Source organism: Nothoprocta perdicaria, unplaced genomic scaffold, assembly GCF_003342845.1.
Source record: "Nothoprocta perdicaria isolate Ctin4 unplaced genomic scaffold, notPer1 scaffold_195, whole genome shotgun sequence".
NCBI classification, from domain to species: Eukaryota; Metazoa; Chordata; class Aves; order Tinamiformes; family Tinamidae; genus Nothoprocta; species Nothoprocta perdicaria.
In genome coordinates this window covers 1,262,068-1,392,751 of record NW_020455149.1, presented here as the reverse complement: position 1 = coordinate 1,392,751, position 130,684 = coordinate 1,262,068, and the positions used below count along the sequence as shown (strand labels likewise).

At 39.0% G+C, this 130,684-nt stretch overlaps 1 protein-coding gene across 3 annotated transcripts; it reads left to right on the top strand.

Moving 5' to 3' along the window:
* Positions 1 to 12,367: 12,367 nt before the first annotated feature.
* Positions 12,368 to 105,476, top strand: CHRM2 (cholinergic receptor muscarinic 2). Of its 3 annotated transcripts, none has more exons than XM_026037272.1 (2): positions 12,368 to 12,508; positions 103,805 to 105,476. In XM_026037272.1, exon 2 carries the CDS (start codon positions 103,845 to 103,847, stop codon positions 105,240 to 105,242), a length of 1,398 nt encoding a protein of 465 aa, XP_025893057.1. In that variant the 5' UTR covers positions 12,368 to 12,508; positions 103,805 to 103,844; the 3' UTR covers positions 105,243 to 105,476. The 3 variants fall into 3 exon arrangements, 2 of the variants coding, with proteins under 2 accessions (XP_025893057.1, XP_025893058.1); XR_003249063.1 differs by having other exon boundaries at positions 12,476 to 12,508; positions 103,778 to 103,819; XM_026037273.1 differs by lacking the exon at positions 12,368 to 12,508 and adding an exon at positions 92,479 to 92,523.
* Positions 105,477 to 130,684: the final 25,208 nt, after the last annotated feature.

Genomic DNA, 130,684 nt, shown 5'->3' with positions numbered 1-130,684 from the left:
CCCAGGGAGGTTGTGGAGTCTCCTTCTCTGGAGGTCTTCAAAACCCGCCTGGATGCCACCCTGTGCCACGTGCTCTAGGTGTGCCTGCTTGAGCAGGAAGGTTGGACTAGATGATCTGTAGAGGTCCCTTCCAACCTTAAATATTCTGAAATATTCTGAAATATTCTGAAATATTTCAGATAACATCTGAATGTTATCTGAATAACCAGGATTTTATAAAACCAGGATTTTATGAAACCAGCATACTAACCAGGAATTTATAAAAACCTTTATATTAATAAGGACATTGTCAGCCTATTTTCATAAAATCCTCTTCAGTGCAACCAGAAGTTAAAATGTCTGTCACCAAGGACAGTGTGAACATAACATGAAGCCTGTAAATGGTGTTGATGTACACCACTACAGGTGCACACCAATACAGTAAATTTAAGGCAATGTCTAGGAAAAGAAAAAAAAAAAGAAAAAACAGCCACACAACACAGCTCACGGAGGAAAAATATATACAGAAAATTCCTCACGCTTATTTCTTTATTTTATAACAAAAATGACAACTTCATTGTCCGTTTCCAGTTATTGTTACAATACAGTGCCATGACAGAAGCCCAGATTCAATAAAATATCTGTACAGAGGTGTAATATGTGCTTGAATCTAAATCTATTCATGAGTACTTAAGCATGTAAAATTTAACTTTGTTGAAGTGGAGATATGAGTAAGGGAAATGAGTAACATTTCCACCAGATGAAATAGATAGGTGCTTAGTTGGTGTTTTCTTAATACTTTGTGCTATAGCAACTTTCACACATGCATCTTCAACTACTTAAAAGACTTTATATAGTAATGTCTTGTAATACACCTTTAAGGGAAATAAGCGCTATAGTGATTTTGCAGATTAGAAAACCAAGCTAAGAGCAGTTGTAGCCTTTATTTTCATAAGTGCTTTTGACTTGAAATACCAAAGCCCTGTTTTCCAGTGATAACTGCTCTATACATCAAGTGCAGAAAATCCCATCAGATACCTCACACTCAGCAGCTCAGCTGAAGTGGCCACATGTTTAGAGTACAAATACTCCTACAACTGAAGACAGTCCTTTGAAAATTGGAGCTGAAGCTAAATGATTCATTAAAGCAATAATCCTGACTCCCATACTTCTTCTTTAATCTTTAACATTCCCTAGGTGGGAAAAAAACTGAGGATCTGTTAACTCTTAGATATATTTGTGCTGTATATTGAGCAGTCGAGTAGGTGCTTTCTTCAACTAATACTCTTGACACCAATGGAAATGCTCTTGTAATATTCCAAGGTGTCAAAAAATATCATCAATATACACAGACCTTAGGTTTGTCTTCATATGGAAGTAAGTATGAAAAAAAATCCCCCTCATGGCTTAACAAAAGTAGCCTTTTTCCTTGGGCCAGTTGCTGTGCTCTCATTCAGCTTTAATGCTAGCTATAACGATCATGAAAAATTAAGTAGACATAATCACTTGGAATAACTTACTGAGTTAGGCAGATCAGGGGGCTAGGTTTGGTTGTTCCCTGAAGATGCAAATCAAGAGCAGAATATTAGCAGACATTAACATATTGAGTTTGCATGACAATGACTTTTTCTAAAGGTGCTGAAAATCATTGACTTAGGAATATTCCTCGTGGATCATAATTAAATAATACTGAATTTACTTAAACATATGTTCGTCTTAGTGTCACAAGGGTCTGTGTAGCAACTCAGGAGGAAAAAAAATCATGCTTTCATGATGGATTTATCTAATGGATTTATACTAAATTCCAGTTGGCCCTACCGGAAGAAGGAAATGCTCTTGGCAGAGGTTACTAGATTGTCTGAAAAAATGCATGGTAAAGCTAAGAAAAGTACAAAATACGGTAATTTGATACTGTTGATAGAAATGAAGGTTGGATAAAATACACTGTCTTGACCTAGCAGAAACTAACACTGGTTCCCATGTACAATGAAAGGTCATACAAAAAGAAATATGCTGTAGTTATTCCTCATCCTAAAGATTCTTCCAGGAATCAGATGCTATATAATAATGCTACACAATGATTCTGTGTAGCATTATTACATGTTGTGATCTCTAGTCTTGCTGGTTCACCAAAGTCCCATAGGTGCACCTGCATGAGACATTTCTAGAGTTCTCCAGAACAGATTTGGTTTGCTGACTAACCTGGGCCACACAAGTTTCATTATTCTTAATAATCACTGCAACAATGCAGAACTTCATTTGAGATCTTTCCTCCTCTAATTTGAAATGTATATTAGAAAGTCTTCTTATCCTTGATTTAACGCTACGCTAAGCTACAAAGCTATTGTCACATCTCCTCAAGGGACACCTTCCTCTCCATGCAAAGTGATTCAGCAAATGGGTTACTGCATAGAAATGTGCAAACAGGTAACTCTAAGAAGAAGTATGTGTAAAAACTAGTAGAGAATCCAGAGATCCTATGTCAGATAGATCAAACTGCAAGAGGAATTGTCATTTTTGTTGTTGTTTTAATATTATTGTTTCAAAGCTTAAAATATTGACAGAGAATAATCTAAAACAAAAGAAGGAAGAAAGAATGGCTTCTTATATTCATGCTTCATAGATATATTTCACCCTTGCTACATGGAAACAATTATCAGTTTTCAACGAAGGACATGAGGCATTCTCCAGGATGATTAGAAAAATACTTAAGTTCTTTCTGTGATGGTAATGAAGATGAAGGAAGAAAAAAAAAAGTGGGGAGGTTTCCTGTGGAAAGATAATATTGTCTGTCAAGTTAAAAACTGCACAAGGGAAGGATGGAGGAAGAATATTTGGGAGTAAGGAAGTTGTGGAACATGTGACAATAACTGCTACTAATTTTATCTTGATTCTCAAACTGGTGGAAAAGCTGTAGATATACAGCTGGTACATGTCAGTACAACTTCATTGCAGGCACCAGAAATAGGAAAGAGGGGAAGTCTGAGCAACTACATTTAATGTTTTTCTTTTTTAAAGTGCAAGCAGATAAGAGATCAGTGAAATACCAGAGTAAAGGAAATGAGAGTTAGAATTTAGCATTCAGTGGTTAGAAATATAAGTGTTTATGAATTAGTTCTGATGAAGAGGATCTAGCAGTAGTTTAAAATACTGAAATGCATTGGGAAGGTTTTTGCGGCTGGACTGTAAGCAATAGAAAAAAATGTAGGAAGGTGGGTACATTCAACAAGGCTGGTGGCAAAGTAAATTGTTTGGTGTGCTGATAAAAACAAAGCAGTCTATGTTGGAGAATGGGAAAAAAAAAGGCTGATGCAATTTTTTGAGGCATTCCAGTTAAAGATACCAGTGATAAAGGATATAATTTCAGACAGATTAGCTAAGATGTGCTCAGTATGCAGTTAATCAAATAACATGTAAGAATATTAAGCAATGAGTTTTACACTGATTTATGAAATTCTACCAGACAATCATATGGGCCCATTATACAGGCTACCTATGTAATTGGCATGGCTCCATCTTGAATACCGCATACCATAAAATAGCCTTTTCTCAAGAAAGGTGGTGAGGAATTATAGAGGGATTGGAGAGGAAATAAAAATTGTCATGACATATGGACTAAAATAAAATAAAATAAAATAGACACTTTCAGCAAGCAGAGAGATTAAAAAAAAAAAAAAGAATTCCTACCTTTAGAATGTAGAGGCATAAGAGATAGGAATGTAAAGTAAAAGGTCTGATGAGTAATCCCAATACATAGATGGGGAATTGTTCTTTCTGTTTCAGACAAAAAAGCATGTGGAGGTAATCATTCGAAGTAAAAGGTATCAACTTCAAAACTGATAAAAGAAAACACATTTTTCACAAAATTAATTGAACTGTAGAACACATAATTACATTGTAGTTCTCAAAGTCAAGGATGACCTTGAAACTGAAAAACCTTTTTAGGTATAAAGAAATGGCTACTTAAAGATATACTAGGAATTCCCTAAGTAGCTACACTAGCTAATGCTAAAATAAATAGTGGAAGAGACATCAAAAATTATGCAGCAAAATTTACGTAGCTGAAATTCTCTGTAATTAGAAGGGAACATCTTGGAGAAGGCGGGTTACCTCTTGACTACTGTTTTGCTCTTTATTAAAAAAAAAAAAAAAAATGATTCTGGCCACTGCTGGAGCCAAGTTCCTAAAATTGGCGGTCTACATACTGGGAATTCTTTAGTTTCTTAGTGTAATGAGTCTAAAACACACTAAAAGCTTCATAAGAAATTCCCCATGTGAAGGAAAAGAAGTGAGAATCAGATCCACAGTTGAGGAACTGGTTTCATAGAACAAGGGAAACAAATGAAACGTGCTTCTAACGTAACGTTTTCTAAGGCCATATCTACAACATACAGTTGAGAGTGATGTAGAAATTGCCAAGCTGACCCTCAGAGAGCTGATCATGCAATGCACTGCAATGGCTCTAGAAACACCAGTTCAGATACTGAAAGCAGACCATTCACGACATGGAGGCTCATCAGATGCAATAAGCCTTTCTCCATAGAAGAGCTCATTACCTAATATTGATCCTAATTACAGAAGCACCTTTATCTCTGGTAGCTCAAGACACTTGGCAGAGACTCTGTGAGTGTGTCACCTCTGTCACTTACTTTTGACAAAAGGAAAAGAGTTAGACAATGTGCTGTTATACCTGGCCATCTTAAGTGATGCTTGCTTTAGCACATATTTCAAATGGGATTACTTTCACTGTAAATCAAATCAATAGCTACTTGGACAATAAATTGTTCCCTTTTTTAAGGAAGGTGCTACCCAGCACCCTTAAAGGAAGGTTTATTATTATCTGTTCTTGCTTTTTTATTTCCTGATTTTTAGTGAAGTTTAATTTTTCATAGTCTGATTTCTTATCCCAGATGCATGTGTGTGTCACTAGCATGAAATTAGGCTTTTGAACAGGAGATGGAGTTTCAGCTTCTTCTCTATGTGATATTGTTTTTATAACTGACAGTAGATACAAATGAAACAGTCTCAAGAAGATAAGCCAAAAGAAAACCAGTATCATACAGACAGATACTGGGAATCTAAGAGGTATGGGTTCAAACCCACACAGCCTCAAAGAAAATGCACTCATTTTCCTATTTGTATTTTATATTCGGATGAATCTGAGCTGCCTACAGAAGTAACATGCTAAAAAAAGGTAGTTTTTGAACTGCTATTTTAACAGTTCTGTTTGGGGATTTCTAGAATTGGGTGGCTTTGGCTGTATGTACTTAGGCCAGTGCTATCAGTACCTGAGAGACTTTGAACAAGCCTTGTGGTAGATCCATAACTACAAAGAGAAACTGCCTAGAGGGTTAGTGTCCAGGAGAGCTTTTTTTCCTGGGCCTGAAATGCTTAAAGAGCAGGCAGAGTCTTTGATGCCTGGTGGAGATCTATTCTTGAACCACTTCATAGAGAAACTCCGGGGCTTACTTCATAGTTATATATATTTATACCCACACACATATATCTAAGCATATATTTATGAAGAAGCCCAAATTTCCCACAAAATAATAAACCCCCATGTAACACCCCATGAAACCAAACTCAGGATTTGCACAGAAAGTTACCAAGGGACTAGCTACTCTGCAGACAGCTTGAGTCTGAAACACTCTATGGTCTTTCCCCAACTAATGAAAATAAAAGCACATGTGCTGTCAGATGCCTGTCTTCCTATGACCAGAGAATACATAAGAAGTGTCTATGTAATGCATAGTATGTATGTGTGTAATGCAAGTGCCCAAAACTGGGCAGGTTTCTAGTGACTGAAATGCTTTTGCACGGAAGTTTCACTGACATCTTTGCAATAGTACAAGTGAAAACTGCCCAGAGCCCAGACTGAGTGGCACTATTCATAGTCTTCAGCTTCAGGTTATTGTGTTCTTCAGCGCATGTTAGAACCTCCCTGACACTTGCAAATGACATGATGAAATCTTCCTCAATCCTAGCCATGGACTTCAGCTAATGAGTACATTCGATGCACAGAGGCAGCCCTCTCCAGCTGGCTGCAGGCAGTCATCTTCCAAGGGAAGCAGCGTTCAAAATAACAGCTGTGACACCAAAAAGCATTGCACCAGATGCACAGCTGAATATTGGCTTGCATTTACCTAAACAGCTGCAGGGCACACGCCAGGAACAGGTGTATGTGCATACATGCTGTGCAGATGTGTGCAAACAGTGGCAGGACCGGCCCCTCTCCAGGGTGCTGCAGGCTGGCAGCTCTTCCAGTGGCCCTGCCTGTTGCAAAAATTCCCATTTAAAGCTTTCCCTGACCAACTGCAAAACAAAACAAAACAAAAAAAAAAAAAAGAGAGAGAGAAGAGAGAGAGAAGAAAACAAACAAAAAAAAAAGATAGAAAGAGATAAGAAAAAAAAGGAAGAGAGAAAAGAGAAGAGAGGAGGGAGGAGAAAGGAAGAAAAAAAAAAAAAGAAAAAAAAAGGATTAAAGGATTAAAGCCTTGTTATAACCACAGTTGCATGGCTGCTTGTGTGTTAGTGTTTTGTATCTCCCTTATCATATAAAATGAGACCATATATTTCTTGTCTTTCCTTCCTGTTTGCTTTCTCCTGAAAGTCACACTTCTATACTAAGAAGTATTTCTGAGCAGGATGAACACGTGCTAGACTGGAGCCCACCTGTTCCAGCAGTTGTCATTCAAGACCGGGCAAAAGGTGAAACTGCTGTTCAGCAAATATATGTTTTGCAGATTGTTCTGAAATAGTCTTCAGATCTGTCCACCTAAATACCTACGCACCTGGGACCCTGCAGTATTTGCAAATACTAATTATTCCTATGCACCAAAGGACAGATTTGCAATTTCTAGGGCTTTGTCAACAGACAAACCACTTGCTTGTTCATGATGCCCTGTCAGTTTTACTGGATCTAGCAGGATATTCTTCTAGATACTGTGTTTATCCTTAATAAAACAGTAGATTTGATTTTCCAGTTCTCCACCTACCTGCTCCACATGAAACAGGATCAGTTTGGCTTTGAAAATTAGTCTCTGACCCTCATGACAGCCTGCTGGGAATTTCAATTTCTTCAGTGCTGTCTGTTTTGAATAATTCCCAGTAACTCAGACTTTGAGACTTAAAGGGGCTTGGAAAACATTATTGCATGCAGGGGAGGCAGTGAAAGGAAAAGGTTTTTTTTTTTTTTTTTTTTTGGTAGTAATGCAGTTCTTAATGCTGCTGGTGAAAAGCATGGGAGGTGAAAAGCATGCACCATCTTGCTGGCAGTGTTGGAGGACTCAGAGATTTCACCTGAGGAGGAGAAACCCAAGATACTTCCTATTCCCTGACACTAGCATGCTCCTAGGCTGCAATATATCAATGTTTCACGGCCTTCTTCTGGCAGATATAATTGTACTTTATAATATTCCTGTGGACATACTGCTCTGGACACAGTTAAGTGAATAGATGCCATTTTCTGTTAAAGGTTTGACCATCAGATCACTAAACTCTTTTAATTTCCATTGGTAAGTACCTACGAGTGATTTGTTTGCATGGAGTCTGGCTTGCTGTTGCTTTGGTCTTGCTCTGTCCCTTCCCCTTGTGTTACGCACCTTTGGGATCACTCGTTGTGCCTTAACCCCATTCTCAAAGGGTGCTATCCCTTCAGCTGACCCCTCACCTTGCCTAAAAATACCAAGAACAGCTCTCCTGCCCAACACTGGTGTTGCAGGGGAGGCTGCAGAGCAGCAGAGGAGTGTGCAGGGGCTGTCTGCCTCCCTTGCTTTTGCACATTGATTAGCGAGCACCTGTGCTACTGAGCTCAAGTCCACTTTTTTTCCAACTGTGCTTTCCTCCATGGAGACATTAGCATCTCTTCCCTGCTGCCCTCTTAGTCTGAAACAGATATGTCCACCACCCTGTCAAGGAAACAGGTTCCCTGCACAAACATTTCGGTTTGCAGTGCTCAGTCTCCCATCTGGGCTTGCTCCCCATCCCCTACATCTGGATTCCCAGGATCCCAGCTACTGCTGTGGCATTCTGGCTGGCGACACTCCCTGAGAAACTCTCAGTTTTGGGAAAACAATGACTAACTGAGACACTGGGCACCCAGGCACCTTGCATCCACATGCTTGAGGCTGTCAACATCCTCCTTTCCTCCTCCTGGGAAACTTGGGCAAGTCAGGGCTGCTGTGCGGAAGGAGTGTTGGAAAAAGGACCAACAGCAGGAGGTTTGCACTTCACTCAACTTCATTAGGAAAAGTCAAGCTCTGCCACAGGCAGGCATTAGCCTCTCTGCCAGTGAGAAGGAAAGACAAATTCCACCTCCAATCTGCCTTTCTCCCACAGCTCCTCAAGCCTGGTACAAGGAATCAAGTAGACATGAGGGAGACATGAGACAGGAGGAGACTGGGCACCAGAGGAGCATGGGGAGGACCTGTCCTGCAGCCTCAGAGAACCTGAGAGCCTTCCTCATCCTTGAGGAGACCTCCAGGCCTTGGGGACCTCTCTGTCAGTGTTGGGAGGATTGGGGCTGAAGTGGGGTGTCACTGCAGTGCCCCTCAGGGCAGTTATGAGGCAGGCTGCTCCTTTGGAGAGGGGACAGCCAGGTTCCTGGAGAGACAAAGAAAGGATCCCCTTGGAAGTGGCCCCTAGGGATATCCCTCCTCACCTCTGCGCCCCTAGCCCACCCGTGGTAGCAGTGAGCTTGTCCCCATGGAACTCAAGCGCAGCTAGGTGGGGGAGGCCGCCCAACTGCAGGAAGGGAGCTTCAGGAGATGAACTCTCTCTAGAGATTCCTTGGATGGATGCAGAGGTGATTTCTTTTGGAAATAACCCCACTGGAAGTTGCTAACTTTGCTTCCCTTCACCAGGAGTGTCTCTCATCATTAGCAAATACCCGTTTCCTGAAGCGTTTTTCTTTTTTTTTTTTTCCTTCAAGCTAAGGGGTTTTAGTGCTTTGTTCTGCGGTTTTAGGGTGGATTTATCTCTACAGCTGTTTAGCACCCTGTAAATGAGTCAGCTCCACCATCCCCTCTCCTCCTACACAAGCAAGAGAGCGGGTGTTGGGGGGAATGCATTTTAAATATTTTAAGCTTAGGAGCAGCATTTCTTTTCCCCTTAGGAGGTGTGTCGAACACACGTAGCGCTGTGAAGAGAGGCGCCGCTAATAGATGCTCTGTCAAACTTAAAAGGCACTGCTTACCACCAAGTTGCCGGGTGCCATCAAGATGTATTTGCACAGATTGATTAGGAGCCGAGCTCCGAGGGCGCAGCAAGGCAGGCTGCCCACGGGAGAGGGGCACTGCAGTTCTCCACAAGGAGCTTTTATTTTTATTTACCTGGGAAGGTGAGGCGCTGCTGGGAGGGAAGGAGAAGAGAAGGCAAGGAGAAGGGAGGAACTTCCCCGAACTGAACCTTGCAGGGAAGCGCTGCCTGCGCTGCAGAGAGCCGCTCTCCGGCTGGCTCCGCGCTGCGGACCGGAGGCAGCGAGCCTCATCAGTATGGCATTGGGGGGCCCCCTGCAGCTGGTTAGAGCCACTCCAAGCAGACAGCCTCAGCCTGAACACCACCTACGGCCTTCATGCTGCCTGCCTCGGGCAGCAGCGTGCCGCGGAAAGCGGCTCCTCGCCATGCATCCCTGCCTTGAAGACCTCTATCCTCCTCCTGCAAAGAAGGGGGAATCAGCCTCAAAGAACACAAGGTCCTTCCAGGATCGCCCAGGGTCAGGGCCAGCACGTTCCTCCCTTCTCCGTGCTTTGGGAAAGGTGGATTTGTGCATACGGTTATTGAACTGTAATTAAATCTCCGGGAATCAGCATGCACAATCAAACACTTGCAAAGTCACTGAGAGGGAAAAACAATAACAGTAAGGGAAGAGGAGGCGTGCTTTGTCCCTTCTCAAGCTGATGATGATCTTGATTAATGAATGTTAAATACTTTAAGCGCCAAGCTCTCACAGCCTGTGGGAAGTGCAGGGGGAGGCCTGCTCAGCCTCTAGGGCTCTGTCTCACAAAGGATGGGGAGTCCGAGAGCACGCCTGGAGGTCCCCTTGCCCTTTCATTGGGTGAAAAGTAGTTCTGCAGGTACACAGTTGGTTCATGGCTTGTTTCAAAGCCTCCTGGCATCAAACTAGACTTGAGGTTTGAAATCTGACCTGAGGAAGCCAAAGATCTGCCTCTCAGGTCTCCTGTGAAGCCCAGGTGTAAACCTCCAAGAAGGCTAAGAAATCAAGAGGCAGGAGTAACCCCCCAGCTGTCCTGATGTTCCTCAAGTGATCTGATGCGTAAAGCCCAATTAAAATTGCTTTCACAAAGAGAATCACAGACTTGTGTTATGCTGAAGCATGAGTACTTCCAAAAACTCACAACTCTCCACCCCAAAAGTGAGTTCTGATACCCTGGGCAGAAGAAATAGCCAGGGCCAAGCAGAATGTTTTCTGAAGTCACATTGCCTTCCTTGGGGGTAAACATCTCCCTCAGACACTTCAATGTAACAGCTAAATTTATGTGGGCAGAACAAACAAGCTGTTCTGCCTGGGATGAGCCCAGGTCAAGAAGTATCTACAGGAAAGTTAAAGGCTTTTTTTTGGTTTCTGGAGAGGAGTTCCCAGCTTCACCTGGCTGAGGCCTCCTTTGGGGGTTAGTTAGTGGGAATAGACCCCACTGGGTGGCCCCTTCAGGGGGAGATGGGACAAGATCAGACAAGTGGTACCCAGCCTCTTCTCTGCATTGCTCTCCAGTTCCCTCCTCTTGCTCTTGGCACAATAGATCAGATCATCTTGCCTCTCCTGCTCCCTGCGCGAGCAGTCCCAGCAGTCCCAGCAGTCCCAGCAGTCCCAGCAGTCCCAGCAGTCCCAGCAGTCCCAGCCCCAAGCATCACCCTTAGACCACAAATCAATTCCAGCCCAGGAGAGATGCAGACAAACACAAAGCAAACCCAAGGATGTTTGTGTCTGGATTATTTCCATGCAACTGGCAAGTTCTCTAAAGCAAAGTAAATACTTCTTAGACTAATGACTATTAATTAAAGGGGATGTTTTACACCCAAGGAGAATTAACTGTTGTCCGCAACATGTATCGCCTTCCCTTAATTTGTTTGCTGTTTTGCCGAGAAATCTACATGCTATGAATATTTCAGCAAAATAATCTGTTTAAAAACTAAACTGGATTTAATATAATACTTTCCTTCCTTCCTTCCTTCCTTCCTTCCTTCCTTCCTTCCTTCCTTCCTTCCTTCCTTCCTTCCTTCCTTCCTTCCTTCCTCTCTCTCTCTCTCTCTCTCTCTCTCTCTCTCTTTCTCTCTTTCTCTCTTTGTTCCTTCAGTGCACAAAGACTCAGATCACTGTGATAATCTGAAAGCATTTCTCTCTCTGTTTCTTTCTTTCTCCTCCTGTATGTTGCTTGAACTTACAGCTATCATGGAATCGCGAATAGTACCTAGAAATATAGAAATAAGGAAAAAAGCACTGTGTGGGAAAGATGTAGAGAGGTAATTGGAAAAAAAAAAAAAAAAAAAGAAAGAAAGAAAAAAAAGAAAGGAAAGGGGAAAAAATCAGTTCTGATGTGCAAATTGTAGATAAAGACTTCTGATGAGGAAGTAGGGAGCATCTGATGAGGCAGAGGGGAGAGTGTGTTGAGAGATAACAAGAACCAGTAATTTCTATTCAGCAAAGCCACCAAATCAGAGAGCAGTGCTGATCTTATTGGAGGAGAGCCTTCAACAGCAACTAATCCTGGTATATTGAAAGAAAATTGTAAATGTTCGCTGCAGAAATTGCCTGCCTTGCAGCTAATCGAAGCCACTTTGCGCTCTCGCTCTCTCTCACACACATACACAGAGGCTGGCAGCAAGGGGACCCACAGCCGCAGCTCCCAGCAAGGACACTTAAGATGCTCACCTAGGTGTCCTGCCTTCCCACCCTCGCCACGATCGCCGCGGAGGTGGCAACTTGTCCTCATTTCCTTGGGAGCGCTGGGGGAAGTATGAATTATTACCGGCTTCTTTGTGAGTGCCAGCTCCAGCTATTTTTAATTCCCTGAGTCGTGTCTAAACCGTTAAGCAAGGTTTGATAGCACTGTTGCTCTACAGTGATTTTTTTTTTGTTTGTTTGCTTTTTGGAAAAGGTCAGTGTGGCAGAGCTGGGGGACTCCCTAGGGCCAGAGGCACAGAGGGTGTGCATGTATATGCATGTGCGTGGGAGAGAGAGAGAGAAAGAAAACGGAGAGGGCGAGACAAAAACTCGACCAGCCGGACAATGCCGCCTCTTGCTTAAAGCTCTCAAACTGCTATTCTTTCCACTCCGCGCACACGCACACACACCGATATCACAGTACCAAGAAATCCGTCTTCACCCCCCAGCCCGGGCCCCCTCCCTCCCCACGGAAGATATGGGAGTGAAAGATAAAGAGGCTGCGGGCAGGCACTGAGTGCATGCAGCCTGCATGCCGCGGCTGCCAGAGCAGGCTGTGCTCCGCGGCCGCCCTCCACAACGAATCGCTTGCAGCGGGATGGGATGCAACTTCTTGTAATTGGATCACAGGTAGGAAAGATTTGCTTTTTACTGACATTTTTCCTCTCTCTCTCTCTCTCTCTCTCTCTTTTTTTCCTTCTGACATTTCCTCTCTTGCTTTTTCTTCTTTTTCCTTTTTTTTTTTCTCCCTATTTCCCCCCTACCCCTCTTCTCTCTCTGCCTCCCCTTGCCTTCTTCCCCATACCTCAGATTTCATCTGCCTCTGTCACAGTAAAGCTCCTTCAAATAAAATAATTTCCAAGAAATGAGCTTTCATTTTGCTTACTGGTAGAAGGAGGAAAGCAAAACAGTGGGGGGGAAACTTTTACTAAAAGGGTCCATCGTGGTGCAGGTCACCGGAGGATGGCAGCGAGAGAAAGAAAGAAAAGTGATTGCCCTCAGCAGAGTGTCTACCTCTGTTGAATTACAGTTGTGGTATTAAACCTAGAATCTAGGCTAGCACGGTAGAGCAGTAAAAAGGAGACGCAGTAACCTGATTTAGAGAATCCCTCGCCTTTTCTAAGTGTTATCCATGGGCGTTTTAATATATATATGTGTGTATATGTATATATATGTCATTGCTGCATTCCTGGACCACCCTTTTTTAAAGCCCAGCATGACATGTTTGTTGACGATTCCTGCAAAATGTCACCTGGAACCGGGAATGGAGGTGTTCTGGGGATGCGGAGCTTGCCCTCGGAGCGTGCTGGCTGCTGGGCCAGAGGGCAGGGCTGGGTGGGCAGGAGGCAGGAGAGCGGGATTCAGTGCCTTCAGGGGCACTGAAGGGCTGAGGGGTACGGGGAGAGTCTGCCACTGTGTAAGAGCATCTCCGCCCAGCATCCCTCCTCGGGGCGGTGCATCTAGCTTGGGACAGTGCCAATCTCCACGGCCTTAGGTCTCAGGTCCTACCTGGGGAAAAGGCGAGCAAGGGTTCACACCCCACCCCGCAGCCTCAACGCTGTCCAACTGCCGTCACGCTGCATTCCGAGGGCCAAGGAGGCAGCCCCAGAGTCACTGCCGCGAGGACCAGCTGTGACCCACCTCCCCCTGCCACTTTGGGGCCGGTGCCCGGCATGAGCAGGGCGGACAGGTGAGGAGAGCCGGGTCGTGCTGCCGGGCCCGGGCCGAGCTCCGCTGGGCCCCGGCAGGGACAGGAGCTCCAGCTCCGCCTCTGTCCCCAGGCCGGCTGCGCTGCGAGTCCTTCCTGGCAGAGCCTCTGGGTTGTTTTTCCTTCCAGCCATGCGATCCTCACAGGGTGTTTTGTGAGCAGCAGGAGCGAGCTGATGAGGCTGGTCATGCTGGGGGCTGTGGGGGTAAAAATGCCCTTATTAAATTGCAGCTTGAGGCACCCAGCTGCCCTCCAGCCCAGTGCCCGGTCGACTTGGAGGCTCTGGTGGTCCCTTTCCAGGCTGCTTCTCCTCACACAAAACTAGTATTCTGTCTAGTTTGCCTTCCAGCAAACTGCCTCCCTCCCAGTTTGCTCCTCTGCCTCTCCCCACTTCCCATCAGCTTCTTAGTGCCAGCTCTGGGCAGGCTGGCCCAGCCCCATGCAGCCCCATGGCCCCCATGGGAATCACCGGTTGTGCATTTCCTTCCCAGAGCCTTTGGGCGAGTCCTCCACTCAGCTCCTGGGGAAAAGACTGGGCGAGTCCTCCACTCAGCTCCTGGGGAAAAGACGAGGGATTTCCCTTCAACACCCATCAGATTTTTTTTCCTCCCCTTCTACCCTTTTCATGTGCTAAAGTTTCTTTAGGGAAGGTGAGATCTCTGTTCTGTTGTTGTTTTTGTTCATCTAGAAAGGGAATTTCAGCAGAAAAGTAAGTGTAATCGCAAATCTAGACAGAATACCATTTCTCTACTTACATGTCAGGCATGGTATTTGCGTGGTGAGTAGTCCCCTTTTTCACCTTCCCTAGAGGAAGATCTTCCCAGTGGAGAGGGGGAAAAATTGAAAGAGAAAACAGAGTAATGGACAATTGCTGCTTGACAGTCCGCTCTTGCAGGTATTTTTTGGGGGAAAAAAAAAAAAAAGACCGGGAATGAGGTGAATGAGGAAGGTTATTACAGGAGATCAAAAGTAAGCACGTTGTCTACTTTTATGGTATTGTGTCGCTTGTAGTTGCATACCCTGCCTAAATATATGCCAGCCTCAACTGTATAGTTTATGACATCAACCTCTTTCAATGACTTGCGTATAAATTACATTATGCTGCCCAGAGTATGCTTGCTCCCCTCTCCTCCTGTCTTTCCTTTGGCATCTTTTTGGTTTTAACCTTGGTTGAGTGTTCCCTTTGCAAGACCTCTGGACTGCACTCTATGGTTTCATGTCCCTGTTTGTTTCTCTGTCGGTGGCATGAAGTGGGCTTCCCTACTTGACAAGCTTCTGTCCAGCTGGATTGTCCCTCTCTGCTCTTGCCTGCAAGTGACCCATGACTTCTGCATGCAGTCTGTCCAAGAAAGGGGCTCAGTATTTGTAGGGGGAGGAAGCTTGGTATTGTCCAATTTCAGTTGTTTTAGAGGGAGTGAAGAGCAGTAAAAAAAAGAGAGATGTCTCTCTCTCTCCTCCTGTCCAAAAATAAGAACTTAAGTAATACCCTGTACTCAAGCAGTTGCAAGTCTGTAGTTAGGCACAGGCAGAGGAAAATCTGGGGCATGTGTGGACAGGAGTGTCCCACGGGGGTGGAAGGAGTGACAACAATGACAGGCCATGCTGTGCTGTCCTTTGAGAGGAAGACCAGGAAAAAAGAAGGAGTTTCTACTTCTGGAAAAAAAATATTTATGAACTGAAAATCCTGTTTTTTTTTTTGTTTGTTTGTTTGTTTTTGTTTTCCTGAATATTCAGTCCCATTCACCACTGGCATTTCAGTTTTCATCTCTCATTTGAGCCTCTGTGCATGTTTTGTGTCTCAGTTGCTCCATATGCTTGGATCTTTTAGCCCATTAGGTGTCTAATTCAATAGTCTTTTGAGGAGATCTGTGGTGAAAACTTCCACTATTTTTGACACAGGCTCAGGCAATTACTTTGCTCCTCTCCTGTAACTCAGTCACCCGTTCACCCAGACTTCCTCTTCTCCACTAATATCATGACCTACATGCAAAAGACTTATTTTCTGGTCCCGTTTCCATAGTAATGCAGCATGGGAAATGCAGACAAACCAGTAATAATGAAACAGATTCCCCTTCTGTGAAATCAAGACTTTTTTGAAAGTTGAGTTCAATTTAAGGGAAAGTAGGACTTTAAAAAGAGTCAGATTTCTAGCCCAAATTTTCACACTTTCTAGTGTCAGAGACAGGCAAAAGAGATCATCACTAGATGCAGGAAATGAGAGACTTCATAAGAAATTACAGGGTAGGGTTGAGGGGCATGAGAGAGGTTCATTTCATGCAGTGTCTTCTTCCTGCCATCTCTTCCCTCTTTTAAATCCCAGGACAGGTGGGATTCAGTTGATTCTGGTTCCATCACCCAGATACTAAAGCCACGGCTCTTTCAGGGCAGAAGAGAAGGCGGGCATAAACTGGTGATGGGTATTCTAGGCTGTATCTAGACATTTATTCACAAATCCTGGATGCCTCTGACTTCGCAGTTTGCAACAACTTGCAGCTAATTCTTAGAGATTTGGAGGAAGAGAAGAGGATTATTCACTTGTGAAAATGTTGCCCTAACCTTTTATAGGCTTCTTGGGTGAGTGGATGGGTATATAATAGTAATCAGGCTAAGGAAGGTTGAAGGGACTTAGATTCATGTTCATGTGAATGACAGGGATATCTTTTTCACAAAGGCTTGTAGCCTTAAAAGCTTAAAACGGACGGTAGCATTTCCTCTTAAATCCTAGCCTGGATTCCCGACTCTGAACCACACTGCACTGAGGATCAGGCACTGAGGGCTGCAAAATAAAGCCGTAACTGAGGCAATTAGCTCCCTCCTCTTCCCCAACACACGCACACACATGTACCCATCCTTTCCACCATCTATCTTTATTTTGACAAAGGCAAAGGCAACTTTCAACTTTGACTGGATCTCCACATCATTTCTTGAAGTGGAGCTGCCCCGAAAAATGCATAATATCATATATCTGCTTGTCGTCATCTCATTGTCTAAACACCAACTGCATATGCCTTGAGATTGCATTCTTTGACATTCCATACAAAGCAGAATTCTTTCTTTGTAAATGTACACAGAACTGGTCGTCATTTTGGAAGGGCTGTCCAACCTTTACATCTGTACTCCTGCTAATATTTAACACAGCCTAGACCCTTGTAGAGAGAGTTATATATCAGCAGCGGTTTCAAAGAGACATCTCTCATATATTATGATTTTAAGTCTCAAGAAAATGGGATGGAGTCAACTGAGTTTATTCTTATTTCCATCAAGTGCATTCTAGAGAATGCTTTTCAATTAAACTTAGATACACAGTAGTCCATGTGCTTCTTGTGTTCACTTTTTATAATATGATAAGGATAAAAAAAAACTGACCATCATTTACAACCAGCTGCTTTGCTGAGAGCCTTTCCTCTGTTTTTCTTATGACAAGATGTTCTTCTGATTCTTGACAATCCAGCATCTCTCTTGACTCTATGGGCTAGATTCTCATATTAATTACATTCTTGCAAATCAGGAGTGACTTCACTGACTTTAATCACTTCTGATTTATGCTAGTGCAATTTAGCCCAGAATTTGACTTTCGTGGTAAGAAAGAGTCTTAATTGGAATATTCTAATGTTTTGACAACTGTTTATTGAACAGTTCTGAGTAGTCAGTCTCTGCCGAAAGGGAAATGCAAGGTGATAATGAGCACTGTGAATAGTGTGGGGGACCTCTGAAAATGATGGCAATAATTATTTTTAAGAGGGGCCACAATGCTAAAAATTAAGTCCTATAAAACAGCATCTCTTAGAGCATGAAAGGCCTCAATCTCTGAGAAGAGCATGGAGTGAACTGTGAGCAGGTATGTCCTTTTATATTTTTGTTTGTCTTGTTTTTTAGAGAAAGATGGATCTAAACAAAAATGTTTTCATCAATATTTCTACTGAATTATTGTGAAAATTAGTGTTGGAATTAAACGTAAGATGAACATAGTAATTTAAAATTAGTTCTCTAGTTTAGTAATTTCTCTGGTCAAGATATTTGGATGATCTGAATATGTAAAGCTGTCTTGATTAAAGTGGAGACAGAATGATCAACAATCTTTGAGGATCAGGGCATTTATTTTTAGAATCCATTCCATCATATGAGAAGTTAAAATCAACAAAAATTTTCGATGTAGACAACAAGTTCTTAAGTCCAACCAGTATTTGTATTTTCATAGATTCCTGAGAAATTTTCTTTCAGCACTTAAAGAGATTTTTTCCTGTCTCCTTTTAAACTAATCAGTCATACTTAGTCAATTAGAAAGAAGAGGGGTCATGTATTGAAAATGATTCACAATTTTGCTTATGAATAATGACATTAAGCTCATTCCACTATAATTTTGTTTTTTTTCCAAGTGGGTGACCAATGATTTATTCATGAAAATATTCATACATCTCAAAAGTTTCATGAATGTTAGCATTAACTGGAATTGTGTTATTTGTTATCATTACTCATTATTTTCCTATTCAAAAATGCATCAGTCATCCACTTAGAGAACATTAGAATATAACAACTGCAACATCGGATCAGGCAGGTGTTTCATCTTGTCCAATATTGTGTCTTTATTAGTTCCCTTGCCAGAGACCTTAGAAGAAGGTGCAGGGAAAGCCACAGTGGATAAAAATACTGCTCATGAAGAGTAAGACTTCCTAATGCTCACCAGCTTGTGCCCTGCAACCATTTTTTAAATGAAAATAAGCACCCACCTTCTTCAGCTAAATGGAATTCTAGACAATCCTCTACCAATTCTAGACAAACTGCAGATATTCTTGCTAGACAAATAAGAGTTTAATCCAGTTCTGCTTCCTACCAAAATCTCTAATTTAGTGATAGCATGTAGCAGTGAGTTCATCAGGTCAGTTAAGTATTTTAGTGCTCCAAACAACCTTCGATATGTATCGAAGTTGTCTTTCAGTGTTATTGAGTGTTGCCTCACTTGATACAGATAGGGCAACCAGTTTTTCTTATATTTGCATTAATTTATTCAGTCTTCTCTTCTTCTACTCCTCTCTCAGTTAGATAGTTGCAGTACCCAGTCTTTTTCTGCACCTTAAAATACTACTAATTCTTCTTTTCTGTTTGCTTTTGCTTTTTTAACTGTTCATAGTAAATGAGCAGAGCTTGTGAACTGGGTTGTGCACAGTGACATCAAGGTCTTTCTTGAGGGATCTCTTGAGGGAGAAGCCAAGAAGGCTTCTAAATATTTCTCTCCATCTGCATTTCTTGTTCATCAATCAACACTGCTTGTCATTTGCTATCAGAATATTCAGTTCGCCCTGCTTAAAAACTGTATTGTGAAGTGCTTCAACTTTCAGTTTCTATTTTTTTCCCTAACATTAGTACTTTCAGCAAATAGATTATAACTGGTATTAATGTTGGACAACTCAACTGTTTATCTTTTACAATGAAAAAATGAACATTTGAATGTAGCCATTGTGACCTTGAGAGGTAGCCCTCATCTCTCTCTAACAGTTTCCAACTTTTAATAATTTCCTCATTCGACAATAATTTAGTTTCTTGAAAGAAAAATTTTCAGAGTCTTGTATGTATATATGCTTATAATATATTTATGCATATATGTATTAGGTGATTCTACTAGTTTGATGCTTCAAGATAAATATAGAGAGTATATTTTCTTTGAAAGAATAAAGTGGTTTTTTTTCCCTCTCACACGATATTCCTCCACATAATTGTAGTTTTGATTTTTTTGAATCCATTTGTCTGGAAACAAACTAAGTCTCACCAATATGTAATCCATAAAATACTCCAGTGCATCTCTTAAAGATAGGGATGTATGTGCCACATCCTCTTATTTAATTTATCAGTTTGTTTTGGTATTTCTCCATTCAACATTTCTCATTCTTCAGGCTTATGACCTTTCTTGACTTGAAAAAAGTGTTAACATAGGCACATGGGGAATATTTATGCAAATGAATCATTTAGAATCTCTTTTGTTCCTTAATTTTTTGGATTACTGCTCAGAAGTCCCTGTGTAAACTTTGTGAATTTAAGACTCATCAGAAATGTCCTTAAATTTTGATTTATTTATTTGTTTTTCTCACTTCAGCCCTTGTCACATCACATCCTTGGCCTTCTTCATTTACAGCTGACATTTTGTTTGTGTTTTATTGTAATTTCTCTCCCTTAGTCAGGGGCTTTGCTAGAGCTGAATTGTCTTTTCCTGAAAGCTGGCTGTTTAGATCAAGTAACCTTTTGGACCTTAACATTTCAAATACCAGTGTTTTTTCCTCTCTTGCCTTTCAGTTTGTTTTCTGCATGACTTCCCTGACTCAGAAACTGTCTGTTAATGTATCCGCTATTCTGTATTTACGGATTTTACTTTATTCCTCCACTCCCTGCTGCCTCTATTTCTCTCTTCTTCATTTTTTCCCCTCTTTCCTCCTTCTTTTGCTTTTATTCTTTCTTCTCTTTCCCTTTCTCTTTGATTCCTCTTCTTTTCTCCTTTCCTTCCTTTCTTTTCCTTTCTTCCTTTCTTTCATTCTTCCTTTTTTCCTTTCTTCTTAAGCTCAGCACTTTTTAAAGTGGTTTTGCTGAATATCATAATTTCTTACCTCCACTTTTAGTGTTTTTTATTGTTCAATGACTTGTCTGTATCATTTCTTCAGCTCCTTAAGACCAAGTCAAGAACACATATTCCTGCATACTCTAAGACCAGCAGTTGTAGAAATCACCTAGAAATTGTTTTTCTAATCTGTTTGTGATAGATGAACTGCCAATGTACAGATGGGTGAAGTCATCCATAATTACCATTTTATTAAACTTGGTTGCCTCTTTGGTCTCTCACAATACAAACCATTGAATATCCAAGATAATTCCTGGACAGTATACTAATAGTTTGTGCAAGCGCCAGGGTTTCGTTAAAGTAGGATATTTATATTAAATACAATAGGATAAAATACATACTTATATATGCTATACCTAGTACACTAAGTATACTACACAATGCTAAGTATACATAATGTGCTATATTAAATATGTTATCCTTAAAATGCTAGACAAGGACTAAGGAGGTCACAGATAAGCTCCTGACCAAGCCACAAGCTTTCTGCATGACCTTTGACAAGTTCTTGTGACTTGACACAAAGCCCACCAAGGTCAGTGGCAAATATTTGTTAACTTTGGGTAGCCTTTATGTAGACTTTCTAAAGAGAGTAGTTCATTCCTCCTTTTCTCACAACAATGTGGCATAGATTCACTTGCTACCATTTGCCAAGCATTGAGGTTCAGCTGTGAATCTGCCACACGAATACCAGAGCAGATATATTTCAACCACAAGATCTTTCGTTCCACCAGATTTTTGAAAACTGAGCCTCTGGCACCAATTATCAAAAAAGTTTTGTTTCAGAAGACAGGATAAACTAAATGTTAAAAATTCTTCCAATAAAGAGGTACTGAAGCCCCCAGCTGCCCCAGATTATGGCCAAGAATAAAATGACTAACAGAATAAAAGAATAAAATGACTAGCAAGAATGTTTTTACATGGAAGAAAGTAAATATCATATTCTCTGCTTGTTTGAAAAAAAATTAAAATAATGCTACATGGCTGGGAATGTCTCTGGGGCTCTGTTCAGTTTTGTGCATTTTCAGGTTAGTCAGTGTCAAGCAGGAGGAGCAAAATTCCCAAAGCAAGGTTAGTGAGGCCACGACCTCACTCAGATCATTTGCTACATCAGTGTTATTCAAAAAATATGATCTTATTAGTAGCGCTTCTGTTTAACATTCATTTTTTGATGTAAAACAAAGATAGTCCATTAAGAAAGCAGAGAATATGGACCAGGCAGCATTCACATGTGGACAGAGAGTGTATGCTTTTTTCGTCCACCACAGAGGGTTGCTTGAGGATTTCCATCGTTATTGCTGTGGCAGAATGAGAGTAGAGCTTCACACTTCATACCAATGCTAAATGGTGTTTTTATAAATGACCACTTTAGAATCCCGTTTTCCAATGTGTCTATCAGTATTCATCCACGATGGGAAAATTCAGTTCACTGTTTTATACATAATAGTGCGTGGCTGTAAACTGTATGGTGGAAAACGAAGGCAGATCAGGATTGGTGTTGGGAACCTCATAAAGGGGCTTTATATCGAATAAACATGAACAATTTGTTCCACATTGAACAGTAAGGGAAATAATAGTTTTTCAAGGAAGGAAAGCTTTTCAAGGAACTCCATGAGATATTTTTCCTGCTATTTGTTATTTCATGATGAGGTTCAGCTGAAGACTTTCATCTCCCAGTCTGTTACTGGTATTTTTCACCCTCACCAGTTTCACTTTTCTAGCAGTGAATTCTCAGCTGATGAAAGCTGTGAGAACATTAATGACAGGACAGGATAGGCCATCACCAAGCAACATGCTATATTTAACCTGACAATGTCATGTCTTCTCAGGAATGACCTTGAGCCCTAGCAGTAGATATATATATGGGGCATTTACTTGTAAGGTTTTTGCCTTTGACCAAACACAGAAGGTTCTTAAATACAAGGAAAAGCAGGGAAGGAGGAAGGTAACACAAGCTACCATTTTAATTTTGACATTTTGATAGCCAGCACACTTAGCTGCCATTAAAAGGAGAGATCATATGAAGGGCTCACTGTTAAATTCTCATTAAAAATGTCTGTTTGATGTCTGCAAGTCATTTTCACAATCTTATCCACTGGGAGTAAGTGTAGAGGTCTTTACTGAAAGGTTTTGACATCAGAAGCAGTTCCCTGAGAGAAATATCATAGTGTTATTATTCATTTTGCAGTGTGATTTGGTAAAGGAAAGAAACCAAAAAAATACACAGAAAGAAGTAAGCAAGGAAAATGGAAGAAGAAGAAGAAAACAATTTGCTTTGATTTGTCTGAAGAAAGCTTGTAACTCTCTCTTGGTCTCTTCAAAAGAGTGGTATTGTGTATTTTTTACTTTGAAACACAGGCAAATGAAAAATGTCTGGCTTTGTAAATCCTAAGTCAAGAGTTGTCCTTCTTCATAGTAGTAAATTTCACAGCATATCACATTATTTGAAGCCTCTTAAAAATCAGATTTGAGGATAGAAATATACTAAACACAACTAAAAAGATGAGGAATAATTTTGTTCTTAAGTTATTTGTTTAGGACATTGGTGACATGGACTGAATTTGTAGTTCCACCACAGCTTCCTGATGTGGCCTCTGGCAAGCCCAGCAAGTACTTCAGCTTCTTAAATGTGAACCAAAGAAAATAATACTCACTTTCTCATGTGTTTTGTCTACTCTTCCCCTTTAAAGTCTTTGGCAAAAGTTCTGTAACGCCCTGAACACAGGAACCTTACATTAATTTGGGCCTCCATTAGAAGAATTGAAAGATCTATCATCTTTCAAACATTTGTCTGCTTTTTAGTCCATAGAAGAATTATCTTATAATATGGACCTGATCTTTCTGCAGTTAATACGAACTTTTCCATTCACATAGGTAGTGACTCCTACCTTAGAGGTGGGTGTCCCCTCTAAGCAGGACACTTCTCAGCAGCCTGTATCTGAAATCTGTACATGATAGATCTGCTTACATTCCATGTGAAGTTCTACCCATGCCAGTCCCAAAAAGGGCAGATGAACCAGAAGTACAGAGGAAGGTGACAAAGATAGTGGGAGTTATCATACTTTCAGAGAGGAGACATTAGAAAGAGTAGGACTCCTCATCCCAAAAAGGCCATGAATGAAGAGGGAGGAGAGGGATACACATAGATCTGAACAGCTGTGATAGAGATGGAAAAGGTGAATAGGAGACTTTATTTATTTATTTATTCATGAGATCCATAGGTCTCAGGTGGATATTAATAGGTATCGATTTAAAAATCACCGTGCAGTTAAATAGGGTACTCATCGCCGTAGGACATTTTGTGGATGTCAAAATTATGAATGGTTAAAAATGATTAAATTAGGCAAAACTATGGGAACAAAAAATACTTTTTTTTTTTTTTTTTTTTTTTTTTTTCAATGTAAATAAGGTCAGGGTGAGGAAGCTCCCACTCCTTAAATTGCTTCAACCTAAGAAAAGTTTCTTGGGGCAGTACAAACATTTCCCTGTTCTCTTCGTTTGCTCTTTGCTACTCCTACTTTTGAGACCTGGTAGTTGGTGAACTAGCTTAAATACATCTGTTCATACACTCAGAGCCTCATTTCAGGGTTGCCAGAGTAGACGTCGTCTTTTGGCAATGCTAAATATGTTCTGCGTTTGTTGTTCACTATGAAGTTGTTGCAATTTCTGGCTAGATGCTAATCAAGATGCTAATACAACACTTTTTAAAGCTGTTTAATTCACCCCTCACTTCTCAGGAGAATCTCCTGCAAATAAATTCAAAGATTCCATGTTTTATATATTCATTGTAATAGTGACGGAATTTTGCTATGCAAGTGGCTTTCAGGTAGATGTCATTGCCAGCTACCAAGTGTGCTTTTATGCCCCACTGTCTGCAGCTCCGATATCTGAAGTAATCTCCTTGCATAATCACTCATATTTCAACATAATGCCTTTGTGTTCCCTTAATGGGTCTGCACAGGGGAATGATGTGTTTGGAAATGAGAAATGGGGTGACAATTCTGTCTTTAGACTCTCTTTTTATTTAGTCTTCTGCTTCCAGTGAGTGAACTGGAACCAACAGCTTTTATATGTAAAAGTGGAGAAAGGATATGACAGGCATTGAGAGAGACATTTGCATCCCTGTAAATATGATAGGAGCAAGCCTTCTTCAGCAGGTGCATGTGTACAACGCTCTACCTCCTTAGAGCAGACCTGTCCCACCTAAATAAAGAAAAAGAGATGATACAGAAAAAGACATGACTTCTGCCCTATAAAGAAAGGCTGCAAGAGCTGGGCCTGTTTAGCCTGGAGAAGGCTGAGGGGATGTAATCAGTGTATATAAATACCTTAAGAGAGGGAGCGAGGAGGATGGGGCAGGCCTTTTTCAGTGGTGGCCAGTGATAGGACAAGAAAAAATGGCAGCAAACTGAGGCATCAGAAGTTCCACAGGAACTTAAGGGATAATTTCTTAACAGTGAGGGTGACAGAGCACTAGAACAGATTGCCAAGAGAGATTGTGGAATATCTTTCTCTGGAGATCTTCAAAACCCACTTCGACTCAATCCTGTGATTGAGTCCATTCATGATCTAGGTGACCCTGCATATGGATGGAGATTGGACTGGGTGATCTCTACAGGTCTCTTCCAACCTTAAGGATTCTGTGATTCTGTGTTTCTATGATTCTGTGATTCATTCTTCCTGCTGTTCACCCAATTTAGATGAGAACTCTTGAACTAGGGATTCTTAGAAAAAATACGAAGTTTACAAGATAGAAAACTAAGGTACACCCTGACAATTGAGCTCTGCTTTGCTGAAGTCTTTTATGTGAGTAAGCGGAGGGGTGTGGGGGGTCACTGGAAAACTCTCTATGTCAGAGGTTAGCTATTATGAGCATGGTCCTGTGGAAATTACACTATGATCCTTTCATCTATACAGGGTTGCTCTGTGCTACAACTGCATGATGATTTGAAGATATAAACTTAGAGATGAGTTGAAAAGCCTTGAAATGAGCAGAAGCTAGGTTTTCTGTTTATTACAAAACCCACACAACAGTAGAGTTAAATTTAGATTTCCAAGCTCATAATAGCTAAAGCTCCCACTTTTTCTGTTGAGTAACTGTAAAGGAGATTTCTGGATCAGGTTGTTAGTGTGAGTTCTTGAGTATGACTTTAGAAATCCAAGTTTGGGCACAATATCTAAGCCAAATTCTTCAACAGGTGAACCAAAATAATTCTTAAGAAAAATGTGGCCTTGGCTCCATTCTAGATGGAACATAATTACTTTCCTGCTATCTATGGGACTGTAAAAAGCTTCTGTTCTGCTTGGGCTATATTTCCAAGCTATTTTATACATATGCATACGTATAGATAACTACATAAATTAGCAGTATGTTCTGGAAGCAGTGTCTGTGGATTTTAGAAACTGGCAGAGGACTTTGCAGGTATTTGATAAAACATTATGGAAGGCTCCTGTGAGTTGCTCCTCTTCTCTTGACAAATATTTGAATGACATTCTCAAAATTATACTGAAAAGAGGCCAAAGCAAAGATTGTGGATATGCATTTATGTTTACCATGGCCAGTAAGGGAAATACTGTTCCCAGCTGCTTAGCACCTCTTCTCAGTTCTTACTTATCATTTCCCCTGATCTATCAGCAGAGAGGATTATTTGAGTTTTTCTGACCCAACTAGTAAGAGTTTCTTCCTAGATTTCCTCTTCTGGATGTCCTCCATTGTGCAGCAACTGGTTCCCCACATAATACATTTCTGCTGAGTTAACTAAGTTTCAGCACTAAGTTTGAAGACTCGCTTAAATACCCATTTGGCAGTGCTGTTTACAATGTTAGCACCAACAGGGGCATGTACTGATAGGGCCTGCAAGGTTGTGAAATTGGCTATATGTACATTATTGTGTCCTCACACATAAACCCAAAGCTGAGACCAAATAGGTGAGAGAGGGGATGATTCTCATGCTGGTGGCAATTGCTGCTCATGAGAGCCCACTCTGGCAAGACTGTGGGGAGGTGCAAGGCCATGAGTATAACAATTGTAGCACAATGACCATGAGGGAAAAGCCTTCTTCAAGGAGAGAATGTCCAGAGAATGTCCATGGAAAACTCCTCCAGCAGCTTGGGTGAGGAAGGCAGGCAGTCTGTGGAGCTGCAGATAGAAAGCCCTTGGCCACACAAAGCAGCAAGAGCATTATATACTTAGTATGGAAGGCAAGATGCAACAAGATGACATTTTGGCATCCGAGAAGTCAGCAGGATTTCCCCATGGACTTCTCTAGAGCTGAAGGATTTCTTCAGTAGCTGCAAAAGGAGACATGTGATGTCCTTGATTCAATTTGCTGTTGCTTGGGAAGAGGTACAGGCTCAAACTGTTCTGAGCAAAGGGAGCATTTTTCGAAGACTTATTCTCGCCTGAGGCTTTTTGAGCCTGGGGGAGTTGTTTTGGCTCATCCTTTCCTATGGGATCTGGCTTGTAGGCTGTCTTTTTCCTCTCTGAAAATTTATAGGTGCTTTCCTGTCTGTAACTTGGATGACCGCCAGCCCCACTCCCATTTTGTTGTTGCTGTTTAAAGAGCAGTTGAAGCATCACATTTCTCTGCTGCCGGTCAGCAGACAAGACCAGCTGAGGCTGCGATGATGCTGTGCTAAGGATGATAGTGTAATAACTACCTACAGCACAACAGCAAAGGAGATGCCAAGTTTGACTGTGTTAGAAGAGCAGAGAACCCTGATTGCATGTCTTAGGGGGAAAAATATAGCAATTTAGTTATTTTTTATTTATTTTCCAAATAGAGTGAAAAGAATAAGGAAAGACATATTAATCTCTTTCTTTCATTTCTTTCATGAGGACATGAAGAGGTTCTGGGTGAGCTTGTTTCCTGGCTCTCTGGTAGCATTTGTAATGGTACACAGCAATGACAACAAAGAGAAAAAGCCAGGAGGGCTCTCCTTTTTCTTCCTTTTCCTTTTCCTTTTCCTTTTCCTTTTCCTTTCCCTTTCCCTTTCGCTTTCCCTTTCCCTTTCCCTTTCCCTTTCTCTTTCCCTTTCCCCTTCTTTTTATCTTTTTTCTCTTTTTTCCTTCTTTCTCTTTTTTTCTCCTGTTTTTTTTTCTTTTTTTTTTCCTTTCATTTTTAATGACAGGAACATAGCACCAACATATTATTTATTGCATCTTATTGCTTCACTAAACCAAGATGAACTAAAAGCACAATAGTCAGGAATGAAGAAATGTTTACAACTGAGCACACAGGCAGGAAAGCAATAATAACTAAATAAAGAGAAATCACCTACTTATTTCAAAGGTCCAGTAAGGTCTGTTCAGTAGGGATCACACCAATTTATTTGTTGTTTTGTGCACTCAAAAGCCCTCCATCTCCTCAGCCTCCTATGCTCTGCCACAAAGCTAGTTTCTGCACTGCATCATTAAGAAGTAATTATTATGTTTTACTGTGTAATGATTAGTTATTGCACAGGCCACATGGAAGACTTGTGCAGTCGTCATGCCAACTCTCCTTCATCTTGATTTAACCCACTTGTCTCTGCTGCAGCTCTTAGCAGTGGAGGGTCTCAGTGGATGTGCAGCCTACTCTGATTTCAGTGCATCTTGGATGGCAGACGTGCCCATAGTCTCAGCCAATATTTACAGGCATGAGGATTTCAGAGACTATTATCTCTTGCTCAGCCTGAGTGTCAGGTCTCTTGCTGTTCTACAGTGAACCCCTCTGGGTGCTAGAAGTGTAGCCTCGGAAGGAACCTAATCTTGTCCATGCTGACTGTCAGCATGTCTCCTCTGATGCCAGGGCTCAGCAAGCTGGGGGCTCTAGTTAGGGTAATGCATGAAGCACAGAGGAAAAGTGTTAAAAGGAGGAGGCAGCATCTCACCAAGCACCCAGCTTCACCCAGCCTCTGTGGTATAAAATAAGGTGTCCTTCCAGTTACCTCTCAGCTGATAGGATCCGTCTTGGGCTGCTGGCACCCTTTAGGGAAGAAATGCTCAGCTAGAAAGTGGGAACATCACTGCCCTTCCTCTGAAGTGAATGGCACATGCTGGGGGGAGAAGGGAGAAAGCCTGTGTGGTGTTTATTGTGCCACAAGGAAAGCAAGAGCTGGTCTTCACTTATATAAGCATCCTGTACACAAATTTACAAAATAATGACGCAGCTGTTTGCGTTCCTAAAGGGAATGAGGTAAGTACCTTCTCAGTCTTGTGCTCAGGATTGCAGTCCTGTATGCTGAAGAGTGTAAGAACAGACTCTTTGTAGCTAGCTCAGCTCATAAATAGCTGGGAGTTGATACAATACCTATACTTAATACATTTTTTTCTTTTGTTGCTTGCTGCAGTTCTTACATATAGCCCCTTAAGGGGAAACAAAAAACAAAACAAAGCAAAACACAATCTGTACAGCAGAGCTGTTCATGCCATACAATTGCTATTACTGTTATTTATACACAGATCATTATGCTATCTGCCCCATAGTGAGGAATGAAGGATTTAATTGGAGAAATAATCTGAAAATCAAATCATTCTTTCGTTGGCATCTCTTCAAAGGATGGATTTTGCCAATGTTGCTCTACATTTACATTTTTTTTGTAATACATAAGTTATGTAATTAAACATGTAACTGAACAGGGAATTATTTTCCTGGAAACAAGTAAAACATTTACTATTTTATGGAAGGCACTACTCTGGTAACCAGAGCTGATGGAAGCCAGTGAATAAATACGGGGAGGGAAAAGTTTCTCTCTTCAGATTTCCTCCTCCTGTTTCAGTTTTTCTTTAAACTGAGATTCCACTCAGAAGACTGAAAATATCTGATTCTCAAATCCAGATCCTTCCTTCCTTCCTTCCTTCCTTCCTTCCTTCCTTCCTTCCTTCCTTCCTTCCTTCCTTCCTTCCTTCCTTCCTTCCTTCCTTTTCTCACTACTGTACACTTCTCCCCTCCCTCATACACTTTTCATCACTCTTTTAAAAGACAAAACCCAAACAGTGGCTAAATGATATCATTTGCAGTTTAATTTTCCGAGTCTACATTAGTTGTATTACATGATCACCTAAAAGGTCTCAGACACAAGATTTTACTTGTTATCACTTTTTTTTTTTTTTTTTTTTGTAAATAGCACTGCTGCTCAGAAATATTTCCAGTCTGTCTCTTCTATGTGTGGCTTCGCAAACTAAATAAGAGAGGGCAAAATGCACAAAGTTGTCAGGCAATAGGTAAAAAACAATTGTGGAACATAAATGCCTGTTTGCCTTATATTCTGGACTGCTAATATCCCTGCACAGACTTCCTCATGTGGTCATTATGAGCTTGTGCCGTTCTGCAGGGTAATGGTGAAGACATTTGTTTGAAACAAGTTGTCTGATCAGGCAGGTTTGCTGGAAAGTAATTCCAGCACAAATGATTATTATGGGGACATAATTAGAAGGCTTCTGTGTACAAAAATAGTAGTAAGTGATTGAGTCTCATTAACCTGAGATGACCCGAGAAAGATGCAGGAAATTATGTTAGTCTTCCAGTAGCCTCAAAAAAGCTGTGTGAAGGCAGGCTTTTTGGAGAATAGATGTTCTCTTGGTCCTGACTTGTAACTGGACAATGGTCTCATGAATTATGAACTATGGACTGTTACTGAACTAAAAATATCATACATATTTAGGGAGCATTAGGAAGTTACAAAAATAGATAAATATCACCTCCAGGAATACTAATTGTTATGTCCTCTGTGATAACAAATATTGCTGGCATCACTTCCTCTGCGTCTCCTACATTGATTAACAAGTCAGAGCTCAAATAGGTATCCTTCCAGTTATGAAAAAACGGCTGCTTCATGGGCAAAGTGCATCAATTTCCCTTGAAGCATGAAATACAAGTAATTACTGAGTGTCAGCATGTATAATTATTGTATTCTTGGGCAGGAGCATTAGTGATCTCTGCTACATGGATATTATTCTATTTTAAGTGTTTCCTACCCATATCTGAATGATGAAAAAGAGCATGGGATGCACACATAACCCTGGTTATCAGGGATATGTAAACACACAAAATAATGTGTAAACTAACACAGTTAGAGGAATTCTAATTAAGGCTTTACTTCTAAAGAGCTTGTCTTCATTCAGTGTATTTTGTTAGCAAAGCAGGGGATGCCAAAAGCCATTTCTCTACAAAGAAGTCAGCAAAGGCACAAGGAAGAATAAATGATTTATGTCTAATCTGATGTTGATGCCATAGTGACCAGAAGCCAGATATCCCAACACTGAATTCAGCACCATGCTCTTATGGGACAGTCTTTTTACAAGGGAACACTTTTACTGTGTGTATACTTGTTCACATCAGCCAAGACTTAAGGAGAAATATTAGGTATAATTACAGAGCTCGGCAAGGCTAAAACATCATCCATTAGAATCATTTGATCTCTGATATTATTTTCTATTCTTACCCTCATGTCAGTAATGCCTCTACCTCCATGTCGAATCCTTAACTCCTCCTTCCTCTGACAGGATGTACAATAGCCAGATCAATATAAATCAGAGCCTAGAATTGGGAAGATTAGAATAGATTGGAAGTGCCAGGTTCTCAAGAAGGGAAAGAAAGAGACAGGTCCATGGGAGATCAGAAGAGTGACTGCAGCTTCATTACACAGGCCATTGTACCACCATTGGAACAGTTTATTGTCTGTCACAGGCTGTTTTTATTTTTTCAGCTCCTGACTGATGCAGAGTTTGATCTGAAATAAATACCATCTATCTGTTTTTGTTAACAGATCTCCTGCTTGTACTCACATTTAAACTTTATGTCTTTTTAACATTTTTTCAAGTTTTTTTGGTTTTGTTTTTATCTGTAATTTCTTTGTTGTAAAGGAGAGAAGAGGGATCTGGGACTATCCTACTGTTATTGGTCCATACTGAGGTGAGACTGTTAGAGAATGAAGACACCCATGTTAAAAGGCTAGATAATCTGTTATGAATGAAGACATCCATATTAGAAGGCTGGATAATCTGTTATGAATCCCAGGCAGTACACTCACAATGGAAACTGGTTTCTTAATCTGTGTCACACTTGGACATGACAACCACATCATAGGATTGATGAGAATGCTCCAATGATTAATTTTTAAAGATATCTGTCATTGAAAATCCATTTCTTCTCATCCATCTCCAAATCTCAAATGCTCGACAAAGTATTTTTATGAGTTTCACATTTCAAGGCAGTAGTAAAACAGAACACCTGGAGCAAAAGAAAGAAAAATCAAACATGGTGGCTGCCTGAATGCCTTTTCAGAGAACCTGTGTAGAGAGCAGATACTTTTTACTTTGAACAAAAAAAAAAAAACTCAATTTATTTTAGCGCCTATGTGTAAATATGTGTAAAACGTTAGTTGACCTTCTTATTAACAACACTTCTAATTGTTAGACCTGGTACTTTTACAGCCAGTGCAGTGTATCTGTACATGAACACAGCATCATTCAGTATGTGTCAGCCTGTGCAGATTCCTCAGAAGTTGCATTTGGTGGGAATTGTAGCAACATTAGTACTATAACTCATGAGTTGATGTGAAGACTTATTAATCCCTATGCTCTGTAAATAGTAAAGTGCTTCGGGTTGTACTTTTTGTGTAGCTGCAACATTTGAGGCAGCCTTAGGTCCTTCACTTGAAGTAGATATTTTTCTCCCATTGACAGAGTTTTGAACCTGTCACTCTCACAAGGGGTCCCTCAAATGTAAGTAGGAGATCTGCATGAGTAACAGCAGTTCATTTAAGCACGGGCTGCAGAGCTGGGCTACTTAATTGGAAACGAAGAGTGCTTTTTGCAATCACAGCATCAGTCTCCAAACAATGAGGGGTTGATACAGTTCTCATTTCTTGCCCATGTATTATAACTCTGCAGAGAAATGTTGCTAAAGACATGGCACAGGAATGAGCATTTTTTAGAAAACATATTATGTAAGTGTACATGTACAGATAGGAGAAAATTTGCTGGATTTCAGTATCAGCTCAGTGTAAAAGCTGGGGACGAATAGGCTAAGTTAGCTGTGTATTAGAGTAATGATACAAAGCACAACATTTTGAACACATAGCTAGCCTTGGAAGACAAATGCTCTTTCCAAGTCTTCCAAGGAGACTCTAAGGCAAAAATTGATTAAGTTTTATTGCTTTAATGAAGTTATCCAGTGTTGCTTTAGGATAATGTGGTATCATCTGGGTAATTATCCTACATGGACTGGTCTAAATTCAGAGCTTCTAACAGCAGTAGGAATCAAAAAATGTACCAGGTTTGCCAGATAAATAAAAATGTATCAGGTTTGTCACATGTGGTTCCTGAGATGTATTTTTGCTTCCCACATAGAATTAAAAAGTGAGATAGCATATATGCTTACCTTTATTGACTGGCCCCAAATTAGGAGTAAGTATTACCTTTTTAGTCCATTTTTTTTTGTCTTGTTTCTCTTCTACTCCCTAATTGCAAAAATCTGAACTAGTACCACAGTTGCAAGGATCTTCCTATTTATGCTTCATGCAATCTTTTTTTAAACAGCCATCCTCTTTCATTTTCAGTCATTATAGTGATTCTTTGCACATTACATTTCCTTATTATAACATGCATTATGGAATTACTGCTGTCTCTAAATAATAAAAATATTTTAGAGCAGAGGGACTTTATTTCCTTTTAGATAAACTCTTTTCCTATTTATAAGCACTAGAAAACACCTAATGGGAAAGGAAGACAGAAATAAAACCATTCAAGCTACCAGTAGGTGACATTTATATGTATTAAAAAGCAATGAATGTCAAAAACGAAGGAACTCATGGATATTATTATTTTAATTTATTTATTTAGGTGTTCTCAGTGTAATATTTGATTTCTATTAGCTAAAAATTGTAGCTGAAAATAATCTGACTCAGTAGAGAAAAAATATTTGTTCATTAGGAGTTCTAAACAGTACATTCTCTCATTTTTTTGCCAGTTCACTGGGAATGTTTAATTTTTCTTTTATTTCGTTTCTCAATCACATTAGATTTTAAAAACCTCACACATCCCTTTGCCAACTTGGACTTATGACTAGTGGCACCTACATAAAAATGTATTTGTTATTACTGTGACATAGCCCATTAAATGATACATTTGTGACTGTTAAAAGCTTGGTATTTTGAGGAATAAAATGCTATTTTGAGGAAGCTATTTTGAGGAATAAAATGAAAGCACCTTTTGTTTTATTTGACTGAATCCATTTGCATTTAGAATGACTTTATAATATCCCATACAAGAGGTGATCTTATCTAATTTTCTGTTAGTAGGCTACTTTAAGCATTTCTTACAACAGAATGAATTGAGTTGCCAGGAATGTATGCTGGGACACTGCAAACACTTGCATCTAGCTTTAAACAGAAGTACTTGCTCGCACCTTCCATGGGATTCTTCCTACTCTTGGACAAAGCGCAGGATGTTATTCTGTTAAAAGGAAATGTTGTTCCTCCTCTTTCTTTCTTCCAAATCCTACAGTGTGATAACCTATTGCCATTACCAGAAAGCATAGTGACTTATAAAGGGTGAGCCACTATCACAGGTGCTTGGGACTGTCTAGCAGCTGCAGTATGAGTGCAGTGAGTACTAGGCAATTATGCAGCTGATTTTCTCTAAGTTGTTATCATGTTTGGTTTCTCTCACTGGATGGAGATTTAAGCAGTGGCTGCATTTTTTTTTCCCCAAAAAACACCCATTTTCTTTTGACCCTAGCACTAGAACAAATACATACATATGTACATTTGACTGCAGTCATATCACATGCTCAGCCAAAGTTCAGCAATGCAGTTTCTCTGAGTGATGCATTTTGGACAGAGGCAATAACCAATATAGGAGAAAGCAGAGCCGTCTGACAGACAAATTCACTAAAGCTAGTGAGAGCCCATGGGTAGTCAGGCCTTCGGAGGTGAGAGCTATGGCCTAGGCATGAGGGCATGAGAAGCACAAGGAGTTGGAAAAAGCCATTCTCTTGACAAGGGGTTGGAAAAAGCCATTCTCTTGACAGCGCTGGAAAGTGATATTTTGCTGCAGTATAGGGAGAGACGGCCAAAACCTCAAAACAGCATAGGAACTGTAGTATTACACAAAGGGCAGGCAGGAACACATGTCACTGCAAAAGATGGACAGAGTGGACCTCAGATCATGGGGGGAAAAATGTGCCACGTCAGTACTTCTCACCTCCATGGATGAACAAACCCAAAGAGTGAGGAAGACAAAAGCCTATTAACAAGGTGCTGTTTCATTGTTTACTTTAACTCAACAGCTCTGCAATCGCAGGCGGGAGCAAGAAGGAAGGGAGAGAATCTCTAACAGTAACTCTGCTTCCTCAAAAAATAACTTAGTCTCAAAATCTATTTTCTGGTTACGGCTGAAGGAAAATCATTACAGGATCCAGGGGAGGTCACCCACACATGTATGCAGAAAATAAATCATTCTCCCACAAAATTAATCCAGCTTGCTCCCTTTTTTTAGGTCTGAATCCAAACCAATTAATCATGACATCGTGTGACAGGATTCAGTCTACACCCTCTTGCTCTAAGCTGTAATGAATAACTGCCGTCTTTCTTTTAGCATTCTTGTACGCAAAAATCTCTGGGGAAATAAACAAAAACATCAAAACACATACCAATATCTGTCTAAAGAGAATCTGATTTAAAAAGGACAGAATGGGTTAAGCAAATAGAGTCTGAGGTAACCAGTGTATTCCTTCAATAAGGCATAGGCAAGCCAGGTGAGTGGAAAATTAATGATGTTCCCAAGAAGCCATGCTTTTTTACTTCAATAAATAAGTCAGGCATGGAACCACCCGAGTGCTTTGGGGCAGCCTCTGCTTTTGCCTCTTAATCTCTGTTTGTTTAGCTGTCAGTCATTCTCCCTTCAGCTGTCTTCCCCTCACCCCTACTTCTCTTTCTCTAAAGTAGATTGTATTTTTGGCTTGGTCACAAATAGGCAGTGTGTTCCCTCATTTACTATTGTTTGTCTTCCTTTTTTTCTTCTTTTACATTTTTATTTTCAGTTTCTTTTCCATCCTTCCTTTTTTAGTCTTTGAGAGGTTTTTTATACTTGTACAGGTGCATGCACACATGGACATAAACTTCCCAGAATTTTCCTGCCTCTACTTTCTCCTCTGTTCTTCCACACCCCGTGTTTTGTTCACTGTGGTTACAGACTCAGCTGTAGGGATGGTGCAGAAGGAATGAGCTGGAGGAAAGATGCAAGAAAGATTCTTTCCTCCAGCCCTTAGCAAACCAAGGATGTCATACAGGTATTCTTGAAACCAAATGAAAAAAAAAATGGGATTTGGTTCATGGCTCTTAGACCACATTTTTACTTTAATATATGCACCAAACAGTAGGATAAGAAATTCACTTTCATTTTCTGACTCTCCTTTAATCTCCCACTATCAAGATATTTCAGTCTTCCAGCCCCTGCCACATGGAGTGACTGAAGCAGTCCTACCCTTGGACCACTCATATTTTGGTTCTCAGCAAAGCAGTACTAGTTCACCCATGGTCTTTCCTTATACCCACAGGTATATGCTAGCTTAAGACCCAATCTTAAACACATAGACACTATTATTTTCCACGGCATTGGAAGAGTCTCACCCAGGTGTTTATACAGCAGAGACCGTGCTACTGGGATGGTAGCACAGGGCACTTACATTTTATTTTATTCAGGGCACTTACATTTTATATTTTTTAGAAATATTGCGACATGAAAAAGAGTGAAGGAAATCTGTCTTCATCACCCCATCATCTACCAAATGAAGCATTTTGTAAGGATAGTAAATGCCAGCTGAGCAACTTTGGTCATCTGCTTCCACTCCCTTAAACCTACAGTACACTCCCTGCCAGCATTGCCTAGCATTGCAGCAATAGTGTGAGCACTAAAGTAGACAGGCTGGAAACAGGAAGCCAAAGAAGCATCAAAAGTCTCCAGCCCTAAAGGGTGGAGAGGGGAATATACCTGTCCTCTCCATTTATGTTGTATTGCCTTTGCAGAGCTTTGGAGTGCAGAGCCTTTCCAGGGTGTCTGGACTGTCCGTATGTATTATGTCCACCTGGTGCTTCCTCTGTAAGTGTCTCTGTGAACATTCCTTGATCAATGACTTGTGGCTTCTTGTCTTAGATGGCTCAACATTCACAGGGACAGACCTGGCAGGATGTAATTTCTCCCAGGCTCTGTTTCCTGGAGTGAAAAGAAGCTTCTTTCCATTAGAGACAGTGTGAAGAAGTCCTTCTCAAAGTCCAGACTGCTCTGAACTCTGCAGTTCTGTCTTTTTTTATGCTTTTTCAATTGTAGTCGTTCTGGTCTGTAGAAGGAATAGATCACTTTTGTATATATTTTAAAGTAGATTTTTTAAATCAATAGAAACAACCTGAATCCTTATTGTTTCCTTTTCCTTTTCTCTTCTTATTTATATTTTTGATATCTGTATATATTTTGTTCAAGTGTTATTGAGAAAGTTCATGAAAGGCTTAGGAGAATTAAAAAGATTAATCTGAAAGTCTTGTTTTTCACATTCTAGTTTTCTTCAGAAGTTGCATTTTCCTTGGTGATGATAATGTTTGAATAAAAACTCTTTGTTCATGGCTGACTCTTGGTAATGTCCATTTAGCCAAGAACAGTAGGAACAAGTCTTCTACTTTACTCTAAACTATGTTAGTTCAACTAGTTTAGTTCAAAGGTAGATGGGCCTTTGATTGAGAAGAGAAAATCATTTACAAGATAACTGGAGTCTTCAGTTGATATAAACACCAAAACAGATTTAAGAAAGTCCTCCATTGAGCAGAATGCCTGCCATACATTGGAAGTTGCCTGAAGCTTCTCTGTGAGATAGTTTCCTCTTGTCTGTTAAAACTAAATGTGTTGGTCAGTCCAGAAAACCTGGCCTAGTAAAAAGCCCCACAACATCAAGAACAATCAAAATATCTTTGTCTGTTGATCTGGTTTATCACTGTGGGCTTGCTTGCTGTCTAGGTCATTACCTGCTTTCTGAAAAGATCCAAAACATGCCATTTCACTGCTTACCCATCTGTCATGCAGTTTTTCTAGGAATTAACTTCACTGTGACAGAAACACTGAACCTGTTCTTTAGTATTTATGTTGTTGCACACCGAGCAAAGTTGTATTAAAGCTTTTTAGTCATGTCCTGTGCACTACCAGGATTCTCTGCCTGTCTACCTGCAAGATACACGACATGTTCAAAACCACAGTAGTCATGAAAGAAAAAGTAGTCATCATTTAGAACAGAAAAGTAGTCATCCTTTTCAAAGTGCAAAAAGTAATAAATAGTTTCTTCTTCCAGAGTTTTGTTCCTATTTCCTTTTTTTTTTTTTTTTTTGCAACACATCACAACCCTTGTTGTGATGTAATTTTATGTTCTCCATTTTAATCAGTTTATCTTCTGTCTAACTATGACATTTCTCTGCTTGCCTGTCTCTTCCTTTTAGCTTTTAGACAAAATCATTACGAAGTAGGAAAAAAAAAAAGTCTAACCAGGAATATTTTGTTGAAGACACGTCTGTTCTGAAAGAGCAATTTTTCTTTTACATAAATATATCATTTTCAGTTTAGTTTGGGCAGTACTACTAATAACGAAAAAAGATGCTCATATTCTAATATTCTACACATCCATTTTTATATTCATTCATTCTGCAGTAAATGGGACATAATTTTTCCTGCAGGGACTCTTATTCCTTTTTTTTTTTTTTTTTGGTAAGATGGTGCCCTCTCTTTCCTCTGTTTCTGAAGTGCTCTTGCTCTTTGCTACCTGTCTGGAATGATACAATCCAGACTTACAGAAATTAGGGTCTTTCAGGCAGAGGCCAAAGAGCACCTCTTTTTGAAAATTAACCCATTTTCCTCATTTCCTGCACTTTACATTATAGGACAATCACACGGCTTTGGCACCTGAGTGTGAGGTATGTTGTCTTGACTTTGCATTCTAGTCACCCTTACTGATTTCTTTTTTATCATGGCTGTTTGTCTAGTTGTAAAAATAAATTAGTAAAAGAAACAAAGCTCCAAAGACTCCAAGGATTAATTAAAATCCTACTGTTAAAGCCACTTGCACTCCATGCAAGATCATTCAGTTATATAAAAGATAGAGTTGAATTCTTAAGAGGTCAAAATTCTTGTGAAAATCACAGATGTTCTGATATCACAGTTATGTTACTGTGAAAAATTATCCTCTCCGTGTGAAGATTAATGTTCTGCCTAAAACATAGTTATGGAATGCACTATTCTTATAACATCTTTATGACAAAGGACTGTTTCTGACAGGGTGAAGTTTTTGATAGAGTAACAGATGGAGTATGGTTTGTTAAAATGTCGTATGGCAAGTTCTGCTTTTTTGGGGTACAAACAGCTGTATGCTGTGCTTGAGATTATTCCATAAAAATTCAAATATATGGTTCCTTCTTTGACATTCAGGAAATGACTAATACATTGAGCTGCGAGTTGTCAAGGAGCTAAATAGCTTAATATTAAAGACCATTTCTTTTGAAAATTCCAGGAGACCTCAGTGTTCCTTGTCCCACTTGATCAAGGACAAACATCCCATGTTTTTTGCAACAGATAATAAGCCAAGCAAAAAGAGACAGGTTTTTGCAATTGATCCCCAGCAGACTATTTGTTTTCAAAACATAATGATAGAGCCGATAGGTGCCTTTGTTTTGTTTTGTATTGTTTTGTTTTGTTTTCCAAAAGGAAGTCATATTTAAACTGCTAAAGCAAATGATCACCTGTGGCCTGGAGTAGGATGGCCTCTTGAATAATTCGTATAATCAGGTAGTCATTTATTCTGCAAGCAAATTCCCTGGGTGGCAGAAGACTGATATTTCCGTGTGTAACAATCAGGCTGGTAATATTTTAGAATATTGCTTTATTGAATACTCTTTAGGACCCAAAATCTCTCTCTTCTTTTTATGGATGCATTTGATAAGCAATTGTTTCACAATGCTGGTGCCTTTAATCGCACATCCCAGCATGGATGAGATCATTTCAGACCTCTCTTTTCTCTTGCATTCTGCCGCAGTGTCGCCAGATAGCTGCTGGGTTTTATACAACTATTAGAGCAATTGGAGTAAATAATTCATCATTTCACTATTGGTTATAAGTCTTTGAGGGAAGAGGTCATGTGGCAGTTTTTGGGCACAGGCTGTTTGCATGGTTAGTTACCAAGATATTGGATAATGTCAAAATAATGCCTGGAATGATGGATTGTGTTGTCCTTTAAAAAGATTTTAGCTGCATGTTGGTCTTTATTGGTCTTCAGAAAAAATGCTGGCCCTTAGAAGAATCATTTCATTTTTGACATACTGCAAAAAGTCTATGACTCAGCAAAGTGAAATACCCTGTAGAAAAAATATCCATCAGCAACTATTCATCAGTTCAATGGTACACAGTACACAATTCACATCAGATAAATTCTGACTGGCTTTCCCATTAGCTAGAAATCTCAGATCATAAGTAGCTTGTGTGTGTGAAATCTTGCTTCCACAGAAGCCAGGATATATTTCCTTTTGATTTTGATGATTTTTTATTTCCTTTTCCTTTTGATTGTTGCAAGATTTCACGTGATGCCTTTGGGGACAGGTAGTATTAGACAGTATATTACTTCAAATTAAAATAAATAAGCAAAAGCGTATACTAAGACCTCTAATAGATACTGGACCTTTCTCATCCTGTGAGGAGGCTGTATCTTTACAAAACATATTTCTGTTGCAGTTCCCCTTGGAACTGGAGTAAGCCAAGATTCCACGCTGGTTAAAAAATTGAACAAATACTAATCATTTTTTTTCCTGACAAGTCTGTTTCACTAGTTGCTTTAAATAGGCAAGAAATTCCCAAGCTTGGCAGGACTTCCATCTTATATGTGTAACTTTCATTTCTGTGGTGGTTATAAAAATGCCTATCTGACCACAGCTTTTGTCTTATCTGTACTGCATTCTCTCATGTTACTAGTAGTATTTATAATGAAGTCTTAATGACAGTATTTTGGGACTCTCTTGCTTCCATACCCTTCAGCTGTAACTGTCAGCGCTTAGCACTTTCAAAAATATCGACATGTAATCGATATGTAATTATGTAATAATTATATTATATGTAATTATAATATAAGCACTTGTAAAATAATATAAATAATGCATAATTATGTATTGTAATGTAAGCACTTATACATTATTATACCTACAAAAAAAAGCATTTCCAAACTAGGTTTTTTATTATGTTCAATAGGATGCTGGATTGGAAATGTTTTACATATTTTTGCTATCTATCACTTGAAAGGAATAATAAAATATGTTACCAGTTGATTGGATCTCACTTCACTGAAAACTTGCCAATGCACTGCAATCAGTACGTTCCTGGATTGAAACATGCCAACTACTTCAGTGTTCAGCAGTATTAAATGCTATCAGAGGCGTATGCTATCTCATTGCAATGTCAGGTAGAATTTGAAATACAGGAATTTAATTATCCAAGTTTTATTAGGGTAGCAGTTGCCTATCTCCTTAAGACAGCATATTATCATTGAAGAAAAGAGGCTTCTGAGTCAAGCACAATTGCTGGTAATTAACTGCTGGTGATACTAGTGATCTCTGGGGGCAGTTTTATCCAGCTTTCATAATGTGAAAAGGGAAAGGCCCAAACAGAACCATTTAAGGGAACAACCAAGGAATAAAAGAAAATCTACTTAAAGAAAGTTCTTTCACATAACTTTAAAACAACCTCTGAAACACTTTTCAATAACATACAATTGAGGCCTAGCATTTGACAGAAAATAATGTTTTGCAGCAATATAACAGTAAATTTGAACTTCTCACTCCAAGACAAAAATTACTGACAGATTTCATGGGTTTAGAAGGAGCAGAGTTTCTTAAAACTCACTTTTGCCTTCCAAAGAGAGAAGAAAACAGAGGGATCAGGCTGTGCTATGAGTGTTTGGTCCACTTTTCCAAAGCAGCCAATCCTGCATATTTTCAGAAGTGGACAATTCTGTTAGATCAATGGTGAACCATCGGCCAGCAGCTACTGTTGTATGATTTGTGTGTTAAAGAAATCTTGGAGCAAATCCCTGGGCAGGATGTTTGACATAAACAGAAACCAAAGCTAAATAATTTCTATATCCTACTCCCAAGAAAAAGCATGCTAAGCCTTTCATTGACATAGTCATCAGTCTGCTCTACTATCAAGAAATTATGATAACATTTTCTATGATAGTGCACTGGAATGTACTGCTATAGTGATCATACTGGAAGTGAGAGCACCTGAGTGCAACTTTAATTGCCTTTTTTCTACAATTCTGTTGTCAGCCACTGCAGTATATTCAAGGTATTGGTCTACAGTCCTACAAGAGCTGGGAAGGAGGCACAAATACAATGTGAAAACAAAAACAGGTTAGGAAGGTGGGAATATGAATTTAATCTTAATATGTCTTTTACCTCTCCTAGTACCTTATGACAATTCCCTACATCCATTCTCTTTCTCTGGCTGCTTGCTTTAGTAGTACTTTAACTGTCCAGACTCTTGCTTTTTGGAAATGCAGTAGGGAATGCTACCATTATACAATAAAATGATAAAGTAGCTAATGATGCTTTGTAAGAAACTTTCAAAAACACACAATTTTGTGCCAACTTCTCCCCTTCCCTTCCCTTCCCTTCCCTTCCTTTCTCTTTTTTCTTACTTGCAATCAGATTCTGCCACATTTTCTCTTTCTGAGAAGTAGTAGTCTCTCCAATATACCCATATTTTTCAATGAGCTTACTCAGCAGCAATCTATATATTTCAATTGGGCTATTTGCAGAGTTACATCTTAGTAAGCAGGAATCACAAAGCTTTCAGCAAGGCAACTCAGGATGTAATGTGCCATTCACTGTATAAATTAAATATATATCATCCTCAGAACTGGAATTATTATGTATATGTTTTCTTAAGATTACCTTAGACAAGTGAATGAAACAGATATTGCATAGGAGTTTCTTTGATATTGCTGGTTGTATTCATAATTTGCCGCTGTTACGACATCATAATTGTCTCTACTGCAACTAAAGTTAATGTCACAAGAAGACTTGTGCAGAATTTCAAATGGACATTTGAATTGAGATTCAAATGGAGATTCATCTGCACAGCAAGCAGCAAACACAGATGAAACCCTAAAATCTCTCAACCTTAGCTCATGTATTTTGTCTCTGAGCAAAGATTCAATGCAAAAGAAAAAAATACCCAACATATTCATTGCAGAAACCAGAAATTACTTGTAATCAAATTTTTGAAGATTTCTATGGGAGACATGTTTAGAGAGTTGCACTGAAAAATGCTGCAATAATTTTTTCCCCTCTCAATTAGCATTTTCTTGATGCAGTTGAGTTTCCAAAACTGAACTGCACACCGGTATCTCTTTATATTTTTTTAGTATTACATATCACCTAAACACTAGATCCTACTTTCTTTTAACTATAGCATAATATCCTTATTCTGCAGCTCTAGAAAATTGGAGGTTTAGGAATTAAATTTCCTTATGCTGCTGAGCAGAAGCCTAAATGACTGCATGATTTCATCTTATGCTCCCCCTTGAAGTGTCCAGGATTTTACAGAGTGAACTAGCTCTTTACCCTTCTTCCCTGTGGTGATTTTGTCGTGCGTATGTGAGGAGTTTCATCCCCATTTCTGCTCCAGCCGCTGGGAAATGCGGTCATGTCATGTCATGCCATTATATCAATAATGAATGGCAAACTGTTTTGTTCATTAGAAAAAAAAAGGAAAAAAACAAAGATATAATTCAAACCACAAAAATGTGAATGGCTGACCTGAAAAAATATCTTACCAATGTGTACGTACCAGGGCTTTGTAATGCTTGCTTTTCAATGTATACTTGTCATGTTTGTGCACAATCTCTTCCAAGTCTAGCCCTCAAGCTCTGCCTCTCTGTTCATGATGTCTCCAGGAATTGTCCCTTCAGGTCATGGGGGGAGGAGGGAGGATTGTATTTTCTTGTGGGTTTTTTTTTTTGTTGTTGTTTATTGCATTATCTTTCACCCATAAATTAGACAATTGCAGCATAAACAGATTGTCTTTGCACAGCGCCTGAAAAATTAACAAACTTGGGCTGCAAACCATTAGAGAGGATGAGTTCCAAAATAGATGCCTATTTGTTCAAATATCCTGCTAGCAGGCCTCAGTGAAGAAATTCTTGCCAAGAGTGTATCACCACACAGATTAATCAACACATTGGTCAGCTGTGTGCAAACAAGAGTAATGTGGCATTTAGTCTCTCTGCAGACCTCAGCATACCCATTTGTAAAATGCATAGCATGTTATAAAATTCATATAATACCTTGCAGGGATTTGTAAACCCAGGCTAATTAGTATCAGGCAGTAAGCTTAAATTTTCTTTAATCTATCTTAAACTTCACAGGAAGATTTTCTAATACTTTTTCATAAAGCTGTATAGCCATCATGCTGGCGAAAGTGTAGGAGAAAAATGGTCAAACCAGAAAACTTGAAAATAATAGCCATAGTCTGGGAAAGAGGTTTGACTAGACATACAATGAGATACGGAGTGAGCTGAACCAAAGGACATTTTCTGATATTGTATTTCAGCATGTGGCAATGGCAGGAAGTGATACCAGGAGATCATCATCTGCTCTTCCATAGCATCTAATCTTCCTTGGAAATAAACATGTGACTTGGGTTTGGACGGGATCTTGTTTAGCACTTAGAGTATCAAACCAGACTATTGTTATCTTTGAGACATTCTGCAAACCCTCCTTCTTCAGCAGAGCTTTCCTGGCCCTCCAATGCCTTTAATAATCATTTCTCACTTTCTTGCAAAATGGAACAGTCACTCAAAACACTAGCTCAGAAATGGTTAGAACCTGAAAGGATTTTGTAATTTCTGCTGGGAGGAGCTTTCTTGATACTCTAAGTGATATAGAAACTACTGAGTACAGAAGGTGTGACTGCCACTTACCAAATATTGAAATAAGAGGCATGTATCACCTCTTGCTGTCCATGTGTATTAAACTGTACAATGGCACAAAAAGAGCAGTAAAAAAAAGGAATATGTCTATAATAGAAGAAGTGGTGAAGGATGCAGCAAGTCCTGGACTGCTCCACGTGCTGAGGATGAAGAGAAGCTCCCTCACCCATTGGAGGCAGTGGTGTCTTCATAAGTTCATGGTTCGACACCATGGATCTCCAGGTGGGTCAAGACTATAGAGATACACCAACCTGGAGGACTCCATGCTGTTGAGCTGTTCACAAGCAGCGGAAGCCAATTACCTCTTCTCAGCTACGAGGTTATTTTCCTTATCTGTCGTTGGAGCTCTTCTGCTCGCTTTGGAGGAAATTATCCAGGTAGGAAACTAAAATCCTTCCAGACAAGACAAGAAGGAGCAAGACATCCACCTGTTGAGAATTAATGCACTTACTGCTGATATATACTTAAGGAGAGTTCCATATTTTTAGCATGAATGCATGTTTGAGTGTACCTGCTCTGCTGTAGATTTCTTTTTACATCTGTGAAAGCTGTAAATTTTCAGGCCTTGTCAAAGCGGGGAGGCTGAAAGGGCAAATGACATCCTTAGAGATGCAATTAAAATACTATGTGGCAAACAGTTAAAGCAAAGAAATCAGGCATGTTATCAAAGGGTATGCCTACACTTCCAACAAAAATGTGGGTTTGAGTCCATTCTCCAGTGCAAACTTGCCTTCCATCCACAGTAATTACCTGCAGGAGTGGTAGCAGTTCTAAGTTTAGGTGAATGTATGAGTTCTCTGAGAGGAGAGCCCAAGCCCATTCCCAGTCTTGACATGGATCCAAACTCTTCTGTAATTAGTACAGGCAGAGCAGGGCTGAGGAAAGACTGAGCACATTATGCTCCCACTGCATCAGCAGATATCTCAAATCCAGCTCTTTCTATGTATAGCATGGAGATCTGAGCTGTAAGCACCAATGTGGATGGAAAAAACTGAGGACATGGAGAATGGTATCACCCTTTTGAGTCCTCTCTTCACCTGCAGTGCAGACCAGACTGTACAGAGTATTGTGTCTTCTACATGATGATAAATGCTTATATGCATTGCCTTGTTTCAATATTGACTGCTCAGTTTTTCACTTGGACAAAGGCAAGTCCTTGCCATGCTGATAGAAGGAAAGTACTTTGGAGTAAAAAATATCTGTACAGTTCCACCTTGGTGTTGCTAAGTAGCTTAGTTCTGCCTGTGAGCACTAAGGCAATTCAAGAAGGTTGACAATGAAACACTGCCAAGCAGGCAGAATTGCTGTCAGGACCTACCAGTGGACAAACTTAGGCCATTGCTTATTGGACTCACTTATGCTTTGCATTCTTTATATTTCCATTTTAAGTCTATTTGAAGTAGGAGGTTGGAAGAGAATAAACATGAGCAAGAACTGTATAAAACATAATATATCCTTATGCATGCTGCACCAAACTGTAATTTAAATATATCTGGGATGCCACTGATGAGCAATTTAAAAGAAATGGATTTCTCACAACCCTCTTTTGCTTTCCTTGAGGCTTTTTTCTTTTCCTTAGGAAAAAAAAATGAAAAGAGAGAAAGAGAAAAAAAGAATTCTTTGTGGGAAAAATGAGTTTTAGAGAAGAAAAATACATCTGCATTATGCAGTATTGATTGTGATGTGGCTGTGAGTTGCAGGGAATTACGAGCTCCCTTGCTCTCTGTTTTGTTATGGCTGTGCAATGTGTTATGAATTGGTAGAGGGCCCACAGCTGAGCGATCATTTGTTCTATTTTTTTACTTGAACCCCTAGAGCTGTTGGCAATGACTGGGGAGCAGGGGGGCTGGGAAGCAGGGCGAGTGAAGGCAGGGTATTACTCACTTTCCAGGGCTCTATTAGCATCCTGCTGAGCTGACAGAGGGGAGAGCCCTCTCCAGAGCAACCTCCAGGAGTGCCACTTGCCAGGGGCAAGCAGAGAGCAAGGGAGCACTGTGTTTGTCGTTTCCTGCTTGTGACCTCATGTTGTAAAAGAATTTTTTTTGGATTCTGAATGGCCAGAAGTCAACGTATCTCTGTAATTAAGCAAAATCTTTTTTTCATCAGGATAAAGATGAATGTTCTCTCTTATTCAGTAAGAGCTTTGTAATGCAGTATATTAAGCTCCAGCTGTTTGAGTGGATTCTGCTCAAGCAGATCCCTGATATTTTTGAGGATACTGTTCTCCCAGAAAATATTATTTGATGCATCCAAGCAGCTTGTGGAGCAGTGCGAGATCTTACCAAGTCAGAGGGGCTCAAGTCTGTCTATATCCATCTTTTTAGACATACCTGGAGAGGTGGTTCCCTAGTTTGGGATTTTTGTTTGTTTGTTTGCTTTTACTTTTTTATTTCTTTTTTCCCTTCAGAAAAAGAAAATGTATTTCTATTCCCTCAGTTTCCTTTAAGAAACTCATTTCTAACTTTTATAGGCTTAGGGCTTTTTTTTCCCCCTTATTTATGGTTTTTATTTTTAGACTGTGATTGGTACTGAATTACAATACACTATGACAGCTGCTTATTCACATGTTATAGCTGTAGCTTTAACTCCAGATGCTCTCTGTCTCATTGCAATGGGTTCTTAAAAATGAAAATGTACTTAAAAGGCAGATTACATTTTGAACTAAAGGGGAAAAAATGACCATTTTCATTGTTTATGAAATTTTGTGGCATATGGATATTTGTTAGCAGTCTAAGTAGTTCCAGCTGGCATGTTTAGTTTGCAAAGTGTAAGGCATACTGCAAACTGACTAATCAAGTTGCCCTTTTCAACCTGCTGATTTTATAAGAGCTATAAATTCATCCTGGATGGATAAACAATGTCGCAAACTGCATGAAACTGGTCCATATAAAACCAGGTACACCAAACTCTGGAAAACGGATCCATCAGACCAATGTTTAATTTAATACAGTAAGGTGCTTTCTAGATCTTTTCAGTACAATGCTCCTTCTTATAGGTTAGAGCTCCCCTTTTTACTTTCCCTTCTTATCACCATAGACAGATAAGTAAAAAAAAGGAGCAGAGTCAAGCGAGGAAAATATTTTTGCCTCCTAACATGCAAGCTAGTAAAGATTTTATGCTATGCCACCAGCAGCATGTCTTATCAGGAGCTGTATTAAAAGTGCTTATAAGAAGCACAAACCAACTTACACATAGGACACCAGACAACATACACAGAAGTCTTTACATAGGGCCATGAGTGAAGGTTTCATCCAGCATTAAATGGCATGTTTGTGATTCTTTCTTACAAACATCAGACTTAGCCTATCCTCAGCTAAGGGAATCTCCCCAGTTCAGCCATGCTAAAGGTTGTCCCTTACTAAACATCTTTTAAAATAAAGCATTCCCTTCAAATGCTGGAACCCTTGGGTGTAGCAGAATGGGAAATGGAAACGTATTCTCTTTCAAAATATTAGATGCTATTTTTACCTGATTCACAGAATGGAGTTTAAAGGAAGGGGAAAAAAATATGACTCATGTCAAAATTATATCATCTGTCAGTTCTAGGTTTTGCATCTGATTTACAGATATTTGGGGGCTGGATTATTATTCTCAATTTAAGGCAAGGCAAGGCAAGGCAAGGCAAGGCAAGGCAAGGCAAGGCAAGGCAAAGAAAAGAAAAGAAAAGAAAAGAAAAGAAAAGAAAAGAAAAGAAAAGAAAAGAAAAGANAAGAAAAGAAAAGAAAAGAAAAGAAAAGAAAAGAAAAGAAAAGAAAAGAAAAGAAAAGAAAAGAAAAGAAAAGAAAAGAAAAGAAAAGAAAAGAAGAAAAGCATAAATAAAGATGAGTTTCTCAGCAATGGCTTCTTCTCCCACCTGGAGCTGTAGAGAAGCTTAACATTCTGTTTGTTGCTCAATATTACTTTATTGGATAAAGAAATTAAAACTTTTGAAGGACTTCAGAAAGATGAAAAGTCAGATTTAAATAGAAAAGAACCTATTCACAAGATGGATTGATACTGTCCTTTCTATAGCAGCATGGGGTAAACAGCTCTGAGAACAAACACAACTGTGATGGACATGGTTTTCTAAGGAGCAAGGCTTGCTTCAGCCCCTAAACTCTGTGGCACAGGTTACTCCTCTGAGGGAGAGATGACAGGAGAGATCATGGACTAAATTTTTGGCCTGAGATAATACCTGGCCACTTATGCTTAGAAGATGTGGAGGAAGACTTTTGCAGCTCCTCTCCATCACAGATCTACAGTGTAGGCACTCACAAGCCAGTGCTTCTAATGAACCGTGATGGAGCAATCCCATTACCAATGTCAAGAACAAGCAGCAAAGTACAGCTCTGTAGAATTAATGTGATCTGAGTAAAAGATTATCAGAAAAAGGCACTAGTGGAGCCCCATTATGTTTGTGTCCTTGAAGATTGCTGCTGCGCTTACTGACCAGACCGGAATTTACTATTGTTAGCAATGCACAGCTATTACAATCTGAAAGGATGAACTGTGTTCTGCTCTGATGTATGCACCATCAGCAAAACTGTCAGCTACATCTTAGTCACTGCATTTTCATTATAGGAGCTTCTAGACATGAGGCGGGGTTTGTCGGGCTCGTAGATGCTGAAATTGTCTTTTTATTTGTGCACTGAACAAATATGACATAGAAATCTATATAAGCCAGGAAATATGGGAGAGAAACCCATTTGTCTGTGTCATATCTCTTCTTCTCTTTCCAGGCCCTAAATCCGATGGAAAATTGTTTCAACTTGAAAGTGACACTGTCCTGTAGTGTTTGATGTAAGGCTTATGATGAAGTATGAAGAATAAAAAAGTGACAGGCAGAATATCTCAGTGACAGAGATCTGCTAATGATTGCAGCCTAGCAGGCAGTAGGTACTAATGACAACTCAGCTGCCAACAAACCAGGACAGGATATCTATCATAGTATTATCCCCAATATATTTCAGGGTGCGATAAGAGATCTGGTGAGCTCTGAACTGTACTGCATGTGTTTCCATCCATCCTATGAACCTTCAGAAACTCTTGGATTGGATCAGTATCTAGACAATAACATGACTGCCTTGACTTCATAGAGTGAGGAAGTAACATTGCCTGCCTCCCTACAACTTTTTTAGGCTGTGGTCTTCAATGGCTTGTCTCTGCTTGCATCTGAATGTCTTCTTACTTCAGAAAGCAGTGGATTTTTGATAAGTACAAAAAAAAATCTAGTCTGTCTCCAACATACTCATATTTTCTGCCTTGGAAGTTCAGTGTGCTTGCTGACTGACATGGCATAGCAAACTGCTTTGCCAGGGCTGAATGGTGCATTATGGAGGTGCTTATCAAGTGCATCAAGTGCATTATCAAGTAGCTGTGAGGAGCCAGTCTTGTTTGGATATTGACATGGAGAGGGAGCCCTTTTAATTGAGAAATATGAATATCTGAAGGAGGCTTGTGGTGAGTAAGTGCTGAGATGTAGAGTAGGAACTTTGTTCCAGGCAGAGAATGAGGACATCCAGCTGAAGCTGGTGAAGACAAGGTCTTTCTGCAGTAGCTGCAGGTAGGTTTGAGTGCTCCAGTAGGATATTGCCGAAGAGGCAGGGAAGCTCAGATGGTTTGCAGGATGTGTACAAATGTACAGGTGCCTTGGTGCTTGGAGGGAAGCGATTGTGCTTGTTTTCTCACACCACCTCATTTCTTGAGCCTTTAGATTGCTCTGCAGAAGTTACTGGATTTATTCATTTCAATAATTAATAAATTATCAATCAATTTACAGCAGGAGTCTATGAAGAAATTGTTCTGTATTAGCACAATGGCAAACATTTTAGATTTCAGATGCCTCTGAAAAAGAAAATATCTAAGAACTGAAACATTAACCCTGAGATGTATCCTAAGCCACAGCATGATATATTTACCAATACTCTTAGTTGTAATAAACAGCAAGTTTCTTCTGTGTATTAGTTTTTTTTTTCCTAACAAATAAAAACATGCCCAAAAGTACCATATCTAATTACCTTATTCCAATTTAATTAAGGGTACCAATAAACAAGTATTTGAAGTTCCCGTGAAAGTTTCCTTTGTGTTGGATGCTGAACCAACACACAGTCTGTAGCAGCTCAGCTCCAGACAGCTTAATTCTGTTGACATTAAAGACCGAGAGAGGAATTATTTTCAGAAATAAGCATGTAACTAGTAATACGCTGAGATCCTGCTTACTCTGATGTTGGATCCCCTTCCTGCTTTAATGAGCTCAGTGACTCTCAGATGTTTTATGTGGAAATGGATCTCCAGTAAAGGGAGGAAGGGGAAATTTTTTTTAACTCCTTTTTCCAACTGAGGCTCATTTTATGAAAGATCGCCATGCTCTAGATGCATCTGCACTGATTAACAGCTATAATTACATTTGTATTGGACATTTGTACATTGTACATTTGTATAATTAATATGTATTGCACCCTCTGAGGTACCAAAAACATACTATTTTCAGATAACAAACTAGCTACTAGGTTACCAAAATCTATGTGGGCATTTTATTTTAGTCACCTACTAATTTTAAAATAAATTCATCCAAGAATGGGAATTCTAGCAATGAGATTTGGATTTCACACTTTTTGATTTTTTTTTTCTGATAGCAGGTATAAAAAATTTTAAGTGAACAATTTTCTCCCCTTAGAAAATTACAAATTTTAAAACATTCCATTGATCTAGCACAGTGGTTTGTTGGTTTTTTTCTGTTTTACTAATACCTTATCAGTCTTGGATCAACTAAAACTTGGCTCTGCATTGAAACCTAAAACTGCACTTTTTATGTGGTTTTAGGGTATGCTAAAACTAAATTGCTATCACATAAAATATTTCAGAAGTTTTACAAAGTAAAAAATGCTTTTATCTGAGTACTCCACCAGAGGAGACTTCCATGTTATAAATCAAGGCAGATTTAAATGTATAGTGCAGTTAAGTTTTGTGTAGTGTCTTAATGAACATATGCTGACAATTTCTAAAGTTCAGTTTCTTTCTTACTGTGAAAGATTACTTTGAACTATTAATATTCTCTGTAACCTTTCTAGAATGGTGATATATTTGAATGTAACGCGCAGCTGAATAAGATTTTAGATGTTCTCTCAGTAAAAAAGTGAATGTTAAAAAAGAAAAGTATGAAGGGATTTTGCTTTATTTTGAGGTCACTTACCTTTGTGATGCTCTCTGGCATTTTTACAAATATTGAAACTGGCATTTGGTTTTAGAGTCTAAAAAGCTCTATACACGAACTTTTATATTATTTCCTTTTATTCATTGGCCCATTATACTTTTTTATTTGATGCTGGCAAAAATAATAAAGGAGCCCCATATGTGTACGAAGTGTCTTGATTTGAAGGGCATAAATAGGTGAATGCTTGTATTTTCAGTCTGTAGGTAGAGATAAATGATTGTAAATAGGAATCATATTAAGTCAAAAGACATTATATATTTAAGTAGTCCTAAAGTCTCAGTAAATGTTACATGACATAGCTATTACAATCAATAGAATAGGAATTTGCTGTAGCCAAGAAACTATCCCATAATATCTCCATCAACAAGGAAGTTTGAGGGATCTTTGTCCAGAGAACTCTTCCTCCTATGACTACAAATCATTTAAGTCACCTTTTAGAAGATCAAAATGATGCAACAACTAACTTCACCAAATTATGTGAAAATGAGTTATGAGCACTTGGTCATCCTCACAGCCTCACGAGAAACACTCTTTTTACTCTATTCTCCTCACTTTTACTACCACTACCACATCTATGGGTCTTATATTACACACTGACCACTCTAGGCTATCTTTTAGTTCCATGACAATTCTGGGAATCAAGCTATTCTTTTGGGGAAAAGAGATGCATATAGACCATGCTACACAGACACCCTGAGATTGAGAAGGAGGTCTCTGCCTTTTCCTTTATATGCACTTGCTATATAAGTTAACCTCCTTCTTAGTTTGGAAGAATTAGTGCTTTTTATATTTAGCCCAATTTATTATAGGATAGTATTGCCAGTCTATGCATTCATGGACATTTACTGTATTAGAATTATCTGAGAATTTGTTAGTCATCCTTAAAACAGCCAAAAATAATACCCAAAACACATAAGGTGCAGTTGTAAATCAGAGTGAGCAAAAATAAAAGAGAGCTATTAAACTGCCCATTAGAGTATGCCTCTTCCTCTTTAGGCTATTTCAAATGTAAGCGTTGTGATCAAACCTTTTAGAAATTGATCAAGGAGAGGCTAGAAGATTCTCCTGTTCTTCCTTCCTGAATATCTAGACTATTCTTAAGAAATATCTATGTAACCTGGTTCATGGAAGGAGAAGCTGCCAACTACTTTGCTCCAATGATCCAGTGTTTAACTCTCACTTTAGTTACATATCTTTTCCTAATTATGAACCAAAACTTCTTTTGCTGCAGGGTAAGGTAATTATTCCCTCTGCTATTGTTTATGAACACAAAGAAGAACTGCTCAGCCCTCAAAACAGCCTTCTGATATTCAAGTGTGTCTAGAGGAAACAAATCCAGTTCTCCTAATTTTGCCTTACCTGAAAGGTTTCTCAACCTCTATAAAGTTCAGTTCTTCTCTCCTGGACCTTTGACAGTACATCTTCATGTTTCCTAAAGTGAGGTGCTAAATGAAGTGCAATTTTCCAGCTGAGTCCTCCTTTAGTGTAAAGTACTGAAATAATCATTTACCCTAGCTAACAAATTTACACAGGCAAGAATTAAATTTATCTTCTCATAGCTATATTGCATGCTGATTTTTACTAATATCCACATCATCTTCTATTCTAGCCCATTACTCTTCATGTTCTATTTGTGCATTTGATTTTTCCTTCCGTTGTGTAACATTTCATCCTTGCCTTTATTAAATTTAAACTTATTGATTTCAGATTATTCTTTCCAGTGTATTGGAACTTTTAACATTTTGATCCTTATTCTAGATGCTTATAATCCTTAGGAACATTGGTAACTTTCCCTTCTACCATGTAAATTGCTAAAGAAAATACTGAATAATATCAAATGTAGGATTGCTCACTGCAGGGCTCTGTTAGATAACACTCTTCCTGTGTAGCACAAATGCTGACAAACTCTCAGAACTCTTTGCTAAAAAGTTTACATTTTCATCCCATCCTCTTCTTTCTATCTAACCCTAACCCAGGTCTATCCCCTGTCTCACCCATGAGAGAGGATCAGCTTCATCATATTTACTATAATCATGTAGGTTTAGGATGCAGGTAAAATTAATTCACAGAATCACAGAATATAATTCTTCATGATAACTAGATGAAATGAGCTCCACCACAAATGTATTCAGGCATACATATATGCAGACAACTCCTTTCCTTTAGTTATGGATATATGATAATCCTCATTAATATATACAATTTCTGCAGGGCAGAGAGATTATCCTCTTTGAAGAGTTCTCTATAGTTCGTCTCCACTCGGTATACTGAAAGAAAGACACCACGTGGTAGTTTCATAAAACAGCTGTGGAAGGGCTACTACTGTTTTCTTCATAGCAAAGTGCAAAATCTCTTTGCTTTGTGGTGTCTACCATCTAATTAATGTTCACTGTTGCTCAGGTCTCTCAGTATCATTTTCTCCTTTTTATTACATATTTTTATTTATGATGTTCTCTTTCCCTCTAACTTGAAGGTTGATACAGGTTTTCACCTGCTCAAATCTCCTGAGAACCTAACTCATAAAAATATCCCCTCCAAAAAACAGCATAAATAGATGTTTATCTGTATTCTGAGCTTTAAGTCAAAAATACAGGGTCAAATTTCACAGCTGAGAATAACTCCTCCCCACTTCTCATTCCTTTGGCAAAGTGCACATACTGTGACAGATGAAAGAAAAAGGGATAACGTGCAATAACTTCCATCAATATCCTGATCACAGCATCCTCAATGCTTTTGAGATATGTTTCTGAAGTTTCAAGTGTGCTTTTAAGTATTTTTATGGCTAAGAAACTGCCTAAGGGCTTTCCCAAATCAGAGTCCAAACGAATCTGTATTATTTTCATCTGCTCTGTTATTCCCTATAAGATGTTCATGTCATTTCCTTCCTAAGCTGATTATATTTGCCTATTAATGAATATGTTAAATATAATTAAACCAAACAGCATTCCCAATAGCCACATTAGAGGGCATCTCTCCCCAAACCAAGTATATCACAGACAATATTATCCTTTATTTGTAGTATTTTGTTTTTCCTTAGTCCGTGGACAGCAGTACTCATATTTAAGCCATTTAGTGCTTCTGGGGAGAGCAATATCTCATAAGAATCAGATGTTTTAATAATATACACCTTCATTTTGGAAAATAAGTTGATATTGTGTCTCCTAGAGTGTTATGTGCAAAATTAATATGCAGATATAGTATATGATATGAATACAAATAAAATAACTCTGTTACTTATATTTTAGTACCCATCGCTGTTGAAATTAGTTTCTGGTACTCATTATATATTCTATTTTGATTTCAACAAAGCTAGCTGGTGTTGATGTACATAATTTGGTGCCGGGTTACGGCTTCTCAGGAGCATAGCTAAGATCTAAATTTGCTTTCTCAAGCATAGGAGCCGGGAATAGGGAGAGAAAAGAGAAACAGTAAGTGCAGGGAGTACATAAGTGCCTATGCCAGAAACAGTGCATATAAGCTACTGTTTCTGAAATAGGTCACCACTGAGGAGTACCTTCTTTGGGGGCATCTCTTGTTCTTCCCCTCAGTAGTAGTGAACCAGGTATCCCAGTGTGGCAGTCATAGGCCAAGCAGGCTGCAAGACTGCAGCTGTTTTAGTCCTCTGATTATCCATCAGTGTAGGCAGAAACTGGATCTGCCCATCACCGTAGACAGGAATACAGCAACCAAACAGTTCCATGCTTTTTGAGTTGTTTAAAACAATATCACTTTATAGCACACATAGGATGCAGGACAGATTGCAGAGGTTTAAGCATCCAGCTTCTCATATAGCTGGCAAAACACAGGGCTCTCCCTAGCAGCATTCTGCAAGGTGTTCTAGCAAGCAGGGAATATGCTGTCAATCTCATTTATTGTGAGCACCAGATGCACCTCAGCTCAGACCATGGAGGTGATAAGGCAGTGTAATGGCCTATTTATAATTGTAACCTTTAAAGTATTTACTTTCGGGACTAAGCTCGACAACATGATAACACCATCAGGCTGCATCTCAGTGCAGTGATGGTGTAGCATAATGTCATAGTGGCATGTTATAATGCCGTGTTCTCATGTCATATACTGTCTCATATCAGTTACAGACAGAAAACACAATACTGCTAAGTGCATCCAGGGCAGGATGCAGTCCCCTCTTAGAGTTACTATCTGATATCAAAATGTTACAACAGTCAATTTTAGTTAAAAGCATTAGGATGAACAGGAGCATCCTGACGCACAGAAAGCAAGAAAGTGTTTGATGGTATCAAGATTCTATCAATATCCTCTATAAAGTTTTATGAATATCTTTCCAAGGGTTGAATTCATGTTGATCTGATGAAAATAGAGATAGGTAGTGGCTAGTGATTATTTATTCATATGCCTGGAGCAGAAATTTTTGCCTTTAATTTTTCCTACCTTAAAAAAGAAGGCAAAGAAAAATCACTGTTTCACAACAGGCTCAAACAGCCTAAGCAATTTTCTTGGTGCACATAAAAAGAACAGGGAATTTCACTGTTCCCAGACCTTTTCTAGCTATTATGTACCCAAGAGGCAGCCTGCAACATCTGAAACTTTAAACACCGGATAATTTACCAGCTATCATCATGGGACAAATTCTCCAGGTAACACTTGTGATGAGTCTCTGTAGAAGCAGCAGAACATCACATTTTCCCTTTTCCTGGTTTACCATCCTTTCTCTCCTCCTCTTTGTTGCCTTTCATTCTTCCCTTTTTTTTCCTCTCCTCCTTCCTGGTCTTTCTCCCTCTTTCCCCTTTACTATCCTCTGCCACCATACATTTCTCTTTGCCTTGTTGGTCCACGCAAATGTTGATGATCTGTGATAGGGGAGAAGCAAGTGCTCTCACAAGAGGCACAAAAAACTACATACTACAAGGAAAGAGCCCCCATGACGTCAGTGCATGTACCTCACATGAGGTGAGTGACCTCATGAAACCACTGTGAATTTTCATTAATTAGCATAAATACAATCTTCCAAAAACATAACTTCAGAATAAAGTTTCAGCTTGCACGTTACATCCTGTGTTCAAACCAGCTGGGAACAGCAGAAGGCTTTCAGCAGGAATGTTGTTGTGCAGTGAGTGGATTTGTATTCATTAGGTAGCCTCCAGGACCCACTGGTCCACTCTAATAAGCATCATGTTAAAAGAGGTCATGTCCCCAAAGGACACTTGACTGGGACATGTCACTTTTTTTTCTGTAAAAGATGATTGCAATAGGCAGATGCTGATTGTCTTTAACATTCTTAAGGTGACAATCTTTTTTTTTTTTTTTAACTAAACACATTGCACTTCTCTTTCAAGGTTGTTCAGTGCTGATGAAAGTTATTAGACTGATGACTCCGAGAAACAAACTCCTCTATCTTATTCCACATGTACTGTGGATATATCAAGTTTTTGCATGCTTAGCAGCAATGTGTGACCAGTAGGGTTCAAATCCTAGTCCAGGGACTATCCTCAAAGCTCATGGCAATAGACCTTCCAGCACTGCTGCTCCAGGACTAGTCCTTGATCTCCATACATCATTGAGCAGATCCCTGTCTTGCTCTTTTTTCTGTCTTTCTCTTTTGAATCTCTTTGCCAGTAGAGAGGCAAGCATGTTCATTAGCTATGCTGAATGTCACCATCAATAACCAGACAACCTATCTTTGAGCACAGCCTGAAGGGCAGGCTTTCTTTGGAGTCCTAATCACATCAACATCTATCAAGGAAAGAGGCTTTTAATTGAGTTGCCTGTCTAGATGAGAAACATCTTTTCAAGTCTGAGAGAGTAACATTGGTAAGTTAGTGCAACAGTTGTACAGGGGATTCAGAGAGATCAGCGTAGTACCTTTGAATTAGACAGATGAAATCAGAGACCTTTTAAAACATTAGCCTGAGGCTCTCGAGGGAGAAGAGAGGTGCACATACAAGAGGATAGGATACACAGGAAAAAGAGGGATTGGAAATGTGATCTCTTTCTCTAGGTTTATAAATTGATGATGGTAAATACATCAGGGGATTTTTTAAATTGAAATTATAATAGAAATGTTTTCCCAAAGATTATAAAACAAAATAATCTGGGGAAAATTGCCTCAGAAAATATCACCCAGTAACTCAAACACAGCAGAGAGGGCATTCTGCCTTAGGCAGGGGATGACCCGCTAGAGCAGCTATCCTACGAGATTTCAGATACGACAAGGGTTGAGATGAGATAGTGAAAAGTATTTTGGGGAGATCTATCCCAAAAAGAGAGATCTGCTCTCTTCCCCCCATATCTTGTGACCAGAAGGGTACTGTCTAATCACATGACTGGAAGTTGTGCACATTTCAAAATCATCGATTAACGCAAAACTCAAATAACATTTCAAAGAAAGCCTAATTTCATATGTGACTAAGAACTCAAATCTCATTGGCATTTATGGATTCTCTGATGCTCTCTGATGCTCTTTTAAAATTTTGAATTCCTAAGTCATGTATTTTGATTTTTCTCTCTTTTTTTTTTTTTTCTCTGCTACTAACATAGCTCACTTTGTCTTCAGATAGAGGTGAAAAAAGCCATATTCATTCCAAATTGTCTCTTACTGGTGGACACAGTGTAAGGTCCTGTTCCATTAGAGAGAATCACTTATAGTCCTGCTGTTACAGCTTTCACCTTCTCCTTGTGCAGAACAGTTCTGAATTCCCCTGAGAGAATGTGGCTCAACATTTGCAAATATGGCTAAAGTACTTTGCTTATTTCCTTCTCTCTCCTTTCAGAGGACATTACGGAATAAAAAGGACAGGAGGAGAAGTACTTGGAATAAATTTTCCTTGCAGTTGTCTCCTTAGACTTACAGATCCCAACATCTTTATTGAATTTTAATATTGCAAAAATCCATACAGCTAAATGAGACATTTGCATAGTACTTAATATGCTTAGTGGCAGAGCTGAAATAATTGCTGACATTTCAGCTTAAATTAACACAGAATTTTTTACTTCAATGTGTGTGGACCTTCTGGAAATGACTTATTCTCAGACTTGTCATGTCTGTGTATTTAAGAGGGATAACTCCCATTTCTAAGCGCAATAGTTAACATTTCCCTCCCTATCCATCTAGAAAAATCTCTTTTCAATTACAATTTCATGAAAGGAAAAGGATTTTCTCTTGACTCTCAACTATTTGTTTACTTATTTATCCACTCTAAGTAGTTTTTAATAGGCAAAATACACAAAACTCCTATTACTACTTAATGTTCTCCTCCTACTACACTTTGATAACCTTTCTCAGCCTGTGCACATCTCAGAAATTGCAGTCGTATCTGTTTATGACTGGGGATTATGAGCCAAGCTCTCTGATAGAGCGAATCCAATGGATTTCTCCAGTTTTGTAATGGAATTTTTCCAGAAGGAAATTTGGCAGAAAGTCTAGTCTACTAAGACTAGAGAGAAGTCATAAAAGAATTTAACTGAATCCTTGCACTTATTGTTGAAGAGGAAAGGAGGAGAAAAATGACCAGGTACAAGATGTGATTTCATTTCACTCATAATCATTTGAACAGAAACCTAAATTTGTTTTTTTTTTCTGTTTGAAATTCATTTCCTCAGCCAAGGGTTATTAGAATTAAACATCCAGCTCTTCCTAGTGACCTTTTCCTTTGCATTTCATGTAGCCTTGAAACTTAGGCATTGAAGGTGCAAAGAGTTTGCAAAGTGCTAGTAATTTCCAAGACATTTTCCTGTGCTTCCGTTGTGCCATTAAGTACAGTCTCTCACTCACCTCTCTTAACTGAAGCCAGCAATCAGGTTTCACTCACAATACATTCACTTGCCAGTGGCAAGAAGAGAGAAGGAACGTTTTCTTAGAAAAATTTCTGCCGTGCCTTTATCAAATGCAAATTAGCTGGGAACATCTTTCATTTGTTCTTCTATTATCAGTTCAGGACATACAGACCGAGTATAGGGAAAACCATGTAATTAGACCTTTAATCACACATCTTTCCTAAAAAGAGATTTGTGTCCTGAAACAATGTTCTCTGTTGTGATATAGAACAATGCAACCTCTTAGCATGCCATGAAAACTGTTGATCTGCTTGAGGGTAGGAAAGCTGAGGGATCTGGACAGGCTTGGTCGATGGGCTGAGACCAACTGTATGAGGTTCAACAAGGCCAAGGGCTGGGTCCTGCTCTTTTGTCACAACAACCCCATGCAAGGCTACAGGCTTGGGCAGAGTAAAGGATCTGAGGGTGTTGGTCAACTGCCGGCTGAACGTGAGCCAGCAGTGTGCCGAGGTGGACAAAAAGACCAACAGCATCCTGACTTACATGAGGAACAGTGTAGCCAGCAGGAGTCGAGAAGTGCTCATTCTCCTATGAGTTTGCATCTCGAATATCATGTTTTTGGACTCCTCACTATAAGAAAGGCATAGAGATATTCATGGAGCATGTTCAAAGACGGGCAAAGAAGCTGATGAAGGGGCTGGAGCACAGACCTTATGGGGGCAGTTGAGGGAGCTAGGGTTATATATTCTGAAGAAGAGGATGCTCAGGGGTGACCTTATTGCTCTCTACAACTACTTGAAAGGAGCTTGTAATAAGACTGAAGTCAATCCCTTTTCCAAAATAACTACTGATAGGACAAGAGGAAGTGGCCTCAAGTTGTTCCAGGGGAGGTTCAGGTTAGATATTAAGGAACATTTCTACACAGAAAGAGTGTTGAAGCATTGGCACAGGCTGCCCAATGAAGTGGTAGAGTCACCATCCCTGGCAATGTTCAAGAAACATGTAGATGAGGCATGCAGGGACATGGTTTAGAAGGCATGGTCTGGAAGGATTTATGGTTGAATTCAATGATCCTGAAGGTCTTTTCCAACCATAATGATCCTATGATTCTATGTTTCATTGTTCGCTATAAGGGAAGGCTTAGAGCTTGTATTGTTTGCAGCCACATTTTCTTTGAATACTTTTGAGGACACATAAAAGGACAAAACTCCTTGCTTTGAATCAAGCCTTGTCTTTATAAGGCTGTTTCCTTAGCTCATTGAAGATATGTATGGCCAATGTTATACAGACACATCACTTGAGATGTAGTACAGGACATTGCACAGAGGAGGCCTTCAGCCTTACACATTAAAAGAGATAGGTTTCAAATCCTGGATGAAGACCATTAGCACAATGCAGCTGGCATGAAAGAGTCAGATATTTTAGAAAATGCAAGTAGAAAATTTCTTTGAAGTATGACAATGCTGTCACTCTCCCGATTTTAATGGCAAGCTGGGAACTGCTAGGATTAACTAAAAGCACAGGTGTGTGAGCCTGGACTCCCATTCCTACAAGTTCATTAAATAGGGTTTAGAAGAGGCACAATCCATGTAAGGGTCCTCGACTGTCAGACATCTCTAGACTCTGTCATTCATCCTTTCCACCCACCACTGCAAAAATTTTAAAGAACAAATGGTTCCTGAGTGCTTCTTTATTCTTTAGTACTTAATTTTTCCCTGGTCAACCACTCCATATGTGTTTAGGACATGACAGCTGAGAATTATGTGGACAGTATGGGACAAACAGATCCCACAGGTATCACTGTGATACATCATGTTTTCCTACAGTTCCTTGTTATTGATATATTGACTGTAGGGAGCAAATATCCAGACCTACCATGATAAATAAACACCACAGTTTGGCATTATCAGTATGCTACATTCTATATCTCAATTGAGATTTTGATGTAATAGGAACAGAAAAAGAGGGGGTTTAATTTACATCAGATTCAGCAAAGGCATTTTCCTCCAAAGTTCAACTTTGGATGGCCAAAATCTTTTTCAGATATCTTTTGAGAACAAGAACACATTTTTATTTGTTTTTAAATACGGAGATCAAATTATTTTCCAGTAAGTTCACACTTAAAGAATTAAAATAAGCATTTCAATAACCCAGACTGAAAGTGTATTCAAAATGCTTTCTAAATTTTTAAGATAATTCTGTGTCACAATAGGCACACTTTTATGTCCTTGTGTTCCTCAGTTCCTAATGTTCAGCATGGATGCCTCAGTGAAATGGTCTGTATGAAACTTTTCAATTTCCCTAACACTGTGGACAATCCAAGTAATATATTTGCCCTTCTTGATGAGATACAGTGTCTGGCACTGGACTGAATTTTGCATTTCAAAGGATCTTTGCCAGGTGCTCTGATCCTATTTTCTCTCTTGAATATGACACCAGCCATAGATAGCAACATCAAATCCACTTCAAGAAATCCAACATACTGGAAGACTAGTTCAATATTTATTACCTTTAATGAGCAGTGTCATAGTACAGAAACAGTTTTGGCTCATAAAACATCCTTTATCTAAGTACAACAAACTTTCTTACAAGTAAAGGTATGTGCTAGGTACTTTAAAATGCACACTTTATGTAGAAGTTGATGGGCTGTTCACCTTGCACTCTCTTAGCTTCATATTTTCATTAGTACTGCATGACAATTTAAAATATTAATTTTTGTATTGAATATGTAATGTAGAGAGCCTCATCTTCAAGTTTTCTGCCCTGATTACACTCTACAGTATTTTAGTTTTTAAAAAACAGGTAGATGTGTTAAGAGTAAGTGTAGGGAATGTTTGCTATCAACATGCCATTCAGATCACTAACTTTAGCTTTTCCCCATGCTTGTCTGTGAACTTTTCACTGAGAATTTTTCTAGTAAATCATCCAGCCCACTTCACTTCATAATACCTTATTAACATGCTTTGCAATTATGTCATCTGTGCTGTAGAACTTGGTCATTTTCCTTCTTCCTTCTTTCCTCTTTATTTCTCCTCAAGGATTGAGAGTTTAACAGCTTGTCACTGGAGGAAGAGAGATACCTGCCTGTTTTAACTACCTACATTCCTCAGAAGTGGTAAAACCTGTCCTTTCTGCATGTGCCTAAGCTAGCAATTAATTGCTGCATGATTTGTGCAGCAAGCAGATTCAAAATCTATTTTGAAGTTTATTGATAGTCAAAGACTTCATTTTCCTTATACCAAGAAGACAAGCTACCTTCTTGGACATTACAAGGTGGAGCATTACCAGGGTTGTTTTTACTTTCATTTTCAACGAAAACCAGTGTGTGGTTCTTGCAGATTTGTAAAAGAGAGTAAAGATCTTACATTCGTCCAGCTTTGAAAAGGAGTATTACCTTATGCCTCATTCTGTGTTTTATCTGTGACTCCTGAGAGTAACGTAATTTCATGTGGGCTGTAATTTCAGCAAAGATTATACTGGAAAAATACTTAATATATTTAGCAGGCTTCCTGAATCAAGGGCTTCCTGGGCTGATAATAGATATGCAGCAACAGTTTCACTTTTGTAGAAAGGTTTGAAAAATGCCAGATGCAGAACCTGTGCACAATAAATGGGTGTAAGTGAACTCAAATTCCAAAGAACTCTCCTTTAAAGTAATTTTTCACATGTTTCATCACATTTTATTATGGTAGAATCTAGCTTGTGCTGAAGTACAATACTCAAAATGCAACTCAGTTTTAGTGATGGCACCTCAGATGGTAACAATAAAGAATTCATTTGTCAGTGCACAAAATGATAGTGGGGTCAGTTACTGGAGGTATAGAGAGTAGCAGAAGTCAAAAGGAAATTTAGAAGAGTTCATATAAAGAGAAGATGAATGTCTCAAATACGAGCAGATATAAAGAAATCAAAAGATTAATAGGAAGACAATGCAGTGAAGATTAAAAATTTATGTCTTTGTGGTATAAACTGAACAAATGTTGCATTGAAAAACATCAGGAGACAAATATAGCAGTGGCTAAAGTATCTCTAATGATTCTCATAACAGCCAGTTCCTTTGTATGTTGATTTTGACTGACAAAATGTGTGCTTTTGGTTTTTAAATAAAAATGTTTTGGAGGGTGGAAACATATATATATATAAAACTAGGAGAAACATCAAATATGGAGGAAGGGCAATTTTCTAAATTAGAAAGTTAGCTTCTTCCTCAGAACTGTGTTCCAAAATTCCAACTTCCTTCCTCCAACTTCCCAGGCTTTCCTTTGGAAAAGAGCTCAAAACCAGGTTTACTGTTACTTCACCTCACACTGTCTACAAAAATTATTTGGTTCCTTGCTGCTAATTACANAAAAAAAAAAAAAAAAAAAAAAAAAAAAAAAAAAAAAAAAAAAAAAAAAAAAGGAGTCCTCAGACAGCGCAAATTTACTGAAAAGAGAGTTTGCATCTGTCTTTTTCCTTCTCCACTTCATGGAGAAAGCATAGAAAGCAAAGCTCTTTTATTCCAGTCTTCAAGCCACTGATTTTTTCTTTAATTCATCGTAAGTGTCTGTATAATGAAAAAGAGAATATAGATGTCTATGAATTTCTCCTAAGTTTTTTACTTGCCAGTTCTGGACAGGAATATTCCCTTTCTTCCGTCCTTATCTATCTTGTTGATAAATGCATATCGAGGAAAAAATTCCTTCTTCACGTATTCACTGGTAAGATTTTCAGACACTGGAATAACTAAATTAAAGCCACAATGAAGTTACACTGATTTATCTCAGCTGATGATTTTGCCTTGGAAATCTACAAGGACTGTTGCTATATGTCTTCACACATCTTGTTCCTGATACTTCTGTGATCTCAAAGTCAGGAAGGATGCGTACCCTAGAACAGATTAGGAAAGTACTGCTGATAGTCCAGGTGAGCACACTGCTGAGGCCTCTGCACTCCCCAGGCTTTTGACATGTTTAATATTGACTTTTGCAGTCAGTCTGTGCTTCTTCATCTTGCTGCTTTCCATTAGATTCTGAAAAGTTAATAACCTTGCCAAAACAGTCACACACTTTAAAGACTGTGTCAATTCCTAGGCCTATCTCCTGCCCTGTTTTACTTTCACAAGGAGTGTACTGTCTAAATACATTGGTGTCTTAGATTAAACTCTCTATTAGGATCATTGTTTGGCCGTGAACTGTGTTACCTGAAAGTAATTGAAACTTGGAGGACCTTCTGGTTGTGAGTGCAGGAGAATCCTAATGAACTGCATGCAGTTCCTTTTCAATCTATAACAAACAATTTTGAAAGAGAAACGTTATCCTTGTTGAGGGAAAGGCTCACATTCAGATTAGGCTTTGGCTCAAACTGAGACTAGTGTTTGATTAGTGGAAATAAACGGTTTAGCTGAAATGAGAAATGACCTTAATATTAATCTTCAGCTCAAACTAAATCCATTTTCAATTACAAAAAGATTTGGTTTATGTGTGTATTTGTCCTTTTGTTATTTGTCCATACATAAAAATGCCAAGAGATCAAAAGAAAGATTGTTCCAATGAAAATTTATTTCAAATGACAGAGAAAATAAGAATGGTAATATCTCAGATATACCAGAAAAAAAAGATCTTCAAAATTTCAAGGAATGAGTCCAGCAACATTTCAAATGGCATTCAGCAGATGGGAAAGCTATTCAGAAAATGAACTTTCATTGTGTTTTGGTTTATCTTAATAAGTGATTTTTACAAGATTTTCATCAGGATTTGTATAGCAAGGTTCGGACAAATTTGATTTATTTTTGCACAGAATTCTAAACTCTTGGAGGTTTACCTAAATTCCATTAAGGTAACGGACGCCTCTCAGAGGGTCATGTATTGCAAATTCAAACAAGAATGTTCAAAAAGAAGTTATCAATTACATGTCTAAAGAAGATTTTTCCTTTTACTACTGGTATCCTAACTATTTGGGAAAAAAAGTCACTTTTTTTTTTTTTTAATTTCAGATATCAGCATGAAATTTCAAGATACAGTCATCTAGTTATCTAGCATCTTCGCTGGTAATACATGCATCAGAAAAAAACTAGTTTGTTTTTCACTTTTAAACAAAAAATCATGCAAAAGAAATCTTCAGAAATTGGATGCTTTAGCTAATGCTAGTGTCTTTTATTTTTGTATATATCTGTAATGGAAGGATCACATTAATGCATATAGTGGGATTATGAAGGTTAAGCTGGTACATGTGTTTGTGTGCATGTAATTTTGTCCATGAAGTCTAAAATTTTCATTAACAAAGAATTTCCACTGAATATTCACTGTCCAGGTGCCCATTCAATGTTGAAGCTGCAGGATGACGGGGAGAGAAGCTTTGAGTTGCTGAACCTGTTTGTCAAATCTTTTCTTTGAATGCAGCTCCATGGAGGGCAGGCACAGCTATAGTGCCACCCTAGTTCCAGTTTCTAGTTCACCACCATGTCACAGAACGAGTGGTGGTGGGGTGAGTGACTCAATGCACTTCACTTGTACGAAAGAAATAATAATAGAGTTTATTGATATGGACAATGATTCCACACGAGATTCTATGGCAAGGTCACTAATTATTATTTACTGCATGAAGGTTCAAGATAACACACAATTATCATGGACACCCTCCCCTTGGGTCACGAGGTTCAGATTGGACCCCCTTGCTTTCCAAGCTCCTTCTGAGAGGAGTCTGGGATCCAGAGGAGGCTGGATCCAATCCTAGTCCCAGGCCTGGTCAACCATTTATGACTAAGGGATTTTGTGCACAGTTACAAAGTAAGGTTTGCGAGTTCAGAAAGAGAACACGCTATATTCACTTACCACAAATCTGTTGTGGAAAGGGATCTCTTAACCTTGAGAAGTATCCTTGAGAGGTGTCCCTGTTCAAGGGGAGATTCTGACGTGCAGCCCACTGCCGTGCAAGGAGAGCTCAATGGGCTCTTGGGCTGTCCACGTATTGATGGGATAAGATGATTGACTTATAGTCATTTTTTTATTTCAGAGGACTTTTGTGTGGTGTATGCACCATCAGCCTTATCTCCCCATCAGGATGCAGCCATCAGGACTTATTGCTGGTTAATATCTGAGTCCGGGAAGAAATCAGAGAGCCAACTACCAGGGTCAGATAATATCACTGGTGCTTAACACCCGGATAGGGCTACATGTGAAAAGCCAAGTTGAGTTGGGAAAGGAGCATATCCATCACACAGCAGTACCAGTTATAATACTGTGTCCTAACCAGCTCTCACACCTGCTTTTAGAGACATTGTAGAGGTAGTCCCTGCAACCAGTGATCGGTGTAGTCATTTATGTCTCATTTCCATGCAAAGCTGTCTGGATTGCTTTGTTAGGATAGTACCAGTTGCAAACCTGCACCTCATCAGCCGTTAGAGAGCTGTTGACATGGGCTAATTGAAACAAAGACAAATAAGCAGGAAGAGATGATCGTTATCAGCCAAGAACACAGCATTACAATGCATTTACAAAAAATAGTGACTTCTGTAAGACCATTTAGGTGACACCCACCTGGACTGTGCTGTCAAATGTTTTTTTGAGGTTTGTGTCTATGCATTTTATAATAACTGATAATCCCTGCTGCTCTTGTTAAGCACTTCTTTTATGGTATTATTGAAACTGTCATGTGTGAATAAAATGACACTCATTTGAAGTTAGGGGGAATGGATTAAAGACTTAGCCTCAGGCATATTAACTCAGTGGACTCGACAGCATAACCAAAAATATTATATTAATTTATTTATTAATGTGATCACCCAGCCTTAACTTTAAATTTCCTAATAAAGCATATAAATTAGAAAAATATATAAATTTTTATATGCAAAGTCAAACGAACACACACACATTGTAGATAAATGTATGTGTATCCACAGATATATTTGAATAGCATGTGTGGGTTAGCTAAGTTATAAGGTGCAGGGCTTGGCTCACTGACTCTTTATTACAGTATTACACTACTGTAATGTAGTTTGCTTTCATATAGGCACACCAACATAAGAGAATATAAAAATAGTATCTATACATTGTATGCAGCAGATATAGACTTAGGCTAAAATAGTAACAGTGTCCACTTTTGGAGTCTGAATATGGACATATTGGTCCTAGGTTATCTCAAGAAATTTAGTAGTGTTTTGCCCATGAGTTGTTTTGTTGTGCCAGCAGGTATTCACAATATATAAATGAGCAGCAGTTAATGCTAGGAGTTATTGCACCTAATGCTATGGTACTATAGTTGTAATCTCAAGAGAAACAAGGATCACCTGTGGAGATAAAAGATGAAAACCAACATCTGTTCCCAATATGGAAGAAGAGAGGGAAAACAAGTGTACACTGGGGGTAGAACCAAAGAGTCTTGCCTCCAAAGGAGAAGCTGCGTTCTTAGCGCATAAGGTTCATGCTTATGATAGGCTTATGTGAAGAAATTCTTTGACATGTGCTGTGTGGAAGCACAGGGAGACAAGCAAGAAGGAGGCAAAAGGGAAAGCTGTGGCTTGGGAATGACCTAGATGTGTAGTTCAATAGACAGTCAAATTGCAAAGCACTTCTTTAGGTAAACTTCTATGCAGCCAACGAGGATTTGAACTGTAATTAAAAAAAAAAAAAAAAGTATTAAGAATTCAATTCTGATTATGGAGGGAGAAATAGCTGGTCTTTTAAGTATCTGAAAATTTTATCTATGCTGATCTATGTGATTGGAGCAGTGTTTGTTTACCACAGACACAGCAAAGAGGCAACAGAACTCAAGGTGTCTGTTAGGTTTTCATTTGTAGGATATGAGAGACCTCTCTATGAGAGACCTCTCTATTCATGTAAGTACAAAAAGAAGGATGTGTGCTCAAGTTAACTGGCTGTTCTTCCAAACAGCTTCTGTGGGCAATATAGAGAGGTAAATCTCTCAGAATAAATCACCTAGTTTGTGTTTAGAGCTTGGTCTTGAGCGCCTAGAAGCTCCTCTTGCCTCTAGAGAAGGCCAGAGAGGCTCACCAGTTAACACTCTTGGCCAAAGGCAGCAGCAAAGAATCCCTCTCCAACTTGTTCTGCTCCCTGCTTATATGTACAGTAGCATCTACTTGGGACACCACAAATGCAGGCTTCACTCTTAACAGGCTTCAATAACATCTCTGTGTCTTATTGATTTACAGCTCATCAGCTGATTGGAGGTAACTCATAAAGCTCGGTAGCTCAATTGCTTTCAGTTGTGTGTGTGTACCCTTCAAGAAGCTTTGACTGCTCTGGAGCAGACCTCCCTTGAGCAAACACATTCATGTTGCCAACACTCAAGCTGAAGGTAGAGGCTGGCTGGTCACAGGCTTTGTACAGGGATTAGCAGGACTAGCTGAATTCCCTCTCACTGGTTTGAAAATAAGCATTACTCAACCTTTAACCTGGACCTGCGATAAACCAGCTAATTCAGCTCTATTCCAGTAAGGCTGACAGTATGCCAGCTGCTGGCCAGCCTCCAAAGCTAGATAAGCAGCATGCCAGGCATTCAATCCACTTGCCAGCATGTAGACAAAACGTGGCAAAGGCATCTAAATCACTGTTTGTTTGTTTGTTTGTTTGTTTGTTTGTTTGTTTGTTTGTTTGTTTGTTTGTTTGTTTGCTTGTTTTTTCAAGTTAGAGACTTCTCTGTGTGTGTAGGAGTTGAGTTAGGAGCAATTCTTGAGTTATACCTTATGCTAACACTTCAGTAAGGACAAGCTCCCCTCAGAGAAGGATTAAGCAGTAGTCACATACAGCCTCTTAATACTTGAATGAAAGCACCCGCAGGATGTTTAAGGCACTTTAATTCGCACCATTAGTTGATTCCATTTGCCTTTGCTCCACGTCCGCATGTAGCCAGGCCTGCACAGATGGTACTCGCACCGTGAGCTACCTGCCTGCTGAGGACCAGATGAAATGAAGCCCTCCTGAAATTTGAAATAAGGCAGCATGTATTTTGCCACAGATTTCTCTCATCCACATAAGGCAATATAAGCACAAAACTAAATTTTGGAAGCCTTTTTTTTTTTTTTTAAATGAAAAAAAAAGAAGTTCCAGTTTCACAGATGTTTATCTGAACTCAAAACCAAGTGATTTTTTGTTTTTGTTTTTTTAATTCATCTGATTCTATTCCCAATACCAGGATATTGGACTCCATTCTCACATCTACACGCAGTTTGCTTCTCAGTGATTTCTCCTGACATTAAATTAACAACAGCAACAGTAATCAAAGAAATCATTATCATAATTTTATCAGTATTTTAATGAAAATAAAAGTAAGGTGCAGTTAAGCAAATGTGTTAGCTAGGGTGTCAGTAATAAACTGTGGTTCAACACCATGAGATTAAATGAAATGAATTTCTGAACTCATGTGAAAAGACATGGTACCTTTCTAACAAGGATATCTATTCAAAATACCCCTTCCTTAGCGCAGTTTGAAAGTTTGCATCTGAAATCAAGATGATCTCTACATTCATGAGCCAAATGAGACTCTGCCTCCAAAATACTGCTTCCCTTGTCTTTTATTTGCTAGAAAATAAGTAGATGCCTTCTGGAATAGAGGAGAGAAGAATCTAAAAACTTTTGACTGAAATGTTTTCTTATAAAACAAAAATAAATAACAAAAGAGCATATTCCTCACAACATTTATAGGATTTTTCAAAGTGAACATTTCTTACTGTAATTAAAAAAAAAAGGAGATTTCTGCATGCTGTAAATATTGGACATATTCTGGAATCTCAAACACGTTAGTCCTTTGAGACTAATATCCTTGTCTTTGATCCAGAGAATAAATATTTTACAGCTCACTATTTCTGAATTGACATTGTTTTAAACCTTATGTGAAAATAATTGCAACATCAACATTTCATCATTGTGGTTTGAAAATAATTTATTAATGTTTCCTATAGTAAGATGATTAAATTTTCCATATATCTCTGATTGAGAAACTGTGTAAACCACTGTGTGGTTTTAGAGCATTCAGGCTTTAAAGCACCTCAATGTCCTCATGTCCTATTAAGATTTGTTTAGCATCCTGTGCAAGCAAAGGGCTCTTTACAGACATCCTTAAGATCCCCTCTGGGCCTATCCTCTCAAGGCAAAAAGGTGTCAGTGAAAGAGAAAGTCATCAGGAATAATAGACGGTCAAACATCCATACAAGATAGGACTGATAAATGCGAATGTCTTTTCAATCATTTGCTCTTAATTAGTTAGTTATTAACAGCCTAGCAAAGTCGATAGGCTAGGGGGAAATGTTGAGTTGTCAAGATCAGCTCATGGTAGTGATTAGGTTAGCCAAGTCAGGGTTGTGCGGTACTCCAGAAGAATTACACTACATACTGAGGTGATGAATATAGACACACTTGAAACTGTCCATGAACATAGACAGACTTTGAAACTAAAGTAATCTTTCTATGGAGTGAAAATAGAGATTAAAGTCCTCTAGTCACTCTGGGAGTGGGCAAAAGGAAAAAAAGAGGGGGAGGAGACAAACCACTGAAAAAAGAGGGGAATAAATAGACTATGATATACTTCTCCAGGTGGTTTCAGTCTTCTTATCTTTGGTTTCAGTCATCTCAAAACAGAAATGAGAAAATCAAAAGGCACAGAGGAAGCACATCAGTATAAGAATCAACTGAATAGTCCAGGAAAGTTTACTGTAAAAGAAAAGAGTTTAATCAGTAATGAAAGAGGTATAAAAACAAATGAATTGCATAGAGAAGGCCGCATAGAGATGTCTTTTTACCCTCTATGTTCAATAATACAGGATACATTAATAGCCAGCAAATATACAACAAGGGAAAAGAAATACAGTTTCATACAACATTTAATTAAATTGGAGTTCCTCACCACAGAGAGATTTTACTGGCACTGAAAGCTTATCAAGAATTAAAAAAGGATTTTGGTAGTATGAATTACGAGGGATATCCATTGTGATGTTTTGGAAATTCTCTGATTACAGAAAACTAGAGAAAAGTTTCATTTGTTACATATTATTACAAAACATGGTACCTTGTCTGAAATACAAGGCTTGATCACACTGCCAGTAAAGTACATGCAGAGCTGTTAGGGTGGGAAAAATTTCAAGACCCCGTGCCCTGCCATGATCTTACTACTAAAAATGCCAGGAGTAGTTTCTTATTGAATTTAAATGGCACCAGAAGAAAGCAGATTTTCAATGGCAACTGAGATGGCCTTTCTCAGCATTCTATTGACCTTTCTCAGCATTCACCAAAGGCCAGGTAGATACTTTATTTCTTGTCCTCATTCCTTTAATGTTATCTACCTCAGCAGTACCACAAGTCTGCAGTCTATAAAATGAATTGACAAGAAAGAAAACAGAATTGTTTGTATTGTTTACCCCTGTTTGTTATCGGTGACTTTTTGACACATCACTTACCGTAGCATTCTGTTAGAAGATAAGAAACCTATAATAAGTAAGCACTCGTGCATAAATGCAATACTATGTTTGAGCTGTAGACAAAGTAAATTTAACAACCCATAGCAGGTGGTGTTTTACACAAAATAAAAATTAACAGTAGTAACAGAAGCAGAAATTGAGCAGTCTAATTAACAGCAATCCTGTTTTTTAGCATGCCCTATTCTGTTTGATATTGGGAAGTTTCACAAAGACCTGATCCAAGACCTACCTAAGTCTATTGGACAAAATCCCTCTGACTTTAAAAGTGAGTTTGATTCAACTCCACAAATGAATTTAATTTATGACATAACATTTTTCTTTGATGTAAAAGCCAGGTTTCTATATTCCTTTTTTCAATCTCATGTGCCATTCACTTGCATTTCTATGTGCTTATCCTTTAGAAAGAAAGTATGGGGAAGCTACAGAGAAATATCTAGAGAACATCTGTCAAAGAAAAGTTTTGCTGCAGTGAGATAATCCCTCTGGTTTGTTTCCAGAAGATTGTACAGTATTGGCCCACAAACCAATAAGCAAAAACTTAAAAAGCCTAAGATCTATCCTATCCTCTTTTCCATAATACATATTATTTGATAAGAAGCTTTTCCTTTTCTAGCATGACATAAGTCAAATAATTGCACTCCTAAGTGATTGTGGTGTTTTGTTTCTTGTTCCAATCTTCTTTCTCCATCTTGCTCCCTGGAAACCCACTCTGCAGACCAAAGTGCAACGTTTAATAGCAAATAAATAATAGTAAATAAATTTTGTCTGTGATAAACTCCCTGAATGAAAGTAGCAAAGGAGACCACTTTTATCTCCTGTGATATCCTTCTGACAAAGTATAATTAAAATATTTTCATGCTGGCTCTCCTACTCTGTCTGCCTTTCATGAGTGATGAAGTCCATGAAGCTATTATTTGTCTCCACATTGTGTGAGGAAGGATTAAGCCACTGAAGCGTTCAATATCAGTAAATGATCTGGAACTCCATAAAAAAACATCAATTATTACAGAGTTTAAAATGTCTTAGTACATTCTCGGAAAGTTGGAGCTCTGTCTGTGTTTCTCTGGTGACAGCACACAAGGATGAACATCTTTAGGGATGGAGAGAGCATGGAGAATTTAAACTATGGGATTGTGCACAAGAAAGGGGTTTTTTTTTTTTTTTTTCATTTAGCTGATTAGAAATGTTTAGAGAAAAATAGAAATGAAGCCCATGAAGGAAAAAGTTCCCCTATTCAGATGTCTAAGTAAGAAGACTCCTCTGCCAGAGCCCTGCAGTACTAGCCTGACACAACACATTGTAACCATGCCCTGGGATCACAAATTTTTGAAGAAAATTTGCCCTGGGATTTTTGAAGAAGCAGCTGGCAAACTGTAATTATTTTGAATTGTATAGGTGTTTGGCTTGCCAAAAGACAGCCTGGAAAACCTGCTTACTGGGGAATGGGGCCCTAATCAAAGCCAGACCTTCACCTTTTTTTTGTCTGGTAGAACTCTCTTAGCTTCAATGTATGGCATGCAGCCAAACCAATTCACATCCAAAGAGGGTTCAAAACATCAGGCTGGCAGAAATATCAAGAGTTTCTCTTTACAACCTCTGATGGCTTGGCACCATGGCTCTCAGACATGGTCTTATAGAACAGGGAAGATGACACAGGCTGGACTTTCAGGACTTTACAATAATCCCAGGTGCTTTTTCACAAGTGTGAAAAAAAAAAAAAAAAGATGATTAAAACTGAAGCAAATAATGTGTCTATCATATATATGAATCTTAAAAGTAAAGCTAACTAATTAGTCAGTTAATGAATGAATTATATAATTGCTAGACATCTTTGCAAGTTGCCAAACATTACCTCACGTTATGGATTGGATGCATCCTTTTACCATTGTTAATAGTTGCAATTATGCGAATGTAAGTATTTTCATTTACAAAAATCAAGATATTGACCACCTCAGTCTTCTTTCTCCATTCTCCCAGTGGAACTAAGCAGTCACCAGAGCAGAAATAGGTGCAGAGGGTGAACACTTTCTTTTTTCAAGTAAACAGCATCTTTGGGAGATGTAATGGTCTAATAAAGGCTAAAGAAGTGTGAATAATCAAGGGTGGTACTAACCTACCCTGGTAGGGTACCTGAGCCCTACCTGAGCCTACCTGAGCTGGAGAGTCAATGTGGAAACAAGGGAACAGAGAATTTCTTTGTGTTGGATACACTGGATATATGAACAGTGCAGTACAGTGGGCTTGTATTCTCTCTCTAGTCTTGCCCAACAGTGCTTCAAAGAATCTTATTGGAAATATCAGAGACCTCCTTAATAAACATGAGATTAGCAGATAACAGACTCTAGGGATTTTTTTATTATTATTTTTTTGAGTCAGACTCTTTAGAAATTATCCTAAAACCTGAAATTCTGACATGGGTAAGTTAGAACTACATCATGACCTCTCCCCATACACCTTGCACATGCTGTGAACACTTTACAAAGCAAATGCTCAATACTTTTCAAATGCAGCTTTCTCCTTGATCTCAGATCTCTTTTGCGGCAGTGAACTCCACAGCTAAGTGTACAGTACATGAAAATCCATCACCTTGTGCCACATTTTTATCTATGGAGTTTCAAATTTCTCTAATGTCCCCTTATTTGAGAAGGAAGAGTGAAAATAAGTGTCCAATTTATCCTTGCTCTGACATTGAGTGCTTTTCATGTTATCGCTAAGTCCCCTAACTTTTTTCTCCAAGATAAACTGTGACAGTCTCTTTGATCTCTCAGTAGGAAAGGGATCCGCTAAATAAATCTTGATAGAGGCAGAGGAGGTGAAAGACATATTTTGATTTGAAATGTTCAGAGAGAAGAACCTTAGCTCAATGTAGCCATTATATAACCAAAATTGCTTAGACTCCTTTATGGTAAGCAGTGAAATTTAGCTGTTCTTTCCCTCATAGCATAGTTCCCTCATTGCTTATGTGTTTATTTACTTACTGTTTGAACAACATCATGGCATTTTTAAGCTAACTTTTGAGATAAAGTCATAATATCAAAGCAGCAAGTGAAAAGAGGAATGTAATTTAGGCTTGGATCTTTTCTAGAAGGCAGTCTTTCATGGTTCAAAAGAAAAACAGGGAGCAGGAAATCTACTTTTACAGTACAGAGGAAAGAAAGCTTTCCTGTAGTGCCAGGAAAAAAAAAAAAAAAAAAAAAAAAAAAAAAGTAATTATTATGGCATTGCACAGATATCTGCTTTAGGGTTTGAGATTAGCTAGAGAGTTAGTTGCAGTTTTCTGAAATATATTAACCTGAAAGGGTTGTTGACCTTATTTTTAATAAGTGCTAAAAATCAAGGCACTCTTCCTCACGTCAAAAGATTGAAGAGGACAAATTCACTTTGCTGCCGATTGAAATAGATACTGAACTTCAATCACAGGTGCCATAACTGCATTCACTGACTCTTTGCTTCAGTTTGACACAGGATGAGCAACCGAGCAACTACTTTCATAGCAATAAGCACTATTATCCACTACAGTATTGTACTTGATTTTTTCTCATTTTTTTGTTCCTCCTTTTCTGTCTACCTCCTGCCTCTGCAATATGAAACTATACTTAATCCCCTCCCAAGTACAAGTTGCCACACTAGTGGAGTTTTGATAAATTTATATTGCACAGAATTAGCAGCAGTTGAACTCCTGTTTGCTATATTTACCCTCAGCCACACTACTGCTGCAAAACTGCTTAAGCTATAACATGACCTTTATTTCCCACCTTGGATCTCTAATGTTGACTAGGGCTGTGGCATTCCCCAAAAAGTGATATATTGCCACCTTACTGACCAAGGAATTTAAGGAATATCCAGTTGTACTCATTTCTATAGTAACAAACAGAAACGAGAATAAATTGTGGGGGAACCCTTACAGTTTTATGGCATAGTTTTGTTGCCATGGGCTGGCTGCTAGTGGGTGTCTCCACCCCCATGAGAGAAAAAGTGCATGCACATTTAATTTGTAACCAGGTACAAGATGAACGGGCAGCATTAGGGAAATGACACTTGCAGCTGAACGTAATAAAAAAGCATTTCATGAGGAAGAGTGTTTGGCCAGCTTTATTACCCACTGTTTACTCTGCTCATTTCAAGATGTTTATAACAAACTTGATAGACTGTCATTTTTCTCCAGATGAGGTTGCACAATGAAAGGTGGAGAAGAGATGAGACAAAGATGAAGCACCCTGTAAGGTTAGAATGGATAACAGGCGCTATATGGCACAGTTCACACCGCCAGGCACCCAGCTGAAATGTTTGGATTAGGATCCTAACTGTCTTTATAGTCAAGGGAGAGAGGAGAGAAAGACTTCAAGAGGATAATTCAGAATAATGAAGATACAAACTGCTATGAAAGAAACTCTCTGTCTTAATTCATTACAGACCTGATGATGAGGCTGCTAAGCTAGGCACCACAATTAAATATCAATAGCTCTACATATGAAACCTCTCTCCTCTATTCTATTTTGTCATGGAGGAATTAGCTAGTAACTACTGCTGAAAAGCAGATATTGAAATACATGCTAACATAGTAAGGCCCTTATATCTCTATCTTTTCATCTACATGGCTTTTATTCCCACTAGCAAACATGAACTTTTATTTGGGTTTGCTTCCTCTTTGGCATTCACATTTTCTCACTCTCTGTTTCTTTGCTTGCCATAGTCGCATAATGCCAGTCTTCTGAAAAGATTCATGAAAATTCACAAAAGAGGCTACTAATTTCTTATCCTTTGTGAGGCTGAAGATGTCTGCAAGGCTGCTACCATCACAGTTATTGTCAATGCAGAAGTGATTTTAAAGCATGAAGTTAGAACAGTCAGTGTTACTTGCTAATGAAGAGATGCTTCAAGTTAACATATATTACATGTCAGTCACGATGTCCTGCATGTTCCTCTGATTTCCAGATTTAATCAGAGACAATCTCAATTGCAATTTATAAAGCTTTGTATAAAAATCTAACAAACTGGAAAAGTAAGTCACCAAAACTAAGTGAGGTGACATGATCAGATTTCAAAAGTGCTGAATATTTGTTAGCTGTTCTTCAAAAGTCTAAAGCCTTGTAAGACATTTTGTTACCAGTTTCCAGTTTTACATTAGTAATACCTCAGAAGCCAAAGCATGATACTGACAATAGTGAACATGTCTTGTGCATGCTTGGATTTTTCTGAAAATAAACATTACCATGTTGCTGAATAATATTGTTAGTAGGTATGTGATAAACACAGTGCATCATAGTTTCCTGGGAGAATCCAGGAACAAATTGTTTTCTGAGACCCCCAAGGCCCTGGCACTTAACAAACCAAACTGGAATGACAAAATTTGTCTCAACGTAGAGTCAGAAGACATCAGACAGAAATGTGCTGAACACAGCCATTCTGTCCATTCTTGTGTATAATATCATCAGTATTGCTATGAAAACAGAAGTTGTTACAACTAGTGGCAGTCTTGCATCCTTTTGCTTTTGCCCATTGCGTTTCTAGTTCAGCTACTATTTCTTCTGAAGTTGCTGATCCTCTTGGTCCTGATAACCAAAACAGGTAAATCTATATGAAAGTCATGAGAAGCTGCTAAAAAAATAATAACTGGAAGAAGGAAGTCCATCGCCTTTTTTTTTTTTCAGCTCAAACTTTGCTCAAGTGAGAAAGTTTGATTCCTTGATGCTATGTTCCAAGATAGATGCCAAAGGAAAGGAAGCTAACAGAATAACAGCTATTCAGTATATAGTGTTTGGTCAATCAATCACAAGAGCATTGAGAAAACCAGCTTATTTGTTAGGTGAAGGAGATAGTGTAATTCTTGACTGGAATATTCTCTGCAAAAGCTGCATACATCCTATTGAATAGTATCAGGTATGCCAGTAAGTCAAAAGAATTATCATTCTACCACCCATACTTCTTTTACAGGATTCAAATTAGTTACTATAATGTACAACTTATTGAAAGGAAGGTGATAATTTTACCTTCCTTTAAAGTGAGAATTTCTTCATTTGAAGTATATTTTAAAGAGTTATTTTCAGTATTTATTATGTTTTTAAGGAATAAACTAATCTAAAAGTCACAAACAATATTTTAGAGAATAGCTTTAACAATCAAATGTTTTTAGACTATGTAACACAAAATGAGGATCATCTGAAGAAATTCTTGAGGAATTAAAAATACATCAAGTAAATAAATAAGCATAGGAAGAATAGGATGTGTGGTAGCCATAGGCTGTGGTTAAGAGAGCTACAGCAAGGCCACCTACTTCAAGACCTTCTAAGGAAGGACTTAGTAGTCAAGCAGTAGTAAAAGAAAAACTGAATGTTAGCCAGTGAATTTAAACATTGAATTTACTGAAGAATCTAGGCTGGTAGTCATCGCCCTATGTGATGAACAGCAAAGTCTGACAGCCTGGTGACTAATTGCAGGAGACCAAGGAATGTTTGAACCCCTGTGCATGCGCAATAGTGAAAGGCCAGAGAAATGGCAAGAGGAAATAACCTAGTAGTTTTTGATTAAGTATCTGCCAGCAGATGTGGTGAATGTCTAATGGAATGTTTCCGAGGTCAGAGAATGTAGTTTGCATGGCTGAATCCTCCTGCTCTGCTCTGCAAGGCGATGGAGAGCTTACACACAATAGATGCCACTACTTCAGCTATTTCATTAACAAGTAGGAAGAGCATTTGAACAGGGTTGGAACAATCTGAGAGCTCTTTAAGTTAGAGACACATATCACTTTGCAGAGAGCTACTTTAGCTCTCTGGGCCTGGGGCATCACTGGGAGTCCTAGGACTGGAAAAACAGCATCAAACAGACACAAGTGACAGATGGGAACTCTCAATATCTTGTTGCTAGACTCCTTCTGCTGGTCTCTGAGGGATCTTTAGAAAGATTGTATAAATATTTGCAGAGGCAGCAATCATGTGCAGGTGATTTGCCATGAAATGAAAGTACAAGTACAATTTGACAAATTCTTACATGTCTTCTAAGCATCACAGTGCTTCTGGCATCATTTGCCAAAATGTCTACAAGACTGGTGGAAAGATTTTCAGGGAAAGCAAGTATCAAGCAGAATATGGCTCAGAAGCTTGTTCAAGAAGGAAGTTTTTTTTCTGTAAGTAGACAAAAATGATCATGAAAAAATTCTACTTTGAAAGCATCTCTGTGGAGTCATTAAAACCTAAACAAGTTATCCTTGCTAATCTCCAGAGAGGCTGACAAATGACAGAAAAGAGAGAAATGGTGCACAGCTTTGTGGATATGAAAGGCAGTACACCACACAGAGGCAAATGCATTTGGAATATTTTCTGCAGTTTTCTTTCAAAAAGCATCAGAGGACCAGTTATACAAAGGGTTGAATTAATGAGCTAGAATGCATAGGCATTCATGGAAGTTTTTCTATTGGATTTATATTTAGGTTTATACTGGATTCCCTGCTAGAACTTCTAAAGCAAGGAGGAGGTATTTATGATGATACAATGTAGCTGGTATCCATGCTGAAAAAACAATAACAAAATTGTGCTGCCAAAGCACATTATAATCGATCACGTCAAAGAGAAATTCCTTAAGATATTTTTGTTCTCCTTCAGTAGGGTACATTATGCTTTCCAATATCTTTTCTAAAGGACAGGAAATGTTATGAATGAGTAATGATAAGAGTTTAGGTCTTGATTCTCCTCTGACAGAAAATGTCATAATTGATCTATACATAAGGGGTTGTTTTATGAATAGCAGTTATTAATTCAGTACTGATATCTACACACTTAAATTCAGTTTCCAAGGGATTCTCTGATTCTCAGTATAAATATATACAAACACTGAATATTGTATCACAGTGCCTATCTATGTATAGCCTGATTAACAGTTATGCAGATAATCTTAAGTTCAGGAATTCTTAATTTTTAAAATTCATTTTGCAATCTGGATAGTAATAGTGCAGCTTATCAGTTTGGGTTTTTTTTTTAAGGGAGGGAAATTGTGCATCTATTCAGCTACTCAGTTATCATCTAAGCTACCTTACCTACTATCAGACATATCAGCATATGCTGCCTGCTATACAAGCTAGCTATAAGCAATAGTCCACTTTAACAATCTATTTTTTAGCTGTCTCACTATGAATCTTGTATGCTACTTTTTTTCTACTGTATGTATTACAAAGTCCTCTTCCAGATTTCAGTTTTGCTTTACCTTTTCTTTCCTTTTTTAAAAAAATTTCTTCTTTATCCTTTACTATATTCCCATATTTCTCATCCCAGTGCTACTGTTCTTTACTTCCCTAGCATCACCATGATTCCATCTTCTCAACTGTTCAGGTTCCTTTCCACAGTTTTCCATCTTCCTCACTCCTTCCATCATCCTCCTGGATCTATCTTTTGATGCCTTTCTCTGATGCCTTTCTCTGATCTATCTTTTGATGCCTTTCTTTGACAAGCAGATTTGACACACTCATTACCAGCAACAGTCAAATACCTAATTTGTTCAGCAAGGCAATTCAAGAATGCTTCACTAAAATATGAGTCATAAATAGTTTCTAGTATATCCCAGATGACTCCAACCAGGTGTGATTTATGAGCAAATAATTCAGCCACAAAACTAAGATAAAATAGACAAAACACGTACATGATGTCTAAAGACAGAGCACAAAGCCAACTCTGGTTTCTCTGACCAGTATTTTCCCTGGATAGACTTATTCTCTGAGTAAGAGAGATATGGTAAATTCAAGACCTTATTGCCAATAAGAACACTGATTTTCAGAGGTGTTAAGTGACTGATAAGCTGAAGAAATCAGTAAGGTTCAGTGTTTTCCTCACACATTTGCGAGGAGAAATAACCAATAATTGTTTCTCCCAGCCATGCTCATTTCTCCTATAAATGTTCACTGGTGCTTCAGGGCATATGACATTATTCACTCATACTGAGGCTGAGGACAGAGACGACTAAACTTTAAGAGAAGATTGTATTTTAACACCCATACAATACAAAATTATCGGTGAATATACAACCATGAAAAAACATATTCTGAACATTGTTTCTATCAGAGTCATTTTATTCAGTACTCATGACAACCATATCAAAAATTAATGAAGTAAACTCTGTTCTGGATGAATCATGAGCTGACCTCCTAAAACAGTACCTGAGATGTACTGTCATCAAGGAGAGAAGTCTTCTCAGTGTTTGCAAGCTTCTGACATTATAATATTATCCAAATCGCTCCTGAAAATGTAAGCTTAATAATTACCTAACCTACTTCTACAAATACACAGGAGTAACCTTTGCTCAGTATTCAGAAAAAGTTCAATGTTAACATTGTTTGCTAGATCCACAGTTTAAAGATTAACTAAAATAAGAAAAAGAAAATTAAACATTTATATGATAAAAGTTATCACATAATATGGTATTTGAGAAGGGAGGATGTTTTCCAGCATGTATTTTTACTAGTAATATCTTTTCCTTGATATTCCTCAATATTTTCTGACTAGCAGAAAAAGTCTCAAAACTTTTGTTTTACACTGATGCGTTGATTCAGTTTCAGTTTCCGTGATGCAGACTGAAAAGATACTCTGTTAACAAGTGGTCCCATTGACAACACTGGGATTATTTACAGGCTTAATACCAATTTTAATGAGTTACGTGTGTGTCTAAAGATATATATAGTAATTTAAAGTGATGAAACAGGATACACACCTACCACAAACAAAAACTAATATATGCTATAATCCGGCTCTGATATATGATCAAAGCTCATCTCATCATTAAAAAGTAGAGTTTGATGAGGCAGCATCTTCTCTGCCTGTTGATAAAATACTTTTGGGCTTTGGTCTAACTTCATGCTTGTGAGGGAGGAGAGAGACTCCCACACACACTCAGTATCCCTCTCTGCAGGAAGTTGAATTCCCCTTGCAGTGATTCACCTGCTGCAGAAGTTACACAGTTGTATATTGAGTGAAGATACAGGGACTCTTACAGTAAGTTACCAGGAACATCAACAGCTTTACAGCCCATTTGTCAAAGTGCCAGTGGTCCCCATTTCAATGCAGGTGAAGCAGTAATATGAAAGGATTGAAGACAGTATATGTTTCCAGGATATTTTTGTGTATAAACAATGTGGTGGCAGTTGGAAATGGCAAGACTTCTTGTTTTTGTTGTTATTTTTAAGAAAAATATTACAAACCTGTCAGGCTCCTGTCAATTCTTGACACAGATGAAGCTCAACACTTGCTTAGTTATTGTTTCCCTGAGCATAGTAATATGGAATAAAAGCTTGCTTACTGTTCAACTCATATAGATGAAAGAAAAAGGTATAATAATAACCATTAACCAGTTATTACTTTTCTTACTTGAGTAAGGTCTGCCAAACTCAGATGACTCAGTGGTATCACTTAAAGACTTGGATCCAAGTTTAGGCCAATTCCACTGCATTAAATACGTTTTCTTAACTTCCCTTATTCTTCCTCATGTTTTTGCATGTCTCTCTTATTCCTTTGCCCATTTATCTGTAAGCATTTTTCTAGTGATCCTTCAGCAAAAGGTCTGTGTGTTTACATGGAAATATCTGTTCAGAATAGGGTGCTCAAAAATCCCACAGTCCCCAGTAAGCATAGGCTCTGCACAACAACAAAGAGCACAAAGTTAAAAAATAAGCTCAATCTTTACATGTTTCATGGGACATCCTACCTGAAAATAACCAAACAAGCAAAAAGTGAACAGACTTTCATCTTTGTTCTGTAGTTCTGAAGCATGCAGTATGGTAATATTCCTGCTCTGGCACTTTGAAGAACTGGCGTGCCTGGCATAGCACAAATGTTTAGCAAGGGATCATCCCTGCCCTGCGCATCTTTCAAGTCTGAGATGCAAGATAAAATGTGAACAAGAGAAATAGATAAAATCCTTAGCTGGAAGATTGAAAATGGAGGAACAGTTTGCCATAACTGATGGTATTTGGGAGCCTAAGGTACCTTTGATGCCAAGGGTGACATGCTATTGACCACATTTTCAGGGATGGAAACTAAATCCAAACAAGTTAAAGGTCAGTACCTTGACTGTAAAATCCTTTTTCCTTCAACTGAATGTGTCATTACATGTAATGTAATTATTACCTCTGGAGTGATATCACTTGTAGTGTGATATATCATTCCCTGACCCATACTCCAGAATATTTCAGATTCAAATATCTTGCAAGTTAACTTTCTGATAATGTCGTGATAGCCAAAAAGTAGGAATCCTGATTTGGCAGGGTTGTAATCAGAGTGGGACTAATTTTGGAGATAATTATTTACCAAACATCAGTATCAATTTGAGACACTTTAAATGATGTGAATCCTTATGCTGTCATCTACTTCAGTGATGGATGAAATTCAGGGATGTCATGTAAACAGCTCAGATGATGATACAAGGAGCCTGGCTACTTCACAAGCTTTTTGTAGCTGAACTGTATGTGGCCAATCTTCCCGCTGCTTTTGTGATGAGCCTTCACACTGGAAAATGAATCTATGCAGAATAATCATTGCAGGCTGCATTCTTGTTATGATTATTATACTTAGAGAGGAAACAGCTGGTCCTTCAAGGCCTGTGTGCTTGGGACCAGCAGTGGACATCTGCTGTTGTTGAAGCAAAAAGCAGTTTGCAGGAGAGGGATAAGTAACACATCGTATAACAGAGATGAAGAGGCTTGCCTCTGTGATCCTGTTTATTAGTATTCTGTGGGTCTAATAGGGCCTCCTAAAGTAGTAGCTTTTCTAGGTTTTGTGTAAGCTTGCCATTGTTTGGAAGACAATACCAAGCTTGAAATCTGATTTGTTTCATTATAGCACCTATGTGATCCTGTGGAAAAGCAAGGAAAGAAATGAAGGTTAAAGGCAAATATGGGAACTGATTAATTCATGATTCAAAAGCTAGCAGACAGTTTTACTCTCATCCATCAGGATGTCCTGCTTACATTTTGTGCTACACCAGGACAACTCTGGAAGTGGGGCAGAACTTGTAAGACTTGTGCTACCTTCCACCACTCTCCATGGGTTGTTCCATCCATCTTCAAGGCCCCTTTCTTTTGGATCAGCTGCTACAGGTAACTGTTGGCCAAAGATATGACAAAATCAGGACAGGTATGGGTTCTTTCTTTTTTTTTAGGGCAATATCTTAGGTCCACCTCCTAGGAATCAACACACATCCTTGCAGGGTGCAAGCTGGTCACATCTCTGACTTCTCATCAAATACTGGGACTGTTGATCTAGTGCTTTCATGAAATCTGAGTCCATATTTACCAAAGACATATGTGTTTCTGCGTCCTCAGTAAATACCAATAGTACAGGTGGGAATGGACATCAAGAGCTTTCTAGTCTAGACCCTGCTCAAAGCAAGCCAATCTTTGAGCTCAGATGAGGTTACTCAGGGTTTTACCACGTTGTATCTTGAAATATTCCAAGGATGGAGACTGCACAACCTCTCCGCACAACCTGTTGCACTACATGACTGTCCTCATACTGAAAGAGTTTTCCCTTAAATCCAGTCATAATCTCTCTTCTCAGCATATGTCTACTCTCTCTCATCTTTTCATCTTGTATCACTCTGGAAAGCCTGGCTCCACCTTCTCAGTAATCCCATGTAGGTATTGACAGGCTGCATTTTTGTCACTCCAAAGTCATCTCTACTCCACAATGAACAAGCTGACTTCCCCCAGTCTCTTTTCACAAGGTGTGTGTACTCCAGGATAGCAAATTAGTATATATTCCATCTCTGATCTTGAACCTATGTTTTGCTTTAAAACTGCTTTCCAAGGTACATGAGCCACTAGGCAAATGCATTTGTGCAGGCATCCAATAACAGCCACCATCATCACAGTTGCAATTAGTCTCACTGGCAGCACTCTTAGGAGAACAGGGACAGAAAGCAAGAAGTCTTGAAGGAGGAAATATAGCATTTCTCCCAGCAGAGATTCTATCCCCATGTCATGCAGGGCAGAGCCCAGTTGCCATTGGGAATATTGCATAGCCTCTGCTGTTCTGTACAGGTCACTGACTGAACTAAAAAAACCAATCTTCAATCCAGCAGTTCTCTTAGAAATTTCCTGTGGTATACATTGATTTTTTTTTTTTTTTTTTTTTAGTGGCAGGGAAGAGAAAAACAAATATAGCATTGCCTTTTGCCTCTCCTTTACAAAGAGAGGACTTACATTAGTGCCCTTTGTGTTGATCTATTAGACATAGCCACATAAGGTATCTTCCAGTTATTCACATTTCTAAGTGTTTTTAAAAGTCTAAGTCACCCAGGGATTTTCCTGCAGGGAATAAATATTTATTTGCCTCATAGCTTTTTCATTATATTACACCACAGGAGTGGCACAAAAGATCTAAAGAAATGTCTGAATCTAGCACTAATGTTTCTACCAGAGGGATCATGAAGAAAGTGGGTGCATGGCAGGGGAATGTTGGTTTTGTCTTGTCAATGTTTATTTATTCTTTTGTCCTATCCACTTAATAACAAAGGCTGAGTAAAACGTTACAATGACTTAGCTCTATTTTGTTTTCAAACTTATTCAAAGAAACACTTGCCCAGATAAATGATGTTATTTCTTCCCTGTCTTCTTTTAGCAGCATAACGACTCAATCTTTGCCCTGACCTCCTCCCTTCCTTTCCAGTATCTCTGCTCTCTGCAGCTACTTTCTCATGTTTGATTTCTAGTTTTAATTTGCAGTTTATCAAACAATGCAGATTATCCATAGCTCCTCCATAGGACATGTGAATAGCAAAGATGAAGTTTTATTCCTTGGTTGTCCTACTCATTGTCTTCATATATTATTACTGTGCTCTCTGTTGTGATGTTTTTGTTATCTTCTGTGCTTTTAATAATTGAGGATTCCAAGATAATTTATGAACTAGAAATAATATGTGGACTATATACATAGAGATCTTTTAGGCCATAAACAAAATGCAGATATTTATCAGGTGGACTGGAACAGGTACACAAAAGCAGGGCAGCATTATACAGTAAATGCAACTGGAAAAAAACATCTGCATCTACTGTGTTAGGATGCTCAGCAGCACATTAGACCATAACCCTCAACCTAGTCTTCTTCTTTGCAGATTTCTTCTTCATTAAATCATGTGTGCCAGCTGCTTGGCAATAATCATAGACCTAGGTAATAATATATGACTCTGGAAAAAGGGAAAGAGGGAAAGTGTTGTTTTGTTTGAGGAAAGAAAAAGGAATCACCTGGTTTTGACTCTGGATATTTCAAAGGGGTACTGGAGAAAGACCTTGCTCCAAAGTGATGAATAGCAAACATGATCTCAGCGCAGCTAATAGCAGAGAACAAGGGAACATACTACTGGATCCAATAAAATCATAATCTGGCACTAGCCGTAGATATCAACTCTATTTCTTTCCTTTTTTTTTTTTTTTTTTTTTCCATAAAAATCCAGAACTCATCAAAACCAATAGGTATTTTGTCATTGGTATACACATAACCTTCAGCCTCTTGATTGTTTCAGAGAAATTTATCACAGGTTTTCAGGCTCTGGATCTGGAGTTTGAGTGAGGAATGTAGCCAATGCATCAGACCTCATTCAGAGTCTAGTTTCCATTGCAAATGCTGGTGAGTAGAAACCTACAACTCATTGACAGTTCTGTAATATCCTCCTAATAAGGGTTGTTTTCATGAGCACCATAATGCACAATTCATCCTTAAGAATATAAGCAAGCATAGAAGCATGTCTGCAGAGTAGAGGAAGTGATTCCAACACAAGCAAATATTATCTGTGCATATTTGTCATGAATATGTAGCTCTGTTAGGTATAGAGCAAGCAGAGATTAATTCAGTGAAGCTCAAAAACAAACAAAACAGAGGAGGCATAGGAGATACTGCACACTCAATGGGTTTATACTTTCTGACTGAAACACCGGATATTGTTAATTAGCCTATATAATTTGGATTATAATGGATTTACTGTTCTTTGTCTAATATTCACAGTTCTATCCAAATCTCTTCTGTACATGGTCATAGGAAGACAGATAAACAGAAAAGAATGCAATAGAGATCAAATATATCAGGAATAACATCAGTAAAGGACAAAAGGATAGGAAATAATAAAACTAGAATAGAATATAAATATACATTCATACGTACAGAGAGTGAGAGAGATAATACTGTACAAGATGGTGCTTATTTTTGATTTGCTATCTGTTGTTGAATAGATCCCTTTTGAGGAAGCAAGAAAAATAATTGCTTGAATTGCAATTTGCCCTGGCCACCTATTGTGTTTTCTGTGGAAGCAGTTGTCACTGTTGGTGTTATAACACCTCCTTCAATAAAAATAGAAGGATAAGAAGACATAACCAAGATAACATTGTAGTAACAAAGCACCAGACCCCAGGTTATAAAAGAAAAAGAAGGAAACACTCAATACTGAATTAGAACGGAGTCAACTGAAATGAATAGGATCAGATAGTTCCTGCACAAGAGAACCTTGCCTCTGTGAAAAAACAGATGCCAGAGACAGCTGTGATAGGAGGATGCATATACTCTTTATTCCCATACTCGTTACGTGTGTCCTGTGAGAGGAAGTAGTACACAAATAACTTCTGAATATTTCCAAAGCAGCAGGCAAGGGCTTGCGCTATCTAGCTAGATGTGTTGTATGGGGGACACGCAATTTTTTACAGCTACTTGCCTCATCGGTTTAGTTAATATCTTTACCACAGAGAAAATAAGATGAGAGAGGAAACTTGTTGAGAGGGAGTAACTGTTAACCAGTATAGTAATATTCTAATCACAGTAATAAACTGTGGCTATAACAAAGTCTAATCTACAACCTAACTCGATCGTCAAGTCATTGATGCATTTAAGAACTATATTTAAATATTTCCTTTGACAGAAATACATTAGCAGCTCTTTTGAAGACTGAGAGATCTCTTCATATACCCCTGCTATGGTTTGCCACGTCTGAACGCACTTGTGCACTAACTTCAGACACAGCAAGGACCTCACAGTGCCAGGCACTGCTCCACTACATCTGACATGATTCCAATACTCATAAATTTCCCGTTGGATATTTCACCAACAAACATTTGACTTGCAACACCAGTTTCTCACTCCAAGCAAAACAGCTGAAATGGTCCTGAATCCTGTTAGTCACCCTAACATAACTGACAAAAGGATTTAACAAACCAAATTTCCAAGATTTTAAAGCATTTTTAAAATCTCAACTCTGATTTTAATCTCTGTGGAAAGGAAGAGATAAAGATACCTTAGTTATTACAGAGAGGTCCAGCTGTTCTTTTGAGGCTGGAGAAAATGAAGTTTGTCTCCTAGGAGAATCTCTGCTGTGCTCTGGGCTCTAAGGAGACAGATCAGGGGAAGCCCCAAACCATGTGTCTTGGTTGTTCATAATGACGGCACATTGAGCAATCCTGGATCCACAGGCTTTAGAAAGTCGTACATGAGCACTCTTATCTGAAGTGGAGCTATAAGCCTTGTGGAATCATCATCTATGAGCATCATTTCCCCTAAGTCTCAAAAACAACTTTAAGAACTTCCTCTTCAGAAAGAGTAAAATCTCAAACACATTTTCTCCTTTCTTATAGAAATTATTTTAGAGCCAAAACCTTTGTCTCACCCATCCACACTTGCTATATAAACTTTATTTTTATATAGACTGTAGCAAACACAGGTAGATTAAACTGCATTTCAAGCACAGCAGTGTAATGTGTATCACAACACTGCAAAAGTAAAACTAAGAAACCCATGAGTATTCCCTCTTTTTACTATGCCATCATTATTCTTAGCAAACACGGGGTTACTGTTGTTCTTATCATCAGAACATACTGCATCATTACTTATTTGTTCTCAAAAATCTGTTTCTCAATGTCATTATAGCAGAAGGTATCCCAAGCCATTAGCAACACAGCCATGTTAGAGCTCATAGAGTGTCTGAAACTCAAGTTGCTATTTCTATTTGAAATCCAGGTGTATTTAGATAGCAATTTATGGTAATTGGCTATGCTAAGTTCAAGGTAGATTGCATCACTTTCTCACTATCTAGAGCACGGGATCAGTCCACTGAAAGGAAAAAATCCATTTCATTCTATGACTATTAAGAGAGTAAATGATGTTGTTAATGGCATGGTCAGTTGAGTGGTATTTTCCTAGGTGACTGGCATCATTCTTGAGCAGATGCAAAATTTGTATAAATCTCTATAAAAAGAGATGGCTGACATTTTAAAATGCTCATTTTCAAAGCAGTGAACGTAGAGAGGCAGATAATTAAATTTAAAGGGTATTTTCCAGCCACAACATTAAAATTATCAAGAGGTTAAACATCAACATGATTGTAAATCCCTGCATTATGCTTCTATACAAGCAAGAGTGGCTGCTTTTTAACCACTCAGTGTCACTTAGTACATCAGTGATTCAATATGATTGCATTTTATGTCAGAAGTTAAATGAAAAAGAATCCAAACCTATCATTAAAAACAAACTACAAATAAAACTCAGTAATCCTACCTTAGGTGTGTTTCTATATCCACCTAAAAAGACATACTTCAGACACTGCATGAAAAACATTCAGGATTTCACTTTTGCTACTCATTTAGTTGAAGACAGACATTGCTAACACATTTAAAACCTCAAGGAGGACTGAATTCAGAACTGAACCTCATTTGCACACAAGAATAAAAGAAAAGATAATCTTAATGATAGTCTGGAAAAGCAGTGCCAATGATTCTCAAATGTTTTACTTATTTATAACTGAATAGGCAGCAGTGAGTAGGACATATTTTTGTGTATGCTACAGTTTAGAGTCATGATATGAAAAAGGCTGGGAATTGCTATCTCAGACATCATTTCAGTTTGAACCAAGGAACCCGCTTAGAGATGGAAAGTTGCTTACCTCCTCCACAGATGAGTGGAAGAGGCTCTTCCACCCTTAGATGAGTCCAGTCTAAGATGATGGTACGTGGATTGGGACCACAGTTGTCTTTTCGTCATCCCTGCCAATTGGTTTTTGTGATCTTTGTAAAAGTAAGAAGGAAAAAATAAAACACCACTGAGAAGCTGTTATACCAAAGTATGCTGAGTCTGTTATATCATGAGAAAAAAAAAAAAAGCAAGAAGAAGGGGAAAGTGGACAAGCTTTCTCTTTTTTTCTTTTTTTCTTTCCTCTCGACATTCCCTTTCAAGCATTCCTTTGAAGTATGAGCTTATAGTGTAACTGATTGAGAGCAAGGAGCTGTAAAAAGTGCCTTTGAGCCATAGACTTCTTGAAGAGTATCACAAGGTGTATATGACTGCAGTACATGACATCTGCAAATCAGCATGGCATTATTGAGACTCGGTTCACTCTCAGCCTCTGGGATCAGTAGAGAACTAAAAACTTCAACAAGAGAAATTTAAGTAGACATTCCCCTCATTCTTCCCATCCTGATTCTACCTTCCCACTCTGGGGTAACTCTGGAACTATACAGAATGAGCTTAATTTTTTTTATGATCAAATATGCATGCATATGATATATATAATTATTTATATGTGCATATATTATGTATAGTTAACGCTTTCTGATCCACTCAGCACTGGCTGTTCTGTCACTCCTAGATACATTTGCACTTTCAAAAATATACTGCCACTTCTCTGCTATTGCAATGTTGTCAGTTCAAACTATCCTAATAATATACCATTGTTTGTGTTTCCAAAAAACAAATTCTGCTTGGTCAGATCTGATTTGCTTCATAAGCAAAAACATGGGTCCGCCTTAGTACTGGTCAGAGGTATTTATTGACAGTCCACTAACAGGTCTTCTGCATTTCTCATCCAAAGCATTTTTTCTTACTTGTCTTACGTAAAGAATATTATATACAGTCTACTATGCCCAACTGATAATTCTCAAAAAGGAAGAAAGCTGATTCTCCTAATTTTTGAAATACTGAAATATCCGTTTGTTATGAATTTCAGAGAAAAGCTGACAAAGGTTAGGTGTGTTTCTTTCTATAATCTGTCTAGTATAGCTGGTTATTGGTCTCACTCAATATTCATCTTGAGTGGGAGGGCAGCATGATGGTGTGTCATCAGGACACTGCTTCCCACTGGAACCTTCATGAGATTTCCAGGAGGCAGCATGAACCTTCTTGCCTTGCTGTGCTTGGAAATGGTCAGAGAAGTGAGCGCAAAGGACTGACAGTAAAATGAGTAAGAACCAGATCAGAAGAAGGGAGGGGAACACAGTGTCACCTCAGGAAAAGGGACAGCAAGGAGAACAGGATGAAAAAGGTCAGAGGCTGGAGGTGCTGCAGTATGTAGAAAGGAAAAAAATGAAAATGGCAAGCAGAGAATGGTTTGGTTTTGTCTCAGGCCCACAGGTTACATATCAGCTCTGATAATCCTGCTTCTCCCTTCAGCAGAGTCACTGCAAAGATTTGAAGAAGGAATGCTGCTGTTAGGAAGAGATGCGGAGGCAGCACTTAGTAATAAAGCAAGGTAGGGAGGGAGGAGGAAGGGAAAGGAAAGAAGATGCAAAGACAATTCAAATCCATGGGATGTGACTTCACACAAAACTGTGGCTGTTCTACAGTGCTAAGCTGTGAGTCTGCCAGTTTAGTTGAGACAGCAGAGCTGTGGTCTTCTTGACAGTGAGCTCCAGGGGAGCCAGGAGTTCCGTTACCATTTCTCTTCTGTGTTTATATAACTTCTTTTCACTTTATTTTCGCTTGTGACTTGGATTCACCAAGGGTCACAGGCAGCAACACAGAAACCCTAAGAGAAATGTCATTTGAAATGGTCTCAGCCCCTCTAAAACAAGTTTTACATCTGGGATTCTGGTTGGTTGTTTGAATCTCATACCTTTTGATGAATCCACACTATCAATAATAGCACAGGAAACAGAGAAAGGAATCTATGGGGAGGGAAAAACTGTTTTCCTCCCCTACTCTCTGTTTATATTTCTTGGAGAAATGGAATATGCTGGGATTCCCATTTATTGAATGATGCATAACGTTTTAGAAAATTGTTGGAATCTTCTTCAAAGGGATTATGAAGACCATTAGTGAACAACAGTATGATTTGGGAAATTAAAAGTCTGAATGATTTTTGTGAGAGAGATTTCAAATCTTCAAGTCACTAAGGTGCCTTGACAATTTTACTCAATTTACAATACATGTGAGAGAATGCTTGCTCATTTCTCCACTGACTGGCATGGAATAATAACACAGGTACTAGAAATAGGCTTAGTAAGGAGTTTCTGCCACAAATAGGCAATAAGAGATGACAGCTAGAAAAAAATGCCCTTTTGAGCTACACGAAAATATTTGTAAATAATTTTCCCAATCTTTCAAGTGTTTCAGCATTATGAAGAAACTATTCAAAAACAAACTGAAAAATAGTCCTGATTATAACTGAACTGAAGGAATTTTCTCTAGGAGTTTTTGCTCATGTGTTTGGGTTATTTTGTTTCTTTTCTGGTGGGGAAAGGACAATTGTAAAGTAAGAAAAGGCACTGGCATTCAAAGAAATGTTAAAAATATTTTGATTTTGATGTTATTCATTTCTAAGAGAAAAGATGACAGTTACTTCATGTGTCAGAAGAACTGGAAACTATATAAACTGCCATTTCATCCATAGGTTTTTGAAATGAATTCTTATTCTTCAACCAGTTGAATGCTCTCATAGAGCTTACTGTTCATTTCTTTTGCAGTCATTTTTTCTTGCTTTCTCTTTATTCAGTTCCTTTCTTCTTCATTCAGTCCTCAGTCTTGTCTCCAACCCTCTCCTTCTATAACTTCCTTCTTCTCAATTTCAACTTCTTTCTTTTTTTTTTTTTTTTCCTTTCCCTGAATCTCCCGATGCGCCTTTCTCTCCTGATGCCCACAAAACAGGTTTATGCCTTGCAGAAGCACGTTACGATGCAGCAATTGCTACTGAGCGATTCTGCTGTTGTTCTGTGGCACAGCAGGAAGGATTTAATCTCAGGAGCCAAGGAACTCACAAGTCTGATGGAGGTGATTGTTCCCTAAGCACATTTCCAGATCACATTTCCATTTCTAGATTTTTTTTTTCTTTTTACTTCCCATAAGCCAGCTTCATCATCAAGTCCTTATTCAAGAGGTAAGTAATGACAGAGCTAGACTGAGAGAAAAGGGCCATGTGGGTGATATGGCAGATATTGAGTGGAAACAAAAAGTCAGAAAGCTCAGTGTATTAGGTAGCAGTCCTCTCCTGTTCTGACATATTTGCTGTGGGAAGGCCATCTGAAGTGAAGAACTAGAAATGGCAGACATTTAGAAATAACAAAAAGGCCTCACAAAGGAAGGCAGTGAGTATTCTATAGCACAGCTATGGAAGTGCAAGATATTCATCAAAAACAGTCTCGAGATCCTTGATACCAGAAGTGGGAAAACAATGTCTTCATACCAGTCAAATCATTCTAACAGTCTTAGTAAAAAAGCTGACACGGTGCTTTTATCACAAAAGTATTTCCCATTCAATCAAATAAAAAAGCACAGTTTCTACAAGCCTGAATTTCAGAATTAGCCTTTTTGTCCTAAATTTACTTCTTTGTTATTAACTCATCTTTGAACCAGACTGAGATGTGCAAGGACTATTGCATATATTCATCACCATCACCCTGCAGAAGCTCTTTATCTCAAAGTCTTCTTTGCTGAGTGACATGAGCAATTTGCAGAGTCCTGTGCAGAATGCAGTAGATTCCCCACACACATTTTCCCATATGATAGAAGACTGGAGGCAGGAGGGAAAAACTGCCCTGAGGCCTCTGTATCAAGTCCATGGAGGCTTTTCATGTCTCACAGTAGAGTTCTTTGTACGCAATTGTTGCCCACACTTCTCTATCCTGTTTTAGTTATTACCCCTCAGGCTCCTAAAAGTTTTGGTTTCAGATAATCCCACTGAGCACTTTCAAAAGGGTTTTGAACATTCCTATTGTTTTCTTTTTGGAAGCATACAAGTAATATCAAAGACTGATGTGAACAACCTTTGCACTGTCTCTCTAAAAAAAAAGAAACCTTGAGACTATTTGCTTGCATATTTCAGTCTTCCTGGCCTATTTTTAACAGAAGATACATAATCAGAGATAAGTTTACCATTTTTTTTGTAATTAAATTAACCTTTTTAAACATTACGTTGTTGCTTAACATAGGATAAGGGCTTCTCTTAATGTCACAGTAAATTATTCATATGCAAAGCTAAGATATTTTACCTTGTTAAGTGTAACTGCAGTGTGTTGAAACCAATATCTGGAACTATGTATCAGAGACAAAATTAGACATGGATTTCTAAAACCAATAGTAAGGTAAATATTCAATTAGTCTGCAACCACAGTAATTAAAGCAAGTAATAAAATGTGATACAGCCAGAAACTTTGTCTATTAATAATGTAGCAACGGTGAATACAACTACTACAAGACAAACTGCTAAATAAATTTTGCCATCCTTTGTGAAGGAAGATGTAATATTTGAGGTTCTCTGTTTGCCATAGGGGACATGATCATGGAAATTCACATTTCAAAACAGATTAGAAAGTATTGTTACCATCTTTCCAGAGAAGGGGGGAACACAAGCTTTTGGATCTTATAGTCCTCCTTGCCCATGCAAAGTTCATCTTTAAAACTGCAAAATAGGCCTAGAAATACAAATTTTGATTTGAGAACTTAGGAACCCTTACCCTTCTGGTAATCAATCTATTAACTAAGAGTCTCTTAACTATTTCACTATTGCTGCCTTAAATGTGGTCTGTAGAAATACACAGATGTTAAAAAATAAAAAGAAAGAAAAGAAAAAAACCAGACAGTGCTGCTCAGTTGTGTTTTCTCTCAGAAATAAGTATGAATTTGGGTTCAGCAGGTGTTTAAATTCTTGCAAACAGTTTGGGCCAATCTTTTTGTATCTGGAGCAGTTTTCTTCTCTGTGCTCTGAATCTACATCCTAGGTAAGCTGTTCACTAAGACAGAAGTTATGCAAAAATGTCCAAGATCACTTGACACAGAAGTAGAAGAGACTTAATTTTAAAGTTTTTGAAAACTTTATGTAGAACCATGATGGACGGATATAAATCCTAGATGGTGTTTGCTGAGTAAAGACACAAGCTGCTTTTGAAAGCAGATGTGAGGATAAGCTAGAGATACTGCATGTGACTCTAATATATAATAAAGAAATTACTGCTAAAAGCATTGTCTTAGCACTAGTTCCAATCAAGGAGAAAAGGAAAAAAAAATCTTTAACTTAGTAAGAGTCTCTCTGGGCCCAAAATATCCTAATATTCCTGTCAGAGACACAGCTGAAGGCTACAAAATATCTGAGGGACAGTGTGAGCCTCTATGGGTTTATTCAGGATCCCTAAAGGATCTCTGTAACTTGGAGGGATTTGCAGAGATTTGCCAGAATACCATAGTGTCTTGTTGGACTCATTGGCAGGTTGAGAATTTAATCTGTGGTACTTTGCAAAACACTGTATGGTGTATTACAGTTCTCCATTATTATTTTACTGCCAATATTACTGCAAGTTTGGGGGAAGCACAACCTTTCAACTAGGTGAAAATATAAAGGATGTGGGGTTTTTTTTCCAACCTACCTGTACACATTTTATATAAGAGACCTAGATGCCAAGCATTAACTCTAAATATTCAGAACAAATGAGTGAATTTTAGTCTGCCTTCTGAACCTTTTCCTCCTGCCCCAGCTTTGCCAATTGTCACTCAGGGACTTTGAGTATCTCTCATGAGATTTTTCTATTTAGTAACACAGGTTTGATAGGTGATATAAGGATAATGAAGTGCTGCAGTTCCAATTCGTACTGGGCTGTGGAGGGAGTACTTACTTATCAACTCACTGCTTCTTCAGAGAATATTTCCTGGAATTTGATGTTGTTCAATTCAGTCTTAACAGAAGCCTAATAGCTCTGCCACTGAAGGAACTTTTCTCAGGGGCTGAGGATATGAATAATTTTAAACTAAGTTCTAATGTAAGTATGTTATCTAAAGAGCTTGAAAAAGCTGCTTATATTCAGATAAAACTTGACTTGTTCAGCTGGACAAGTATAGAGAATTGCAGCATACTTACAGCAACTCTGGGGCAGTGCAAAAAAAAGTGGAGTGACCTACTGAAAGTGGAGTGACCTACTGAAATCTATTATTTTGATCTCATTTTTATAGCTAGCCTATAAACTCTAGAGGTGAAAATGAACTTAGGTCTGCCAATGGAGCTGTGTGAATAGCATGAGCTAGTGCTTATTTTTGACGTATTTTGATGACACTAGCCATTCTTCTGTCCCATTTATTACCCATTCTGAAACACCGCTTTGAATTCGTTCAAGCCCAAAATGATGACTATATAATAGTGATTACAGAGTGGAAGCTCAGACCTGAGCCCACATGTCTGTGTAGTAGACAATCCTATCTAGTTCAGTACTCAGATTATTTGCCTCAAAAATATCCATCTCTAATGGTTTCAGCATTTTATTAAATTACAACTATGATCTTCAAAAGAATATAATAAAATATTACAGATCTGTCCCCTTACATATCTTTAACTAGCACCTAAACTTGCGGCACATATGGAAGCACTCCTGCAGGAAATGCCTGCTTTACATGGCAGGTGCTGTCACGCGCCTCTAGATGGAGATCCTATCCATTTAACTCAACTCCCTAGAGAGAGCTGTGGGGGTAGAAATTCAGGCGCCTGCTTTAGAAGCCCAGCTTAAATTGAAATTACATGAAGGAGGTAGTTGGGCCATATTAAAAAATGTAGCCTTGTTCTAATATTTACTAGACACTTGCTGGTGTCTAAGATTTGTTGCATGAGGCATCTAGGACAGAGATTTCTTTCCTCAGTTGTGTGTAGTAAGTATTGCACTCTGTTTTGAGTGAAATTATGCAGGTCATACTGAGCCCAAATAACCAGACTGATTGCAAGGACTATGGTTGAAGAGGAATTCATCCGCATGAGCACCAGTGGAGCTCTGTGCAGCTTCCATTGCAGGGAGCTGGATGCAGTGCCATCACATACGCTGGCTTCTTTTCTCACTTAGACTCTTCTTAATATTTTGCTTTCTCCTCCTTTGCTTAGTTAAGAGAGAGACAGGCATTTGTCTTTGCATCTCACTGCAAGGACATTGCTGAGGCCAGTTTTGCAGTCAGAGCTTTTACAGATACTTTATTCACTGAACATTTAATGATAGATAACATTTTCTGAGATCCGAACATCATTTCATTTACTGTCCTGAGGCACCTAAGATTTCCTAAGCTACAGATCATAATTCTCCACTTGTTTCAATAGGCCCTGCAGTCTAAATCTCTGAATCGCCTCTTAGACTTTCAACTTCTTACTATATCATATTTTTTTTATCATTTTTTTTATCATATTTGTGTCCTTAAAGAGCTCTCTGCAGCTGCAGATACACTCTTGAACACTGCCTTTTACTGGGGAGCCCTTTTACCATAGCTAATTGATAATATGTGCTGGGCTGTGGACCAGGCTCTGCATGGATAAGATTTTTTTTGTACAAATGATGTTTAAAAATAACCATTAGTCATGGGATCATTCCAACACAACTGCACAGCCCTTTGCTCAGCCCATCATTATGGGCAGATAGATTCCTACAGTACCTATCCTGTCCTCAGCTGACATGATTCCTGGCAGCTCTACAGAGGCTTTCACTTCCCTAACCAATCCTTTAAAGGAGCTGGGCAAAAGATAATAATAACCCCGCTAACAAATATTTCCCCATTCTTTCTTTTCATTTCTTTTTCTTTCCCCATTCCTCCTTGGAGATTCACATGACAGAAGGACTGGCATGCATTTGGAAGGTTGGAGCTTCATTTTCCTGGATCCTGCATTTCCAGATGCTATAAATGTCAGGTGAAATGATATGGAAACCAGTCAACGTCAAGGATGTGAGGAAGACAGCAAAAGCTTCTTCTATACTGCTTAAATAGGAGCATTTTGCCTATCATATTCCATCATCCAAAAATCACTTTGTTCACTTAATGATTTCTGGGTTATAAAATTGTTTTGACGTTAGTAACTAGATTTCCAGTCCCCTATCATTGCATGTTGCAGCTTACCTAAAAAAGGAAGCATAACATTCTACTTTTTTTTTCTTTAGATTTCCAAAGCTAAATTGCTTGAAAGCCAGTGGTGAAACAGACCTTGTCTTTTTCAAAACCATTCTGCATGTTCCCTCTAGTGTGTAAGAATCTCTGACATGTTGAAGCATGCAGAGCTGCATGTAGTAGTGATATGGATGATTTTATCCATATCTTTTTATTCATATGACAACCACACTGTACCTATGTACTCCAGGCTTGTTCCACCAGAAAAGCCTCCCCATATCTTCACCACAGGAGTTGGCTATTTGCTCACTAATCTGGGATGAAGACTTCTACATCTATGGTCCTAGCAGGAATAAGCAGAAATACAAGGGAAGATACCTCCTTTTTTCTTCAGGAGGTAAAAGTCTCTTTCTGTGGATCTAGATAGCTAAAATCATGCATATTAGGTATGTTTTTCAGGTTTGCACAATGCAATAACAAGCACAATTTAACTCGGAATGATGTCAGCTGCCTAAAGGCAGAATGCAAATATTTTCCTGATTGCACGGGTCCTGAAAAAATGCTAGCATCAAAAACATACCTGCAGCCAAACTATGCTTACAGAAAGATAATAGTTTAAGTGTTCTATTACCAGTGGGTGATTCTCAGCATAACAACAGCAATAAAATAACAACAGCACCAGTGACGCAGAAATACATAATTACTTAGACCTTAGAGGAACAACAGCTTCCTTTTTGTTATTTTCCTGAAACTAGCAGACCACATTTTTGCCTATATTGCCTATACTTTCCCTTGTGTGATTTTGAATGCCAACCAGTTGGGCTCAAGGCACTAAATTAACCAGCTTTAGACTATTAGAACAGCGGTGAGCAAGATGTAATTAAGTGCTGAACAGATCCTTAGGCCCTAACAATAGCACTGAGGCAGCAGTGTTGTTGCCAGCACTGCCACCTACTCATGTACGGTTCCCTGCTGCTTCTGGGGGAGTATTTTTATTTTTGCTTTATTTCAGTTGTTGTCAGTGGCACAGCATTGCTTTGCTTTGGTTAATGCTCTAGGACACTGATTGTTTCACGATATGTGCAGAAATTGTTTATTTTGTACTCTTCATGAGGAGACAGTAGAAAGTAGGTACAGAGAGGCCCCCAGGAAAATCTTTTTTTTTTTTTTTTTTTTTTTTTTTTTTTTTAGGTCATGCGTTTATTGGGAGAAACAAAACTGCATGGCAATAAGGAGGCAGTTACACTTTGCAGACACTTTGCATCTAGTTTCAGATGGGTTACAAAAGGTAATCCATGCAGAGAAATATTTGATCTTCCAATATTTGGGAATATTTTGATTTTTTTTTTATGAGAAGCCCAGATAAGACTTGTCATTTCTTTTAAAGTCTGTGACAAATTCTAATAAATATGCCTAGTATATTTGTCGTGGTCTTAGGGGTTTTGTTTCTCTCTCCTTTTTTCTTTTTTTCTTCTTTTTGTTTAACTCTGTGGCTGTAAGTGGTGTCAAGAGTGATCCACAACAGTGCAGTTCACTAGCAAAATGAGTTTGAGGAAAATAAAAGAATCTATTCTTGCTACCAGCAAAAATAAAATCCATTTTGCATAGGTCTAGACTAGAGAGAAACTAGATCAAAGAAAAAGAGAGAGAACATCAGAAAAAATATATTTTATTTTTGTTTGAGAGTAGCATGCAGGAAAATACTCAGAGGTTCCTGGGTAATCCTATTTAAACCACAAATATAGCTTTCAGGTATAGATTGTTTGCTTCCCTTTTAATCTCTTGGTCTTTATATGGCTTCATAGATTTCAAAGAAGTGCTAAATTGTTACCATATTTATCTTGGTAATATACACAATACAAAAGAAAGATTTGTTTGATAAACTTTGACAGGTGTGACATATCAGCCAATTTTTCCAGTATATCCAGAATTTCCATCGTCAGTTTTCTGTCAGATGTTGGAGATATGTTCTAAAAGAAGAATTGCAAAGAGCACTACAGGATTCATATATCTCAAAGGCATGGGATACTCTCAGGGGTGGTGGAAAGCCCAGCTGGTAGTATGTAATTCATATGTGGTATATTTAAGGCTAGTGATCCTAAGGGGTACATCCATTTCACATCTCCTCTCTTTGCCCTCGTATTTCTGCATGCTTTCACAGGGACTACAAAGAAACAGAATGAATGACCCAAACAGCATCATTTTGCCCTGCAGTGCCCATGTAAAACATCAGTTTGTAGGAACAAATCCACCTCAGCAGACCTCAGCTGTGCTGTTCCTCGTGACTGCTAGGGAGAAAAATGAAGGAAAGTGTGGGAGACACATCTGTTTTCACATACCCATGGCTCTAGCATGCCCTGGGAAGCTTACAGGCAACCTATATGAGGCTGGACTACAGTTCACTTTAAGAGGCGCCAGGCATCCTCATTCAGCAACCTGTGTCAGTGGCCTGCTTCTGATGGCCATGGCCCTGCTGGCCGCAGAAAGACCTGGAGGCACGCAGTGCCAAAGGTTTACATACAGAATGAGCCACTAAATCCTCTGGTCCTACCCAAAACCTTAGTCAAAAGAGGGGATGGAAATGATTTTTTCCACTGTGAAATAATCTTTTAGAGAGAAGAAAGTACTGCACTGGAAAAGTTTCCCATTTACTTATCAAACAATGCATTATTTTATATGTGAGTTTCATGGCCTTGGACTTTTTCCATGTAGTAATTATGGTGTTTGCAAAGAGCCCAGTCATATATATTTTAAAATATATTTCAGAAAATAAATGTAGTTGCCTTTTGGGTCACAAGAGAGATTTCCTGCCTTTTCTGGATATTCTCTGTTTAACAGGAATGCGTTTTGTATACAAGAATAAATTACAGTAACCCAGAGGATTCAGTACCATATTGTGCAACTCATACTAATACTCATGGGTTTGCAGAGGAGAGCACTGTTTGTTCAAGAATAAGATCTGGTACTTCTCATAACGGGAAGTCGTATTACCTTGAAATGCCTCTGCCCCTTAAGTCTGCCTGATGAACAACATCTGTTTCTATAACAACTGCCTCTCCAACAGGAGTGATGAACTGGTGGCATGACAAAAAAAGCAGTCCACAGGCAGTCTTGTACCCAAGGAGCAACTGGCCACCATAAGACACAGAACCTCAATATGTGGCTGATTCAGATCCCCCTGGATTGAGCAGAAAACAGTCCAGAATGTTTCAGAGACTCTTGGATTAGGAAGTACATGTATACCCTGCAGCTCATATGAGCAAAGAACTGATGAATATGTTGCTTGAAACAAAGTCCTTTCTTCAAGCTTGTGCCCTCTCATCAACACACATGCACAAAATGTGTTTCACTTGACAATCATATCAATGCAAGCAAGAGAAGATTGTACCTGAGCAACTGACAGCAGAATGGTCCTCATGTTTTTCGGTACCTAAGAAAGCAGTAGTAGCTAATGTGATTCGCAGGACAGACCTACCAACTTGGTCATGGCACAGAAGTTTAGTGCAGAGAGATGTCACTGGGAAAGGGGTTCCTTTGTACTGTTTCTGTTGAAAAGAATCCACCAAAATTCTATTTCTAACAAGTGAAATTAGCCTTTCAGTCTCACCCAAATCCTTGCACCCCCTGTAATTATCTCCAGGGAATTCACTCCTGAATAACCGATGTATACATACTAGAAGTAGATAAAAATATCTTCTGAAAAGAGTTAGGAATAAAGCTAGCTAGAAGATGGTAATTCCATTCCCATCAGCTTTCAAAGTTTCAAATTTAATTTTAGATTTTCAGTGGAATGAAAGCAAAATCTCTGAGCGTTTTGCAAAAGGAAATATACAAAAACACTTATTTGTTGATCAAAAGGCATGAATTTTTCAGCTCACATCCCCTCTCTCAACCTATTCTCTCCCTTTCCCAGACTATCTTGCTCCCTCTCTCACTGTGTCACCAGAGTTAGCTGGAGAGCCCTGGATTGCAAACTCTTTTCAGCTGAAATCTTTTGTGAAATCAATACATCTCTGTGAGTTATTTCATCTTTTCATCAAAAATGAATTCTGTCAAGAATATTTATAAACAGCTCTGCTTAGTAGAAGTTCTTAGCTTGTCCCAAAAAATTGCTATCTTATGCATCTAACTAGAGAGTCAGTTGCGCAGCTGTAAGGTGAAAAAGCACACAGTGATTTGCTGAAATGACAGTTCTATAGATTGAAGATGTCTAGGTTATTCTCCTGCCTGTTTTCTTTTTTTTTTCTTTCTTTCTTTTTTTGTACAGAGCATATATTCTGATATATTCCCATCAGCCTATTCGTACTGTATAGAGCATATTCTTTATTGAAGCATTTCTTCCTCATTATCAGACCGCTCCTCATAGTTGTGTTCTCTTGAACTCTTGACAAGTCTTCCGGGGATGTACCTGTGAACAAATACTAGGAAAAATTATCTGTCCGGCCTTATGTTTTTCTGTTTATCCATGTGTTCACTTCTCCACAGAATTCTCAAACAAATCTCATCTGTCTTTAAAAGCAAAGACAAGCTCATGAGCCCCACATTCAGCCAGCTGAATTTCTTTGGGTATAAATTACAAGATCACAATATTACCTGAAATACAGAGCCTGCAGCTTGATGTAGCATTTTGACTTTTCCACAGACATAGATATGCTTATTTTTCTTAGACCTCACAAGGACTTTTGCTGTTTTGCTCATATTTGACATTGACTTCCACTTTTTGAACTGAAAGAAAATATGCGGTGATGAAATGACAATGAAAATGCTTTGCTGTGTTTAAATGACATGGACTGTATGTGCCTAAGCATCAACAGGTTTGTTACAGGGGCCAGAGAAGGATTTTTAAATCCCTGAAGTATAGAGGAAACAAACCCAACTAACTGAATATTTTGTCTTCCTTCAGTTACACCTGTTATACTTCTAGAAGATCTATCCTAAACAAAAAGTGGTGCCTTGTTGAGGAAAAAAAGGAAAACGTTCCAATTAGAAGCGATCTAACTTCTCTGTCACATCTGGCCTTCATGGCTCAGTAATCCCTGGAGCACAGCTCATAAATAATGAGTGCTCAGAGACTGGCTGTACAATTCCAGTGCATTCAATTGATTTCCAGGGGATGCACAAAAGGATGGTACATATCCTAAGGCAAAAGCATGTGCTGTTTTCATGGTCGTCTATCAAATATATAGTGTTAGTATATTAAATACTGTTTATTTAGAAGTGTCAATATGGAGCAGGAAAGGGATTACTGAGTAGGAATAGAATTGATTTTTGTTTGTTTCTTTTCATTTGCCTGCTACTCCATACTTTATGTTATACTTTTATATAATATAGATTAAAACATATTATTATCTGAAATAAAAATGAGTCAAGTATAAGCAAACAAGCTTATGAGCAAACAAGAATCAGGAGATGACCTCTTCATGTGAAAAAAAATCCCTTCTTCCAAGCATAAGTAGCCAAGATGACACACAAAGGCACTTTAAATAATCTCACAACTTAGAAATGACAACAACAAAGATGTTGCACACACAGACAGTCAGATACTTAGCTGAAATTAGTCTTATATTTCTATCAACTTCAACAGATCGATGCTTTTTTTATCAACGGACTCATAATTTCAGTTTGATGCAGTGCCAGCATTTTTGCAAATGCTGACAAAAGAAGCAACTACAGTATAACAAAAGGAGAAGGGAGAGACAAGACAAACTTGTTCCAGAAACCTCACAGAAATACACCCAATTCTAACACGAAGGAAAGATAGGTCCCCTTCTGTGATCCAGTCCATCATAAATTACATCTTCACCTCAGGTTACAACAATCACATATTCTCAGAGCTGTATATTTTATTTAGAAGTTAATTTTAAATGAACAAACTGAGCTTGCACATGATGGTTGGAATCAATAATAGATCTAGTCTGCAAATTTTCAAGTCATTCTACATTTTATAATAGAATAAAGAGAAAACTGCATGCTAAGATTTAAAAATTTAGGTTTATATTCAAATGGTATGGCTTTGTCACATACTTAGTCAAATCCTATTGTTAAATTATTCCTAATGGAATGCTAGGTATTTTAATTAGGCATAGCTGAACGGTCTTTCTGCACACAGATTGCTATTTCTAAATTCTTTCCATATTTTTTTTTTGACTTCCATTTGTCAAATGTAAAGGGAATAATTTTATAATAGTATTGTTTTGTTTTCTATCTTCTGCAGGTTTAAGTATCAAACTCGGTAGCTTGTTAGCAGCACAGAAATGAATAACTCAACGTACGTAAATTCTTCCACTGAAAATGTGATGGCTCTGCAGAGTCCCTATAAAACTGTGGAGGTGGTCTTCATCGTCCTGGTAGCAGGGTCTCTCAGCCTAGTCACCATAATTGGGAACATCCTGGTCATGGTGTCAATAAAAGTCAACAGGCACCTGCAGACTGTCAACAACTATTTCCTCTTCAGCTTGGCATGTGCTGACTTGATCATCGGCATCTTTTCCATGAACCTATATACCCTTTATACTGTGATAGGCTACTGGCCTTTAGGGCCTGTGGTGTGTGACCTCTGGCTGGCTCTTGACTATGTGGTCAGCAATGCTTCTGTAATGAACCTCCTCATTATCAGCTTTGACAGATATTTCTGTGTCACCAAGCCTCTGACATACCCTGTAAAGCGGACCACTAAGATGGCAGGCATGATGATTGCAGCTGCTTGGGTGCTGTCCTTCATCCTGTGGGCCCCTGCAATTCTCTTCTGGCAGTTCATTGTGGGTGGAAGGACTGTCCCAGATGGGGATTGCTACATCCAGTTTTTTTCCAATGCTGCCGTCACTTTTGGCACTGCAATTGCAGCCTTCTATTTGCCTGTTATAATCATGACTATCCTTTACTGGCAAATCTCTCGAGCCAGCAAGAGTCGGATAAAGAAAGGGAAAAAGGAAGCTGCCCAAAACCAGGATCCAGTTTCCCCCAGCCTTGTCCAAAACAAAATAGTGAAACCAAACAATAACAACATCTCAACCAGTGGGGATGGGGTGCACAGCAAAATCCAGAATGGGAAAACCACTGGAGAGTCTGTAACAGAGAACTGTGTTCAAGGGGAAGAAAAAGAAAGCTCCAATGACTCCACCTCTGTCAGTGTTGTCGCCTCCAACATGAAAGAGGATGAAGCTGCCAAAGAGTCCAGCCAGGCTTCTGTCTCCCAGGACCATCTCAAAGTGGAGAACTCCAAGCTGACCTGCATCAGGATAGTCACCAAGTCACAGAAGGGTGACTGCTGTGCATCCGCCAACACAACCGTGGAAATTGTAGGCACTAATGGAGAGGAGAAGCAAAACAGTGTAGCCCGCAAGATTGTCAAGATGACAAAGCAGCCAGCCAAAAAGAAACTGCCTCCTTCTAGAGAAAAAAAAGTGACAAGGACTATTTTGGCCATTCTCCTGGCCTTCATCATCACCTGGACCCCATACAATGTGATGGTGCTCATCAATAGCTTCTGCACATCCTGCATCCCTGGTACTGTATGGACTATAGGTTACTGGCTCTGTTATATCAACAGCACCATCAACCCTGCTTGTTATGCTCTCTGCAATGCTACTTTCAAGAAGACCTTTAAGCACCTTCTTATGTGTCATTACAAGAATATAGGAGCTACAAGGTAAAAATAATAATAATAATAAAAACTAATAACAGAAAGGGTGAAGAAGTTCCAAGCTGAATAAAAAACAATGCCATAGCACTTTATGCTCCACTATAGAATGTGCAATCCAGGATGCTAGTGAAAATACTGACATGGGGCAATAGCTCCATCCCTGAGAACTACACTTAAAACTATTTTTAAATTATTGTCAATAAATCTTGAGGACAAGGGGAAGATATGAGGAGTTACTCAAGTATGTGGACGGGAGGCACAGTTCCTTGCTTTCCAAGAGTACTCTGCAGAAGGGCTTTAAAATCTCTAACTATTTTCTTTCTACATCTATTTAATAGGTCTCCATCTAGGGGATTGAGGAGGGAAGGGGAAGTGTAAGGGAATTTTAACTACAACAGCATGGAAGAGTCATTTAGGTTTAGAAGGATTTTGGACAGTCCAAATGAAATATAGTAGAAGCTTTCCAAAGCTTAAAGCTAACTAAATTTGTCGCTTTCATGTAAGAACCTTAATGTTAGGCAAATTATGGTGATAGTTGTTTTATGATGTTTATGACACTCCTACAAAGTTTTCAAACTCCTACAAGTTTTCAAAACTACATTGGTTCTGAAAGTATATTTATGCTCAATATATAACTATTGCCAATGTGTTTATTATTTACAATCTGCCAGTTCTCACTTTTTGGGAAGCTCTGTCTCGTGATGTCTTCACTAAGTTATAATAAAAGTGAAAAACACATTCATTTACAAATTGCTGTACCCTAAGACTGTTTCAGCATCCGTACGAGCCAAAGCCTTTGAGACAATTTTGTTTATTTTGTCTTTTATGTAGCATCTCCCCTATGGTTTTGCCTTTTCTATACCTTACTAGTCCATGGCACAAGACTTGAATATTAAAAGACAATGTAAATTTGAAGGTCTCATCAAAACAGCCATCACAATGGCCAGATTAAGGGCCGCAGCTAAGGGCTAGTGACCAAAGATTATTACTAGGAAAAATGGAGGTTACATCCTTGTAATGTTGGATAATCAGGTGAAGAGATATGCTGAGGCACTACAGAATGAAGATTTCATGAAGAGAATAAAAGGGATTGATATGTACATATGGACCAGCTCTACCTAAGTCCCTAGCATAAAACCAGTGTCCTTCAATGGTCTATTCTGTTTGCTCTGTGGAAGAGATATTAACTAGGTTACCTTGTGCCATTTGGAAGCAATATTTTCACTGTATGCCAAGGGATTACAGTAATAAAGGACAGGAGGAAAACTATGATTATACTTAACCAGATACTGAAATAGCTTGGATGGGGGCCAGTGGGAGTTAAGTTCCAGACATGCTCTACTACTCCACACCAGCTCAAATTCAGATGCTTTCTACCTGGTGAAGAATTTACTCTTTCAGTATTTGATATTTACTGTAGCACAACTGAGTTTCAAATTACTGAAAACTGCTATCTGTAAGTTTTGCATATTCCAGTTACCTCCTACTTATTAAATCTAACCTCTAGGCCCTAATGAAGGTACAACCATGGATTTTTTTTATCCAAAACGTTGCTTGCTACATTGACAGTCTCCAGAGAGACTGTCTTCTGGAGTGAAAGCCACCTACCAAATGGAAAACCAAATCATCCTATTATTTCATAACACTGTATTAGAGTCTTCCAAAAAGCACTTCAAAATAGCAGCCTTTTGGATTATGGGGGAATTAATCTTTCATATGCAATTTTTACCTTTTTAGAAGCTTATTGGAACTGAATGTCAAAGCACTTTGGCAATATGACAGTTTTCATGTTTCAAGGTACAAGTTCCTGGCAGAAAGGGAAAATGAAGAGGATTAAATTGCAGTAAATTAAGACCACATTAGATCTGAGATTAATATGTCTTAATATGTATTCATTAATTTAAAACCTCCAGTGATTTTGTGCTAGTATATTTTAGTGTCTCCATGCAGCCAAAGATCTAATTTTGCAATCCTCACTCACCTTGAAGCATGTTTACTATTACAATTTTCATCTTCCTCTTTGTAAGGAAGGATTACACAATGATAAGGCCTGCAAAACTAGGTGCTTGCATGTCTTTCAAAACTACATTCCCTAGGCATATCTTGACAGCTCAAAGGACAGACTTACTGGTTCATTTCTGTATCATTCTTTTATCTTAACATGTTGAAAATCCAGATAAAAATCAGAAGTAAAATGAATCTGTTCATTTTCTAAATCTTTTTTCTTCGGAAAAGCTTTCTGAAGGAAATCCAGCTGCTCCTTTCTTTCAGCAGTAATACAGATTCACAAAATGGGAAGGAATGGTTTGTATGTTGTTATAAGACATTTTTTAATTTTATTTTTCCAGCAAGTGAGCAAATGCACTACAAAATGACTTTTGAAGCTCACACTTGCTCATAAATCATGAATTCTTCCCACAAATAAAGACACATATAGCTTGCATTAAGAGATGCAAGCTATAAGCTCTGCTCTCCAATGTGCTCCCTATAGCTTCCCGTTGCCTTGCCATGGAAGCTTCCCCTCGGACGCCTTGGCTGGGGAAAGAATCCCAGCTGCACTTCCACCATAGGTACAAGGCTGGCAGTTGTCATTTCCCACATAAATTGGGGTACTTCATAGAGCAGAAACAACTATACAGGTACTTCATAGAGCAGAAAATAAATAAACAAAGAAACAACCAAACAAACCTGCAGAGATCACGTTTGGCCTTCCTCTTTTCTCCCTCTTAATTAATAATTTCCACAAGGATGCTGGAAGAGACCTCAGCCTTTATACTGGGTCCGCTACAGCAGGATCTGTCATGCTTACAGCCCCACGGGGAGTGACTTGTACTGTTACAGGCCATCCTTACCTTCAATCTCTAAAGAGAAAGCAGCAACCTGCAGATGTGTCAATCCAACTGTCATCTTCCGTGAGCATTATAGTCAACTGTGGTTAAAAAAAGAAAAAGGAAAAGAGATCTAACAATTGTCAGCTGAAGTAATATTGAGAAATCTATTTTCCAAAATCTAAGGAAAAAAATATCTGTCAGCTTTCTGTCTAAGATTTTCTCTTTATTTGTTAGGAATCACGAGGGTACATTTGGGGATACCACAGGGTCCAAACATTATTTGGTGAAAAATAGTCCAAAAACAAAAAAAAATCCATGAAGTACAGATTTCTTTCCTTTTTTTTTTTTTTTTTTTCTTTTCCAAGCTCTAGAGTGCTCATGGGAACTGAAGTATTCAAATTGACCCCAACAGCAGTTATTTTGTATCCAAAGAGCCTGATGAGGACAGATGCTAAATCTATCATATTTCACTTGTGAAGGAGATGTGTTGATAGAGATGTCTTTATCCAGAGTGGTTGGGATCTGAGCAGCTCCACAGTCTGTGCAACCCTGGTGGGCAGCTTTTCTTCTCCTGCCTTGACTCTGCAGACATTTTATGCAACACAGCTAGAGATGCTTGCTGGGGACATGATTTCTATATAATATCCCATTTATTGGTCCTCTATATCCTGAAAATCTCTAAGCTTCTAAGAATTTTTTCTTTTTCAAATTACAGAAAGTCTTTCCCTGAAAGAAGCTGATAGATGATCCTTAATTTGTCTTGGCTTCCTTTCTTGTTTCTCTGCCTGCCTTTCCTCTTTTGTCAGTGTCTTTGACAAAAAGCTTTCTTTCTCCGTCACTTTAACAAGTATCTGTCACTTCTGTTTTAGTGACAGATGTGCAGTTTCTCTTGTCTTCCAGGCATCCTGAGTACTACTATTCGAGCACCTTAACCCCACCAAAAATACAGCCTTCTCTAACATGCAAATCATACTCACTGAAGTCAAAACCTCTCTGTGAAGTGAGATGTCTCATAAATCCTTTTTGTACGGATTTAAAAAGTCCTTACATGAAACAAAGCCAAGACAATTTGTTTCCTTTCCCAATTTTAAATAAGCCATCTCCAAATAAGAAGCAACAGTAGAAACAACAGTAGATAATGGTAAAAAGGGAGTATTCTTGTGCTGCGGTATCATACAGCAAAATGCACAGGTTATTTTATACCTTTTGCAGTAGTCAGGCAGCCGACCATTCCCCTGAATTTCCTTTTATTCCAAAGGGTACTACTAGCAGAGCATTCACTGAGAAACCAATCCTAGGAATGTAATTATAGCAAGGGTGAGCTGGACATGAATCATTTACCACAATCAATGCAATTATTTCTCCTCTATTTTTACTTCCCTCATTTTTGCTACAGCCTCCTTTTCTACATCACCGAACTAGTGTGTTATAGCAGTGTGACAGTCCTCCCAGGCCTCATATTTTAGGATATCTGATAGATTTGTTGTTCACTTTTCATTATAGCATTAACTGAATAACAGCAAACAAATTCTGATTTGTTTCCCCACTTCAAAACTGTTGATAAGCTGAAAAGTGGCATTGAGTTACTTTTTCTTTTTCAAACCATAATTGCAAAGAAGCACATAGAAACTCTCTTCCTTTAGATAATCCAAAGTGCTCTGACTGTCTGGGACAACTGGATATTCTTGATATTTGATGGTGAATGAATGCAGTATGTGTTTAGGTAGTCTTCAGAAAGACGGCATTTCTCTAAGTATTCAGTGTTTGCTCAGACTGTTTCACCTGTCAGGACTGAAGAAAGCACAGGAGGATGGGCCTGGCCTGCCCCAGCCTGCAAAAGGACATACAGGTCACAGCTGGGTTTCTTTTCAGCTCCGCATGGCTCATCAAGATTGTGGAGAGGGATTAAATTCTGCTTTTGCTGGTGGCTCCATCCCTGAACCCAAAGATAGCCCTTCTCCAAAGCACATCGCCGTTGCAGTGATGAGAGTAATAACAATAATAATGATGCATAAGAAAGAGAAGGCCATGGCTAACAATAAAGAGAATGTCTTGTACCTTACCCCTTAAATTTGATGCCACTTTGGGGAGATGGTTGGTAAGTTAGAGGCTAGTGGCCTGTAAATACCTTTAGACAGTTTGTTTTAACATGACCAACAGCATATCCTGACTATGTACAGAAATAATACGTTATATGTAATACTATCAAGATAAGATTATAATGTAAATATATCTAAAATGAATGTCCAATTACTCTGCAAGCTGTATCTATGAGGAGGGACCTCACCTCTTCTTGAGGCTTTTTTAAATTTAAAGGTATGTAAAACCTGTTATTTATTTGTATAAAATCAAACTGCATTCTTTTCTTCAAAAGAAAATGCTTCTGCAAGGAAAAAGGGAATGCAATTTCATATGAATGATATCCAAAATCATATTACAATATGACCAGACTGGAAATTGAGGACCTTACAAGTGGGAGACTGGTCAAATTCTTGATGCTGTACATTTGAACTCATATAAATAAGATAAGCACAAGTTTATGGTTGGCTATGTAAAGCTGACTCACTTGATTATATATACATTATAGATATATATTTATATATTCTGTATAGATATATATATTATACACAGCATTCATACAGTGAAAGCAAAGTTTGATAAAGTCATATTAACTGGAAATCCGGATGTAATGTACTCCATTTGAAGGAAAAATATTTGTGTTTTTCAGTAACTTTCAAATGTGTTGTGCAGGCGGAAGGTATTTCACCGAAACAATGAAGAAGTGAGATAATGAGAGTTTGAAATATCTTCAAAACACAACTAAAATTACATGCAATATATGTGTATGTACTTCTGCTGAGTTGTATTCATAGTTAAAGCATTGCATTAAACTGCAAATTATAACAGTAATAAAAATGTTTTTGTATGTGGTATCTCTGCATATTTTTTTCCTTTTACTGAGTGAACAATCCTGTGAAATGTAAAATTGACATACTATGTGGACAAAAATAGCTATCCTACAAAAATACCTACGGGGATATGAGACAGCTGTCAGCCATCAAGAGAAAAAAAATCAAACTTTCTTTTTTCTTAAAATTCTTGGTAACTGTGAAGGTCTGGAGAGGTGTAAAATTCCATACTACTCGTCCTCATCTTGTTCAATTCCCCTTTCAGCCTTCAATTCACCTCTCTGGTGACTCTGGTTCCCTAAAACAATTTTCAAATTCAACTGCAAGTTCCTTTCATCATTGCAACATAAGTCTCCAATAAAGACATTCTTCTATATAATTCTGACATCTAACAATGTCAGAAGTAGGTAAGACTCTTTTGTAGCCATCCTTTTATATCAAAGAATGAGACTCTTGGTTATTTGTGGGGATAAAATGTCACTTCTAGCAATCAAGTATATTTTATGAAGTCTTTTTCATTTTTAAAACTAAACTTATATAGAAAGCACATGGGAGGAAGGATAAAACATATGATTTAAATATCTTCAGCTCATCAGCCTCAAATGATACAGTGTCACTCTCAGCTCAGGTCTAGACAGGGTTTAGATAAGTATGGGACATCAGTGATAGCTGTTGGAGACCATATCTACCCACTGTGCTTTTGATACCAAAAGTCAATCTATCACTTTGACAAGTGATTTTTAGTATCATAAATACTATGTATGTTGGGTATAGTGGATACTCTGTGAGTATTCTTCAGAGGAATCTTTTCTATACTACTGATAGGACAAGAGGAAGTTCAGGTCAGATACTGGGAAAATTTCTGCATGGAAAGAGATATCAAGTACCAGAACAGGCTGCCCAGGTAAGTGGTGAAGTCACCACTGTGGCTTTAGATCAACCTTACCTCCTTATCTTCCACTATTTTCCCAATTTCTCCACCTTTCAGTTCTTGAGCTCTGCACAATGAAAGCCAGAAAAGTCTCATTTCAATCTACCTTTATTTTTTTAAAACAATCATATAAATTTATCTCTGTGATATATTTCTTTTGTTGCCCTGTATTTAAGTCGCTTACACTCCACAAAGCATATACTCTATCAATAATGCTGTAAAATGAGAAAATCTGTTACTTCTAGATTTTTAGTTTTGGATTTCAAAGGTCCAAAGAGTCTTGTCAAGGTCACAATAGAGACAAATTGATCCCTGAACTCTGTTTTCCTAATCCACAGTCTATCATTTTCTGAACCATCTCTTGTTTGCAAAGCACAGATTACAGGTTTTGGATTCCAGTGCTCTTGCCATCCCATCACAAAAACACACACATAACTCTAATTGCTACACGATTGTGGTCCAAATAATGTCCCTTAACACACACTGTAACATCCTATAATTGCCAACATGTGGCTTCAGGATGGTCTCAAGATGCCAAGAGTGAGTGCTTTGACAGATGGCAGGGGCTTTAGTGAATATGAGGGTTAACTTCCAAATGGGTAGGGTTGCCAATCTTATTTGAAACACATCATGGCATGCCAAGACTTAACAAGCCTTTCTCTGCATGTTTTGGGAAGCACAGACCAAAAAAAGAACCCACCCTCTAGCCCTGAGAATGCAGTTTCCTTCCTTCCTTCCTTCCTTCCTTCCTTCCTTCCTTCCTTCCTTCCTTCCTTCCTCCCTCCCTCCCTCCCTCCCTCCCTCCGCTTACAGGCTTTAAATCACTTAAATTACAGAAAAGTTCCAACTAAGGGTACCTGGAAATTCAGGGCACTATAGTTAAAGGTGCTTTTAATGCAGATTGTACATACATTGCTTTGAGAAAAACTCTCTTCTCCTGTGTAGAAGAGCCACAACAGGTACAAGAGGATTTCATTGACCACACAGATCTTAAAAACTCATTGACCTAAGCTGGTTCCACATAAAGGAAAAGAGAGATGGCTGGTGCCAAACTAAGTATCTTCCTGCCTCCATCCCTCACTCCTCCTTCACTGAGGGTTGTGGGATATCAACATGGTTACCTTTACTTTAAGGGTGCAGAATCCCAATTAAATACAATGAATAATGACACCTGAACCTCACAATATAGCTAGTAATATTTAAATGGAGTGTAATATCCAGTGGTTTCATCCGGCCCCCTCTTGAGAGAGGAGAACTTTAGATATTGTCACTCAGACTGGAAGTGTCTTTATTAAGTGCTTCCCTCCAAGGGAAGGGAAACACTTAATCCGTTTTATTAGTAAAAAAAGGTTGTGCTATAAAACTATCTACTGTTTACTGTATTCTGGAAACACCCAGAGAAAATCAATGCAGAGAAATGCCTCTATTTTGTAAATCCATTAACTCTGTTTCTGGCCCTTTGCCAACCATTGTATGCACTGTCTAGACATGATCTACTTGGCCGTGCCAGGAAATGGACTTTGCCGCCTTCTCCTCAACAGAGTCTGCCAGCTTTCATTTCCACCAGCTCAGAGAACCAAGGGGAATAATAAAACCAGAAAGAATGATTTCAGAGGAAAATTTCTGCCCACAATTCCTCTTTCCCTCCCTCCTTCCTTTCCTCTCTCCTTGCTTTCCTCTCCTTCTTTGCTTTTTCTTCCCTCCTTCTTTCTTTCTTCTATTCCTCTTCATTCCTTCTTTCCTTCTTTTTTCCTTCTTTCCTTTCCTTCTTTTCTTTCCTTCTTTCTTTTCTTCCTTCTTTGTTTCCCCTGAAGCATTTAAGTTAACTCTCCAGATTTTACTCTCTCATTAACAGTTTGCTAAAGGTGGTGACCAAAACCTATAAAAACAAGTCTTTCAGCTTAAAAATGTGAAGTGAAGTAGGAGGGAAGTAGGAAAGCTCAAAAGGCTCCCAAGTAAATTATTTTAAGTTTGGAGACCAAAGGCTTTCCTTAACTCCCCCCCATAACTACTACTATGGTTCTGCAGTTGAAAAATACTCAGGAACGGGGCCAAGCAGGATCAATTGGATCCATATGGCACAGCAGCAACATTCACAAATGGAAGTGTTATTGGTGGCAGCTGCAGCAAATCATTTTCTGGGAGTAAGGCCACAATGGATTCATGGTCTCATAAAATTCTTTCAAACCCCACTGAAACTCCAGCATAAGAAGGAATAGGGAGCAAGATCAAAGTAAATGAATCCCTTTCGCACAAAAGATACAGCTCGGCTTCCTTTATATATGGAAAGACTGATAGCTTTAGAGAAGTGCCAGTAGCCCAAAGGAGCACGTGTTTCCTCCTGAAAAAGCCACATTCTTTAGCAGAAATTGAGATACTTGTGGGTCATTTGGCTGTCCTTTTTGGTAAGAGAGCTAAGCTACTGCCAATAATAGCATGTGTTACAACAAGAAGTAATATTTCAGTTTTCCTGCCAGAAGCAAGGGATAAGGATAGGAGCACAATACACTGTAGGCAGACTTATTTAAAAAAATATTGCATATTCCTTAGAAAAAATAAATACAGCATTTCACATACAACCATCAAATCCTAGATTTTGTTATGCTGTCATTCTGCGACAAGGAAACATAAAGAAACAAAAAGTTCCCAGTGGTTTTAATCAGTGCATTTTCAATTATGCATAAGGAAAAGAAAAAGTCATGATTTTATAATAAGAAGGGTGAGAACCTTTCCTATTTGGTGTATTTCACATGCTGAGAGGACAGAAGCTAAACAATTACAAAATACTAAAGTCAGCTGGGCGATTTCCAGTAACCTTCTAGTTTGTATAAAATGATGATTTGTTAAATCATTCTTTTTGTATGTGAGTATGACAGGGGAAGGAATAGTTTCAATGGACAGCCCATTTTTGAAAAGTTTTAGGGAAAAAAAATCAAAGTGGTCTTAAGAGATTTCAATAACATATGGTCACCAGAGCCCTGGGCATATAATGGCACCTGTACGCTTGTGCCCAGGTTGTGCTTAGAAACTCTCTCTCAAGAGTGTGCTTACAGAAAAGCAGTCTCCAAACCAATCTGCAGCCTACCTCAACCATCTTTGTTTCACCATATTTCTATTTGTTGTGAATGGACAGTTCCCACAATCAAGAGGCACCTGAGGAAACCAGATGCTGCTTCTCAGATACCTACTTACAAATTTGTATGGTCCAGGGACAGGTTGTATGGCTTATCTACAAGCTTGAGAAGAGGACATCAAAGAAATGTACTACCCAAAAGAAGCATAGGGAGATCTCCATAGCACTTCACTGGAAATGGAGGGGCTACCCTGTCAGAGAGAGATCAAAATATTTCACCTATCAGACCATCACAGATTTCCTTTGTCTTCACTGCAGGAAGAGTAGAAATGGCAGGTTCTTGGGGAAAACATGCTGCCAGCAACAGGACAGATTTGCTGTTCCCAGCTAACCCTTGCACCTACCCACACACAAAGGGATGTACTACACAACATTTAGAGGCCTTTCCAGGCCTTTTAGCTGCAATTGTCAGGTCTAGTGCTGCAATACTTTCCTAAGACATGCAAGAGTTGTCAAAACTTGCCGAGAGACCACCATATGACAAGAGGATGCAGGTGAAAAGTTTTGCTTAGAGTGTAATTTCTGATATGAATTTGGTTACATGTCAAGCAATACAACTATGTTTTTATGAAAACTTATCTGACACATACTTCAGACTGCACATCAGAGCTATTTATAAAAGGGAAATATATATATATACACAAAGATATAAATGCTAAAATGTTAGTGGCAGATTCAGTTCAGAGTGGAATGGAGTGAAAAGCAATATGCGATGAGGTTTTAAAGGAAATATGATGCCACTGCAAGTAATGAAGGTGAGGTTAGTCATTCTTCAGTTGTCAAAATCAGGGGCACCCTACTAGAAACAATTAGAGAGAAAAATTCCTTTAGTAATGGATATTTTCTGAATAGGATGAAGTCCTCTTTGGATACAGGTGCTTCTGTCTATGCTGACAGAAGTGAGCCCTGAGAGAGCCAGGGAAGTAGCTCATAATACGTTCTTAAACGGAAGCAACAAAATGAGATTCATCCCAGCCCAGGTGTACAAGGCCCCAGGGTTTCAGTCTTTGTTAGATTTTATAGATGCAGCTGTTAAAGTAATTATAGTAACTGGAATTGTGCTAGAAAACTATTACTGCTTAATGATTAATTACTTATTTGTGCTCACAGTCAGAGTTAAAATCTCAGATGTACTAATCCAGATATGCAATGGCTTAGATAAAAGGTAGACATGGGAGGAAAGGACACAAATCCATCAAGAAAAGTTGTGAGCTGAATGAAGGCAGAAAACAAAAGAAATTCTTCCTTTTCTTCCTTGCCTCAGCATCCAGGAGTGTGTTTACTCTGCACCCCTCTGGCAGCACTTTTTGGCCTTGTGACAGCCACTGCTGATTCTCTGATGTTCAGATTCACACGTCCTCCAACACAGGAGAACAGCCTTGAGATACTTTTCCAAATGGCATAAGGACACAGTCTTCCTGCTCTGTTGCCAGTGGTAGGGGCTGGAATGGAGCTGCCCTCCTCACCCCATGGACCCCACGCTTCAGGTAAAGCTATTAAAGATCCTGATGCTCCTACCTTGGGTAAAGTGAGCTGGAAGCAGCAGGAGCAGTACTGCATTCCTAATACCCTCTGACATCCTCATCACATTAGCTCCTCTACATCACTGCATATTAGCATGCATCTTACCTAATGTGCTATGAAAGTCACTTTCCAATAACATTACTGCATATGAATACTAACCTGAAGTGATATGGGCCTCACAAAGGAAACAGCAATCTGATTGTAAAGGTCTAACATGACAAAACTCCGAAGGGCAAAGAAATGATAGGCAGTAGTTTCAACACTTTTTTTTTCCCATTCCCATTCTTCCCTCCCTCCCCTACTTTGCATTTTGTGCAAAAGAGATTAAAAACAATATATTTGCAAGCAATTCCATACAAACTGCTGCTCTTCCTGCTATCGTGGAAAATTACTTTGTGGCTGTGATGGATAAGCAATGAATATACTGACAAAAGTCCACCCTATCTTTTTCATTTGTCAGAAGAAGCATTGAGAGTCTGGTTTAACCCAGTTGCACAGGTTTATATCTCATACTCTTTTATTTTGCTATGTGTTCCAAGTTACCTCTTCCAAAGAGCCTATTTTCCATTAAACTATTGGCCTAATCATGAAACAGTGATTCTTCTGGGCTGAGATAAGTCTGATTATCTTCTAATGAGATAATGTAGCTCTCTTCTTAGGTCACTGCCTTGAAATCATCTCTGGCTCCTCAGTGGCTAAAAGTGATCACCACTGTCTGTCCATGACAAAATATGTTGATGGTGGTGACTCTGCTGCACCAAAGAAAAGCACTTAGGCGAAGATCTTGATGAAAATGCACAATTTGGATGGGGAGCACAATAAATTTTATCTTTCTTTTTTTCTGTTTCTCACCAGATCAGCAGGTCAGGTAGAAAAAAGATCATAACTAACCTTCAGTTCAGAGCGAATAATGTGCCCCGTAACAATTAGTGACTATATCTCACGCATCTCACACAAAAATGATATATTTTGCAATGTGATACCTATAACAAGAAAAGCCTCACCAAAAAAAAAAAAAAAGAATTCAAAACTAGAAATGACAAATTCTGTAAAAATTAAAATTCTTTTTTTTTAAATCATCATATATACATTCTTTTTTGTATATATTTCGCATATGGTATTATTAAAAATCAGCACCATATAACATGCAAATTTCCAAACAGATTTTTTTTCTTCAGGAAATCTCTTAGGATTTGGCATTTCATAGGAGATTGGGGGAATATGTTTTGCTCCGAGCTAAACAAAAAAAACCCTGACTTTTATATGAACTGAAAATTCCCCATTTCATGCACAAGTCTCTAGTATTTTCATGTCTTCCTCTAATACATATTTCTGTGTATATGTATGCAAGATCTGTATTAAATGTCATTGTGTGTTAGAATAGCTTAGGCAGAACAAGAAAAAAATCAACTATTTTAAACATGAGAAAAAAAAAAAACTAAACAGTGGTACTTTTTCTCATTCTAGAGCATGGACTTTTTTCCACATGAGCATACATCATGTGGAAGAAGGGCCAGGCCACATGGGAAGAATGTAGGCACATTGTCAGAGAATAGAACGCAACGAGGAAGGCCAAGGCCCCTCTGGAATTAGAGTTAGCAAGATATGTCAGAGACAACAGGAAGGACTTCTATAAATAGTCAGCAGCAAGAGGAAGATTAGGGAAAATGTTAGCCTGCTGCTGAACGGGGAGGGTGCCTTAGTGATGGAGGATGCAAAGAAGGGAGAGCTACTAAATGTCTTCTTTGCTTCTGTCTTTACTGCTAAGGCTAACCCCCAAGAACTACAGAGCCCAGATAAAAGAGAGAGAAATGGGTGAAAGGAAGACCTTCCACTGGTCAAAGAGGATTGGGTTAGGGATTATTTGGGCAAACTGGCCACCCATAAATCTATGGGCCCGATTGGGATGTGCACAAGAGTGCTGGAGGAACTGGCGGAGGTTATTGCTCAGCTGCTCTCCGTCATCTTTGAGATGGAGGAGCAGGGTCAGGGAGGTCATGGAGAGCAAGGGAGGTGACAGAGGACTGAAAGAGAGCCAACACTACTGCAGGCTTCAAAAAGAGCAAGAGGGAGGAGCTGGGCAACTACAGCCTCACCTCCGGTCCTGGAAAGGTGATGGAGCAGCTCATCCTAGAGAGCATCTCTAGGCATGTGAAGGAGAAGGAGGTGATCAGGAGTAGTCAGCCTGGACTCGCCAAGGGGAAGTCATGTTTGACGAACTTGATAGCCTTCTATGATGAGATGACTAGCCAGATAGACAAGGGGAGAGCTACGTATGTTGTCTACCTTGACTTCTGCAAGGCTTTCAACACCGTCCCTCATAATATCCTCATAGGAAAGCTCTGTAGGTGTGGACTGGACAGGTGGACAGTGAGGTGGATTGAGAACTGGTTGGATGGCAGGGCTCAGAGGGTGGTGATAAACAGGGACAAGTCCAGTTGGAGGTCTGTGGCCAGTGGTGTCCCCCAGGGGTCCGTACTGGGCCCGGTGCTGTTCAACTTGCTCATCAATGACTTGGATGATGGCACAGAGTGCACCCTGAGCAAGTTTGCAGATGACACCAAGCTGGGTGGGGTGGCTGCCACTCCAGAGGGCTGTGCCGCCATCCAGAGGGACCTGGACAGGCTGGTGAGTTGGGCAGAGAGGAACCTCATGAGGTTCAACAAGGACAAATGCAGGGTCCTGCACCTGGGGAGGAATAACCCCAGGCACCAGTACAGATTAGGGGTCGACCTGCTGGAGAGCAGCTCCATGGAGAGGGACCTGGGAGATCTGGCGGACACCAAGTTAACCATGAGTCAGCAGTGCCCTCGTGGCCAAGAAGGCCAATGGGATCCAGGCTGCATGAGGAGCAATGTTGCCAGCAGGGCAACGGAGGAGATCCTGCCCCTCTACTCAGCTCTGGTGAGGCCGCACCTGGAGTATTGGGGGCAGTTCTGGGCTCCCCAGTACAAGAGGGATGTGGAGCTTCCAGAGCAGGTCCAGAGGAGGGCAACCAAGATGATTAAGGGAATGGAACATCTCTCATATGAGCACTTTGGCAAATGGACTGTAAACTTGTTGATGTTCCTGGTAACATCTTTAAGAGCCCCTATATCCTTAGCCAATATACAACTTGCGTGTACAGAGTTGGGCCTGTTTTCCCTGAAGAAGAGAAGGCTGAGAGGGGATCTGATAAATCTGTATAAGTACATGAAGGGGGTATGTAGGGAGGAAGGGGCCAAGCTCTTCTCAGTGGTGGTCAGTGATAGAGCAAGAGGAAATAGATGTAAGTTGAAACACAGACAGCTCCATCTCCAGGTGAGGAGGAACTTCTTTCCTGTGGGGGTGACAGAGCCCTGGCACAGGCTGCCCAGGGAGGCTGTGGAGTCTCCTTCTCTGGAGATCTTCCAAACCCACCTGGATGCCACCCTGTGCCCCGTGCTCTGGGTGTCCCTGCTGGAGCAGAGGGGTTGGACTAGATGATCTCTAGAGGTCCTTTCCAACCTCAACCATTCTGTGATGCGGTGACTTTCTGCATCTTTGTCCTTTTCATCAACTGGGAAGAGGTGGCTGAGCACTGACACACACAAGGTGTCCTAAGTGTGTGGTAGAAAGATGACACTGCAGCCTCCTGGGTGAGATGGGTCCTGAAGAGGGTTTGTGACAGCAGAGCAAGGGCAAGAAGGGCCTTGTACGGCACGAAGAGACCTACTCTCTCTCCTTGACTGGGATGCTGAATCCCCTACACTCCTCTGCTTCAGAAGCACAGCTCAGCATATTGATCAGCACAATGCAGCTGCCCACCCACGTGGTTATTAATGGCTAATGAACAGATCAAGCAAACATCCACACAAACAGTATTTCTCTTACTAAGCACCAGCCTGGAATCAATTAAATAGCCACAAAAGGGTGCTAAGGAGTGCCATCAATTGTAAAAGTTATTACCCTCACAGAATGTTTCGCTGAGAACTCTCATATGAAGCAATCAGATGTCGACTGCTGTATGGTCTTCATTAGGAGTTTTCAGCAAGGTCATAAAGTCTCTGGTGTGCAGTGGCTCATACAGAGTGGCAATCCCTGCAAATCTGCCATTAGCCAGATCCCTGCTAGCTCAGCAGCCTGGCTTGACCACCATATCATCTTCAAGAATGGGAGGGAAAGTGGAAGAGCCTGGAAGGAGAGCAGGGATGAAATACAGACACAGTGAACACTGAGTAGCATCCAGTAAAGAGCAAACACTGTAGCTGGCCAGGAAACCTACAATGGCCATGATAAGCCCAAAGTGTTGTGCACTTTCCAAGGAAAATGTGATATATGTGGTATCATGTCTTTACTGCTTTGTTTAACAGCTTAACGTTTATGAAAAAAAAAAAAAAAAAAAGAAAAAAAAAAGAAGGATGGTATCAGAACAGAAGGTGAGCTCACCTGATTTTTCAAGGCAAAGGCAAAAAAATGAGTGGACGGATATAACATTGATGCTCAGGAAAAAAAGCAAGGCAAGGTTTCTTTTCGTGTTACTAACTTTGATCTAATTTCCACTGTGCCCACACTTCTCACTTAAGAAACAACTAGTCCAGAAATTCCAACAAGAATTACCAAGCAGTAAGGTAACAAAACATATCAAAAATGGTTACATTTTTCTCCCATCAGGACAGAGAAGCAGGAGCACTGAATGATGGAGAAAAATGATTTATTTTAAGGAGATGAAAAGAACTTAGAATGCAGCTGAGCAAGGAATGTGCAAACACTGAGCTCAGGCTCCTTATGCAATAGCAGGATGGGAAGCATAAGTCCAAACTTCCATTGGCAAAATCTGTTAAGTGCCTAAATATTTGCAGCTTCATTGCTAGCACTGCTTCAGCTTGCCAAGAGCTAAACAGAATTCAATCGTGACCTCTGCTGGGATTCACAAACTTGCAATCAAGTATTGCTCCATCTTGCCATGAAACAAGGGTCATGCGATATGGGGCCTTGGAGTGATCTACAAGCCAGGACACAGGCTGCTAAGAGGGTCAGCACAACTCTACCTCCAAGCATCCTACCACAATGAGGGAACTCCGACGTAGTGTGCCGGGCTCAAGCTTTGGCCCCACATACTCACTTTCCTCCTCTCTTGTCAGTGCCATAGGGATAAGGCCATTCTGGGCAGCACAATAAGTGGGAGAGCTTCAGCTGGACCAGTCATTCTTATGAACTCAGATGTTGATGAATGCTTGAAACATCTCAGGCATGAACAACAAGGATATAAAAGTGAATTCCTAGGACTGGGCAAGCATTCCTGGGGCACCAAACCAGTGCTTCACACTGGGAAACAGCAAGCTGGGGCAAAGTTGTGTGTGAAGACACAAGGTAGATTGTTTTTTATTTTATTTTTAGTTAAACCTTTTTTTCTCATCAGTGTCTCCTGTTGACCAGAAAAAGCAGCTCCTCCCAGCACATCAGCTTACCTGGCTCCCCATTTAAGGCACACACCTCCTTATAATATAAGCTTTTCAGGGCTATATGTACCCCTACAGGGAAGTGCACCGAAAGGTCTGGCATTGCTCTGCCCAGCTCCTTTTGTGACTAACCCAAGGAGCTTATAACTGAGATAGAATAACGTGTAAGGGATCTACAGCTGACCAAATTCCAGAAGATCCTTTTCTGTTGACATATCACGAGAGTAATTAAAACCCAATAGAATAATTACTGCACCTTAAAAAAAAAAAAAAAGAAAAAAAGAAAAGAAAAGAAAAGAAAAAAGAAGAAAAAGAAAGAAAAAAGAAAAAAAAAGAAAGAAAGAGAGAGAAATAAAGAAAAAACAACACTTACAGATCCTTTCAGTGCTTGAAGGAATATTCCTCTTGTGACACATTTATCATTATAAATGTGTCGGTGTCTGCAGATGGTTGTTGCCTGCTGTTTTAATCAGAGGGAAATGAAGTGCAATAATAAATCATTCCTTTGGAGGGGTTTTACAGGAGGTGCTCCCAGCTGGAGACTCCAGATTGCTTTCCAAGGGTGCTCCCCCACCTGCCCAACGTTGCCATGCATCAGTCTGTCCAAATCAGAGCTAAGAGGTTTTCTTTCCAGCTCTAGAAGAGAGATAGTTTATAGACAGCTCTGCACAGCTCTGCTCTGATTTGCTTGTCAACCATGAAACCAAGTAGGCTAATAAGGATTACATGCAGAAGCAGCCCTGGTAAACGTGGTGCTGAATCAACTCAGGTATCATCACTCAGCATTATTTGGTGAGTGGAAATTAAGCGCTGGATGACACCTGGACCAGGCCTGCCCTTCCACCTTCTTTCCTCTCCCTGGAAAAAGACCTTGTGAAAACACATTCCTTCGTGCCCAGTGGCACGTGCTTCTAGAGTTGCAGAGATGCTAATAGCAAAGCCCAGCATTTTGTAAGAGCTTGTCTTTGAGTATGAGCTCCTTACTTGCTTGTAGCCAGCAATCTGCCCAGAGCCTGAGGATGCTGAATATCTTCCAGACTTGCTATTTCTCTGCTCTTCTTTAGGATTACCAAAAACAGGGTGCCAAAACCAAAGAAGGTGGATTTTGAAGCCTCTTCATCTTTTACAGTCAGATTATGCAAAATTTAGTAAATAATGAGATTAGGTGATTACTGCACTCTTCTGGCTGTGAAATGCTTATTTTGGTGGCACTATATATTTTAGAAATAAAACAAGCAGCAGCTCAAACTGATGCCCAAATTATGTACAATGTACCAAATCTTCTTTGAGACCAATGAATTTGCAAGCCTCTCGTTTTAGACTAGATAAGAGAATGGTCAAAAGTAACATTTTTTTAACAGTGTTTTTGATGCATCACACAATAAGAAAGTTTAAGAAATGCCATTCCAGAATGTTATCTGTATATTTTTAGATACTTCACCTCCCTGTTCCTGGTATGTCTTTGAATCCTTGCATACCTAGTAAGAAAACAAAGAACCATAGTTTTATGATTAAATGGATTTTCCAATAAAAGTTTTTTGATCTTCCTCCTTTTCCTTGCTCATCTTATTTCTCATATTTCTTCCATTTCCCTGTGTAATGATATTTGTGAATTACATTTGTATCTGAAAGAATAAATTTGCATTTGTAACACTTACAAAATCTCTGCAGATATAGAAGTATACCACCCCTAAGGGAAAAAAAAAAAAAAGAAAAAAAGTATGTCTGCTTCCTTCTACACAGGAATGAATCCCTAAATCCACATCATTCAGCAGCACCATATAACTTCTCTGTGAAAAGTTGCATGCATATATCTCTGAGTACCCTTTAAATCTGTACAATAAAATCTCAGTGATAATAGTCTGAAATTGGACAAAATAATCTGTTTCTCGTGCAGAACTTTTACACCAGTATCCCTAATACTGACGATAGTCAAGGTTACTCATCTCTTTTAGCTAGCTGTAATCTCTCCAGCAGTGAGATACTTTGGTAGTAGTCTGTCCCTATTATATACTTATCTGATTTATCATCGCAGTTAGACGTCTTATATTAACCACAACTAGTGAACATCCATGTAGAAAACTACAAACTCTTGGATTATTTATCATTCAAGTCCAGAAAGCAAAGTATGAACTTTTTCAGTGCAGGAATGAAAATATTCATGAAAAATGAATATTTGGGCCAATCAAAATTATTCATGACAAGTTTATCAAAATAGTTTTAGCTGTTAAAAAAAAGAATGTAAAATTTTAGAATGAATAATTGAAATACTTAATGAAAATGTCAAAATGAGCAATATTTTTGAAAAATCACCTAAATTATGTTTAAGTAAGTGAAAAATACAAGGAAATGAAAGGAGGAGAAAGCTTTGTTTCATTTAAACAGATTTTGACAGGAAATCTTCAGAAAAGTTATTTTGTTTGATCTAATATTTTTGTTACTATCATTTGTTGTAACTTAAGAGTGAAAAATAACAAACTATCAGCCTCTATTTAGGGAAGATAGATATGATAATCTGCCATAACCTTCTGCATGAGATAGACTGTGAAATACCATGGAATAAGTTCTACAGAAGGTTCAGAAATTCTAGATGAGCTGAAACTTACTTCACAGAAAAACTTTTGCTGAATACTGATATAGTCTTAAAATAATCCTGGTTTAATGACAGCAGTTGTTGGCAGATGCAACATCTTTCTCTAAAAGGTGTTTCAGTGATTGATTACCCTTATCTTAAACATTTGCCATTGATTTCTACTTTGAATTTGAGTAGCTTAAGCTCCCAGAAGTGAAAAACTCTTGCAGTTTGTTAGGCCTTTAGAAGGTTAAAACGTTGTCTCCCAGTAAATCTTCTCCTCATGTAGGCACTTATTTACTGTGAATGAGTATCTGTTACCTTTACAGATGTACTAAAAGGACAGAATGTCATTATTTTTTGTTGTGTAAAATAGATTTTCTAGGACTAGAAGTGCTGGTAGCTCTTTTCTGGACATTTCAGTTTCCCAATGGGCTTTTAAAAAATAAGAAATAGAGCTGATTGGGAACACTGTTTTATTTGAAATACATTTTTTTCTGTGAAAGACAAAGCCCTTCATGAAAACATATTGATTTAAAGGATATTTCTGAACTGACTCAGAATTAGATCAGCAAAGAAAATATTTTCCAGGGACATGACTGACATATGTTCAAGTCACCTAGTTCAAAGGAGGTATCTCAAATCTTTAGTCTCCATAATCCAAGGGATTGCCCTACTTGATGAGGTACCAGCATACCAAATTGACAGTCTCCAGGTGCAGCTGTTCCAGTTTTTACAACTAAGTGGATCTCGGTCAACCAAATCTGAGAAAATAGTTATTTCCAATGCAATGTGTTGACAGCCCTCCCCTGGTGTTACTCTTGGTATGAAAAGCTCAGGCTCCAACTCCTCATCTGAGCCATGCAGTTTAGGCACTGTCGGAAGTTGAGCACTGTAGGAGGTGCAGCCATCCTGGGTGTCCTCCTGAGGACCTATCAGGAGGGGTAGGTACAGCTGAGCCCCACTGAGGGAGGCTGGTATCACGGAGGCTGATAGGAAGGTACCACGTGGGTGCCTGTTCCTTGAGGCAGGATAAGGAGACAGCCTTGGGTTGGAAAGGCCCAAGGACACTCAGAATTGTGTGCAAAGAGGTACCCCAGGCATCACAGGGCCCTGATGGGGCACCAGCCACTTCAATCAGGTTAGTTATCACCGTCCAGCAAGGATCTTTTTGTGCTCTCTAGCTTTCATACAAAAAGAAAGCAGAACAATTTCAGTTCTGCAGGATTAAAAACACTGACTGCACCTCAAAAGAACTCACAAAACAGAATTCTTGCTTTCCAGCTAATCTTGATATATATGTCATAACTATATGCAATCATGGCACATATGGTGGTAATAGCACCTTTGCTTCTGCTTGATATTTTTCTGTTTACCCAGTCAAGAATTGAAGGGACTCTTTTTCTTTACTTTTTTTTTAAATTTTTTTTGCTAGCATATCTTCCTTAGAGCTCATATTGCAATGATTATCCACCCTGACCCTTCAGTGCTTTACTTCAATCACGCTTTGTACACTAAAATCTTCATGTGACATAAATATGATCTACAGCTTTCCTTCTTAGATGTACGATCTTGCATTTAGCTATATTAAAGAAATGATGTTTGTTGTTCTGCTAAGCCCCCTGCATTGTCATCTACATATAGCTTTGGAAAATTTCCATTTGTCTGATCCTCCCAGCTGGAGAAAAGATTTCCACAAGAGATACACTCTGAGGAAACAAAGCAAAGGAAAATAGTTCAGAATGAAGAAAACAAAGACATGAAACCCAGGGAGACTAGCCCTTACTTGGATATCTGAATACAACTCAGAACTAACTGCAGTGAAAAGATTTGTAGTTTCTAACCACCTAACAGATATCTCTTCTAACTAGAAAAACAAGGACTCGGAGAAACATGGGACATCTCACACCTTCTACAGTCCTCTTTGACTCTGCAAAATGGTATTAATAGAGTTCATACCTTCTGCTGCTTCAATCTCTCATACACACAATCAGATTTGAAAGATGGTCATGGCCTTCTTGCTTTCTGTGACAAGAAATAAAAAGTAGTCCAGACAGGAGATTTGATATGTCTGTGTGTGGGTCTGTCTGTGCTTTCCTAAAATATAAGTATAATTACTGGGCCTCAGGCAAATAAAAAAAAAAGGCAAGGAAAGAATATCTGCCTAAAGGCACCCTAGCCTCACAGTTTAAGTAGGTTTCTGCATGACTATTCCAGGTAAAGGCACTATTCAGTTCTGAATTGCTGGATGTCCAGCAAAACATTGGAGTCAGGTTCATAGTATTCTTAAGCATAGACTTCAATGTTAATGTTATTATTTAATAATTGACCATCTCACATCTTGAATACTTGTTCCAGCTTCTTGAAATAGGGCATTTCCATAAGAATGGTAGGAACTAGTTAAATGAGTGTTGCTGTCCCAGTCAAAATGAACGTGCAAAAAAGGCTCTTCTATTTGTCCTGTATTTTATGTAACTGTATTCCTAAGTTGATCTACAGAAAAAAAGTAGCTTTATGAAGACATGCACAAGCAGTCTTGTTGGAGTGTGTTCTTTATGTGAGAGCAAGTTCCTTGCTGTGGAGTTTGCGTTTTCACAATATTCATCTATGTAGACTATTTGTAATTCATTGATCTGAGGTAATTTTGAAGACCTCACAACTAAAATATCTAAAACTTAGACCAACAAATATCTTTAATTACAATAAAACAAAACAAAGAACTTCAACTATAATGAAAGCCCAGACTGTTGGATTTTAAGCTTTCTACATACAAGCCAATAAAATTTCCAGTGAAAACAGACAGCTTTTATCAAAATATTTTTTGAGAAGGAGGGTGAACGTGCTCATAAAAATGTTTACTTCAACAGAAAGCTCCTCATTAGCTCTAATTGCTTGTTTTAGAAACACCAACATTTTCTTGGTCTCACAAAACACTGCACGTGCAAAAGGAAAACACAGACCCGTGAAGCCCCTAGAGACTGTTGTTGCACAGCTACACAGAAGCACCATCACTTCACACCGGGAAAACAATCAGTGTCACAACAGATTAACATAACCCCCCTTTCATTTCCAGAGCAGGGAATTTCTTGATTACCATAAGCTTCAACCTCATTAAAATATCACAAGGAAGAGCATATTTCTGACATTTTCAGTGCTTCTATTTTTCTAATTCACTCATCCTCACCAGGAGCAGTTATCAGGAGTGTGGGAGGAGAACTCCTGTTATCCAGAAGCAGCCTTCAAGGGCAAATCACTCTGATCCTGGCTCTTGAGGAAGAATGAGAGAAATCCCCAAGCAGAGAAAATCTTCAAAGGGGAGCAAAGAGACTATTCGGAGCAAAAGCAAAATACCCCCCAAAGACTTTAATATCTTTTTATGCATTGGTTCTCTGCTTTTAAACCAGAAAAGCCTATAGATCAGATTTTTATCTGTTTTACTATTTATTTATTTATAACTAAAGACTGAGGACTCAATTGGGCAATACTTTACAAAAAAACCTCCAAATGCTGTATCAATACTTGATGGCTTGCGTTCTCCTGATGATGATACAGAGTATGAATATATGGGTTAGAATGGAGGCACAATAGTGCTTGAAAAAACAATAACTTTATGAGAGGTGAGATGGCAAGAGAATAAGACAACAGTCATGTCTCTACTTTATAATTTTAGTAATCACATACAGCTACTGGCTTACCATTTTGCAGTTGGATATGATTTCCATGCAGAGCATCAATGGAATGAATGAAAACCAATTTAAGCGAATCAGAAAGTGCCCATTTACCTCAAGTAGTTTGTTTCAAGCTTTCACAGAAAACATCTGGTGGCACAGAGAGAAATATGATAGGAATATCAATACTGATCTCCCTCCATTTCAAGTGCTGCTGTTTTTAAGCATTATTAAAGTCAGTGGGCAGACTGATCTAGGGAAGAGTTGGAATCCAGCCTAGCTGAAGTTCATTTCTTCCAGTAATAGTTTCCTGATCACCAAAATACATGAGATGAGATTAAAACCAAACATGAATTCCATTTTGTAAAAATGTATATAGCTTAATCATTTTGCATTGGAATAAAAGACAGACCTCTTGGAAATATTAGGTAAAATCAGACAGATTTTCTTCCATTTTGGACTAGGATAGAGAGCACCCAAGTTCAAGTGCCTGGATTTTTTATTTTCCAAGCACAAGTCCTCCACAGCAGGTTATAATGTCATAGAATCATAGAATCATAGAATCATAGAATGCCGAAGGTTGGAAGGGACCTCAGAGGTCATCGAGTCCAACCCCCCTGCTCACGCAGGGTCACCTAGAGCACGTGGCACAGGGCTGCATCCAAGCGGGTTTTAAAGATCTCCAAAGAAGGAGACTCCACAACCTCTCTGGGCAGCCTGTTCCAGTGCTTTGTCACCCTCACAGTGAAGAAATGCTTCCTTAAGTTCCTGTGGAACTTCCGATGCTTCAGTTTGAAGCCATTTCCTCTAGTCCTATCGCTGGCCACCACTGAAAAGAGGCCGCCCCCCTCCTCCTCACTGCCTCCCTTGAGGTATTTATACACGCTGATCAGGTCCCCCCTCAGCCTCCTCTTCTCCAGGCTGAACAGGCCCAGCTCTCTCAGCCTTTGCTCATAGGGCAGATGTTCCAGGCCCCTGATCATCCTCGTAGCCCTGCGCTGGACTCTCTCCAGCAGCTCCACATCCCTCTTGTACTGGGGAGCCCAGAACTGGACGCAGTACTCCAGATGTGGCCTCACCAGGGCTGAGTAGAGGGGGATGATCACTTCCCTCGACCTGCTGGAGACGCTTTTCTTAATGCACCCCAGGATCCCGTTGGCCTTCTTGGCCACCAGGGCACACTGCTGCCTCATGGTCAACTTGTCGTCCACCATGATACCCAGGTCCCTCTCTGCGGGGCTGCTCTCCAGCAGGTCCACTCCTAATCTGTACTGGTGTCCAGGGTTATTCCTCCCCAAGTGCAGGACCTTGCACTTGCCCTTGTTGAACCTCATGAGGTTTCTCGCCGCCCAGTCCTCCAGTCTGTCCAGGTCCCTCTGGATGGCAGCACAGCCCTCAGGGCTATCAGCTACTCCACCCAGTTTGGTATCGTCGGCAAACTTGCTGAGGGAGCACTCCAGCCCTTCATCCAGGTCGTTAATGAATAAGTTGAACAGGACCGGACCGAGAACTGACCCCTGGGGGACACCACTAAGTACAGGCCTCCAGCTGGACTCCGCACCATTGACAACCACTCTCTGCACCCTGCCATCGAGCCAATTCCTAATCCACCTCCCCGTCCACTCATCTATCCCACACCTTCGGAGCTTGCCCAGGAGGATGCTGTGAGGGACAGTGTCAAAAGCCTTGCTCAAATCCAGATAGATGACATGTCAGTCCCCATCAGGACATGTCAGTCCCCATCATGACATGTCAGATGACATGTCATGACATGTCAGTCCCCATCAGGCTGTCCATTTGGCAAAACTGCAGATTCCTTGTACATGTAACAGATAACCTTCCATTAAAAGAGAACACAAACAAGGCAGGTTGTCTCTCTCACATGTCAACATTAGCTAAAATAAATAAAATGTATTTCATACATAGCCTGTTATATAATGATACGAAAGGTATGCAGCCAACAATAACACTTCTAAAGGAAAATGGAAAGAGCATGTTCTATGAAAGAATTTACAAATCTAATGTAAAGATTACTTCAAATTAACTTTCTAGGGCAGAAAAAATATCTAAATTCATTTGTTAAACTTACAAGAGTATTTTTTAAAGTTTCTACAAGTAAGTACTTCTATGTGAGCACATACTTAATAGAAGGTGAGCACATTCTTCAAGCTTGTCTTCCTCGTAAGATTTTGATCACTCACATAAATTTATCTGGATTTATATAAGTTAATCAATATTACAATACTACTTGATCTTAATTTATATAAGGTATAAAATAAGTCTATTAGCTGCTTTGTGATCAGACCACTTTTCTGATGTTCAGCTCAGGGGAAGCCCTGTGTCTCTAAAGATTGCCTGTTACCTAACTTCCATACAAATTAAAGCAGCCATGAGCTCACTTTACCAATACTCATTTATGCAAAATGACTATTGTTAGCTTATTCTATCCCTAATGATTATCATG

Coding starts and splice junctions, on each gene's coding strand:
- CHRM2 (XM_026037272.1), top strand. CDS start 103,845: ATGAATAACTCAACGTACGTAAATTCTTCCACTGAAAATGTGATGGCT.